Raw genomic sequence first — 110,960 nt, 5'->3', positions numbered from 1 at the left:
TTCGTCGCTGCAAAAACCTAGCGACAGGGGCACGGCGTGTGCAGGGGGTCAATAGAATACTGACCATACTGGGAGGACAGTTAAGCCGGGCACATGCTGAAGTGATGTAGGCATGGTATGTAATTCTAGACCAATTTGGAAGGACATGTTGTCTAGTGGGTATCGATGTGCGGGACGTCAAATAAGACTATATCGCTAATGACTGCATTAAGTGTAATGAAGGAAGTATCGATATGACGCTCTGACCATCTTTACATTGCTTGATGTGTATCTGTGTGCACATGGCTCCAGTGTGTACCCAGCAAAAGATGAACACCATATTTTCACTGTCTATTAGTATAGGTATTATGAAGCAGCAGACTAATAACATCGTTCCCTGCCGCTCTGTGATATTGCCACTTCCTTGTGCCCTTCCATAAACACAGCTCCCTGGCACACCCTGCAGTTAACACCATGCTCCACTGGACACTGATCAGACGTGACCTTTTCCACATCTGAAATCGCTCTTTATTCCTCAAGTCCCATCTCTGCGGTCGGCAGCATTCTGCTTTCTCTTACAGCCGGTAGACCCTAGTTTAGTCTGGTATGAACACTCTGGGTTCATTCCTTCCTCTCACAGCACCACAAAGAGTTGTAATCGCGTCTCCCCCTCCTTAACTGCCAACTGCTGTGATTCCTTTCTGGCATTGCTATAGCTCTCAGGCTGGTGGCTGTGTGCAGCTCTGGGTGTAACACCAGACCCTCATTAATTCCAGACACTGATCTCTGGGTTACATTTAGAAAAGTTACTAATGCACAGGCACCTTAATTCCATAGAAAGTATGCCACAATGAATTGTAGCAGATATAGCAACATTCTAGTGATGACGAGATTTGGGGGAGTAAATGGAGAGAAATAAAGTATTAACCAATAAGCTGCTAAGGGCGGGTACACACTAGGTCTAGGACAATATTGGGATGATTTGACGTATTAGGCCAACAAATGATCTATTGCAATGTTTCTTATACTATTTTGCTCTGGGACAACGTTGGACAATAATAATAATCCCAGGTCCCCAGCAAGTTACTTCAGAATTGTCGCCACACAGCATTGTGGAGGCAAAAAATGATGCGAGGATTCTGAATTAAAAGACGATTCAACTTTAGTCAAACTCAATCAGCATGTTTAATCACTTAAAAACCAGACTAATTGTTACTCCACTAATAATGGTTTGTCCGGGCCGTGTAGTTTGTTGTTTTGCTACAAAAGATTGCAAGATATTTTTTGCCCCCAAAAAATAATTTAAATTCTTCATGTTTGTAGCTAATTAAATAAATATGTTTTTACTAATTGGTATTTTCAGTTTATGTTCTGAATAGTCTCGTTTGTGTTATTTATGTATAAATTTGTGAATATCTTGGTACAATACACACTTTTAGTACTTGCCTCTCCTGCAGCTGGGTTATCTGTACTGAGGGGGTCATTCTGATTCACTCGAAAAGGCACAATCACACTCTATTGGACAAAACCATATATATGCACAGCAGGTGGGGCAGATGTAACATGTGCAGAGAGAGTTAGATTTGGGTGTTTTATTGTTTCTGTGCAGGGTAAACACTGGCTGTTTTATTTTTACACTGCAATATAGATATCAGTTTGAAGTACAAACCCCACCCAAATCTAACTCTCTCTGCACATGTTACATCCGCCCCACCTGCAGTGCATATGGTTTTGTCCATTAGAGAGTGATTGTGCCTTTCCGAGTAAATCAGAAGAACCCCTTGAGCTCTCCATGCCCCTGTCCTCCACCTATCTCCACTATTGGTATCTTATTGACTTCATTGGATTTGTAATCCTAAAAAGCAATGCAGGCTATTGGTTCAAACCTAGTGCTGTTTGTAATGCAGCAGAGAACCAGGATGCAAAGAGAGTATTTGCTAAGAATAGAGGAATCCCGCGATCATTTGTATCATAACCCAGATGGAGAAGTCTTTCTTGTGCATGTATGTTTGTAAGGCAGTACATGGATAAATGCATTTATTTATTTTTTTAATTCTTAAAATTACATGATCCACACGTCAGGATGCCGGCATTCATAATACCGATGCCATAATCCTGACTACTGCCAGAAGACCAGTGCCAGATTACTGACAACAATGCCGAACGGTGTGTAACCGGTGAGCACTAGCATCATGCTAGGAAAGGAAGAGGGTTATGTATAGGTTGCGGGGGGGGGGGGGAGGGGGGGGTTTAGTTTGCGTGAAGTATGGGGCTTTAGAAGGATTTTGTCAGAAAGAGTGAAATAGAATAAGGCCCATAGTGCAGGAGTCTACTGAACTACTTGAAAGGAGGGTTCATATACACAGATACTTTGCTCTCTTAAACTGGATACACACTAACAGGTGCACCAAACCAGTTCATGTTTTCCACACCACCTGTGTATCTGTAGAATGTTGAGTGAAAGGGGTATGGGGAATGAGTTTGTGCACAAGCAAAGATAAGGATTGATCAAAGATCCACCATTAGAGATAAGTTTGAACCAAATGGTATAGATATTGTAACACAAGTGGAGGTGCACCCCGGAGAGTCATATATTGTGGGTTTGGAGAAAGGAAGGCACTCTCTCTTTGTGGGGGCACTCTTATTTGTAACATTTAACTTTTAATCAAAAAGTATTAAAAATGAATTCATAGCAAATCCATGTTTAAAGACACACTCAGGCCCTTATTCTGATTGACGCGTACTTTCCCGCATACTTTCGGATCGCGTCTTTACGGCGTCTGCGCATGCGTGGAGAACGCCACGCGCATGTGCCACGCCTTGACTCCGTACCTGTTCGGGCAAATCCCGTACAAAACTGGTCACCGCAATCATTCGGGAAATATGGGCGTATTATGGGCGTCATGCGGAATGACACATGGGCGTAGTTTCAAAGTGGGCAAAACGGGGCGGAAACATGGGCGGACACGGGGGAGTACACTTATGTTGGGGGGCGTGCATTCGGATAGCACTCCGAATGCACGCGAACAAAAAGGGAAGAAATGTGCGGTGTCCAAAAGGCCACTATTGCTTTGCGGACACCACTCGTTCCTGCGGGAGGCGAACGGACCGCCTAATGACTACAAGCATTAACACCTGAACCCAATAAAATCGACTCCTTTACTCATTAATCACTAATAGGACGCTTGTCAGTGCTTTAATTGAAACCATTGCTGCTTCAAGGAAACCTTACTAATCACCCACATATGCTGTACTTCTGACACACTTTAAACCTGCTAACAATGGACATGACTGAATATTAATACTAGCAATACACATGTGTATGCGACATGTACTAATTAAACCACACAATTGTTGTAAAGTAAAGCAATTTATTTATATAAATTTCACTGTCAATGCCACTGTGATGCAATGACAAAAAAATAAAAATACCAAAAAAAACAAACCATGGCACTTAAATTGCTGTAAGGGTTAATGTGTGCAATGCATGTGTTAGGCATGCTTGTAAGGATATATTGGCATCTAATTGATTCCAATTCAAAATAAGCAGTTTTTTATGAGGATAGGTAATTGAATAAGTGGGTCATGTGATGTATTGCAGAAGATACATAATAGTGGGTTGTTTGGCGTAAATACTCCGCTTACGGGCGGTAGCACCGCTTGGCTCCCGTTCGGATGCGGTATTCCCGAGCATACTCTGTAATACTCTGTAATACCGTGCAGAATCTGAGTGTTTCTCCCGCACACGCATGGTTTGTATGTCGTCCGTAAACACGCCCTGTTCTTAAAGAGTGAGTCCGTCCGAATGCGGAGGACACGTGGGCGTTTCTACGGGCGATGGCCGCACGCGGCAGAACACCGTGGCGTGCGGACCGCTCCGTAAGAATGCGGGAATATCCGCACCGATCAGAATAAGGGCCTCAGTGAGGAAGCCTTACAGTAAAACGATTGTCTGTGTGTCTCCTAGAGTTTCTGCTGTGCACAACAGAAACCTGCCAATGCCCTGGAGCTGCTTATTCTGAAACCATCACTCTGTGCATACGACGGCTAGGTGCTCTCCCCCCACCCTTTCCCTTTTCTGAGTGCAACCACCTTGGGGTTCCATCTGCCCTAGGTGGAAACACTCCCTTTACTGTTCTATCCTATAACCAACTTTTCCCATTTCATAGTGCCTCTGGCTTTGGAAGGATATCACTCACTCCCAACCTCTGTTACCAAACAAGTGGGGAGAAGCAGCATAATCTCCAATAGTCATAACACTATAATTTACCTCTCTCTTCTTTTCTCTTTTTCTTACTCCTCTTTTATCCTTCTTTTTACTCTAGACACCTTTATGGGTACTCTCATCCCTAGTGAACACGCTAATGAGCTCCTGCAATTGTGACCTACTACCAGGTACTCATCCATGTGTGATAGAAAAGGACAGCAGATACCCTCTACTTTCATCCCAAATCAGGGGTTCCATTGAGACACGCTTACTCCCCCACCAACACCTACCCAGGAGTTTATTTAAGATTCAGGGAGGCGCTGGGGCAGCAGCAGCTGTCCCATCCACTGGTGGGAATTTTTGGAGCACCTACCAACCCTCTATCTCCACGGATTAACCTGTATAACTTACCTTTATTATACTCCCAGAAGGTAGACCGTCTTGTGTTTCAGAAATAACTCAAACTGGTTAACAATACACTATTTATGCTTAATAAAGGGATTTTTGTAAGAACTTACCGTTCGAATCCCTTTCTCTGATATGGTCCTGGTGACACAGCTCAACACTGGGATGTAGGAGGGTCCGAAGGAGCCAGGCACCTATCCTAAAGTTTTAGAGGGTAGGCTCCTCCCCTACTGCATCCCTGGACTCTTCAGTTCAATCTTTCAAAGCCACTGGAATACATCAACTCAGTACAAACGCCTGCACATATTATATGCACATTTTATAACAGAAACTGTTAACTTTTAACCATTTTAACATGAACATCATGAACTTCTGGCATACTTACTGAGCGTAAGGGAGGGATCGCTGTGTCACCAGGACCATATCAGAGAAAGGGATTCGAACGGTAAGTTCTTACAAAAATCCCTTTTTCTCTTTCAATGGTCCTGGTGACACAGCTCAACACTGGGACGTTCCAGAGCCGGTCCTTTGGGTGGGTACGCTCAGGTCTGCAGCTCTCAGCACTGCTCGCCCGAATGATGCGTCCTCCGACGCGAACTCGTGGAATCTATAGAATTTGGCAAAGGTATGAACAGATGACCAAGTGGCAGCTCTGCAAACCTGCTCAGCTGTGGCCCCATGTCGAACCGCCCAAGAGGTGGCAACCGACCTGGTGGTATGCGCATTTATTCTGGCCGGTACAGGCCTACCAATTTTGGTGTATGCAAAGGCTATCACAGATCGCAACCACCTAGCAATAGTCTGCTTAGATGCAGGCCAACCAATCTTGTGTACGTCATACAGTACCAATAAAGTATCAGTCTTTCTGACACTCTTTACTCTGTCCACATAGATGCGTAAAGCACGCACAACATCCAAACTCTTCAACTTGTCCCTTTTCTTAGAACCCTCAGGGGGTTGAAACACAGGTAGAACTATCTCCTGATTTACATGGAAGGCAGAGACTACCTTTGGCAAAAACTGAGGCACTGTTCTCAGAACTGCCCTGTCGTCATGAAAAATTAGGAAGGGAGATCTGCATGACAAAGCTCCCAACTCTGACACCCTTTTAGCAGATGCCACTGCCAACAAGAACACTAGCTTCCATGTGAGAAACTTAAAGTCCGCCGACCTTAAAGGCTCAAAGGGTGCCTTCTGAAGGCATTCCAAAACCAGTGACAGATCCCAAGGCGCTACTGGTTGCTTGTAAGGAGGTTTCAACCTGGATACTCCTTGTAAAAAGGTCTGAATTTCCGGTAAAATTGCTATCCTTTTCTGGAAATAGATGGACAAGGCCGAAATCTGCACCTTCAATGACTGAAGGCTTAGGCCCGATGAAAAACCATCTTGTAAAAACTCCATCATTCTTGATAGCTTAAAATGAGATGTGTGAGCCTTTCTTCTCTCACACCATCGAATGTAAGTCTTCCAGACTCTATAATAATTTGCTGAAGATACAGCTTTTCTGGCTTTTATCATAGTCTGTACTACTGCCTCAGAAAAACCTTTCCTTTTCAGAATGGCGGTTTCAATAGCCAAGCCGTCAAAATTAATCGATCGGAATCCAGGTGATTGAATGGGCCTTGTCTCAGAAGGTCTGGCCTCAGAGGTAGACGCCATGAGTCCACAGACAACCTCTGAAGCCTCGAGTACCAGGACCTCCTTGGCCAATCTGGGGCCACTAAGATCACCGGAACCTTCTGCCCCTGTATTTTCTTCAAAATTCTCGCTAACATAGGTACTGGTGGGAATGCATAGAGGAGATCTCCCTGCCAGTGAATAGTCATGGCATCCACTGCCTCCGCTAGTGGATCCCTCGTTCTGGCATAGAACCTGGGCACCTGATGGTTGAACCTGGATGCCATCAGGTCCACATCCGGAGTTCCCCACATCGAAGTGATCTGATGAAACACCTGAGGGTGTAAGCTCCATTCCCCTTCCTTGAGCTCCTCCCTGCTCAGGAAGTCGGCTTCTATATTCTCTACTCCTGGAATGAATATAGCCGATACAGCTGGAACCTTCTGTTCTGCCCATAGGAAGATTCTGGACACCTCCCACATGGCCAATTTGCTGCGTGTACCGCCCTGGTGATTCAGATACGCCACAGCTGTGGCATTGTCGGTCTGAATCCTCAAAGGGAGGTTCAGTAACCTGTCTCCCGCCAAGGAAATCACTTTCCAGACAGCTCTCAGCTCCAAGATGTTGATTGGTAACACTGATTCCTCTGCCGTCCACAGGCCCTGCAGCCTGAGATCCAGGACTACTGCCCCCCAGCCCCTGAGACTGGCGTCGGTAGTTACTACCAACCAGTCCCAGGTCTGTAATGACCGACCCCACTGAAGGGAATCTACTTCTGTCCACCATTTCAAGGAGTCTCGAGTGTCCGAAGACAGCACTATCATCTCCAACTTCATGGTCAGAGTGTTTCCTGACCAGGCTGACAAAATGCTCCATTGGAACACCCGAGAGTGGAACCTGGCAAATTGAAGCGTCTCGAACGACGCCACCATTTTCCCCAGGAGCTTGAGGCACCTCCATACTGAAATGCTCCGAGCTCTGAGAATCTCCTGGACTAAGGTGACCAGATCCCTGGCCTTTACCTCCGGGAGAAATACCCGATGGAGATGGGTATCCAGTATGACTCCCAAGAATTGGAGCCGCTGTGATGGTACCAACTGAGATTTTTGCAAGTTTAAAATCCAGCCGTGAGCCTGTAAAAAACTGATGGCCTCTGCCAAGTGACTCTGAAGCATGGCTGCTGACTCTGCTTTGAACAGGAGATCGTCCAAATAGGGTATTACTGTGATTCCCCTGAGTCTCAGCACCACCGCCATCACTGACATTATCTTTGTGAATACCCTTGGTGCGGTCGCTAGCCCAAAGGGTAACGCCCGGAATTGCAAATGCAGGTCTCCTATAGCAAACCTCAACAAGGTCTGATGCTCCGGGTGTATAGGGACGTGCAGATATGCGTCCTGGACATCCATGGACGCCAAAAATTCTCCCTGGTCCAGACTCAGGAGTACTGACCGTAGGGACTCCATTTTGAAATGGTCTACCCATAAGTGAACATTTAGGGACTTCAAATTTAGTATTGGTCTGAAAGACCCGTCTGGTTTGGGCACCAGAAACAGAGTGGAGTAAAAGCCTTTCTTCCACTCTGCCCTGGGAACCGGGGTAACCACCCTTTTCTCCAAAAGGGAGTGAGCTGCTTTCACAAGAGCTGTACGAAGCAGCGCTTCCTTTGGTAAGGATGTGGGAATGAACCTCTTTGGAGGCGGACCTCTGAAAGGGATTTTGTAGCCCTGGGTTATAATATCTAATACCCAGGCATCCTGGTCTAGAGAAGCCCATGCGTCCCTGAAATGTGAGAGACGCCCCCCCACCTTTATCACTGCCGGGCAAAACCCCTGACAGTCATGCGGAGGGTTTGTCCTCTCCTTTGGAGGCAGGCTTCTTGTTAAAGGAACCAAACTTGGACTTTTGTGTCTTGCCCCTAGAGGACTGAAACTTTCCCCTGAAAGACTGTCCTCGAAAGGACGCACCACCTCTAGGGGAGGGCCGAAAGGACGGCCTAAAAGCAGAGAATCTGGAAGTCTGCTTAGCCGAGGGAGCCGGCAGAAATGTACTTTTGCCGTCCGTGGCCTGTTTAATAATTTCCTCTAATTCAGATCCAAATAGTAACTTCCCCTTGAAAGCTAAAGTTTCTAGGGCCTTTTTGGACTCATTGTCCGCTTCCCAGGCCTTAAGCCAGAGCACTCTCCTGGCATTAATAGAGACTGTGGACACTCTGGTCGCCATTTTAAGAGCTTCCTCCTCTGCTTCCACCACATACTCTGCAGCTGCCTTAATTTTCTCTGCTAGCAGCAATGCACCAGGGTCAGCCTGCAGCATGGTGCATAATTCACCAGCCCACTCAATCATGGCCTTAGAGACCCAGGCTGAAGCAATAAGGGGGCGTAGAGTGAATCCCACCCCTTCAAAAATAGCCTTGAGGTTACCCTCCAGCTTTTTATCCACAGAATCTTTAAAAGCTGCACCGCCCTGTACTGGCAATACAGTAGCCTTGGACAAACGTGCCACTGAAGCATCCACAACTGGCACCTTTTCCCAGAGCTCCGCATGAGACTCTGGCATGGGGTACAGACTAAGGAATCTCTTAGGCATTTGTAGCCTCTTATCAGGAGTTTTCCAAGCCCCTTCCAACAATTCCTGTAACCCCTCATCTGAAGGAAAAGTAACAGCCTCCTTCCGCTGTCGCTTAAAAACACCTTTAACAGGAGTCTTATCTTCCACAGACAGTTTTAAAGCCTGTTTCACAGCCACAATAAGATCCTCTATACCAGCAGAAGAGGTCTCTTCAAAATCATCACCCTGATCCCAGGGGATATCAGAATACGCTCCCTCCTCCTCATCTACCACAGTAGGCATAGCATAAGACCTTTTAGGGGTCCCTGCAACATCAACATCCATTTTGTCCAGTATTTCACTAAACCTGTTGATCCCCTTAGCAGTATCCTGCATCACCTGAATAAGAGCAGGATCTGCCTGGGTAAGAGGCAAGGAGCCAGAAGACTGCTGAGATGATGGCATAGGTCTCTGTGATTCTACCAACACATCACTCTGCCTGTCCAGAAGCTGCACCAAAGCGTTTACTGACCTGCCTAGGGCACTGGCCCACGCAGGTTCACTCTGCTCTGCCCTATGGGGTTCACTGCCCATGGGTCTCACATCAGCGCAAGTAATACATAAGCCCCCCTTGGCCATCTGCTCAGGAACAAACTTTTGTGTGCAAACATTGCACGCGCTCAGTGCACTAAGGGCTCCCTCCCCCAAAACCACAGCCTGATGCTCAGACATGATGCAAGTGAAATATATATCAATATACACAGTGCAAACAATGTACAAGCGTTTATACAGAGTCAATGCACCCAATCACTTAGCTGTCTGTTGGTTTCAACTGCGGGGAAACGATGCCCAGGAAATCCAAGTCACTCTGCCAGGATCAGTAAGCCAGCTCAGCTCCGCTGCAAGCGTTCTGAAAGGCGCCAAAGTCAGAGTGAAGGAAGAGACCAAAAGTCCCTGCTGCTGCGGGGTCCGTGACTTTTGGCGCCAACCACCCCCAGTCAGCCGCTCCTTAGGTAGGATTTCCTAGTTCCAGTGTCTCCCCCTCGACTGGGGACCACTTGGAACATGCCTGTCACAACGCTGCTGTCCTCTCATATAGGAGCTCAGCGTGTAAGCTCCGCATAAAATGGCCGCCGCCATCACGGAGCGCCTGTCCCCCATGATCCCCACCTAAACGTGGAGCCGGTTTCAGGATACTCCGGAGCCCAGGCAGCCTCTTAATAGAGGCTGAAAGCGCTGCACAGGGAGGCCAGACAGCGTCTCCCCTGTGCACAGTGAGCTGACAGGACGCGATTCTGTCAGCTCCTGCTGCGCTAGCAGTGTGAGGATTCACTATGAGAATCCTCACACTGTGCCTACCTAGCTAGGGTGAAAATTAATAAAACAATAAAAAATTCCCTAACTACTCTATTTCTTCGGCTGCTCCCGCAGCCCTTTAGAATAGCACCCACTCCAGTGGGCACCTAACACGAACTGAAGAGTCCAGGGATGCAGTAGGGGAGGAGCCTACCCTCTAAAACTTTAGGATAGGTGCCTGGCTCCTTCGGACCCTCCTACATCCCAGTGTTGAGCTGTGTCACCAGGACCATTGAAAGAGAAATTTATTTGTAAAACCCGCAAATATCTCCTGGGCATTTGATGAGTTCACAGTCAGATTTAATGATAATATCCCATTATATCATTATTTAATTATCTATATTCTCCTCTGACTGTTTGTTATATTTCATTGGCTTCAATTATCTGACCATTTGTTACAGAGACTGTGTTGATATTTAAATCCATAATACATGCGGATTACACCAATTTGTCTTCGCTAGATACAGTGTCTGTATTTATTGATTTTATTATATATAACGTTATGTCGTACACGTGTTTCATTGTGTCTTTAAACATGGATTTGCTATGAATTCATTTTTAATACTTTTTGATCTGTAGAATGTGTCAGTTAGGAATGAATGTAACACGTGTTTGAAAATGTGACAGTTCGTAATGACGGCACCTGTGCACCTGCTAGGTGGTCAGGAAAACATGAACTGTTAGTAGATCTTGAGGACCGATTAGACGCCCCTGCACTATAAGATCATCTGTCCAATCTTTCTGGTTGGAACGAAAATCTTGTAATGTATGGGAGCAAATGACAATTGACCAATAACTCCCAAAATGCTGGAAAACAAAATAGTTAAATGCCTTTGATTTAACCAATTTGTCGAAATGACAATTTTTGATCATTCTCTGGCTTTTGGGAGCAAATGGTTGATTATCCTTTGTGCCCATACATTACCAGATTTTCGTTCCATCCAGTAAGATTGGACTGATAATCTTATGGTATGTATCCAGCTTTAATCCGCCCCTGCTAAAGTTAATAGTAATAAAGACAGAACACAGAGATCAGGAACCTTTAGATATCACATTTAATATAGACAAATGCAGCTTATAGTAAGTAAAATCCTTTTATTTATGCAAGCATTGTGTTTATATTTCACAAGTCCAGCTAAATGTAAAAGGTAGCCTAAAAAAATAAAATCTGGTTATCTGTAGTTGTCTATGATATTTAGTAAGTTATTCTCAGACTCCTGCTATTTGTAGCCACAAGAAGGTTCACAAAGTGCTCCTGGAAAACATAAACAGGTGATAAATGAGTTCATAAAACCGCCGGCAGGGTAACACTTCTTTCAGTTTAAAGTCCTTGAATGGCAACTCAACTAGGACCAAGTGGACATTGGCCCCTATTCTGATTGCCTCGCTCCCCTGCGCGTTGGCGCGGGAGACACAGCGAGCATCTGCACGTCTGTGCATGTGCACACGCTCGTTGCAAGCGGGCACAGCGAACAGCGTCCAGTTTGCACCTAGCAGTGTGGGGCGTTTCATAGGTGATCCCATGAAAACGCTTGGCGCTTCCCATGCAAATGGCCCGGTGACGCGGGTGCCGGAGGCTGGCAGCTGACATCAGCAGATGTCAGCTGCCTGAGCGCTGGAGAAATCTATCGATGGTTGGTGACCATCGCATGATTTCTCCCCCGCACCCAAGGCTGCGAATGGATGTTTATGCAGGGAGCTCGGCACGCGCGGGGGGGGGGGGGGGGGTGTGGTGTTTGGTGGACCCGCAAAGCTGTGAAATTCGCAGCTTTGCGAGTCAACCAGAATAAGGGCCATTGTTTGTTTGTAAAAGTAATTTGAGCAGATGGGAGCTAGCAAGAGCGTAAGGAGTTCATCCCAGCCATACCCTGTACCTCACTGACACAGCGTTAAATTGTTATTACAAATTAGCTATTTCTACAGAAAAGCTGAGGAAATGGTTTAGGAACCTCTTCTGTATCATGGGGATGGATCATTTCGTTGACAGTAATTAGGTCGACAGTCAATAGATCAACCACTATTTGTTGACAGGCCAAAGTTCAACATGTTTTAGGTTGACATAAGTTTTTAACAAAATGTGGTTTCTATGTCGACATGGACACCGTATCAGTGTACCGTGTTCGGTCGTCAAGCCTGGGTATCACTTAAACCTGACCTAGACTGTTAGTTTACCTTGGGGACCGAGGGTGGAAATGCCTGATTTAATTAGAACCGCGGTCAGCACCAGCTGTGTACAGGCATGGATATTAATTTGTGAACATATTTATTTGTGAACATATTTGAACACTTTTTGTACACTATAACTCAGTTTATCCTCTATGTAATGGACTATTCACTTTTCACGTTGTCCCCACCCCTTTCCACGCATGCCAACACTTGATGAGTCGGGCAAACCCATCGGAGAAGAAACCTAGTGGTTGTTGTGGACACCAGGACCGAACAGCAGCTTTCACCTCATTGTCATCAGAACTGAAGTGTTGACCCTTAAGGTGCTCTTTCATCTTTGGGAAGAGGGTGGCAGCGCCTGCAGTTCAAGGAGGTTCTGCCAAACCCGTCGTACAGCCTCAACCTTACACCTGTGACTTTCACCTCTTCCCAAAGATGAAAGAGCACCTTAAGGGTCAACACTTTAACTCTGATGATGAGGAGAAAGCTGCAGTTTGGTCCTGGTGTCAACAACAACCACCAGCTTTCTTCTCCGACGGGTTTGCCAGACTCGTCAAGCGTTGGTGCACATGCGTGGAAAGGGATGTGGAAAACTTTGAAAAGTGAATAGAGCATTACATAGAGGATAAACTGTGCTATCATGTTCAAAAAAAAGTGTTCAAATGCATTCACAAATAAAAATCTTATAGCCATGGAGGCATTACTTTTCAATCCTGTTTCACAACAGTTAGTGAGCCACAGGTTGTATAGGCCTGCAGTGGTGGGTTTATATACTCTATTGCAGGCCTGGCCCACTTGTGAATCTCCAGCTGGTGTGAAACTACAAGTTCCAGGATACTCTCCTTCCAATGATCTGGTAAAGCATGCTGGGACTGGTAGTTTCACAACAGTTGGAGAGACACAGTTTGGCGAGGCCTGCCCTATAGACTAATGGCATACTTGATCCTGGAGCTTTTTTTCCAATCTTTGACACACTGACTGTAGCTCCTCAATTGTCCTGTCCTTTAGCTTTAGCTGTGACCTGTTGCCTTCCAGGGCTGATCTCAATGACTTGCACTCTTTACATTGCTGTAAAAGGACATGCAATATATGTTATCTAATTCAGTTCATTCCACTCATTTATTACACAATAACATTATTTTTTTAGCAGTAAATCCCTTTCTCTGATGTCATGGCTTACACTGGAGACTCGGGTATAACAGGCAGCACAAGGAACCTGGTCACTTTTCATATAAACTGCTCAACACAGCCCCCTTCACTTATATACCTGGGTATGGGCCCCAATTGCAGTGCACATGGTTTTGCCCGTTTTGAGAACAAATTTGTACTGCGATCAGATCTGAATAAGGGTCTATATCAGTAACAATGCATGCTCTTGTGCATCATTAAAGATGACACTCTCCCACCCATAAACAATATTGGTCAGTGTGTATGCACTATATATCATTCTACAGTGGCGCTGCAAGCTTAAATGCTTTGATCTAATTGCATCTTTTTTTTTGTACAAGTACAAGAATACTGTTTTCATCTCCTGTAACGCCCTCTGGCCAAAATTAGCGTGCTTTTGACCCAAATATATCAAACCAATAGGATCTACTGACTGCTTTATTTTTACACTGTAATATAGATATCAGTTTAAACCCCACCCAAATCTAACTCTCTCTGCACATGTTACATCTGCCCCACCTGCAATGCACATGGTTTTTTCAATTAGAGAGAGAATTTGCTTTTTCAAGTGAACCAGAATCAGGCCCATTGTGTGCAGGGCTTTATGAACAGAGGGGGAGAAGTATGAAGCAGTGATAAGAGTGAAGTGGAGTTGCCCATAGCAACCAATCAGTATCTTCCAATCATTTTATACAGTATAATGTATTTGATGAACACTTCCGGAAAGCTGGCCAGAGTTCTCTTCATGTCACTGGATGAAATCAGGTAAGAATGGGACCACAATGTCCTGATTAATATGGAATCACCAAACTACTTTCAAAGGTTTAGTTCTTGCCAAATATATTATTGTTGTGTTATCATTAGTGCAACACAATAAAGGTGATCATTCCTTACAGTTTAATCTTGATATTCGGTGTCTGACCATTTTCACATTGACTTTACATTTTACAACACCGTATTCCCCTTATCGGTGACTTTTTGCACTGAATCCTAATTGGTCTCTGAAAAATGTAAAACTCTACAGATTAATAACAAACTTCTTCCTGGATCTTCATTTCCAGCCTTTGGCACAGTGACTGTAGCTCCTCAATTGTCCTGTCCTTAAGCGTTAGCTGTGATTTGCTGTTCTCCAAGGCTGACTTCAATGACTTGCACTGTTCACATTCCTGTAACAGAACATGCAATCTATATCAGCTAATTAAGCTCATTGCTTATTTCCCCATAGATTATACGCTTACGAGCAGGGTCATCCTACATTTTTGACTGTCTGTAACTACCCAGTTTGTTTAACCACTGTTTCTAATTGTAAAGCGTAATGGAATTTCATGCGCTATATAATAAACTGTTAATAAATAGATAATTTCCACACACATGTTGCTAAGGGTTTAGCAAGGCTCGCTAAGCAGTGGTCGTTCACTGCTTGGCAAGACTTGACACGCCACCTGCTCCACCCGCGCCGAATCCCATCGGTACCGTGCGAGGGGATGACCGCAAACACCAACCATCGAATGTTTTCTCTCCACTTTGGAAATAGAATAAATGTTATGTGACGCCAGCCACCCGCCCGGCATCGGCCCACTCCAGTACCCAGGGGAATGCCCAACATGATGCCCATAAAAAGCTGTCCGTTGCTCCAGCCCTGTTTCTGCCCCTGGCCCTCCCTCCCAGTAATGAACGGCCTGGCAAGTGTGTAACTCGCCAAAGCCGTTCGGTGCTGGGGTTTGCATATGCGCAGAAACCGGGGCTTGGCTCGCTACGAGCGATCCTGAATCGGCCCCTAAGTACACAGGAGTAAACATAGAATTTGATGGCAGATAAGAACCACTTGGCCCATCTAGTCTGCCCATTTTCTAAACATGTTACCTCAAACCATATTTGAGCCTTATGTCTTTGTAAGGATACCAATGTGCCTATCCCAAGCATGTTTAAATTGCTCTACTGTATTTGCCTCTACCACCTCTGATGGGAGGCCATTCCACTTATCCACTACCCTTTCTGTGAAGTAATTCTTCCTCAAATTTCCCCTGAATCTTCCTCCCTCTAGTTTCAGTGCATGTCCTCATGAGTAAGTCAAGTACTTCTAACATCACCCAGTATTTCCAGTAATAATTCCCATCAATAGCTACAGTAACTAAATGCTGAAGAGGGTTACATGTTACATCTGCCCCACCTGCAGTGCACACGGTTTTGCCCATTTGCTGAAAACTCTGAATCAGACCAAAATAAAGGGTGGTCACATAAAATATTGATTTGATTTAGATTTCTGTTCTGCTCATTCACTTTGCATATTGTTAATTGCTAACAAATAAACTATAAATACTTCTATTCTTAAAAGCATTCAGCATGTTTCCCACACAATGCCTACAGTATTGTATATTTCTAATTACTTTGAGGAGTATAGTATGTAACAGGCAGGGCTGGAGGTGGGCTCTTCTGCGTTCCCCATGCACGTGTTCAGGCAAATGCGGCATAAAATCCTCCGGTGGCTTATTACATATGCACCATTCCCTATCCCAGCGCCTATTCTGCTGCCTACTCATCCTGCACTATCCTTATCTATACTACACACCACACACAGCTCAGGTCTTGTTTGTCTGCTCTCCCATTTTACCAATGTACTGTATATTGTTTAGCTTGGTTTATTGTCATTTCCCTGTATGGAGCTAAAGACATTTTGTGGCAACCTATGCAAATGTGGACAAATTGTTGGTACCCTTCCATGAAAAAGAGAAACCCATGTTTTTCTCTGAAATACTTTGAAACTAACAAAAGGGATTGGCATGCAGCAATGTTTATTTCAGTACCCCAACAGGTCACCCGGCAGGTGCACAGGTGCACTCATTACTCACTGGCTAATTATTTCACTTGCGATTCTGTGTGGAAGCCTGAAAATAGTTCAACACACAAAAAAAAGGCTTTTTTCCAATCGCACAGGTGAGGATATCTGTGTATGTGATATAACCCTTTTGTATAATGATGAGACTTTAAATAAGTCTTTATTTTAGGGTGTGCTGCCACTAGAACAGAAGATTAGATACAGTTTTTGAGAAAGAGAAGGCTGTCATTAGTGTGGCGCACTGGTAAAGAGAGGTGGTTTTAGTAAAAATTAATTTTTAATTATTACATCTTAAAATGGCGATATATAAAACACATAACATACATGGGTAAAGTTTTGACAAGGTAAAGATAAAAAAGGAATGAATCCTTGCTTAGTGTGTTTCGATATCCCTTAATGAAAGTTATGGACAGTGGTTGTATCAGTGCCACACTCGATGGGTGCACTGATCACTGCCTTCAATAATATCACAAGTATCCCCACTGTTCGGGCCCCCTCACATTTATTTTATGATGATTTGGTGTGTCTTGTTCAAAATCGGCTGGTGTGTATCCACACGTAATTTCGTATGCAATAAATTGGTTGGATATGGAGTATTATACTTCCTCAATTAAATTGCATTATAACAGAAAGATATGCCACTGTAGGTGTATGAAAGAGGCCACAGTGAGGTTGGTGAGGCGGATTCGGGTATTTTGCCTATAGCATATGCCGCTCATACACTACCAAACTCAGGCTTTAATAAATACAGTTGGTTGGTTGGCTGTGGATATGGTGTAAGACACTGTTTATGATGCGTTTAGTTCACCAAACATCATTGTATTGTAGAAACAAGTGTGGGGATAATATGCAGTGGGCCCCTACTGGGTGAGTCCCCTTAAAATTATTATCATGTGATTAAATGCGTCTTATCACAATCGCCCAGTGTGTACCCACAAAGGAGATTGGTACAATAAATTGGTTGGTTCATACATTCAAATTTTTACTGAATATTACAGTTTATTTATTTGTATTAGGTAGCACTTCGGCTGTAAATACGTGGAGGAGCTCCTAACGGCGAATGAGGTCGGCAGGAGTATTGCTTATAGCATGCCGCTCATACGCCCAGGTTCTCTCTGTACACCTGTCTGTTCTCCGGGTATACACACAGGCAGTGTTATTGTAGTTTGTATGCCGGTGTTACACTGGGAGACACCACAGTGTGATGGTCACAGTGCGGCTCCCCCTATCAGTGCAACTTTGTATTCCGGTTACACGCTAATGTTACAGGTAGGCAGTATGGACGCCGGACTCCTTTAGCAGCCCAAACAGCTGGCTGCTGTGCAGCAGGAATGGAGGAGATCGTGGTCAGGGTCTGACCCCACGACTCCTGTCCGATAGTCTCTCTGGTACTGCCTGTGGTGCGCAACAATCACAAATCAAAATACATTGTATATTGGGGAAGGGATATGGGAGTTTAACACACTAAGTGTGTGTGGTCCACGTACGTATCGCCGTTAGCTTCATCAGGACCTATACCAGTGCGCCACACTAATGACAGCCTTCTCTTTCTCAAAAACTGAAAATAGTTCAATGTTGGGGGTACTTGAGGACTGAGGTTGAAAACCACTGATTTTGAATATTTGAAATAATAAAGCAAATGAAATTGGCATGGACAAAAATTATGGGAACAATAACCTAATATTTTGCTGCACAATCACTGCCACTCTCACTGGGACTCTACCAATCAATAAGTAGTTTGCCCCACTCTTCCTGATCACACTAATACAGATATCCCAGATTTGATGGTGGCCTTCTCCAGACTGCACGTTCCAGCTCTCTCCATACAGATGTGCCCTCTTACATCTTTGTTGAAGTCACGCCAAACACCCCTTGTGGCACCCCATGTTCCGTTAGATTCTGTTAGAATCAGGCGTGTTCTATGTGTCTTTTTGCAGATAATGTGTCTTAGTCGCCACATGATACAAATAATACACACCATTAGACTGCGCTGATTAATTTGATATGTGACATTTGTAAACTTGTGTGTGCAAGTGAGGGGTAAATTTACTAGAGCTTGTAAAAATGAACAGAGGTGATGTTGCCCATAGCAACCAATCATATACTGTCTTTAATTTTCTAGGATGCAAAAGAGAAAGTTTATGGTGTGGAGACACAATGCGATTTTGGAAATCGTTTGATTATAAAGTCAAATTTGCATATCAAGTTAGTTAAAATCGCACAGTGTTCAGCCGCATGTGATACCGAGGCGCAGCCCCTTGGTGCCGGTAACGCATGGCTAAATAGCCTGTGCAGGCAAGTATTGATTGTCTCCTGGGAAATGTAATAGCAAGATAGTCAAATTCGCAAGTGCAGTTAGCCAACTAACCTTGGGAGCACCCAATGCTGGACTCCACCAAACACAGGCGTGCCCCTGCCTGCTCGAAGACGGTGGATAACGTCACATGACATCACCGCCCACCCCCAATTGATCAGAAAGCGTTCAAATAAGGTGAGTAACCATTGAGTGATTTTTGTCCTCTGTGCGCGAGCATGTGAGCGAATGTGTAACCGTACACATCCGCTCATAGCGTAACACTGGGAATTGGGTCCCAGGATGGGCGTGGGGCAGAGTTTAACTTGCTCACTAAGCAGCGAAGATATGCAACCTAGTGAGCAAGTCTGAATTGGGCCCTAAGACACATATTTGGCAAAACAACAGTAGCATGGGTCCAGCTCACTCACGGCCGATATCTGCCGCTGTGTGACATATTGAGGCTAGATGTATGAGGACACATCTACAGATGTTCAATACTATTCAGATAAAGACTCATAGAAGGCCATTACAGAACAGTCCAATGATCTGTTCTTATCCAGTGTTCCGTGCAGTGGCGTAAGTTCGTCCCAGTTACCCGGAGGCAAGATAAATATTGGTGCCCCCCCAATAGTTCAATCAGTAAGGTGTCTGTCTCCAATAAGACAGATAATGGGTTCTAATACAGGGTGACACTTGCAAAAATGATGTTAGGAGGGGGTGTCAGCCACAGAAGTGATATTGACGGCATTCAATTAACTGATTCAAACTCACAGGGGAGGAGAGGTGCCCCCTTGGGAGCAGGAGCCCGGCGGCAGATGACTCCATTGCCTCCCAGAGTTCTGCCTCTGGTTCCGTGTGCATGTAGGGAATAACAGCTACTTTGGCTGTAGCTTGAGCTGATCTTGATTCGCCTGCTATAATCTGCAGAAACCCTTCCTACAGAGTACGATTATCCCGGACGGAATGAGAGCAGCTTTCCCTCAGTGATGAAAGGTAACAGACTAGCCTAATGCTGAAATACAGATAGGAATAAGGATGATGCAGTATTGCTGGTGATCTTACATGTTTAGCCTGAGCTTCCTCTCTTACACGATTCCATTCGATTTCCAGTTCTTTCATCTGCATTAGATGCTCCCTGAAAATGTAGACACATGTAAGCATGCTAGAATCAGGATGCAGGCATGGCTGAAAAACTACTTGTACCATTCGACCATTTGTTACTAAAACATGCCGCGGGAGAGTGCGTCACTGGGACATAGTGGGTACATACTTACCAGACGATGAGCCCGATGTGTCAGTATAATCCGCCAGATCAGACAATGTATTGTCTAGTTTGTACTCAGCTTAAGTCTACAATAGTCCTGGGGGGAGATTCCCATCTCTTATGATGTGACCCCACTCACTCATCCCTCCATGCCCATTACCATGTGTATGGGGTCAATATTCAACCTGAAAGAGCTCTTGCGTTGTGAACTGGCAATTTGGGAAATGTTTCAGATAGCTGGATCCTTGTATATACTAGACAAAAATCACACAAGGCAGTCACAACTGCAGTGCCACAGACAGTCTTAAATCAATTCGTACTCATAGGTCACACATGCCAGTCACAACTGCAGTGCCACAGACAGTCTTAATCAGTTCATATTCGTAGATCACACAAGGCAGTCACAACTGCAGTGCCACAGACAATCTTAATCAATTCATACTGGTAAATCACACAAGGCAGTCACAACTGCAGTGCCACAGACAATCTTAATCAATTTGTACTCATAGGTCACATGTTAGGCGCCGTCCTGGGCGGCGCTGCCGTCCGGGTCCCTCTGCAGCTTCTGCGCTGCCGGGAGGGCGGCCATCTTCCGGCGCACGCCAGACTGAAGCGTCGGGGACGTTGCTAGGCAACGCCCCAAACTTCCGCCGCTATCGTCGGTGTAGGGGGAAGACTCTGCCGGACGCACCTGACGTCACGGCACCACAGGGGGTGGCAAATTCAAATAAAAGCTGACATCTCTGACATACAGGCGCCGGTTATAGCGTCTTGTTAGTATTTGCCTCAAGTCGTGTTCCTGGTCCTGGATCCTGCTGGGAAGTTTCCTTGTCCTGCTGGTCCCGTGCTACAGTTGTTCCTGGTGTCCCTGGGCAGCCTTTGCTTCTGGAGTTCGCCATTGTTTGAAGTTTGGAGGTCCTTGTCTGTGGTCCTATCACCTCCCAGATAAGTCAGGGGTCACCCTGTGTATTCCTCCTGCTGTGTCTTTATTTTGTATACCATCTTCTGAGCATTGTTGCTATTGTCTTTATATATCATCTTCTGAGCATTGTTGCCATTATCTTTATATATCATCTTCTGAACATTGTTGCTATTGTCTTTATATATCATCTTCTGAGCATTGTTGCCATTGTTTATATTTATTAGTACCACCGTCACGCATTGTTGCGTTCAACCATAAGTAATCTCCTGGTGTTGTTACCCCTTTGGGGTTCCGGGGACTCCTAACCTGGTGTGGGCTTTAGTTAGCTGTCCCCTTGCTCTCCTCTGGCCTTGGTGGGCGTGTTGTCTCTCTCAAGACCAGGTAGCATCGGGGTTGGAGCTGGACTAACCAGCTCCTTCGGACGCGGCTATTATTGGCGAAGCCTAGTTACGCACACGTCCGCCAACCCCAGCTCGAGGCAACGGAGGTAGGGCAGGATAGGTGGTCCTCGGATCCTTACATCACACAAGGCAGTCACAACTGTGGTGCCACAGACAGTCTTAATCAATCATACTTGCCTACTTTTGAAAACTATTTTGAGGGAGATTTTTGCTCATAGTAGAATGTGCCTCTCTGCTGAGAGGTGTGTCATGCTCCACCCAGAGGGTGTGTCTAACTCCACCCATGGGCGCACCTATCACCACTAAGGGGCATGTCCTGCAGTGGCAGATGAGAGAGAGAGTGTTGAGTAAAGAAAGAGGGAGGGGAAACTCGCAGGTGAGATACTACTTGATTACAGAACAGGGGGGTAGACAGACAGGGAAAGACATGGAGGGATGGGGACAAGGACCGACAGCACCATGTGGGGGCATAGATGGGCAGATAGACAAACATTATAAGAAAAAAAGGAATAAGACTTCCACGTCCGCATACTTTACCTCTGCAGCCGATATTCACCCCCAGACAGGTTCAATCTCCTATCAAAAGAGCTACAAATCCTTCATACAAAGTTACGTGAAATTTGTCAGCACTGAGACAAATGTAACAGTTATCATATGCAACATCTGGATACAATATATTCAATTGGTATTCCACTTCAGAAGGTAAAACTCCCAGCTTCCAAATAGTAGTCCAGTCTATAAGATACTTTCCTATTATAAATGAATGATATGGAAATACTATTTGCACGTCTTCAGAGATGACGTTAAAAAGTAAATGTTTTGATTTTTCTTCACAATCTATCCATTAAAAAATAAAAGTCAAATCACCCTTTGCCGGCAAATAAGGTTTGTGATGTAATACATGATATTACGGAGCCTAGTGGACTTCTAAAATATTTGCAGGGAAGGGAAATTTCAAAAGAAGGGCAGGCAGTTATTCCAAAGACCTGTAAGCTCTGGGATATAAGCAGACCTCAGTGCTACCATTAGACCATCCGTGATGCCCCTACCCTTTTCACTGCTGGTTGTCCCATTCGGTATTCCGGTCCCAACAGACATGCAATTTGTAGAACAACTATAGACAGGCAGGCAGGCAGACTGTGGGTACAGACAGACAGATAGGTTGAGGAGTGCTAACCATCAGCTGACCTGTGTGGCACATTCTGCCAGCCCCTTTCTACCCTCCACCAAGCAGTAGCAACGACTCTGCCTCCCATCCAGGTATGGGCCACAAACCCGCATGGCACTACTATTTATAAAAAATTAAATACAATTTATTCAAAAGGGTGCAGCAGACCCATAGTAATTGCATCCCGTGCACCCTCTAAAATTACACCACCTGGTATTAGGGTTATATTCTTATGGAAGTAGTCAGACACCAGTGTATGGTAGGACTAGCACCAAACCCAAAGCGGTAGAGGGATGGCAACTCCCCCTTAATATTGGGGCCCCCGGTGAGCGCTTAAGGCTGTCCAGCTCCCTGCTGTTGGTGGTGATGCTGCTGCCAGGCTGCCTGCCCCCCTGCCACTGGTGACACTGTTGCCGGTTCTTTACTTACAACAAGCAGCTCCTCAGGTTCTCCCATAGGCCATGCCCACCATTACCCACAACCCCATGGTGGACGTCATATACCTTGCATATACCCACTGCGCAGTCAAGATTTTTGGAGAGCAAAACTGTGTCAATTGGGATGACCTGGAAGATTTGTGGGGCAGCGGGAGGCTCAATTAAAAAAAACGGGAGCATCCCACTAAATGTGGGAGAATAGGCAAACCCAATTACACCCAGAGGAAAGAGCTCTTCCTCTATTACAAGCACCACTCTAAAACCAACATACAGTACAGCACTGCACTTGAAAATATCCCAGTCCCACTATATACAGTATATATACACTAATAAGAGCATCACTGACTTCACAGAACATACATTTAATTAAACGTTAAAACAATGTAACTATACAATTTATCCCAGCAATAATAGCAAATATATTTGTTACACTGTCAGTTTTGAATGTTTTTTTTTTTTACATTTCTTACATTGTCTCCATCTATTATAATCCTGTCTTAAACAGAAACATCCACCTTTCTAAACTGCAAATATCATGTCCCAGAACTTTCCCAGCCCTCACATCTCCACCTCACATCTCACACCGCAATGACAATAATGGGTCGGATGATGACCAAACTTTAAGGGGGCAGACATTCCCTGCAGGATGCCAGCCTCTGTCTGGCATCCCGCAGGGCCACCGCACTTGTACCACAATGTCTGATAACCTACACCGCTGCCCTGACAACCACCCCCCTCCTCCCCCAGTGAAAACCATTTCTGGACTATGATAAGATTCCCTGGGATACTTCCAAAGACAGGCGACCGGGATGTTGGTGTTCAAAATACAGACACAGGCATCCCGATGGAGAAACAGTTATAGTTATAGTTATAGTTACCCTCTCCCTGCCCCCGCTAAGCTTCCTTTCCTGCAGCCTAAAGCTACCCCCCACCTGCAGCTGACCCTAACCCTCCCTGCTAGTGACTAACCCGCCCCGCATACTCACCAATTGGAATGCTGTCAATAATCCAGCGTTGGCATCCTGACTGTTGGAATATATTCACCCCCTCACATCCAACCCTTATATACATATATGCCTACCCTCCCCCCTCACATCCATTATGCATATGACTATCAGACCACCACATCTATTATACATACATAAATAAATATATGACTATCAGCCCCCACATCCATTATGCAAAACCATCAACCCCCCCCCCACACACACACACACATCCATTATTCATACATGACTATCAGCCCCCCATATCTATTATACATACATGACTATTAGCCCCCACATCCATTATAGATACATGCATATGAGTATCAGCCCCCCACATCCATTATACATAACTATCATCCCCCCCACATTCATTGTGCATACATGACTATCACCCCCGCCCCACATCCATTATACATAGTTATCACCCCCCCCCCCCACATCCATTACATATATGACTACCAGGCCCCCACATCCATTTTACACATATATAGCTACCTATCACTAACCCACCGCACTCAAACCTTTTATACACATATCGCTGTAATATATATATACTGTAACCTACGATGGCTGGGAGGATCCGGTCCACAGCGAGGACGCTGAGCTCTGTCCTTGTCCCTCAGGGAGTACAGTCAGCCGGCCAAGCAGATGAGGAAGCCGGGGATGGTGGGGGCGGAGCATCATCCTCTTTCCCTGCAGAGAGCGCAGTCACGGAGCTGCTGTGCATCTGTAGGGCAGAGGTTCCCCAGCTGTCAACCTACCCCATCAATCAGTGGCCGGCAGCAGGAAGCGGCGGCGGGTAATAGCACTCTTTCTGTTTGTCAGAGCGACCCCGGCCACCGCTACCTCTATACTTACTGCTGCTCCTGGCTCCCGCTGCCCGTCTCACTGCCGCAGTCCACTGCTGCTGCCGCACCTCGGGTCTTCCTCCCCGGCCGCTGCTCTCCTACTCCTGGCGATTCCCGCTCACGTGCTGCTGCTGTCCCTCTTAGATTCTTCCCTCCCGCGGGCACCAATACCCACACAGCCCCGCGGTGGCCGAAAGAATGATGTTACGATGTTGCGTAAAGACCCCGCCCCCGGAACATCGCGTTCGCACATGCGCAGTCTGTTTTTTTCGGTAAGGGGACAAAAAACCGGGAGGAACATGGGGATTTGCGGGGGAGCGGGAGGAGGATTGAAAACACGGGAGACTCCCGCTAAATGCGGGAGGGTAGGCAAGTATGCCCCACATCCATTATGCAAAACCATCAACCCCCCCCCCACACACACACACATCCATTATTCATACATGACTATCAGCCCCCCATATCTATTATACATACATGACTATTAGCCCCCACATCCATTATAGATACATGCATATGAGTATCAGCCCCCCACATCCATTATACATAACTATCATCCCCCCCACATTCATTGTGCATACATGACTATCACCCCCGCCCCACATCCATTATACATAGTTATCACCCCCCCCCCCCCACATCCATTACATATATGACTACCAGGCCCCCACATCCATTTTACACATATATAGCTACCTATCACTAACCCACCGCACTCAAACCTTTTATACACATATCGCTGTAATATATATATACTGTAACCTACGATGGCTGGGAGGATCCGGTCCACAGCGAGGACGCTGAGCTCTGTCCTTGTCCCTCAGGGAGTACAGTCAGCCGGCCAAGCAGATGAGGAAGCCGGGGATGGTGGGGGCGGAGCATCATCCTCTTCCCCTGCAGAGAGCGCAGTCACGGAGCTGCTGTGCATCTGTAGGACAGAGGTTCCCCAGCTGTCAACCTACCCCATCAATCAGTGGCCGGCAGCAGGAATCGGCGGCGGGTAATAGCACTCTTTCTGTTTGTCAGAGCGACCCCGGCCACCGCTACCTCTATACTTACTGCTGCTCCTGGCTCCCGCTGCCCGTCTCACTGCCGCAGTCCACTGCTGCTGCCGCACCTCGGGTCTTCCTCCCCGGCCGCTGCTCTCCTACTCCTGGCGATTCCCGCTCACGTGCTGCTGCTGTCCCTCTTAGATTCTTCCCTCCCGCGGGCACCAATACCCACACAGCCCCGCGGTGGCCGAAAGAATGATGTTACGATGTTGCGTAAAGACCCCGCCCCCGGAACATCGCGTTCGCACATGCGCAGTCTGTTTTTTTCGTAAGGGGACAAAAAACCGGGAGGAACATGGGGATTTGCGGGGGAGCGGGAGGAGGATTGAAAACACGGGAGACTCCCGCTAAATGCGGGAGGGTAGGCAAGTATGATCAATCCATAGTTCACACAAGGCAGTCACAACAGCGGTGCCACAGACAGTCTTAATCAATTTGTAGATCACACATGGCAGTCACAAAAGCAGTGCCACAGACATGCTTAATCAATCATCATTATATTGTGCAGTATATCGATTTTTGGAAATTTAAGAACAATGACCAGCTTTAAGATAGAAAAAAAGTACAGGGCAATACAACTACCACCTTGCTATTACATTGGCTTTAAATAAAATATGATGCATAAAATGCTTACTAACTGTACCATGACTTGTCTTTAAAAAGTTCAGAGATCTGTTTCTTCAGCCTATTAATCTTTTCATCCCTGATGCTGATCTCCCGCTGGCTCTGCTCCTGAAGTGATGTCACTGCCTCTTCAAACTTGGTGACAGAAGTAATACACCATTTTCAATTAGCAAAGAGAAACTTTAATATCTTTAATATCAGACATAAAGATAAGTGACCAAGGTCCATTATACACACCTGACTCTGCAGGTCTTGGTTTACTTTGTTATAATGCAGCAGATTTTCCTCCAAGAGCTTTTCTTTCATTTCCACTAACCTCTGGCTCCTCTCCAGAGCCTGTCTGGTTGTTTTATAGTTGTTTACTTCGAGTTCAATGTCTTTGGTAAACTGCTGTGTCTGCAAAAAAAGAATCTCATTGTGAATTCCATGCCAATACAGCTACACATTTGTGAGAGTAGCTGCGCAGCTTTGCTGATTAAACCTCCAATAATGGTAATAAAGTCATCAGGATAATGCAGAGCTGTCCTGAATCATTTGTGGAGCATTTCTTCCATGTTTTCAAGTATTGGCTGAGGCGGATTTACCGCTAGTCAATGCTGGCAGGCACGTAGGGCCTGGAGAGACCTAGAGGGGTTGGCCGCGGCTACTGCCGTGGCTGAAGCAGAGCTGTAGGTGACATTTTCTTTGGCGAATACTTACTCTGCCAGCCAGGCCTCTGCAGGCTGTTACCACACATTGGACAAGTGGAGCCTGCACCAGTGCACCCCCACAGTCCACATACTGGGGCAGATGCATTAAGCCTGGGGAAGAGATAAATCAAAGGTGATTACACAGCAGCCAACCAGCTCTTAACTGTCAAGTTACTGCAGTTTCAAAAATGTTAGTTAGGAGCTGACTGGCTGCTGTGTTATCACCTTCAATTCATCTGCCTCAGTCTCTCCTCCTCTCCTGCACTATACTGTAACATCCATGGAGAGTAGCCTGGATAGAGGAGAGTAAATGCGAGGTGCATGATACTTCCATTAGTGTTAAGATGACGACGGGGGTTGTCCTGCTGGTAGCTGAAGTGGCAGCCAGTGTTTTTCTTTACATTGGACAGCAAGGGTGGGGGTTGGTATGGAAATTGTTTGCCAATTATGGGCAGGGGTGTGCATTTACAGTTCGGAGCAATGGTTTTTCATAATCAGTGTGTGTGTGTGTGGGGGGGGGGGGGTCTGTGGTTTAGTTACAGGAGGTAAAGGGTTTAGCAGGCTATTGTTGAGGGTGTCAGACATCAACTAATGTGAGGTGATGGGATCAAAACTGGCTTGGGTTTACGTTGTTTTGCTATAATAATAATAATAATATTTTTTTTTATTATTTTTTTAAATGATGCTTAGTAATGTAAGGATTTAAATGGCTTTGAGCCCAATAGTCATGGTTTCTAATGTTTGGCATTACTGCTTTGTACAGAACTACTTTAGAGGGCATGTAAAACTGGTGTATTAGCATGTAAAATGAGTGAAAACTCAATTACAGCTGGCGCAATTTTTTCTGGTGATTTTCCTAAAGCGTATGCGCAAAACACCAGGAAAATATCAGAGTTACTATTGATGTCTACTAGTTCCTTTCATATATCCACTGAATGAAACTGAGCATTTTTAATTTGTCAACAATGCACTGTTACATTAGATAGGATTTGTAACACAAATACAGGTAACCTTATATATATATATATATATATATATATATATATATATATATATATATATATATATATATATATATTCAGTGCAGTGACAATTTTTCCAAGCCTGAGATTGCCCAGAAAGTCAGGGACAGGTGGCACCTATGGGGGTAACACCACAATCAATTCAAAAGCATTATTTAAGGTACTTTTAAATAAATAATGATGCTATACCTTAGTCTTAATGGTTAAGATTAGTTCATTGACCAATTTCTCTTTTTCTTGAAGGGATGATCGGAGGAAGCAATTTTCTTTTTTTAAAGATTTTAGGTTTGACAGCAATGAGCTTTCTTCTTCGGACGACACCTAGGAAGACACACAAATGTTTTTCATAGGCATTATGGCGCAAAATTTAGTAGTTGCCATTAATTCATTTTCTCTGGTTCCATCTGGAATATTGGAGACTGGTTTAACGCAGGTGATGGGGCCCGAGTAGCAAAATAGGCAAGCACACTTCCCCCAGGCGAAAAAGTCTGTGGTGACCCCGGTCCCCTATTCCCCAAAGGTAAAATAGACTTTGCCCCTAACAGTGCATGTCCAGTAGCACAGTTAGGGGGGGGGGGGGGGTTAGTAATGTGCCAGTAATAATGGCAGTTGAGAAATTCTCCAGCCACTTCTCCCCAGTTCTATACAGCCTCACCTCCCATGTTTCTGTATCTCCTCCTGTGTCTCCAGCTAGCCTTTCTTCTGCCTCTCCAGCCAGCCTCACTTTGGTGTCTCTACACAGCCTCCCATCCATGTTTCCAGCCAGCCTTCTGTTTCTCCAATCACCCTCCCTTCAGTCTCTCCAGACAGCCTCCCTTCAGGCTTTCTTACGTCCCTCCAGTCAGTTCCCCTTCTGTATTTTTTAGGCATCCCCCTTCTGTTCCTCCAGCCAGCCTTGATTTGGTGTCTCCCGACAGCCTCCCTTCTATGTTTCCAGTCAGCCTCCCTTCTGTCTCTCCAGTCAGCCTCGCTTGTCAATCTAAGCCAGCCTCCCTTCTGTCTCTCCAGCCAGCCTCCCATCAGCCTTTCTTCTGTCTCTCCAGTCAGTTCCCCTTCTATCTTTTTAGGCATCCCCCTTATGTGTCTACAGCCCCCTTCCCCTTCTGTGTCTACAGGTAGCCCCCTTATATATATATATATATATATATATATATACACCTCTAGCTCTTGTAGCCTACAGACACTTTAATTCTCCTGTATCTCCTGGCTGCAGCTGTCCTCTTCACACTGTGGCAGGCTCTTCCATGTGACAGTGATGCAGCGCGAACAAAAAATTGAGACATTGTCTCAATATAACTATTAATTGTACCATGCAGCTTCAGCAAGTGCCAGCGGCTGCCTGGACCTGGACCCCACACCACAGTAATAGATGGTTCCATCCATCTACACTATGTAAAAGCCAAGGGCGGCCCCCTGTTTCTGTCCCCTCTAAAGGCAGCCCTGTAAAATACTCTGCTAGGCTGCTCACCCTCTAATCCAGTGATTTTCAACCTTTTTACCTTGGCAATTTTAAAATCGTATTTAGTGTGCTAAATACGATTTTAAAATTGCCAAGGCACACCATAAGATCCCCACAGGGCAAAACACATTGCCCCCCCACAGGAAAAAAACAACAAACCTATCGGCCCCCATATAAAAAAAATTCACATGGGTCCTCACAGGTAACAAAAAAATAAAATACATTGGCCCTTTACATGAAAAGAAGAGACCAGTAAAAAACAGCAGAACTGGTGGTGGCGGTAAACTGGTTTGGGCATCTCTAGATCTGGGGACACACTTGACAACAGCTCAAGGCACACTATGTGCCACAACACAGAGGTTGAAAAACACTGATCTAAATCCTGAAATCTGTTTTAAACTAAGAAATTCCAAAGGATTAGGGGTAGAAGTAAAGGAGGAATAGAATAAAATACTGTTGAATAACAAAACCCAAAGATTATGATACAGAACCCCTAACAACACTACTATCAACATAGACACCAAGTAGAAAGGAGTGTGGGGGAGGGTATCCATTGTCCCCCATGGAATCAGATAAAAGGATTATCGTCAAATACAAAAATCCTGTTTTCTTGTTCTTCCTTTAGGGGCCTACACACATAGGAGGTTATTCTGATCGGTGCGGCCAAACGTGCGTACGTTCCATATTAACGTACGCTCTCCGTACGCGGCCGTTGGGGTTAAGTCCACCCACAAATCAGCCGCATACGTACGGCCAGAAACAACGCCTAAGGGGAGTGGCGTACAATTGAGCGTACGCCAACGTACACGGACGGATCAGCCCTTAGACTCCGACAACTGGCGTACAACAGAGCGTACGCCACCGTTTACGGACGTCTCTCGTCCGTCTTCCCACCGACTTCTTGCGGCTATCTGAGCATACGCCAGCTTGCACGGACGGGTCCCTATTGTTTTCAATGGAAAACTCAGCTTATGTCACCGCTCGTGAGAGTGAGCGTACGTCCGTGTACGCTGGCATACCCTTCACATGTATGGACCTGCAAATCTTGCCTTTCAACTATAATTCAGACACTTAATTAATTATTCTAATTGTTATTCAATTATTGTTTTCTATTAACTCAATTGTCTACCTTAATAAAGACCCTAATAAAACAACATTTTAACCCTCATTACATGCATATTTGTTATGTTCTAATGTGGCATTTTAATCACTATCTATGTGTCCCCACATTGCTTTTACTTGTAAATAAATTTATGTTGGTGTTTGTGTGTATGTACTAAATTATGTCCATAATTAGTTTGTCCAAATTGTGTAACATGTATACCTACCCTGATGTTATGTGTGATGTTTTAATCGAACAACATTAAACATTCATGCATTTTCACTATGTGTTATTTCACCCCAAAACACACACATTCACACATCATTCATTACCCCTTACCTCAAATTACCAATATAACTTACATTATACATCTGTATATACCTGCCCTTACAAACCCTCTCACATATTTATGATGAAAATCACAGGCAACTTCTAACTGAACATCAACATTTTTTATTAATAATATAAAATTTAAATATAAAAAAAAAATAAACAAGGGCCTGCAGTTGGGCGAAAAGAATATGCAGGTACAGGATGGTCAGGAACATTTCTTGGAGTATGGAACAATGGGGGTAATTGGAAGGGTCCTTGCGCTATTTGCTGCCGCTGGGTTTAAATCAGTGATAGGCTTCACCAACCTTACAGGAATACAATGTCAACAAAAAAAGATTACTGACAAACCCCTTGGCGCAGATAATGATCTTTCTCTCTGATCTCTCACCGATGTTTAACCATAGGATAAAGAGAGAGAGAGAGAGCACAATAGTGTAATACAGTCAAAAACCAATGTATAGTATGTGAGGTAACATTCCATAGGTTGTGACTCGTACCGTGTGGGAAAGTCTACTTTTTAGGGTAGACTAATCTCGCATGTGGGGGAGCGGTCACGTCACCACCAAACGATTAGTCTACCCTAAAAAGTAGACTTTCCCACACGGTACGAGTCACAACCTATGGAATGTTACCTCACATACTATACATTGGTTTTTGACTGTATTACACTATTGTGCTCTCTCTCTCTCTCTCTCTTTATCTAAACCCACCGGCAGCAAATAGCGCAAGGACCCTTCCAATTACCCCCATTGTTCCATTGTCCAAATTCACCTGTTTTGGATAGGACCTTGGGTACTTATGTAGTATCTGGGCTGCCGATTTTTTGATTGTATGCCTTAAGTTAAGGCATACAATCAGATGCGATGCGATGCGATATCGCATCGCATCGCATCGCATCCGATATCGGATGCGATGACCCGATTTTTCCATAGGAATCAATGTTAAAATGATTCCTATGGAAAAATGGGTCCTTTTCATACCCCTACTATCCAAGTGGGCATGGAGTTGGATATAAACCTGTGGCGAGCGTAGCGAGCCACCGAGCCCGAAGCGTGGCGAGCGAAGCGAGCCCCGCGAGGGGACGGTATTCGTCCCCTCGCGGGGCTCGCTTCGCTCGCCACGCTTCGGGCTCGGTGGCTCGCTACGCTCGCCACAGGTTTATATCCAACTCCATGCCCACTTGGATAGTAGGGGTATGAAAAGGACCCATTTTTCCCATTGAATTCCATGTTAAAATGGACTCAGTCCATTTTAACATTGATTCCTATGGAAAAATCGGGTCATCGCATCGCATCGCATCGCATCGAATCGCATGGTCGCATGCGATGCGATGCGATCTCCCGATCCGACCCGATTTAGAAATCGGCAGCCCAGATACTACATAAGTACCGGACCTTGCAGCATAAATGTTTAAATTGAGAGAAAGTAGAATTAACAGACTACAAAATGTATTTAATGACCCTACAAGAGAGATTGTTGTCATTGATGAAAGTCTAGAAGGTATTCTCTCTAAACTAGAAAGAGCACTAATAAAAGAAACGAAACTCTGGTGGGAAATAGCCACCCTAGAGAAATATGAGGCACTTAAAATTATACCGAAAGGTCTAAGAGTAACCAAAGTCGCTAGTTTTAATTCATCTAATGAGCAATTTAAACTAAAGTGGGAGGAGACACTGTTTAAGTGCTCATTAGAATTAATGCAGCTAATCATTCATGAACGGAAAAATGATCTCCACACATTAGAAGAAGAGATCAAAGAATTAAAAAAGCTATCTGTCCCAATGAAAGAACAGAAAGAATACAAAGAAAAAGAGGAAAAGATTTGTGAGAAAATCGAGAAAGTCGAGAGCACCCTCATTAATAGGAAGTTAAAGAAACTTCAGAGAGACTTAGCGAACCCTAAAGAACCTGCAGATATCCCCCCAATTGAAATAGGAGAAACTCCAGTCAGACCTAAGGTAAAACCGGTTAAAACTCCGGCAAAAAACTTTAGGCACAAGAGACAACAAGAATCCAATAGGTTGGATCAAGGGAACATGAAAACTCCTACACCGAGTTGGAAGAAAATTGACCATAGAAGACATCAAAATAAAAGATTCAACTATCAAGGTAATGAAGAAATACAATCTAGAGACTGGAGACAAAGAAGAGAACCCCATCATTATGAGAGGGAGAATGATAGACAACATGAGATCTCGCTGTCTAATAGGTTCGCAAACCTGGAGAATAATTACTCACCTAGGAGACCCAATCAGCGTTTTTTAGAGAGACGCCACCAGAAAGAGGGAAACAGGTAGTAAGAACCACTCGGGGAAAAAGAGGGGGAAGGAAGAATACCCGGAAAAAAACAAAGAAAAAGAAGAAGAAAAATCCAGTGGAAGCTGCTCCCAACCAAGAAGAGAAGGGGACAATAAAGATCTTCAACTTGAGCAATCATTTATTGCTACAAGAAGAAAGAGCGCTCCTGGAAAAAGGGCTCAAATACTGCCCTTCTAGCCCCATCAACCAATTCGATGTTTACATCGATGTCCAAAAATTCCTGAGGAAATTAACCCTCAGGAAATTCTTTCATGGGAAAGAAACCAATGAGGAATTCGACTTCAATGCCCCAAATTTTAGACAAAAATCTACTTTTTACCCAGCACATTTAAAGGGTTGCTTTTTGGAAACATTCAACAATCTGGTGATGGATGACGTAAGAAAATTGAGTACAAATAAGGTGACTCAAAATTTAACCTTTAAAGAGAGGAAAGGTCTTAAGTCCCTTGTAGAAGATAAGGACTTGATCATTAAACCTACTGACAAGGGGGGAGGAATAGTCCTTCTGGATAAGAAGGACTATGAAGGAGAAATCTACAAGCAACTCTCCGACCAAGACACATATAAAAAAGTGCGTGGTGACCCCACCCAGAAGATCCTCACTTTACTGAAAAATCGGTACTCTTTACTTAGAAGGGCGCCCATCTCGGGCATCTCGGGGATTGAATGCACTAAAAAATCGGGTGCGATCAACCGACGAGATGCCCGAGATTTCCCATAGGGAACAATGTTAAATGTCTCAATTGACCCGATTTTCCTGTTCAATGCCTCAATTGACCCAATTTTTCCATAGGAAACAATGTTAAATGGGCCACAGAGGCCAAATAGGCACCCTGAAGTGAATAATGGCCACCCGAATTGTTAACGCCACCCCACGATCAACGTCAACCCGAAGCGTGGCGAGCGCAGCGAGCCCGCGAGGGGCGGCGGTACGCGTCCTACGACCTTTTCATACCCCCACTATCCACGTCGGCGTGGAGTTGAGAATAGAAAGTGTGGCGAGCGCAGCGAGCCACCGAGCCCGAAGCGTGGCGAGCGCAGCGAGCCCCGCGAGGGGACGCGGATACCTTCACAGGTATCCGCGTCCCCTCGCGGGCTTCACAGCTGTCCGCGTACCCTCGCGGGGCTCGCTGCGCTCGCCACGCTTCGGGCACGGTGGCTCGCTGCGCTCGCCACACTTTCTATTCTCAACTCCACGCCGACGTGGATAGTGGGGGTATGAAAAGGTCGTAGGACGCGTACCGCCGCCCCTCGCGGGCTCGCTGCGCTCGCCACGCATCGGGTTGACGTTGATCGTGGGGTGGCGTTAACAATTCGGGTGGCCATTATACACTTCAGGGTGCCTATTTGGCCTCTGTGGCCCATTTAACATTGTTTCCTATGGAAAAATCGGGTCAATTGAGGCATTGAACAGGAAAATTGGGTCAATTGAGACATTTAACATTGTTCCCTATGGGAAATCTCGGGCATCTCGTCGGTTGATCGCACCCGATTTTTTAGTGCATTCAATCCCCGAGATGCCCGAGATTTTTTACTAACGATGCCCACGATCAAAATCGTGGGCGCCCTTCTAAGTAAAGAGTACCGAAAAATCTTACAGCGAAATATAATAAATTAGGAGTCATCTCGGAAGAAGAAGTAAAATTCTTGAACGTAGATTGTCCAATCATCCCGACAATCTACGTTCTACCTAAAGTACACAAAGACCCTGTACATCCCCCCGGTAGACCCATTATCTCCGGGGTGGATTCCGTTACATCCAATCTTTCAATGTACATTGATGTTCACCTTCAACCAATGGTAGTGAAAAATCGTTCACATTTGAAGGATACTTCCGATGTCCTCAGATTTATTAAAACCGTTGAATGGGAGGATAACCTTTTTTTAGTCACTGCTGACGTAACTTCGTTATACACCATTATCAACCATATCCAAGGTGTACAAGCAGTGAAGCAAACCCTCTTAAATTCAGAGATGAATTCAAAATTACAAAATTTCCTGATTGAGGGCATAGAACTTATCTTGTTTAATAATTATTTTATTTTCAAGGAGGAGTTCTTTATCCAGAGGAGGGGGACCGCCATGGGCACCAGGTTTGCCCCCAGTTATGCTAACATCTTTATGGGTGAGTGGGAAACCGAAGTCATCTGGTCCCACCACCCATACGAGGCAAACCTGGTGTCCTGGCGGAGATATATCGATGATATCCTCTTCCTCTGGAGGGGGAGCAAAGAAGACCTGGAATCCTTTTGTCAATACCTCAATGGGAATGAAAGAGGTATTAAATTAAGTTTTAACATTAGCCAGGAGCAAGTCAGTTTCTTGGATATCTTGATCTATGTGGAAAATAATGTACTTAAAACGAAAAATTACATCAAGCCCACAGATTCCCAAGCTTACATTGACCGCAACAGCTGCCATCAAGATAAATGGCTCGACTGTATCCCCATAGGCCAATTTAAACGCCTTAGGAGGAACTGTACTGACCGGACAGTCTTTCAAGAACAAGCGAGTGAGATGAAGGACAGGTTCCTAAGAAGCGGCTATAATGCAGAAAAAGTAGAAAATGCCCTTGTCCAGGTACAAGACATAGAACAAGAAAGTTTTCTAGTACCTACCGAGAAAATGGCCAATCAAACAGATAAATTCAAATGGTCATTTACGACAAACTTCTCCTCGCAACATCATGAGATTAAAAAGATCATAAAGAGACATTGGGGTCTACTTAAAAAAGACCCCTTAATAGGTGCAGAGGTTCCTGAGAATCCAATCTGCATCTTTAGGAGGGCACCTAATCTAAAAACAAAACTTGTAAAAAGTCTATGCCCCACTTCTCCTAAAAAATCGATTATAACATCCACTGGTTTTTATAGGTGTGGGTCGTGTATGGGCTGTAGGACAGTTAAAAATAATTTTGGCCCTAAAATCACTGAAATTAATATTAATGAGAAGAAACATGTAATTAGAGAATTTTTAACATGTCATTCCGTTAATGTAGTTTATGCAGTAGAATGCCAGTGTAACTTGTTCTATATTGGTAGGACAAGTAGACCTTTTAAAGTTAGGATAACTGAACATATCAGGAATATCCGGAAAGGTCTTGAAACCCATGCACTATCCTTGCACTTTAAGATAAAACATCAAAGTAATCCAGAATTTTTAAAAAACTTTTATGTTCTAAAAAAAGTTAAAAATGGCAACAGAGGTGGTGACATAGCTGCATCTCTAGCTAAAAATGAAATGAAAATGATTTTCAATCATCAAACTCTAGCTCCAAAAGGACTGAATAAGGATTTCGAGCTTAAATGGTTCATGTAGATTTTTAACATTGCATTCTAAAGTTTTTATGAAATCCTTTTAATTCTTTTTCAAAAATGGTTTTTATAATATATAGCCGTTTTTATCTGTATAATCTTTTTATAATCATTTTACTAATATGCACCTTTTCTATATTCCTTTCATGATTCTGCTGTGTAATTGATGGAATATAAGCACAAGTCACTTTACAAGACGGTTTCCGGAAGAAGGGTGAAACGCAAACAATACCCTCCAGTGAAACGCACATCAACTTCCGTTCTATACAGAGTGAAGACGGAACACACAGAGAACGTCAGTGACACGCGGAAGTCCCCGGTGGGTGAACCGCACACGTCACTTCCGCTTCCAGCAAACCATGTGACTTTTGTACATGCCGAAAACCCGGCAAGAGGGGGGCATTATTTAGATAGGAAAATCCCGGATTAGCTCAGTAGGATGAGTCCCTGTCTGGCATTAGGTTGTCCCAGATAGGGGTATATATACGGGTCTATACACCATTCCTCCTTAAGCCTTGACAAAGAAACCAGGAGTGTTTCGAAACGCGTTGGCGGAGGAAAAGGAGGACTGCTGTACCCACCCGAGTGACCAGCTACCAGGGACGCCTGTTTGGTTGATAACATCTGCTTTTTTGTCTATTGCATGTCGCATAGACCACTTCACTCGGTGAGAGTCAGCATTTACACCTTTGTTTTATTTGTGTTTTTAATGGAATAAAAGCGGTACTTTCACTATACTTGCTTTCTTTCATTTTATAAACGTGAAAATTGGATTTACTTGAGAAAAATCGTTTGGTAGTGACGTGACCGCTCCCCCTCATGCGAGATTAGTCTACCCTAAAAAGTAGACTTTCCCACACGGTACGAGTCATAACCTATGGAATGTTACCTCACATACTATACATTGGTTTTTGACTGTATTACACTATTGTGCTCTCTCTCTCTCTCTTTATCCTATGGTTAAACATCGGTGAGAGATCAGAGAGAAAGATCATTATCTGCGCCAAGGGGTTTGTCAGTAATCTTTTTTTGTTGACATTTCTTGGAGTATATGTGCCACCTCCTCCTGGTGCTGTTCAGTGTCTGTAGTGAAGGAAAAAAAACATTATATTGAATATATAATATACACAAATGTTTGTTGTATTTGTACATAATAAGAAGTTGTGAGTTAAGTGTGAAGGCCACATACATTTTTAAACTACATTGAAGATGGGTATGCTGTAAACATGGTCCAAAATACTATTCAGTTTACACACACATACTGTACATATTACATAAAAATATAAAAATTACTCCTTATTGGATGAATGTATGCTGTATCCCAATTGGTAGTTTGGTTTTGGGGGACTCACCTCTAACCTCACAATTAGGCTGTGCTATTTAAGGGTTATGACATTGTTGCGGCTTACGCACTCCTTACTATTTTAAATTTAGGACATTGCGGTACAAATTATAGGCCTAAAGCTATGTTTGTAAAGCATGCATCCGCATGGCCTCACACACTATGAACAAAACAATCTATAAATTAATGTTGCACATCATGCTGGGAAGTGGAGTTACCCAACACCTGGACCCACATAACTACAACACCACTAATGTCGGATATCTCATTGGATGTACTGTTATGTCAATTATTCAAGGGGTGAGGCATGGCCACACTCCAAAAAACCACCAAGGGGACCCTTGTTCCTGGAGAAGGACAGGCCCCACCTCATGGTCGCCCTGCAGTGATATGTTGCAACTAATGTTGATGTTGGATACACATATGTGGTTGTTGTGATTGTTTATGTGTAGAAATGTGTAGGTAAACATTAGACACATTATTTACTTACGGCTAGTTGAGCCATCCTGCTCGCCGCTGGTTGGGTGTCCGGTGGTTGGGGGGGTCCGGAGCAAGGGGGATGGGATAGGACTTGGGATACTGGTAGTGGGTTGGAGTGGGGATTGGAGAGGTTTGGGGGTGGGTGGTGGAGAGGTGTAGGGGGGTTGGAAATGGGGTGGGGAGGGGGTGGGGGTAGGGGAGGGGGTGGGGGTAGGGGAGGGGGTGGGGGTAGGGGTGGGGTTTGGGTTGGGGTGGGGGTGTGGGTAGGGGAGGGGGTGGGGGTAGGGGAGTGGCTGGTGGAAGGGGATGTGGAAATGGGGTGGTCACCAGCAGGACCCAATGTCTCCTCCTCTTCCTCCTCCTCTTCCTCCTCCTGGGCTGCCTGCTCCTGGGCTGCCTGCTCCCGGGCTGCCTGCTCCCGGGCTGCCTGCTCCCGGGCTGCCTCCTCCCGGGCTTCCATGCGTGCCCTTGCCCGTGCTGAAATGTTCATGTTGATGGCATAGAAATCGAAGGTTGGGTTTCATAAAAATGGGGGAAAGAAAAATTCACATTAGTCATGCTCATAACCTTACAAATTATCATTGCTGTTATATTTCAGACATTTATCATGCAAACTAATTGATATGCTACACCCAAAAACAGAGCGACTACTTAAACCCCCCCCTATACACCCCCTATACACCCATATACACCCCATATACACCCCATATACACCCCCTATACACCCCATATACACCCCATATACACCCCCTATACACTCATATACACCCCCTATACACCCCCTATACACCCCCTATACACCCATATACACCCCCTATACACCCCATATACACCCCATATACACCCACATACTCATGAACATATTTATAAAAAGAACAGAAAACATTGCAAAAAAACGCAGACATACTAGTAAATAAAAACTTACATCGGGCAATATGGCGGCGAATTGTTGAAAGCATCACTGGCTGCCGCCGGCGCAGGTCAGACAACCGGCGCTTAACCTGTGCCAGGCTTCTGCGGACGCCAGTCCGGGCGTAGATTAGGCGGCGGGCAGCATTATATGCCCGCCGCTTGTCCATGTTGGACACATATGGGCCCCTGGGCCCCAGGCGCCGGTCCATGACCTCAACCAAGGCCACCAGCTCCTGGGTAGAAAACGCGCTAGCCCTGGTTGAAGTCATATTGGCAATGGCGCAGTTATTAATTGCAGGTACATATATCACTTTTGGTGCTTGCTGATTGGTCTAAAAAATTGTTTGTTTAGTATTAACTTTATTAATCCTTCTTACATTAACAAACTGGATGCGAATAGAAATTTACGCGGACCGTTCCGATATACACACACCATAACCAACAGCATGCTTTCAATGTATAGAGAGACGAACTGTATATACAGTGTGCTGAAAATAATACACGCAACCGTCTACTAATAAATACGCTGCTAAAAGGGCACAATACACCGATTTCCATGGAGAGACGTACTGTATATACAGTGTGCTGAAAATAATACACGCAACCGTCTACTAATAAATACGCTGCTAAAAAAGGCACAATGCAACATGTTGGTGTATGACAATTTCATACTCATTACATATGTAAGGAAAGCATTATAACGTGATGTTTTGAAATGTGACTCAGAAAGCATACACAAACTCCAACAGATACCAGCTGACAACACTCATCATTGGAATGACAGGTGCACACATTTCACCATGTAGCACACAATGCTCCACAACCTGTGTATGTGCATATACAGGTGATTGATCAGGTGCGTTGAGACCTGCGTAATTTAAGCGGGAATTATCGCCGGGAAATATCGGCGTAAATTAGCAACTACATTGCGGGGAAAAATATACGCCCCCTTGTTCATGGCGGGAGATTACCATATAAATATTCAGTCAGATGCAGGCCAGAATTGCTGCAAACATGTCTAGCTCAGATGATTCCGCAGCTGAGGACGCTCTACAGAGAGCTACAGCAGAATCCCTGCTTGAAGCTTTGCAGAAGAGGGAACAGGAGCGGAGAAGGAGGGCCCAAGAGAGAAGTAGCCTGCAAGACCAAGCGGGCCCCTCACTAACAGGCCCTGTTCAAACTGCACCAGCTCCATAAGGGCCAAGCAACCAGCCAGAACAAGAGGTTGCATCTCTCCAAACAGGTGTGACCCAGCAGGTGCATGGTGAGAGAACTGGGGCCACCAGAAAACGAGCTGCAACATCTAGGGTGAGGACTGAGCAGGATACCACCACCAAAAAGAGAAACCCTGCATTTGTAGAGGCAGAATTGCGAATTTTAGTGCCCAGGGCACGCGAATGGATAGAATTGCCAACCAGGAAGCCGGGTGCCAGTGCAAGGAGAAACCTTTGGGACAAGATCACAGAGGAAGTGAACCAGGTGTCACCAGTGGTCAGAGATTGGCTAGCGGTGAAGAAAAGGCAAGTGTGTTTGTCCCCCTGATAATGTCATATGTGTGTACATATGTTACATGTATGTTTTGAGAATAATAGAAAGGTGTGTTTGTAGATAGTGCTACACTTCAATGTCACATGTGAACACAACCATGTCTAATAACCCACATTTATATATGAAACATGCACCATTGGTGTGATGTGAGGTTATGGGCACAGTTCTGCTCATGTGAAGTATGTGAAGTATGTGATGGGACAAGAGAAAGTGTGTTTTTGAAAGAGTTGTTGTAACATGTTCCATATGATGCTACTGAAACAAGAATGACCAAACTGTGCACATGTAGCTGGTGAGAAACTACACATCCCAGTATGCCATCCCATAGTTAAATTACTCCATAATAACCACACTGTCAAGCTATGGTGGAATGTGTAGTTTCACAACAGGTGGAGGTGCATAATTTGGCCATGGATGATGTCATTTCTGCATAGTGATCTATGTATGTGCATTTAGTGGCCTAATGAATGAGATGAGACACTGAAATGCCTCCTAATGGAGACATTAATGTGTGTGTGGGACACATATGGCTAAAAAACATAAGATCACCCACACTAGGAAATGTCACGTAGTCATGATGTTCACTAGCACAGTGGTGCACATATCTCATGGTGATATTTGTATTTTTAAACTTGTAGGTGGACAGACTTCAAAACGACACTGAAGAGGAAGATGACTGACCGGTACAACCACAGCATGTCCACCGGGAGGGGGCCTATGCCAGATAATTTGGAATATACCCCCCTGGAGCAGGATGCCTTGGATGTCATTGATGTGGCCAAGGTCAGGGGGATATCCAATATGGATAGTGAGCTCCCGGTGGAGGTCTTTGCTGCTGCTTTTGATGGTAAGTCACAGTAATGCATTGTATTTTGTAAGATATTTTTTAGTGCGTATGTGATGGTGACATTGTTTTCAATTATTATCCTAGAAGAAGCAGAAACCCAGGATGAACCGGCAGCATCTTCCTCTGCAGAGCCACAGGTGGAGCAAGTGGTCCAGCCTCCACCAAGACAACACCCCCAGCCACAGGACACATGGGATGCCAGCTTGATGGTGACGCTGGAGAGGATAGAGAAGCAAGGGGTGGATGCTGCGGTCCGTCAGCAGCAGGTTGTGGAAATTCTGGCGGATTGGAAGGCCACAAACAGGCAGCAGTGTGAGGCCTTCAACCGCATGAATGACACTCTGGCGGCTGGCATGCAAAGCATTGGCCAACACCTCAGCCGCCAGAATGAAATTCTTGCGGAGCTGCTGACCACCGCCAGGTCCCTAAGGGACAATCCCCCATCTGCTGGCCCACCCCAAGCTGCTCCCCAACCTTCCACCTCTGCTGACCCTCCTGTGTCCACTAGGGGAAGACGCCGCAAGCCATCTGAGCCAAAGGCCCCTGTCCCCAAGGCCCCATCTAAAAAGGGGAAAAAAGGGCCCAAATAATGAGACCTGGTTCACTTCCTCTGTGGTTGGACCCCAAATGTTTAAATTGCACTGGACATCCACTTCCTGAGTTGGCCATCGATCCATTTTCGTGCCATGGGCATTAAAGTTCTTATTTTGACCTCTACAAATGCAGGATAAATTTTTGGTGGTGTGTATCTTGCTTAGTATTCACCCTGGTTGTTGCAGTACGTATTCTGGTGTCCCCATTTCTTTCACCATTGCATTTGCAGGGTAACACATGTTTGGAGATATACAACCTCTTGTTCTGGCTGTTTTTTTATTTTTGTGTATATTTTATTTGTTTATTTGATTTATGACATTAAAGTGTCAAATAAGCTGTGATGCTGAACAGCAAATAAATTTATTTTACCAATTAAAACACAATTGTTGTATGTGTAATTTCTTGTGTGAAACAAATACTACATTTATGTGTACTTACTGACCAGGGTATTTTTGAGCATTTGTTGAAGTGTGGTAGAAGTTTCCCATGTGTAACCCTCTCCATGGCCATTCCCATGTTCCTATCCAACTTTTCCCTGCTAATTAGTTTGTGTCAGCACATGTGCAGAGCAACTTAATAGGTGAGAAAGCAGTTTGTGTGCAGGTGAGGTAGCTCCTACATTAGTAGGTAAAAGCAGGTCCAGAACAATGCTTTCCTCATGGAGTGGGTGAGGTAGACAAACAAGGGTCAAAAGGGACATTTGTGTAGGAATGCATATGTGTCCTTCCTAAAAAAAGATGTGTGAATCGGCCAAACATGATAAAATTGCTTGTGGACAAACATGTTTAACTTTGTACATATATATGATTTTACAGTGTCATAAGCAGATGTAGGAATCCTTTGTTAGAGAGATGTGAGTGCAATAATGTGATTGGTGGCATCTTACATCCAGAGTGTAGTAAAATCCAATTCATAGCAGATCAGATAGTGGTACAGGTCTGTATTTTGGGTACTATACAAAGATTGTGTGCAAAATAGTGGGCATGGGCTTAAAACATTGCTGAAACATCCTTTGTAGTTGTTAGATGTGGTTTATGTTATTGTATCATAAATACAAAACCTATGTTTGTATTAGAGTGAACACGTTGACACATGTCGACTTGTGTAGATTGAGTGTGCTACTGTGTAAAGTCTGTGAAAGCACGTAGTGAATGTGTATAACTGTTTAACAAATACCTACCTTAGCATATATAAGCAGGTCTTAAAAAGATTCTTACCTTAAATTAAACAAACCTTTAAATGTCGAGAAGTATAGAAACATAAGCTTCCAATGTGTTTGAGTGCTGTGTGTGGCTTGCAGGTAGTGAAATCATGGTTTGGACTTAATAGACTGCAGCATTGATTATTACATTCAGGTGTATGTGTTTGAGTAGTAATCAGCGTAAATTAGCAAACCCAGGCGCACGCTGGCATGCGGTATCTGTAGGGGTGGTCTGAAGTGGCGGTTGGCGGCCGCCTGTTTTGTGTCCGAAATGAACGGTGCTTTAGCCGATCGTGCGGTAGTAGCACCGTTCATTTTTGGTGCACACCCCCGTGTACGCCCATATTTACGCCCATTTTCCCTCATTATTTCGGCCGCTCCCCTCATCACGCCCCTATGCCGCCCCCAATGCCCGTACTCTCGCGTACAGGTTTTTTCGCACGGAGAGACCCGTCCGTAAGCGTTGTGGAGTGTTCGCGCCTGCGCATTGGAGATGGTACGCATGCGCAGATCATTAAAAACCCCGGAACGTACGCGTACGGCCCGGCCGCACCAACCAGAATAAGGCCCATAGTGAGTGTGCATAGCAAATCTGAGTGATGCTAGATTGCTCAAATCACTCAGCAATCAGCACGGCTCAGCTCAGCGATGTGTACTGAATGAGCTGTCAGCGCCAGTGCTCTCGCGATTATTAGATTTACGGTCCCTGCTCATTCTTATTCTACCAGCGATGCAAGGGGCTGCGCATTGCTATCACTATGGCCCCCACACACACACCGATGTAGGGTCATTGGCTAAAAATAGCTATGTGTGTAGGCCCCATAAGGGAGACATTGGATGCTGCTGCTCTGTGTATTATCCTCAAAGAGATTGTCTTTATTTTCTATGAACGTAGATCTCAAGGGCCCTAAATACTGGAAATAGACCTCTTCAACAGACCGCAACTCATTCCTCCTTTACAACACTGCATAAGGCCTAGTCCAACCAAAGGTGTGTTACAGTCAAGACATCAAAGTTCTAATAGAAGATTAAGAAAGAAGACAAATGGAGTCTACACCCAGGCCGACACTGCTGAGCTTAGAAAATGCCCTGAAATTGCCCTGTGTGTAGGCCCCTAAGGAAAAGAGCTCTAGTTTCAGACACCTTCCTTCCCTGAAGAAACAATGTCTTCCATATTTATCTTCACAGGGGCATATTGTTTGCCGCAGGTGCAAGAACAAAAAAAGTGACAAAACTTTTACATAATAATAGGCATATATGGTGCGTACACACGGTTCAATTCCGTTTTTGATTCGATTTCTATTACATATGGACTATTTGACCTGCTCTGAATTTTTTCTACTCCTTTTCTGACCTCCACTATTTTCTATTCGCTTTTTCCATTTGAATTCTATTAGATTTGCTATTATATCAACACAGGCTTCAGGCAGGAGATGGACATCGAATCGAATACTGCAGTGAACACATTATAGAGCAAACACATGGTGAGATATGCACATGAAAATCGAATTGGCATTGAATGGTTTTTCTACATTCGATGCAGATGTGATAACAATGCGCGCTCCCGTGTAGTGTAAATTGAATAAAAAAATTGTCTTGGCAGCCAAGACTATATAGTGCAAATCTAAAGTGTTCACTGCAGCATTCGATTCTATGTCCATCTCCTGCCTGAAGCCAATGTTGATCTAACTTCATAAAAAACTTCAGAGCAGGTCGAATAGTCCATATCTAATAGAAATTGAATCGAAAATGGAATCATACCGTGTGTACGCACCATTAGATTTGCAATGTTTTTGATCTACAAAGTTGTACAATTTGTTTCATTTCATTCAGGATTGTTTTCAGATGAAACTTTTCACATAGTGGAACAAATATCATCTACAGTAGAGATACTGGGGCTCCAGACTTCCATACAGATTACATCAATCTCTTTTTTGGTGGTTGGACTTTTCTAGTAATTGATGCCAGCCTCAGAGATTGGGGAGGCATCAAAACTACTAAAGAGGTTGTTGTTCCATTAGTAGACAACTATGGGGCAGGGTCGGCTCTACCATTAGGCAGCTTTAGGCAGCTGCCTAGGGTGATTGGATCTGGGGGGCGCCACCAAGTCTGCCTATCAAAAAAGTCAAGGCTGTCTATGAGGATCCTTGTTGTACTTAATGCAGGTGGCTGCTGTGGAACTTCTGAAACTTCACCTCCATACTTTCCCTTGTGGCCTACTGGCCTCCTTTGCTGCTCCCTTCTCCTTGTACTCTATTGTGGGTGGCAAAGGGAGGCCTTCGTGGAAAGCCATGGACTTTTCCACCTTCCGGGGGTGGTGCTGGGAGGACCATCCAATTTTTGGGAGCGTCACTGCCATTCTGGAATGTTAGGCAAGTATGCCTCAAGGGATTGGAAAGTAGGTATTGGTGGCAGCATGGGGGGTGGGGAGGGGAGTGCAGTAGGTTGTGGTTTTATCTAGGGTGCTGAGAAGCCTTACACCGGCCCTGCTAGGGGGCAGACTACCTCAGCCATCAGAGTATTCACCCGTGAAAGTGGTCGCTACTCCTGGTGACATTCTAGCAGTTAGAGGATAAGTCGGGTCAGTCAGACATGCATATGATTATGCAAAAAAGGAATATCAATATCTCCTCCACTAGCGCCGAACGATACGTTCCTGGAAATAAAGGAACGGTCCTCTTCTCCAATTTAGGGAAGACTGGTAAATAAATACCGTACGCCCCTTATAGGGTAGGTAGGATCCTCTTCTCCGAATATAATGAAGTCAAATAGATCTCAGGGATAGCCGTCGCCCTAGTGGGGGTGCTTCTGAGTCCCTTGTCCCTTATAGCGTCCGTGTGTGGTCGTGAGAAACCCAGAATAAAAGATGGTTGGGGGCATAGGCGAATCTAGAATTATGTTAATGGGTGGTCCCAGATCTAGATATAGCAGAAGGGGGACCTTTGCGCGGCGTAGCCGCGCGCCAAAAAGGGGGCGTGGTCTCATGGGAGGAGGCGTGGCATCACAAAAAGGGGTGTGGTATTACACTTTAGACCATACACAGTAATGCCCATTACACATTTTAGCAAACTCCATAATACCCATCACACATAAAGCCACACGCCATAATGCCAATTACACATAATGCCCATTACACATTGTGCCACACATCATGATGCCCATTACATACTATATAACAAACCGTAATGCCCATTACATATTTGCCATATAAGTGCTGCTTACCTACGTGCTCATTGCTAGTGGGTTCTTGCTTGATGGCACCATAGTACCCATTACACATGATGCCGCACACCATAGTACCCATTACACATGATGCCGCACACCATAGTACCCATCACACATGATGCCGCGCACCATAGAACCCATTACACATGATGCTGCACACATAATGCCCCTTACACATGATGCTGCACACATAATGCCTCTTACACATGATGCTGCACACATAATGCCCCTTACACATGATGCTGCACAATGTAATGCCCCTTACACATTAAGCCACACATTATGCGTAATGCCCCCACAGACCGCCACTTGAAGCGTCCCTTAAGCAATGCCCCCAAAAGTGCCACTTACTGTAAATTTTTATATGAGCCTTCGCTGCTGCTGCAGGGAGAGATGGAGAGCGGTGCAGCTGCTTCTATGGGAAGAGGAGCAGAGCGCAGCGCAGAGCACGCTCCCACTCCCCTCCTGGTGTCCCCTCTAGCCGAGTGGACATTTGAAATATTGTGCACGCTGTTGTTGTGCGTGATGTCGGGGGAGCACGCCGGGCGCCGGCACCACATGATTAAAGGGGGAGGGCTGAGGTGAAAGCGGGGAGAAGAATTGGAGCGGAAGCTGCAGGGGTGACAGTCATTGACAGCTGGGCAGAGAGCAGGGGGCTGCCTGACTGTATTCAGAGCACCAAGCAGGAGGAGGAGTTTGCAGGTGCACACTAAATATATATGCTAGACCTTTTAATATCTTGCTATATTGCATTTGAGGTTATTAGCATAGTAATGCCCATTAGTATGGGCTTGTCCACCGCGACCAGGTTACCTCAATAGGACAAGTCCCTAACACTACTCTGGGACAGGTCCAGGGCACAGGGCCCCCCAGGCCAGCCCAGCAGAACCACCCCATGGCATCACATTAGTGTGAAATTAAAGTGATAGTAAAAGCGATAGGGGAAATTATATGTGATAGGACTTACCTAGGTAAGAAGTAATAATAAATGTGAAGGGTGCTACATATATATTAAACAAACTAAAGGGGTGATTGAAAGTATACGATATGATGCCATGGAGCAGCCCAGCAACAGCAGCCCAAAGAGCCCAGCGCCCCAAACACAGCATAGTAATGGCTCATATTGAGGTAACCTGGTCGCGGTGGACAAGCCCATACTAATGGCCATTACTATGCTAATAACCTCAAATGCAATATAGCAAGATATTAAAAGGTCTAGCATATATATTTAGTGTGCACCTGCAAACTCCTCCTCCTGCTTGCTGCACTACAAGTCTCAGCAGGTAGCACCTCATATGTCCAGGGTGTGCAGTTTAGGGCCCCTCCCCCTATGTACTATATATTGTGTATTCATAAACACTGGAAGGAACTAGAGACGCCTTCCTCCTTAACTAGCACCCCACCCACCTGTCCCAGATTGATTTTAAATAGGTTGGAGTCCCAACATTCAAGACTGCACACCTCAGCTTGGCACTATGAGGGTAAGTCCTACTATTCATATATGCTGAGTGTTGGTCTGTGGGACTGTGTTTGGGGCGCTGGGCTCTTTGGGCTGCTGTTGCTGGGCTGCTCAATGGCATCATATCTTATACTTTCAATCACCCCTTTAGTTTGTTTAATATATATGTAGCACCCTTCACATTTATTATTACTTCTTACCTAGGTAAGTCCTATCACATATAATTTCCCCTATCGCTTTTACTATCACTTTAATTTCACACTAATGTGATGCCATGGGGTGGTTCTGCTGGGCTGGCCTGGGGGGCCCTGTGCCCTGGACCTGTCCCAGAGTAGTGTTAGGGACTTGTCCTATTGAGGTAACCTGGTCGCGGTGGACAAGCCCATACTAATGGCCATTACTATGCTAATAACCTCAAATGCAATATAGCAAGATATTAAAAGGTCTAGCATATATATTTAGTGTGCACCTGCAAACTCCTCCTCCTGCTTGCTGCACTACAAGTCTCAGCAGGTAGCACCTCATATGTCCAGGGTGTGCAGTTTAGGGCCCCTCCCCCTATGTACTATATATTGTGTATTCATACACACTGGAAGGAACTAGAGACGCCTTCCTCCTTAACTAGCACCCCACCCACCTGTCCCAGATTGATTTTAAATAGGTTGGAGTCCCAACATTCAAGACTGCACACCTCAGCTTGGCACTATGAGGGTAAGTCCTACTATACATATATGCTGAGTGTTGGTCTGTGGGACTGTGTTTGGGGCGCTGGGCTCTTTGGGCTGCTGTTGCTGGGCTGCTCCATGGCATCATATCGTATACTTTCAATCACCCCTTTAGTTTGTTTAATATATATGTAGCACCCTTCACATTTATTATTACTTCTTACCTAGTTAAGTCCTATCACATATAATTTCCCCTATCGCTTTTACTATCACTTTAATTTCACACTAATGTGATGCCATGGGGTGGTTCTGCTGGGCTGGCCTGGGGGGCCCTGTGCCCTGGACCTGTCCCAGAGTAGTGTTAGGGACTTGTCCTATTGAGGTAACCTGGTCGCGGTGGACAAGCCCATACTAATGGCCATTACTATGCTAATAACCTCAAATGCAATATAGCAAGATATTAAAAGGTCTAGCATATATATTTAGTGTGCACCTGCAAACTCCTCCTCCTGCTTGCTGCACTACAAGTCTCAGCAGGTAGCACCTCATATGTCCAGGGTGTGCAGTTTAGGGCCCCTCCCCCTATGTATTCAGAGCACTGCAGGTCACGTCTGTTTGAAATAATACCTCTTTCACAACAGAAAATGCAGGGATTTACCCGGGAATATGGTCCCTGCATTTTCTGGTGTGAGGGGGAGAGACAACCACTCCCCTCTCCCTACCCCCCTTTAACCAACCAGCTTTATCTTCGGAACCAACTGACCCATTTACATGAGACTGGTATCATATTGAAGAACTTTTGAGTTGGCTTCGAATGATTTTGGTCCCGAGAAACTGGGCTGTTTGGTTCCAGAGAAATCTGCCCTCAAAGAACATAAACAGTCATGAAATTACATTTAAGAAATGAAAAAAAAAAGGTTTAACCTCAATATTCCTGGAACCAATTAACCCATATGGATCCAGCCTGGTATCAGATTGAAGGCCCTGCGATTTGGGTTCGACTGAGATCAACCTCGAGCTTCAGTAAAGGTGGAACTGGCAGCTGTTGAACTCGGTGGGGGTCGGAATTAGCGGGTCCCATGTTATCCTATAGGGTAAACGTTCCAGCTTTGCCTGGCAGTATCTCCGGTTCCCAGGGGGCTAGAGACACGGGGCTGGGCTCGTTAGAAAGCTCCATCCCTCAGCTACAAAATGGGCTAATGGGTGGTCCTGTGCACCCCCGGACCACCCCCTAGATTCGCCTATGGTTGGGGGGTATATATAGTGTAAAATTGTTTATTAAATGCACAAACATATAAAAATAGAGAGACCAATTGTACAAATAGGCATAGTACCGTTTTGGGTGGAGAACAAAGATGAATATCAAAGTTCTCAAGTAAGCTTTAGAGTTGGGTGGAACTGATCCCGGGAATATAACAGTCCACTCTCCCTCCACGTGGTAGGTATCAAATGCCCAAAGTCCAAAGGTCCTCCAATAGATAAGTCCAGAAAACACTCCAAACGCGTTTTCGATTGCTGCCTGCAATCTTTCTTGAGAAAGATTGCAGGCAGCAATCGAAAACGTACGGTATTTATTTACCAGTCTTCCCTAAATTGGAGAAGAGGACCGTTCCTTTATTTCCAGGAACGTATTGTTCGGCGCTAGTGGAGGAGATATTGATATTTCTTTTTTGCATTCTGTCTTTCTGTAGTGATAGGGTCACTACTCCATCTATATCACCCCCACAAGGCAGCCGCTTTAGCGCACTTTAACCTCAAACTTACCTTTATCTATGCATATGATTATGTCCAGGCTGACCCAAAATGAATACTGTTCCTGGACAAGGTATCTGAAAATGTTATTGATAGACTCCTAATGTCCCAATGTGGCCATGTCAGTATTGGTATTCAGCCTTCGGACAGTCGTCAGTAGACTGATGTCAGGATTCCGACTGTTAAAAGCCTGATAGTCAGGATCCCAACTTACAGGACGATTCCATAGTGTCGGAAAATACTGCATTCACATGTGTAAAAATCCCTACATCTTCTTTACCTATTTGTAGATTGCTTTTATATTTGCAAAAGGGTCTGCATTCCGAAAAAAATATATATCTTATCAGTAGTATTTTCTCTTCTGTTTTTTGGAAGTAAAAAAGTATCCCTAAAAATATCTTTTCAAATGATCTGAGCTTGGACTTTATATAATTTATAATTCACTGGTGAGTTTTCAAGGTTTGTGTATCGTTTACTGAATATGAAATAACAATACCTGTTAAGTGTCCTTTTTTAATCTTAAGGTCATCTCAATGACTATCAGAAACCTGGTTCAGAGAAAACCAGCGATAACTTCTATTAAGTTTCAGGGACAGAAGGGAACATGCAGGTAGTCGTCTTTAATGTCTACTGATGCCATGATTTCTCAGCATTCAGTACTGTTCACCACTGGCTTCAGAGTCTCCATCTTGACTACATGATAATGGGTGTTTTAAAGTGAAGAATGGCCATTGGTTTTTATACAAGAAAGAGGATGGATTAAAATCCAGAACTTTTTTAATCCAGTGTAACAGGAACTATGGGCTTAATTCAGACCTGATCGCATGTGGCTGCCCATTAGCGATTGTCAATAGACGGCCTGTAGTACGCTGGCCGTTCGCAAGGTGATTGACCGGAAGTCGGCGGTTGGGGGTGGTAACCGGAGATTTCCTGGGAGTGACAGGAAAACCGCAGGCACACCCTGGCGTATTAGGGGAAGTCATGAGACATCAGCTCCAGCCCCGTAATTCCCCCCGTATTTCTATTGCAGCTGAATTAGGCCCTATATCTGAAGACTGAGTCTAGATAGCCTGATAACATAAGTTTCCTGTCTACTGAAAGGATGTTTTCTGCATTATATGGCATTGACTCCAATGTTCTATGTATTGTATGGTGGTCACTGATCATTTTTATGCTTTATCTGACAGTCACTGGTGCTCTATGCATTATATGATGGTCACTGTGATACTCTCTGTATTGTATGGTGGTAACTGTGATTTTCTCTATTATATAGTTATGATAATGGTAGAGGGTGGCTAATATCTATTGGGCCGAGGGGGGTAACAAGCCAAGGTTTTGCCCAGGTGACACAAAGCCTATTTCTTAAAAAAAAAATGTTGGTGTGTGGCATTTATATTACCATGCATCATTTTCTATAGTATAGTATAGGATTAACTGTACATGTGAGAGGGAAAAGATTTAAAGCAATACTACAGTATATACAATAAAATAGAACAAGGTAAGAATGTACCTGAACTGATTTGTTGGCAACACTCTTCCTAGGCTCTTCCGTTCTAATAACGTGACTGGGGAAACACTTCGGTGTTGTACAGTTGGGTTGACCAATCCCTGCAATTCTAGGCAGATATTCTGATTTGTTAGTCCTGCTTGTGTGTAATGGCTGTCTTAGCTGCATCACAGTAGGCCCCAGATCTGACAGGCTTGTTCCACACAATATGAACTTTCTATTTAGTCTGTCTGTCATTATCTCACATAGGAAATTCTCTTCAGTTCAGTAGCCCATAGATTACAAAACGATTGACAACTGCCTGTATATTTCTCACTGTAAAGAAAATAAAAAGAAAGTTTTATTATATATTATTTTAACAGCTAGAGTGTCCATCTTGCAGAAGTGCAATGAGAGGTGTAAGAGACCTCACCCCGACCATCTTTCACAGGCTGCCTGACTCCTGGCCACACAGCCTTCTTTTCTCCCGCCAGCACTGGTCGGATGCACAAGGTGACAGAGATGAGAATTATGGGGGCGAGGGGAAAGGAGAGAAAGAGATGTTGGAGACGTGCCTACTCTCTTTCTGTCATTTCTCCTCTTTCAAGGTCTGAGATTTATGGCATTTCCAGGCTTCCCCCAGAGGGGAGTACATAAAAGTAGGCATCTATGTGACACCCCCCACCTTGTAGTGTTATCCCCCCAAAGTCAGCAGGTAAGAGAATTACATCTCCCAGCCGCCCCTGAGCCTCCCAGCAGCACCCAGTGTTAAGATGGAGGAGAGAAAACCAAAGACCTCCGGACCGGTGAATATATTTTTTTTCCATGGGCAGAAAACCCTGTGACCGTTTACACAAAATAAAAAATTGGATCCTGCAGGTATCAGGAGCACGCACACACATGTAATCCAAATTTGGGTGTGAGGTGCGCAACAATGATTTAAATGTAAACACATGTTGTTTGCCATTGTATGCAGTTGATTTAATAAGCAGAGCTTACGGTAGTTCCAGACCCGATGATTAGAGACTCGTGGCCTGAGGTGTGCAATATGTGGTGCTGCAGGCGTTTGCACACTGTTACAACGGCAATTTGACCTCCTCACGGCTAATTGAATTGGCCCCTATAATATACATAGTAACATAGTAATCAAGATTGAAAAAACACGTAAGTCCATCTAGTCCATCGAGTTCAACCTATTTGACTGGCTCAACCTACTTGACTTTGGGATCAGTGAACCAGAAATGCCTAGTTCAGTGGTTCCCAAACTGTGTGCGGTGGCTTCCCCATGTGCCCAGGTTGCCTCTGAGTACTTACAAGGGTGCCCTGGGTTGGTGGACCAATAAAAATTATGTATGGTCACTATAATAGTCAAAGTCAGTAGTTGTGGCTTCCAATCCAAAATATGTGGATAAACAGAAGTGAATCATGTTCCTTACCACATAACTGCGCCTAAAGGCCCCCATACACTAGTCCAACTTGTCCTAAGGACAAGTCGGACCAGCACCTCTCCGGGAGGCTGATTACGATTTGGCACTTGATGTGCCAAATTATACATGCAATAAATAGCATGCAATTTAATACATGTATATCCCCGGTGAGCTGGCAGAGGCGGGCAGGGGGGTCCCTGCGGTGCTGGGCAGTGAGTTAGCGGCGGCTTGGAACTAAGTAGCGATATTTGCTGGGTTGAATTTGAAAACAATGGCCGAATGCCATTTCTCAGCCAATCAGCATCCGGCCAGTGTTTTCAAATTCAACCCGGCAAATATCGCTACTTAGTTCCCAGCCGCCGCACGGACCCCACTGATTTAATGCACAGCGATGCAGGGACCCCGCTGCCCACCCCGCACAGACGCCGCTTCCCAACCGCCACTGCTTGGACCACGCTGCTGCAGATAGGTGTGTGACAGCGGTGCTTTATCACTGTCACACACCTACGGATCGGACCAACACATTGTGGGTGCTAAAAAGCACCTGCGATGTGCCACTGATGGGTCCGATCCGATTGTACCTGCAGTAGGTTCAATCTGTGGGGTTCGACCCGATGCTCATGGGACTGTGCATTGGGTCGGTGGGGATATGAAAGACATCCGATTTGGTCCAAATTCTCTGCCAGATCCATCCGGATCTGGCAAAATTTCTCTGCCCAATCTGTCTGGATCGGGCAAAATCAACCCAAATCAGACAAGTGTATGGACACCTTAAGGATGACATATTAGCACTTAACTTATTTAATATTTTTTTCTGAAATGCTCTTTTCTCTGAAATGAGTCTTTAACAAACTATTGGCCTAGGAGTGCCGTTAAAGAAATTCTGATACTCTGGTGTGCCGTGATTCAAAAAATGTTGGGAACCAGTGGCCTAGCCAATTTTTTGCTGATCATCATTGCCTAACTGTGCACCAATCCTCCAGCAGATACAATAGCGAAGCCCTAAAAGGCATATCAAGGAAAGCTTCTATGTCTACTTGAGTGACAATTATGTTAACGTATCCTTAAAGCATTTAGGAGTTGTACTAAGCCTTGGAGAGAGATAAAGTAGATGGAGATAAAGCACCAACCAACCAGTGTGCTCAAAGCAAAGCGAGTACAGCGAGCCATGCGAGGGGATGTGGTACACTTATACAGTGTCCATGTACACATACTGGTTTTCCATGTGGACATTTTACGTGTCACTGTCAGACTAATGCATGTGTAACCTTTATCAATGCCTAACTAATGCATGTCTAATGCCACACACTCAGCGATTTAGCGGCATTTTCTAAGTAATCTCACTAGATCGCTTAGAAAATGCCCCTACATCGCTCTGTGTGTTGGGGCCATAGTGATAGCGATGTGCGGCCCTGTGCATGCATCGCTATCACCATGCGATTAATATCCAGCATGCTGGATATTAATCTCTTAATTGCTGGTTAGGCCCAGTGTTTTCACCGGAGAATACTGGTCCTGACAGATAACTCAGTACACATTGCTGACATATAACTGTGTGCTGAGCAGTGTCGCTACTTGTGTAGTCCCCTTAACTTTTGGCAACAGTTAGGCATCTACCTTTTTGGCAATGTCTAACTAATGCATACCTCCCAACTTCTGTGTCATCAAAATCGGGACCTGTCGCTCCAAAGGTGTGGCCATTTCCAGGAAACGGGCGGAGCTACACACCCTATAGACGTGATCTCGGGTATAGGGGGCGCAACCTCACGCCGCCACCCCCATTTTCATCAATTTTGGGGCATGCCAGGAACTTACCCCCACACCGATAGTATGTCTTCAGCCATCACCTGCTGAGCACAGGTGATCTCCTGCACCTCCTCGCAGGATACTGCAACCCCAATCTGGACAGTGGGACAGTCTCCAATTACCATGACTGTCTCGCTGTATTTGGGACAGTTAGGCGGTATGCTTATGTTATACATGTCTAACTTTTGTCGGTGTCTAACTAATGCATGTCTAGTTTTTGGTGTCGACCTATCGACTGTGACTAGACGTTCTCTGTGAGCTATACGACACCCATTGTTTTAACCCAGTGCATAAATGTAAAACATGTTATCATACATAAGACTTGAACTAAGCAACATAATTTGTATGTGTACTTGCCCATGTAGTAATGTTTTTCAGGAAATTCATTTCAAGCGCAGTTCTCTATGGGGCACATGCTATTTATGAAAAGTGCAAGAGCCTCCTTGAGAAGCCTGTGTGGCTAGTCATTTGTTGTGGACAACTAAAAGTTTCAGCATGCCTTGGAAGATAATCTCATAACAACAATACAATATGAAGTGATCTACCTCTGTGTGCCAGATGAGAGCATCTAGAGGTGATAAGGAAACATATACTGTGTTGTATATACTATATACCGGTCTGGATGGGGTCCCGGGTGTGTCCCTGGAGAGCGACCCCGCCTCCCTCCTCGTTGCTAAGGACGCTGAGCAGAAGAGGCCGCTGCACTGCGGCAACCACGCTCGCTGCAACCCATCCCTCCCTGACATCACACCGCCCGCCCACACTGTCTCATCGCTCTTTACAGCCAGCTCATCCCGGTGTTCTCATTGGTGCGCTGCCCTAGACTCTGCCAGCTGATTGGCCAGCTGTCTTGCAGGTGTGGTAGAGCGAGGTAGGTTGTTACATGAAAGCCTGTATCACCCGGCTCCTACTCTGTCCCGTACTGTGGTGCCTTCAGACTGATAAGGTGACGGATCTTCGCTATGGGCAGGGAGTCTGCAGGTAATTACTGGGGGGATGTCAGATTTTACGTTTACACCCTGTGGGAGTATACACATAGAAAACACATTACAATGCAATGCAATGCAATGCATACAGTATCCATACAGGCATCTTATGGCATAAATCATTCATTAGACTAATGAATAATGAACAATACAGGGACTATGTATCGATATTTTAGTGTGTATGTATGTGTGTGTGTGTGTGTGTGTGTGTATATATATATATATATATATTATATATATATATATATATATATATATATATACACACATACCTGTAGCTATATCTATCTATCTATCTATCTATCTATCTATCTATCTATATATATATATATATATATATTCCGTATTTCCAGTACTAAATTTGTATGTATGTATGTATGTATGTATGTATATATATATATATATATATATATATATATATATATATATATATATATATATATACACATACATACACACACACACACACACACACACACACAGGCGTTTTTGGATGTGTACATATACACTGAAATGTTGAAACATTGACAGCATGAAACATTGACAGTATTTGGTGCTAGTCGCCTGCTTTATTCAACATTATACAAATACGAGAGAGTCCCGCCATCTACCTAACCTACACATCTGGCCACGCAGTTGCTCCTTGGATGGCACCCCAGTAATATCTTCACAGCATTGAGATTGAGTGCCGGTCATCTCTCTCTATCTATCTATCTATCTATCTATCTATCTATCTATATATGATACAGCTTCAAACAGGCAGCGGCACTCCACGGCTTAGTATGTGCAAAAGATTTAATCCAACGTTTTGGGCGTACTCCCCCCATTCTCAAGGATACAGTGCAATCTCAGCATTGAGATTGAGTGCCGGTCATCTCTATCTATCTATCTATCTATCTATCTATCTATCTATCTATCTATCTATCTATCTATCTATCTATAATGTCTTATGCTCCTTTAACACCAGGCAGGGACCCGGGAAAAGTCCAAGGGGTATGGTATAACTCTCCAACAGTCAGGAGCCCGACAGGGGGGCAAGTACATTCAAGCTCCTTGCGGGCACGCTGCGCTTGCCACCCTGCGGATTCGGTGTGAATTGGTCTACCTTAAGGGTGTTCAGAGGTTACTCTACCCAGGGTATGTTAAAAGGAGCACAATAAGCATATTTTAAACTCCCCTTTGACACCAAGGCATGGACCTGTCAAAAACTTTGGTCATGACCAGGGTCATGTAGCCAGGGCACAGAACCCAGATAGCACCACATCACATGTTTTTTTTTGTTCTGGGGTCCTTGCAATCAATGTGAAAAGGATTGAAATCATGTTCATTTTCCTGGCTCAGACCTGGGACTTTGGTGTTAAAGGGTCATTACTATTAGTAATTCATTGATGTTTGGTCATTAATATTCTATTCACATGCTGCATATTTTAGAAAAAAAATATATGTGATGTTTATTCACTGTGGGCATTATTCAGAGTAAATTGCATATACAGTAGGTATCATTCATAGTGCGGTATAAAAAATTGACATTCAGAATTTCAACATTATGAATGCTGACGCAAGGCATATTGACACATCTATTTTGCATGTAATCCTAACCCTATCTGCAGCCTAACTCTAATCTAACCTTAACTGTCCTTAACATGTTAAATGTTGACATTCCTTCCATGATGACCATGAAAACATTGTGAATGTCGACATTATGAAAGCATACAATCAGTTGGTAGCAGAAAACCTTATGTGTGAATATGCAGCAACTCAGTGATGTGTTGGTACACAGTAGCTTGGTGGTAAAGGAATAACTTCTGCAGAAATACTGTGCCCTATATGTACACCACAACAACAATGCACCAAGATCAGGAGGAGCATTCCATGCACAGGGTCAACCTTTGTGCAAAATATGAACGGTTTGGTAGCTGCTGATTGGTGAGAAAATGTGCTCACTATGGGGGTCATTCTGATCTTCTCGTAATACTGCCCCATCCTGATGTTTTGGGGACTGCGTATATGCGCATGGTCTATTATGTGCTTGTGCAGCTTCCCTTTGCATAGGGCTTTGGCGCCTTGCATAGTCGCCATGCCGTTCGCAAGGTTCGGGGTGGGCCAGGGGCAGATGGCAGCAGGGACGTGGGTCGCTAATGGGAATGCCCAGCGTTTTATGGGCATCCCCATGAAAATACTGGGGGTTCCCATGGCTATGCAAACTAGAATGAGGGCCTATGTGTACGGCAGTGTTCCCAAACTGGGGAACGTTGGGCACTTGCTGGGATTCCACAGGAGCAAATTATGGTCCATGTAATATGCAAAATCATTGCTGGTGGCTGCCAATTATAACGTATATAGACAAACCGATCTGCACCCCAGTACCCCACCACATCACTGAAAATAATGAGAACAAGTAAACACAATTTTCTTAATTTAATACCGTTTTGCTGTATTTTCAATAGGAATCGTTTGACCTGGGGGTGTCTTGAAAAACATGCTGATATAATCTAGGGCACCATCGTTTAAGAAAGTTTGGTCCCAACCTCCTCTCTTTAAAAATCACTGCAGTATTTGAACTTCGGCATCACATGTGGCTCTGAATTTGTGATTGTGGACTGTAAATGGGCAGCATCCATGTGAACGCACAGCACTCTGGTCTCATGGAAGTGTGGTGGACGTGTAAGATGACTTCCTTTGCTAGAAAGTAAGTGAGGATGGAGGATCAGCCAGATCTTTTGTATCCAGCTTGGGACTGATGTAAGGGACTAATTCAGACTTGATCGCAGGACAAAACCATGTGCACTGCTGCTGGGGAAACTGTAACATGTGCAGAGAGAGTTAGATTTGGGTGAGTTATTTTGTTTCTGTGCAGAGTAAATACTGGCGCTTTATTTTTACACTGTAATATAGATTAAAGTTTGAACATACCCCACCTAAATCTAACTCTCTCTGCACATGGTACATCTGCCCCACCTGCAGTGCACATTGTTTTTCCCATTTTGAGAACACATTTTCCCTGAGATCAAGTCTGAATTAGGTCCTTAGTCCATATACTAATGATGACACCTGTGACTGCTGATTATTCTCATTACATTTTATTTATAAGGCGCCACAAGTGGTTTGCTGCGCCGTGAATATGGCACATAATTAGAACAATACAGGGTACACTAAACATAACCGTAACTACAGAACCAAATCAGAGTACAGTATGCAGCCGAGATGTGGGGTAGCAGAGGAGCAGTCTTTATGTTACCAGTGATGGAAATTAATGAACACAAGTGAGAATAGATGCGGGTATAGATGGTAGGTGGGTAAGAACGCTGTAATTGATGTGCGAGAGAAGAGAGCTGTGAGAACAGGAGGGAAGAGGGCCCCGCTCCAAGGTGCTTACAGTCTAGAGGTAGGGGGAGACCGACAGGTGCAGGCAAAGAGGCCTGAGCATGGCAGAGATGGTCAGGACATGAGGCGGCAGGTAGGGAGAGTAGCCTCGGTACTAGGTTATGCAGGAGGGGATGCTTTGATGAACAGGTGGGTTTTTAGCGAACGTTTGAAGCATTGCAAAGTCGGGGAGAGTCTAATAAAGCGAGGGAGCTCATTCCAGTGAAGGGGGGCAGCACGGGCAAAATTTGGATACGCACATGGTATGCAGTGACCAGGTAGTGGAGAGGCGATGGTCATTGGCTGACCGAAGAGGACGGGAAGGAGTGTGTAGGGGAATGAAGTTGGAGATGTAGGGAGCAGTAGAGTTCAAGATGGCCTTGTGTGTGAGGGTGAGGAGTTTTAAGAGGATTCTATATTGGAATGGAAGCCTGTGTGCATTTTTGTTGAAGGGGAGTTGCAGAAGTGGTGTGGCGGGAGAGGAAGATAAGTCTACTGTAGCTGCAGAGTTGAGGACAGACTGGAGGGGAGTGAGCTGGGAGTGTGGGAGGCCTGTGAGGACAGACTGGAGGGTAGCAAGCTGGTAGCATGGGAGGCCAGTGAGGAGCTGTCGCATTGTAAGTTTGATTTTATAAGTCAGATGACCAGTGAGTGAATAATAAGTTATATGCACTCTGGGAGAGAAAAGGCCTGATACGAGCAATGTTGCATAGGTGAAACCGACAGGATTGAGCCAGGGATTGGACGTGGGGAGCAAACGAGAGGTGGGAGTCAAGAGTGACACCCAGGCAGCAGAGTTGTGGAACGGGGAAGATGATTGTGTTGTTGACAGTAATGGAGACTTTGGGAGTGGGGGGGCCTCTGGATGGTGGAAAGATGATGAGTTTGGTTTTTTCATGTTGAGCTTCAGAGAGCACTCAGACATTGAGGAGGAGATGGCAGAGAGGCATCTAGATATCCGGGAGAGGACAGAGGGGGAGAGGTCAGGAGAGGAGAGGCATAGTTGCGTGTCATCGGTGTAGAGGTGGCATTGAAGGCCAATGTGCTTATGAGAGCATCCAGGAAAGAGGTATACAGGGAGAAGAGAAGGGGGCCTAGGATAGAACCCTGGGACCTGAGGATGGAAGGGGTGGGGTGAAGCCAGAGGCAGACACTGAGAAGGAGCGGTTAGTGTGGTAAGAGGAAAACAGGCCAGAACAGTGCTAGAGAGGCCAATAGTCTGGAGGGTGTGGATCAGTAGAGAATGATCCACGGTGTCTTAAGCAGTAGAATAAGTAATAAGAAGTGACCCCTAGACTTGGCGGAGATCAGGTCATTGGTAACTTTGACCAGGGCAGTTTCAGTGCAGTGGAGTGGGTGAAAGCCAGACTGAGGGAGAGGACTTATTTGTATGTGGTGAGGTGAAAGGAACACAAGGTGGGCAGGTTGGAAGGAGAGGATGGAGGAGGCAGCAGCAGAGATGGAAGAACAGTGGGCGGGGTAGGCTTCCATTTTGAGCTACGCAGATTGATACATAACTGCAGCTTTCTGCTTAACCACAGTCTAGTAAGTAAAGAAAAGGTGGCTGTAGTCCGTACCATAGTCCCCAGCATACAAACTGCTTGACTGACTAAATATCACTGCCAAACCTAGGCATACAGGTGACTTCACATACACACATTATACCAGTCACACTGAAACACAAAGCATTCCCTGCAGCAGTTATCCACTTCAGGGATCATTATATATAAAATGAAATAAGTTAAACATGTCATCTAATATTGTGGCAACGGCATTTGGGTATTATGTAAGAAATATTGCTATGTTCCAAAGTTGACACGTTTCTGGGCAGTGACCTCATTCCTCAGGGCAAACTGTCACACCTACCTCTGAAACATATAGGCTTCCCTACAGAGAACCTACCAGTTGGTCTCCTTAGTCACCAGTATCTTCCATTTATTCATTCTTAGTGTGCATTTTCATTGAGTGTTCTAAATATAAATGTTTGAATGTGTACCAACCAAGAGCTGTGATGTGAGCTCTTATATTAGCTAATGAGGACAATTGAATCAAGTAGAAGTATTACCTACGTACATCTCTGTTGTCTGCTAATTTGCTTTCTTCTTCTGTTTTTAACAGTATTCCAGTAAGTAGCTTTTAGGTAATTCTGTAGTTGATGCATTATGAGAAAGCTGTTATTCTGCTCTTGGAGTTTACGCCATCTCATTCATGTACGGCATAATCCCTTTGTTAGCTTATCAATCAAATATCAGCATAGTGATTTGCTTAGATACCGCTTTATATTCTTCTTTGAGTGCTGGCATTCCAGTGACTACATACATTTTATTTAGAGTATCAGTAGGAATTACTGAAATAATTTTATATTTTTTTGTGGGATGGTTTATTAACCTACAGTATTCAGTGGTGTTTTTTAGTTTTTTAGGGAGTGCACCCCACTGTGTGAGTTTATAAGGGGGAGCACTCCCTATAAAAAACCCCACCACGCTGTCTCCCAGGGCCGGGCAGCCACTGCCCGCCTTGCCCTCGGCAACCCGGCGTGTCACAACCCGGCGCTGCAGACTGTAACACAACAGCCGGGGGGGGCGGGGAGAAGAGGAGCCACGGCCAAGCAGAGGGAGCCGTTGCTAAGCAGTGGCAATCCCGATCATTTTTCGGTCTTGCTAGTCTGGGCACTGAAGCATAGCCCGGAAAAGTGTCGGGATTACCACTGAAGGGGTTAACCTTCTATAAAAGACAAGGTGGCGTTGCCTATAACAACCATACAATTTCTAGCTTTCGTTTAACATTCTAGATAAGTAATAGCTATAATCTGTCCTCATTACAAGCTATGATAACTCTTATGGAGCTTGTTGTGGAGTTGACATTTGTCAAACATCAGTAGTATAATCGGTACTTATATGTTAGTTGGGCGCCCACTATAGTTAGTACGCTCATACCCCCACTATCCATGTCGGCATGGAGTAGATTTTATATAGTGTGGCGAGCATAGCGAGCCCCGCGTGGGGCCGTGGAAAACTAAGCAAATAGCTTAGTGGGCGCCCAACTAACATATAAGTAACATATAATAATTTTGTGATTGATAGAGACTTTGCAGAGTCTTATTTTAATGACTACATTTATGGTTTAAGACATATAGGGGTGTGACTAGTTGGAAGTCCAGGACCAAATTAATTAATTTTTAATCATTGTGATAGTCAAAACCAGTGCTATTGGTCGCCAATCATAAAATATGTGACAAACAACCTGGACCATACCACATAACTGAATCTAACGGGGCCTATAAATGAAGGGCCTGATTCAGCTTGGACCGCAGATCTGCAAAAATCGTATTAATAAGTGCATTGTTTAGAAAAGCAGCTGTCACTAATTCGTTAATAAGTATTTATTATTTTATTTTGTTAAGCAAAAGACCTAACATTTTAAGAATCATTGTAGCTAATGAAAGTACCATACTGGTTTTATTTCCCATTTGCTTTTAATATTAATGAGCATATAACCTTTAATTATCTGTTTAATTGATATATATATATATATATATATGTACAGTATGTATGTATGTATGTATTGGGTGCCTGTCAGATATTTGCCAGACCCCATGTACATAACAGAACTATACTGAATGCTGTATACATGATTGATGTGGAGTATGTCTGTCAGATTGTTACTGTACATCCACACATGAATAAATTGTGTAGCATGTATAACATCTGCATTGGATTCCCTTCTTTACCATAAATGATAGAAATACACTGACATACTCACGCATGGGTTATTTTACTAATCAGACTTTTCAGCTGAAAGCTGCTGAGCTATAGAAAAAAATGAGCATAATAATGAATCCAGCAGCTTCTTGTGCTCATGTGGACTTGTGTTTCCTGCATTGCAGCTCACTTGGCAGCTAAAGGGTTAAGCTAGTCTGGCAGCATTGGCGTTATTCAGGCACACCAGCAGTGCCACCCTGTCACTACATTATATATGAGCTCTAATTGGAATTAAACAGTTTCTGCCCTTTTCCACAGGCCAGGCTTGTAGCGGCAGAGCTTGTTTCATTGGCTGAAGCACTTCATCCTCTCCTATCTGCAGCAGCAAGCCCCACATGCTCATACTGGCTCACTGCAGGGCATTGTGCTATCTGGCTTCCCGCAACACCACGGCGCCTTCCTTTCTGCTCAGGTAACTATCCTCTGTCAGGCCTCTGCAGTGTTCTGTACTCACGTTCTCTGCTTTCTCTACATAGGACCAACATTTTCAGCTGCAGTCAAGGAATGGCACCACCGCATAAAAATCCTGTATTTAGTTTCATTAACCCAGGCATGGCCAAACTATGGCTCTCCAGCTGTTGTGAAACTAAAAGTCCCATCACGCCTTGCCACGGTTTTGCTATTGGGAAATGCTAAAACTATGGCAAGGCAGGCTGGGATGCGTAGTTTCACAACAGCTGGAGGGCCACAGTTCGGCCATGCCTGCATTAACCCTTTGAGTGCCGAGTGAATTTGTCAAAATAGGTGCGAAAAGCAAACATTTTGATTCATCATAGTAACCTGTGATGTTTACCTTCTATAGGGAATATAATGTTTTTTTACATAACATTTTTTATTTGAATTTATATAACAATGGGGAGCGACGCTGGCATTTATAGCAGATATTTTGCGTATCTCTTACAGAGATGTTTGAACTCAAAGGGTTAATATTTTTATTTTTACGAACACTTAAAGCAATGGTGTGTACACACCTTGCGATTTTGCTTGCGATTCGATTGGGATCGAATCCAACGGTACGCAAAATGCATTCAATTTGACTATATAGTACAGATCTGTACTACATAGTCCTGCCTGCACAGTCTATTTTATTGTTCAATTTACACTAAACCGGAGCGTGCATCGGGATCGAATCCACATCGAAGAGGCTGAAAACCATTAGATGTCCATTCGATTTAGATTCAATTTTCATTTGATTTTGACTGTACAGTATAGTCTAAATCGAACACAAATTCTCACCGTGTGTACACAGCATAATACTGATAGTTTGACATTTTATTGTTCTTTATGTGTTTACTATTTTTAGCTACCATCAGACAAGATGAGTCGGGGATATTCGGAGAACAATAATTTCCCCTATGACAATAACCAGATGGTCTTGGATATGATTCTGTACTCGCTGGTGGGTGTACCCCAGCCCATTAATTGGGACAGTGTTGCACGATTGGTTCCAGGATATACATCAAAAGAGGTAATTTTTATGCAGGTAGAATTGTTTGACTGTAAAGGACTGATCAGAAAATACCTGACACTAGTACAAAAAAAGCAAAGTCATTTCAGCCGACGGTAATAATTTCATAATCAGAAACATAATTGTCTTGTCACTTTGAGGAGCGCTGCTAATCCCTTTAGTGAGCGAGTTGGGCAGTGTGTTAAAGCACATGGGGAAACTTTAAATGTAATTTAGTATAGTCCAAGCAGAGTGCCTCAAATTACAGAGGGAAATCCTTGTGCTAGGCTTCTCGGATACGGATGTTTCAGATGACAGAACAGGTCCTTTCGGTTACATTATAGTTCCTTGGGAGCGAGGTTGCTGTCATTCATTATTTTTAAAGAAATTAATGCATTTATCTTCCCCCCTAAATATAGCCATTGTCGTACACCCTGTGGATAACTGAGGGGAACTGCAACCGATTCTGCTTTACCAGTTTTGAATACAAAGCCTTTTATAATATTGTATATTATTCCATTTGCTCAATTTGCACAGGACCGAGTAGACACAATGGGACCTGTTAACACTTTTATAACAGAGGGTATTTTTATGTGATGATAATCTGACAAAAGGTACTAAGAGGGCACATGGTCCAAAGAGTGGACTCTCCTCTGTCAAATAAGGGTGTCCCTGAGTTTATTGATGCCAGAATGGGAGATCTATTCCTGTATTACTGGGCTTCATATCTTCTGCAGTGCAGGATTGTTCTCGGTGGACTGGTGGCTACCACTGAGTATGTGGGTGCCAGGATGTGGAGATATGGCTATTTGAGTGGTCAGTCCTGTTGTTCAGCCCGATTTGCTGTAGTCCTGTAGGGGATGCAAATACTTTTGTGCGGAGACGGGCTGCTGTGAAGCGCTGATTGAAACCCACAAGATCATCGCGGCCAGTAGGATTCATCCCATAATGTTCTTTTTCCTGTTTCCCGGCGGTTAAATTTTTTTTAGCAATGTTTGTCTTATTAAAAAAAATAATAATAACCTAATCACTGTTCTTATATAACGACCTCATCAATCCCTGACCTTCCTGGGTTCCATTTGTCCTAAGGGTAAGGTAAAAAGTCCTCATTTTCCTTTCCATACTCTGTAAGACTGTATCGGAAAACCAATTCTATGTTCTATGTTTTTGCAAATTGGCAGCTGGAAACCATTGAAATGCTGTTGGACACAATGAGGAGCAACCCCCCCCCCCCCATCTCCCCAATGTCAGCACAGAGACTACCCCTTATAATTGTCGCTATAGGAGAGGCTAACTTAAGGGGTGTACTCATGGGATGTGGCCAGGTGATGATTAGATCATCTAAAGTTTAGCCAGAATCACCCCATGTGTACACTGTGGACAATAGCAATGCGCAGACTTGAGGAGTTGCCGTTGCCCTGCCAAATAGACTGTGCAGGCAAGGCAATTTTCACTGAGCCGCCCACACAGTGTATTTGCCAGTAGCTGGGGATGGCAAGATGTAGTTAGCCATTGAAGACGGCATCACCCAGCCCGAGTCCCGTGTGTACACTGCTTTGGTCAAGTTTAGCTAGTATCCTGTTTGTCAGAGATACACTCAGTGTTGTAATACTTCGGGAGATGGCTTTTTAACTAAATCACAATGACCGCCCCTGGGGCATATTGACAGCCTGGCTCCAGGCACTGACAGATAGCATCTGTAGTGAGTGGTGATAAAGTACTCTGCAAAGAGCACTGTTTTGGTGCTTCTCCAAGTCATTGACATTATTGACAATTTTACAGACATGGGGGCCTATGTACTAAGCCTTGGGAAGAGAAAAGTGGAGATAGCTAAAGTACTAGCCAACTGGTCCCTTACTGCCATGTCACAGACTGTTTGAAAAATGACTGTTAGGAGCTTTATGGATGGTAGTTAATCTCTCTTTACTCGATCTCATTCCAAAGCTTTGCATTCCTTGTTAGCTTTGGAAAATTTGATCGAACTACCCCAAACATCTGTAAAGGTTAATAATAAAAACCCAAAACATTGGGATGATATCACAGTACCTATTATGACTGGGATTAAATGGTTATCCTTACCAAAAAAGAACCTAATGTGCCTTCAGACTACATTTTGGCTTTGGTGTGTATAGCAATGCAGAGGATTCTGGTAATGAGTCATTGGCGTGTGACATTTCCAGCCCTGCAGGTGGCTGCTTAGCTTGCGAGTCAGTAGAGTCGGAGTGGCAATGACATAATAGCACATCTGTGCAGCACCAGCAGACTCTGTAAACTATTTAAATGACCAAGCTGCACAAATAGCATTTCCATATACAGCCACAGAAGCTAAATACATTATTCAGAGTTAATGGTATTACTTAGACTTCCATTAGAGACAGATAAAGCTGCTTTCACATCCTCAGGACGTGGACTGATGAGATGTAATATGGATCAGAAATCTAAAAATGTGATTTCCTGTGATGTCATGGCCTTTTCTCCTGAATCATCATATCCCCACAGTGCAGACCTGCATAGCTGTCACACATACTCTGCCTGCTCCAGTAGGGAAACACCTTCCTTCTACCATGGCAAATGCCGGTTCTAGAATGGTTATTTATAAACCTATTTAGTCAAGTATAATAATGCTAGTTCTAATTCTCCACTTGTTAGCATGCTTGCACAGTATATAATATTGCTGTCGCACACTGCTGAATAGGTTTAGATCCAACCAGGAATCAATATAGTTTGTATAAGTTCCCTATTTTTTGCATGGATTTCCCCTTTCTGCTCAGGATTTTTTACAGCTGTCCAAAAAATGCTTACCTGTGGTATGGGGTTTAGGAGGAGATGTATCTCTATCTAAAGATTGGGAACATAGGCAAGTAGAGTCATCGGTTATAGCAACCTATCAGCTGTGAGGTAGATTTTACCAAGTACGTTCTATAAAATGAGGAAGCTGATTGGTTGGGGTGGGCATATGTGGGTGGGGCTGTAAGTCAGAGCTGTGGGTAAGGTTCATAGGATTGACATACATAAGTTCAACAGTGCTTAGGTTGACACCTGAAATAGGTTGACATGGCTAAGGTCGACACCACCTTAAGGTCAACATTAGTTTTTACTTTTTTGCCCCAAATATCGACATAGTTGACATGGACACCATCTAATCGTACCACTGTGCTCACCATGCTGCACTCGGCACACTTTTATATACAACCACCATGCTGTAATGGATGGTAGGGCATGAAATACCTTCTGTTGGCAGAAGTCGGCTCAAATTTTTTTTTTTTAATTCATGTCGACCTTACCATTGTCAACCTAATGCTTGTGTCGACCCTCCAACCCTGTCTACATTAGCCATGTTGACCTAAACCCTATTGACCTTCAGTGGTCGACCTAATGTATGTCGACCTTCATAGGATCGTCCTAAAGACCGTAGCCCTTGGATAATGCGGGCAGAGCTACATCGTATAGGGCATCAATGGTTCCAAAAACATTTAAAAAATCTGTAAATTATAATAAAAAAACATTGCAAATCATAAAGAAAGTAACACCATCCAGTTTTTATTTTAGATATAAATAATGTTGCTTCATTGCTTGTTTTCTTCATTCTTCACCTGGGGGGGGGGGCTGCTATTTGTTATTGCTTTTGCATTGCCGCCACCGCCTCCCCATGGTCTTCAACGGTGTCTCCTGTGCTCTTCACATGGTGGCCACTTTTACATGACCGCCACACATCCGGGACTTCCACAGCATCTGCTATGCTTTTCACCCAGTGTCAGGCATCCTTTATGCTCTTTTGCGTGGCTGCCACCATCCAGGACTTCCTCATCGCTCCTTCGCCGGTCTGCGTTCCTGGCATTGCACTGGCTAATATCAGCTGATGCAAGCGGGCAGGTTAATGATGCAGCACCATTATTTAAAATGCAAGATGGCCACAGCGAGCAAATTGTGACTTGCCACCAGTAGCTACAATATGTGCGCCCCCCAGTAAAATTGTGCACCCCCCCCTCCTCACTGGTGCATCTGCTGCCACCCGGTCCATTGCTGCTCTGCTGCCGGCCCGACAGGACCAGCAGATCCTCCTCTCTGGTCCCGGCGCTCCTCCTGTTACAATTAAAATGTCACTTGCAAAATGACCGCCGCCTTAAAGCAGACCATTATTTAGGATGCAAAAAGTGGTCGCCGCCTCCTCTAGCATCCTTAATAACCATCTGCTGTGAGGAGGGTGGCCATTTTGTAAGGGTATTTATAATGTAAATTAGGAGCGCCAGGACTGCAGACAGAAAGCTCTGCTGGTCCCGGCAGGCCGGAAGCAACAGGTTTGGCGTCGGCGGCCCCATTTGCCTTCCCCAGGTCAGCAATAGCTTCTGCAGACCCTGCGGCGCCCAAATTTACCTAGTGCCTCCAAACCACCTCTGGGTCTGCGGAGCTATTGTTACGCCACTGCTTGCCACTGCACATTGATTAGAATGCAAGTCTATGGCTAGCTGCTGAGATGCATACCACTCATTGGGACTGATTCTGAGACATACTCTGGTGTACAAGCCTTTATCTGGATGCACAAGAATTGACACCCACCTTAAACTTCTGTAGACACCATTGTAGCACTATCTGAACTTGCATCAGACCATGCTAAGTGCAGATTCTCAGTGTCAACAGGGATTTTCACACCGTAAAAACATTGTGAGAGAAATTAGTAATGCCCCTCAGGAGCTGAAAGGCATGGGGTTTTAACCTCCAGCACATGTTTTCACACAATAGGTCAACTCTATGAACATTGGCATTGGGAACAAAAAAATATTGTTTATAATTCTAACCTGTGACTGTATCTTTATGTACAGTGTGCCAAGCGATTTGAAGAACTGAAAAGCAGCGGGGCATCGCCTGTTGACAACCAGTATAATCCATTGTTGGCGGCAGGAGGAATTCCTGTGGATAGCCTGGCTATGTACATCAAATCTTCCCTACTAGACCCAGCAGAGGACACAGAAGAGGTTGCAGAAGGACAATGCAACACCTCTACCACAGGTATACACCACCGGGCCAATGTGTTTATGTGATGTACATCTCATACTGCTTTCACATTGCAAAATGCAGGGTTGCATTGGGACTTTGAAACGGTTCAGTCCAGGCGCGACCCTGCATTTTGGGATGTCGAGCTGGCAAGAAATCGGCTTGTACCCGGTAATTAGTTGCGATTTGAAAGGGGTATCAGTGTCCATATTTGTGGTTGTCAGTCATATCAAGTAGTCCAAAACTGGTGGCTTACAATTTAGGAATACTTCAAATACTTCAAATAGTTTTCTTAGACCATAGGCATTTGTTGCTACAATAATAATTGTATCTTTAATTATACCATTAGCAATGGCTGCACATAATAGAGATCTCTATAAAATGGGCTTCTCAAAAATTTTACTTGAAAAGCTTTCAGAAACTTACAGCCCCTCTGCTGCTGGCTATTACTTGACCGTGGCAAGCATTTGGTTGGTGCCCCCTAGCATTGTTGCTAGTTCCACCCAAAACCTTTTGCTCCTTATTCACATTACACCACACCGTATTGCTCCATATCTATACAGCACAACACAGTAATGCCCTTTATACACATTATACCACACAGTATTACACCTTATCCATATAATGCCACATAGTAAGTGACCCTTATACACATATTGTCACACAGTAATGCCCCTTGCACATTATACCACACATCCATAATGCACTTATACACATAATTCCACACAGTAATTATCCTTAAACGTTATGCCACACAATAGTAATGATGCCACACAGTAATACCACTTCCACCTATGCCACACATTATTACAACCCAATCCCTCCGCCCCCAATGCACAGCACTCACCCAGTATGCCTTGGACTCTGTAGATATTGATGCCTAGGCTGGCTGCAGGAAGTAAGTCAGTGTAGCTTATTGTGCTGAGCATTCACAGCATCCCTCCTCCAGGTGGGTGGCCATTTTTGTTACTGGCTACCACTGTCTCTGCTCCCTGCAATTGAACTCCCAATTCTCCTGGCTCAGTTGACCTAGGCATTTACATTGTTTGCCTTATAATTGATAGTTATAAGTGATGGATATTGTCGTCCTTTTTTAAAATGACAGTGTTCTTAAAGGCAATACCCAGAGTTTGATTGTACACACTAGTGATTTATCATTAAATCTAAACTATTACAAAGATCAAAAAAAATATATAGATTTTTTGTTGCCAAGGACATGAAGTGCTGGAACGTGGGTTAAATTCCTAATGTCCTCTCCTTTCTTTTTCAGTATATGGCATACTTTATTGTTTTAAGAGACGCATTCACATAATGCAAAATTAAAACCATTTATTTTTCATTCTGGTCTTTAAAGGAAGATCATCCGCTGTTTCCTCAAGGAACTGTTCCGCAGAAAAGGAGACATCCCCCTCCTCTGTGGGTGGAGAAAATAAGGAAGGAAATCAGGGGTAAGGAAATGTTCTGCAATGTTACATGGGGTCTATTTAATGTGCCTTGGTGGCAAATACAATGAAGAGAAACAAAGTACCAACCAATCTGCTCCCAACTGCCATTTTACAAACACAGCCTGTGCATGCCAGTTTAGAGCTGATTGGCTTGTACTCACCTCTCTCTCCAATTTATCTTCCTCCAAGTCTTAGTAAATTGACCCCATGATGCTGTAAAGTATATGGGGTAGGGTATGTTCCAGGGAATGAGGACACCTGTACATGTGATGGGATTGTTGTAAATACTTATGGGAACTGCTAGAAAGTCTAGTATATAGAGTCAGTATATTATGGTATGGATGTGCAATCATATCACAGTAGAATTTAGGCACACATGATCCAATTTTGATCCCAATTGTTTTTTACACTGTAAAAAGAATAATTGGTACTTGTGTAATAACTGGGCGACCGATTTTAAGATCGGGTCGGAAAATCGCATCGAAATCGCATGCGATGCGATTTTGCATAGAATTCAATGTTAACATGGTCCTGTTCATTTCCCCACTATCCCCACTAAGTGGGCATAGAGTTGTTTTTATATAGCGTGGCGAGCGCAGTGAGCCCCGCCAGGGGCCGCGGATTACTTAAAATGTATTACGCGTCCCCTCGCGGGGCTCGCTGCGCTCGCCACGCTTCGGGCTCGCTGCGCTCGCCACGCTATATAAAATCAACTCTATGCCCACTTGGATAGTGGGGAAATGAACAGGACCTTGATAACATTGAATCCTATGCAAAATCGCATCGCATCTGATTGTATGCCTTAAGGTAAGGCATACAATCACAAAATCGGGCATCCAGATATTACACCAGTACCGAATAATTGCTTTATACAAATTACAATTTTGATCAAAGATATTTTCAGTGCATGCGCAGATTGTTAAACTTTATTAATACAATAACCGTCCAACCACCTTCATTTCGCTTCACTGTGATCTTTATGCTGTAATATTTTCAACTACTACAAATGATTATCCATACTGTAAACATAAACACCCATTTCACAGTAACTGTACTGTCAACAGAGATGATAAGAACCTTCCGATGCATGGAAGGTAGAGGGACGAATTCAATTAGACGTGGTAGTTAACTGTGGGCTAATTGGTCTGCTGGGCTATTCAGTTACAGCCCATAATAAGGTTGAGAAGGCTCAAACAAAACTCTGTGGTAAGTGCCCCATATGGTGGGTGCCGCTCAAGCATTAACCCATAGCTCCAGCAGTATAGATGATGTAATGGTTATCAAAAAGTTATTTTCTGCCTTCAAATTCTGTTTTATGTTTCTATGTAACTTTTCCTGGAACTAATGGGTTATTGCCTGTTAGTGGCAGAAAAAGGGGCTGCAATTGAATAGCCTCTCGTGTAAAAGCCTGAGGCTACCACTATTTTTTCCTGGCACAGTAGATTACCACTACTAATCAAATATTGGCCCATAATATGTATTTATTCCCCTATGAGACTTACACTTTCTAATAAAGATTATCTGTTGGAACTATTTAGTCCCAAAAGGTGACATACTGTATACCAATATATGACTCTACAATGAATGGGGGAAATTGACTAAAGGTGGCCATACACACGCAGATTTATCTTCAGATCTGGCTGGTTGGAACAAAAACATGGTTATGGATGAGAGCAAATGACAGTTGACCATTTGCTTGGAAATGCTGGAAAACTGACAAACTGTCACTCATCCATAACCATGTTTTTGTTCTAACCAGCCAGATCTGAAGATAAATCTTACTAGTGCATGGGCACCTTAAGATGGGCATTCTATTTCACACGGGCTGTTAATATGGGCAACCAATCAGATCCTGTCTATTATATTCTAGACAGGATGCTAAATAAATAAGAATTAGATTTATTGGTTGCCCTAGCAACATCCCATGTGAAATAGAACGCCCATCTTAGTCAATTTCCCCCTGAATGTGTTATCAGACGTTTTAGATCAATTTGTTTTTTTTATTATAAATAAATATTTTAAAAGGATTCACATATTATTAGATGTATCCCTGAGCTACTTCTATAAAGCATTCAAATTGAATGGATGATTCATAATTGAAAGCGATGAAATATAAACTGCATAATGACTGATACTGAAATATACTTAATGTATTCTCCTTCTCAAGGCCAAATATGGTCATTCATGTATGTGACGAAGCCAAGAACCTGAGAGAAGACTTTGTATGCCCGAGAGATGTGCTCGTGTCCGAGATGAAGTATTTTGCAGAATATTTAACTACAGACGCCCAGCGATGGGAGGAAGTGGACATATCTGTCCACTGTGATGTGCATATCTTTAACTGGCTGATCAAGTACGTCAAACGGAATTCAAATGAAACGGACAAGCAGGATGTACCAAAATTGGGTTGGTATACAGGTTTTTAATAGTTCTGTCTTTTTTTATTTATTTAATTTTTTAAATTTATTCTTCTAACGTTTAAAAAGAAAAATAGAAAAAGATAATCATCTGCATCTTTTTTTTTTTCTGGCCCAGGGATCACAAAGTGAATGCTGCTTACAACTGAATTCATATTACTTTTTTTCAGGGACCAAATAATTGCTGCCAAGATCATTAAATAAAAAATAAAGAGAAGATTGTGCTAATTATTAAAATTTCTAAATATAAGCCTCTTTAATTGCAGAACCCGGAAACGTTATTTCAATTCTGATCTCATCTGAGTTTTTAAAGATGGATTCGTTAGTGAGTATATCAAAGCTGGTTCTGGTTTGGGGTACAGAATAGTGTGTCAGTGGTATAAAAACCCGCCAAAATATATAATAATCTTACCGTATGGATTACTGGGTTACTTGATTGATATTTTTCAATTCCTTTGCTACAGTTTATTGGTTTTGTTGAGGTTTTTTTCTCCCAGTTTAAATTTTGTAACATCTTAAAGTGTAATGCCATCTTTAAGTGCAACGGTATATAAATATATATTTTTGGAGAGAGGAATAATGTCTTTTTTTATCCCTCTTTTATATAGGTACAAGAATGCATTGACTACTGTCACAAAAACATGAGTGCCATTGTTGCAACCCCGTGCAATATGAACTGCATCAATGCAAACCTCTTAACAAGGATTACCGATCTCTTTACACATAATGAGGCAGATGATATAAAGGACAGGAAAGACAAATTTAAGAGGTGAAAAAAAAATGCTTTATTAAAGTTAATGTAACCACGCTTTTATTCTTTTTTATTTTATTTTGTGCTGTGTAAGTGGTTATTCAGACCTGTTGTGTGAGTTTGCAATCAATTTGATTATCGAATTACTGCGCGTGTGTGCTGATCATAGAATGCCATAATGGCCGAGCCATTATAGTGCAGGGGCTCGGCTGCATTTGGGCATATTTTTGGCCAGAGAACTCCGAAAATGTACATGGCTGAGAAATTCAGCCATCCCCGATGGTGATGTAATTTGTATTTGGCTGCTGCGTTTACTGACAGGCAAATACGTCCAACTCTGAAGCTTCGCACGGCTCAGATGCTTCTATGAGCATAACCAGCCCTGGGCTCTTTAAGTTGGTCCTTGTTTCAGAAATATGGGGGTCAAAAGGAGTCCCCTATATTCTTGGAACCCACACCTGACAAGCAAACTATACAGTTCTTAATTTGCCTTTCTGAAATCCAGCGCGATGCTCGGAAAACCGTCCATACATCCATCCAATGTTTTCCATTAATTACATTGGATTCTCCCCTGAGGATCCTGTGTGCTTCTCCATTCTGTATTGCACTGAAATAAGGCAGCCGTGGTTCACATTTTATTAGTGTTTATATATGTAAATATCTATATTATATGCAGTTGTGTCCATGTTATTTGCATATCTAAGCACAAAGTGCGCTTTTTTTTTTTTGTAGCAAAATATTCTGCAAGAAAATTGAACGACTGTTTGATCCTGAATATAAAAACCCAGATTCTCCGGCCACTGCCGCCACTCTGTACAGGTAAATACGTGCGCACAATGCAAATGTCACATACCATTATGTAAACATGAGATATGTACAATAGATGTGTAAACATTCTCATCTAGATGCTGTTTGTGTAAGAAGCTGCTGACAAAGGAAGTTGAGCAGAAGATTGCCTGTCTACCTGGGAAAATCAACATCGACCAGTATGGAAATATTGTTTTCTTTCACATACGGTATGTTCGTTTGAATTCTAGATTTCTGTGTTCATTCTTGTGACAGAATAACATAAGCAACAGTTAGCAGACGCTGCTGTGAATGTGAACTCAAGTGTATCACAGGTCTTCTGCATAATTAATCATTGCCTTGTCTGTTCTGGGTTCTGGATTGGGATATGTAGTGCAAATCAGGACAGGCCAGTAATCTGATGTTCAGGTCTGATGCATTGCCCTCTGGCCTGTGACTGCCCTCCCTGATCTTGTAAAGTAATTACTCCCAAGAGGAGGTTAGGTGCCCTCAAGGCTGCAGAGTGCTATTCCAGGCATCACCCAAGTTAGAAAGGGGTGCTACTGGTACAGCAGGGTTCCATATATAAAAGGGGGAATTTACTAAGAGGGGAGTTTTATTTCAAATGGGATGTTGCTATTGGCAACCAATCAGATACTATCTATTATCTTCTTCAAGGCGCTAAATTAAATAAGAAGTAGATTTTGATTGGTTGCCAATAGCAACATCCCATGTGAAATAGAACTCTCAGCTTAGTAAATTTCTCCCACAGTGTCTAGTTAGATAGTCAGTGGGTGTTGGTGTGTAAATGATTGCTTTTTTTAAAAACAAGGGAGAACTTACAGAAGTCTTGCATGACTATTCCATCCCCCTCCTTCCTTTCATGTTGTATTCGCTTTTATCCCCATAATGTGTACTGGATTTGCAGAGACAAAACATGGGATGTTCATGAATACCTGACCGGCCTTTATGAGGAACTGAAGTCCTGGAGAGATGTATATTGGCGCTTATGGGGGACTGTAAATTGGCTAACCTGTTGCAGATGTAAACAAGTAAGTAAGAGCTGGACAAGCAAGATGGCTTCCTGTTGCATGCCCATAGACTATACTCTATGAAAGTATATCACATGCAGATACAAGGAACTAAAGCTTCAACAATATGGACGGCATAATATGCAAAGGTAATACATTTCTATGTGCACAAATACACTTTCATTAGTACTTTAAGCTTTAAATACAGGTGTTTGTCTTCATACATCTTTGCTGCAGTCACGCCAAATCATCGCATAGGAATCTTCTAGCATTGGGCACCTTTTTTTTATAATAATGCTCTAAAATTCACCAGGGGAGGGGGGTTTGCGTTGTTAATAATCACATATTCACTAATATATGCGATTACTAACGCAAAGGACAGCTCTTCCAATAAGCGCTGTTCTTTAAAAAGTGCCCCCGTCACTGGACTTCCGGGTCTGCGACCCAGGAGTCCCTCTGCATATACTCAGAGGGCCGCAGGGCATGCTGGAAGGGATCCGTGATGGGTTCCTCAACCAGCTCTGTGGATTGAATAGGCTTCTATAGGCTAATGCCAGCTTTTGCTTTACTCTCCGCACCAAAACTCAGAAGTGCAGGGTTTAGTGTGTCAAGAAACGTGGTAAAAACCCAGATCGCGGGGTTTCTACTGCATTTGCCCTTTAGTGCATCCTTCCCAGTGTGTCTTTGTCGCAGCGGAATGCAACTAGAATTTACCAGGAGACTCATGTCTCATTACATTGACACTTGTGTATCTGTGTGCGACTGGGGGGTAGATATATTAAGCTCGGTGAAGTGATAAAGTGTATGGTTTTTATCACTGGCCAATCAGCTCCTACCTGTCATTTTTCAACACAAGTAGGAGCTGATTGGCTGGTGATAAAAACCAGGCACTTTATCACTTCACCGAGCTTAATAAATCTGCCCCTGAGTCTCTTAATCTGTATACGAAGTGCAACAATGTAGGAGCCACAGCTTTTTTCAATACAAGTTAAGGTATGCAGTCTCAGTCACACACAATATACAAGTGTAATATATCCAATAAATCAGCACAGTCTGTTTGTGCATTGTAGTTACATTGTATTGTACATTTTCAGCAAAAGATGCCCAACGTTAGCAGCGTTACAGGGGGAACTGGTGGCTCTCATGCCAGGCATCTCGTGCTGCATGGCGTGTTGAGGCTGGATGTATGAGGACACATGGCTGAGCTGGATCCATGTAAATGTGAATAATGTATCTTGAAAGACTTTACAAGTACCAATTTTTAATAAACTGTACTCCATTATGTTTGAAATGAATCCTGACTATTGTTTGGGCTGTTTTTTTCTACACGCGTGATTTTAGTGTGTGATTTTTAAAATTTCTTTTTATCACATTTCACGCTTTTCATGACTGAATGCACCAGGGAAGTAGAAAAAGCACCTGTTAAAAGTATAGACTGATACCTGATTTCCACATTAAAGAAAAGCCGTGTTGGAAGACTTGGCTATAACTTCTTTGTACATTGCATTTCAGACGTTCCTCTGCAATGAGTTGTCACATTGCCAGTATCACCCGGAGCCAGCCGTGTATGTAAATGCAGCAAGCCCTCCAGATTCCCCTGGTACTGGAGTCTATCCCTGCTGTAACCAAAGAGTCCTCAGGTTTGACCCTGCACAGCTTCCCAAGGTTAGAGTCCTTGTACAGTTGTTTGATGATCATGGTAAATGTGGGGTCATGAATTATTCAATTGTGTCCTAATATCACCACTGAAAGACTAAGGGGAAATTCATCTACATGTTTTGCCTACACCAGCCTTTCCAACTGGTGTGCCACAGCACACCAGTGTGCCGTGACCGGTTGCTAGGTGTGCCACCACCCGCACGCCTGTCAGACCAGGGCCGGCTCCAGGCATGTTTGAGTTGAGCTGTCACACAGGGTGCCACCATATTGGAATCTGGAGCCAACCTGAACTGTGCTATGCGGTGCCGGCGTCTGACGCACTGAGTAGTTCACTGTTCAGCAGCTTTAGTCCACCCGCCGCCCACCGCACTCCCCCTCCCTCATTGCCAGCACAGGTACTGTGGGGGCATATCTGGCACTGTGGGGGCATTTATGTACCTGGAATTTTGGGGACATATATGTATTTGGCACTGTGGGGACATATATGCATTTGGCACTGTGGGGGCATTTATGTACCTGGCACTGTGGGGGCATTTATGTACCTGGCACTGTGGGGGCATTTATGAACCTGGCACTGTGGGGGCATTTAGGTACCTGGCACTGTGGGGGCATTTAGGTACCTGGCACTGTGGGGGCATTTATGAATCTGGCACTGTGGGGGCATTTATGTACCTACAATTGGGGGGGGGGCATTTATGTACCTAAACTGATGATGTGTCTTGGCAAATTTAAAATCTTGTTTAGTGTGCCACGAGTTTAAAAAGGTTGAAAATCACTGGCCTACAGTGTTCACGTGTAGTACTTATTTTACTTCTGTACTACCATTGCAAAGCTTTATGTTGTTGGAAAAGGTTATAGAGGATCATATCATCTCTACTGTGTTAAACCTATTAGGGGCTCAGGATGTGGGAGTTTGTACTTACCCCAAGTTTACTCTGACCGTTATTATTTTGCTAAATATTCACCAGTTCTGCTTTATTGGGCCTAATGTAAATGTTCTGTCTCCCAGGGCTGTAAGGTGCGGGACCATGTTATAGGTTTGCCAGGAGGAGATTATACATCAGATAGTCCTTCTAGTATTCTTCTCACCGATCTCCTGATGAGAAGGGACATTGTAGTTGTGCCTTTTTCTAATGACTTAAATGGGTAAGAATAAGTGTTTCCATTGAAATACAACTTGTTGCTTTCAGTGTACTTTACAGTGCCTATAACAATTATTTCTGTGTACTGCAGGGACTGTGGAATCAGCCTAAGTCAAGATAAAAGTCTTGAGTGTGATGTCCAGGTAGAACCGAGCACTCTATGTGGACAGAAAGCTGGGGAGATAAGTGCTGTGAGTGCTCTACATTTTCTCTATAGTATGACTGAGGTCATGATCAGATAGTTAAGCAGATGATACAGTCTAGCACTTGAAAACCTTCTGTTGCTTTAACAGGGTACACTCCTATACAATCCATTGTCCAATCACCAATCAATTGGGTGATCGGGCTGACCATTGTATACTGTAGGTGTATATGCTGTACACTTGCAGGAGCATTAGCTGATAAACAGCCGACCTTCTGGTCCCATAGAGACCAGTACACACTAAGCTGTTTTATCACTGTGCATGCAGCTTGCAGGGGCTGGCAGCTGGTCAAACTGGAAACACACTGCTTAGCTCCTGCTTGTCCAAACTGTGGCCCTACAGCTGTTGTGAAACTACACATCCCAGCATGCCTTAGTTTTAGCATTCTCTAATAGCAAAACTGTGGCAAGGCATGATGGATCTCATAGTTCCATAAGAGCTGGAGGGACATAGTTTGGACATGCAGGGCCACTAGAGGGCGGTGTCTTTTTTATTTTCTCATATATACTGCTCCTCCACCTTAAGAGACGAGGAGCAGTGATGCCGTGATTGCCCCACCGGGCGGGTGTGGACTGGGGGGGAGGGGCACACAGGAGTTTTTCAAAGAAATAGCAGCACATTAAGAACAAGTGTCATGATTTCTTACTGTGGCTTTATTGAAGTCCATTTGTGCAGAGAGGCCTCAGTTTCGGTGAATGGTGGTTGTGTTCCAGCATTGATTGTCTGATAAATATTGCAGTATTTAAAAATCCAGGTTAAAAATGTAATTTTGGCACTAGAGTTCTTTCCCTGGATGCGTTCTTCTTTCATCCTACTGCAAACCACTAACCTCGCTATAAAATGATTTGTATTTTATTTGCATGCAAAATTTTCGCACGGGCCTCCTAGTTTTTCTTGAAAATTAAATCTATTGTGGAATTTCTTGTTACTGTATTGCATTTATCTTATCTTTCCGTTATAAAAATTGAAATTGCATCTTCAGGTTATAATAAGTGTTCTTCATTTAATTGATCATTGACAACGCTTTAACTATGTGATATGTGGCTATTATTCTTGATGATGTAATAGTAGAGCCTTGCATACTGGGCCTGATTGATGTTTATAAGTAAAGCAAAAAAGCAACTTGGATAAACCATGTTACGCTGCAGAAGGGGCAGATGTAAGATGTGCAAAGAAATTTAGATTTGGGTGGAATCTAAATCAGGCTCCTAGTTTGTAAAGGCGAATCGCATATTGGGTGAAATTTAATAGGATGAGAGATTTAGAAAGTGAGAGATTTGGTAAGAAATCTCCAGGTTTTTTAAAGCGGTAATCATTTACACTACAAAACCAGTTTGATTTCGAAGTGCAAATGATTGCCGCTTTAAAAAAACTGGAGATTTCTCACAAAAGGCCTTAGTCTAGTTCACTCTTTCTGACAAAATCCTTCTTAGATGGACAAAACCATGTGCACTGCAGGTGGGGCAGATGTTACTTGTGCAGAGAGAATTCAAAATCTCTCACTTTCTGGATTTCTCATCATATTAAATCTCACCCGTGATGTCTGCAATATGTTCATTGCTAGCACATATGTCCAATCCACTTGTAGAGCAATTGCCGTTACTTGCTTAGTTTTTTAGATATGTCAGGTTTATTGGTAAATATGCTGTCTGAGCCACCTCTTTATCATAGCACTGTGACTACATGTCCTATATGCAGCAAGGGCTTATGGGAATGTAGTATATTCAACAGCTGTAGCTGCTTAGCCTGGCCTTTATAAAAAAAAAAATAAGTCAATAAAATTATGTTATTCTGTGGATTCCTGTTCCTGTTTGTTACAAATGGTGCATTGACCATTTTGCTAACCAGGTTTCCACGCTGGATTTTTTAAATCTGTTTCTTCCTGTTATCTTTTATAAAAAAAAATATCGTTATTAGTTCTTTATTCTTCCCATGTATAAGAGTTTACTGCCATTTGTGAAATGACTAAAGTTACTCATAGCCATAGAGTCTGATACGTTTAACCTTACTATCTTATCCTTTGTCTTTCCTCTTGTTTCCCTTTTTGTTGGTTAGTTTCTTGCATTAAAAAACTTCAGTCTTCAGTTGGTAAGTAACAAACACAAATAAAAAATAATAATATATATATATATATATACATATATACTCCCCCTCCTACGTGTAGTGAAAACTCCCTGCTCTGGGTTATAATTGGTTATTATATATATCGCAAATACTAGTAGTAGTAGAAACCAGGAACCGGAAGCAAGAACCACCAGATGGTCCTGCATTGCTCATATTGGAGGCACTGAAGACCCGTGTGGCCATTTACCAGGAAAGGGGTGGGGGAGTGAATATGTTCAGCCTGAAGGGGTAACACACTGTATGTGGCAAGTAGTGCAGTGACCAAAAGGAGGAGGCAGTCAGTGCTGAGGCAGCAGATGATGTGGGGAAGGAGGAGGCAGTCAGTGCTGAGGCAGCAGATGATGTTGGGAAGGAGGAGGCAGTCAGTGCTGAGGCAGCAGATGATGTTGGGAAGGAGGAGGCAGTCAGTGCTGAGGCAGCAGATGATGTGGGGAAGGAGGAGGCAGTCAGTGCTGAGGCAGCAGATGATGTGGGGAAAGAGGAGGCATACAACCGGTTCAGCTGTTTTACATATACTGCGTACCGGCAGAGGGACGGGGTCCTATACTTGCCCCTCCCACACCCCGCACAGGCCATTCCCACATCCATCTAGCCAGCTGCTGTTGGCTATTAGTATGCTCTACCCCTAGACTGTCCGGGAGCTGGTGCATATAGTGTGTATCTATCAATGGTAAAAGCCGCACGCTGCTGATGTACTCAGTAATTCAGAAGGTGGGGAGCCAGATCCTAAACTCTTCTGGGAATGATCCATCAAACTTATACAGAATTCATAAGTGGAAAAGGAGCACTCAGTGTGTGGATGGGCTCAAGGGTCTTGAAAAAGGTCTCTGCGTAGACTGAAACGTTGACCACCTGTAGCACTATGCACCCCCCTTATAATCCGGCCTTGGTGTCCATCATTTTGACAGGCTTTTAACTAGTATATTTATATATTGCACAACCTGAAAAATGCTCAGGGCTGCGTAAATGTGTAGATCTCAGGGGCCAGCTGCTCTCCCGTGGGCTGCTTTGCGTGGCTTGCTCACGAGCTAGTATCCCCAAGCATCTTGTTGTGTTACTCCTGAAAGAAAAACTCCAAATATTGTTTACAAAGAAATTTTGTAATCAGTGTCTACAACAGGGGTGTCAAACTCAAATTCATCGGGGCCGCATCAGCAGTTTGTATCTGTAGGACTATGTGTCCACTCTTTATTATCATAATAGTGTCCTTCATACAAGTATGTCCCAAATAATACCACTGTAACTCAGCAGTAGCATTTCCCTCCTGCTATTGCTGTGAACTGCAGTGCATTAGGGCACACGCTGCCTGCACAGGAGGGCAGCACTTAGGGCATATGTCCTGCTTATTATCATGGGACACAGCAATTAATGATGGGCTGCAATGTGTCAGTGCACACACACACACACACACACACACACACACACACACACATAGGCAGAGAGTTTGACACTTACCCGCTCTGATGCGTCCACTCCAGTCTGAGCTGCTCCACCACCAAGGACACAGCTGCGCTCTCACACAGGCGCATTTCCCCCTCCCTCCTGTGAGTAGCGCTCCTCGCACTATCTATCCAGGAGTGGGGGGCAGCGTGCTCCCGGTCACTGTGCAGTGCACACTCAGCAGTAAGTGACCTGGAGCGCACAGCAGCAGCACCATTCACCACGACGGACCTGCTCTTTCCTCTCTCTGGCTCCTATACAGCAGGTGGGAGCGGAGGGGTTGACGACCGGCGGCACTGCGCTAGAGGGCAGACGTTCTCTGGCTTGTAGGCTGCCGCGCATGCGCTGAAGAGGCGGCTTTCTTGTTTAAAAAAAAAAACGAGAATAAAAGGTGAAGGCTGGCGGCGGCTGCGCAGGCCACATGAAGAGGTCTGGCGGGCCGGATTTGGCCCGCGGGCCTTGTGTTCGACACCCCTGGTCTACAATATGGAATATACCTCACAATATTGGGCACTACCATGTTTGTGAGATGAGCAATATATTGTGTGTGTGTGTGTGCATGTATGTACAGTATGACACCCGAACTCCGCTGCCTGGGTTGACTTTTTTTTTTTTTGCTGATTCATTTCTGATTAACTAAGCTGAATAATTTGATGTGTATTGTGTGTGACTGAGTCTGTATACAAGGGTTTAATATCCTCTGTCCCCAAGTCACACCAATGCCCCATGCACACAGAGCGAGTTGAGCCTCCATGCTGAGCAATCTAGTATCACACGGATCACTCCGCACAGATGGCTCAGCACACAGCACTGCACCAGCGATGACTAGATTTATATGGCATGTAGTATAAATCTAGTCAGGCGATAGTGACACGCGGGATGCACGTTGCGGGGGGGCCATACACATGGAGCGATCCGTGATTCATTTCTAAGCGATCTAGTCAGATTGCTTAGAAATGGGGCTGTAATCACCCCATGTGTATTCCCCATAACAGGTATTGGTGACATCCATGCTTGAGCAGAGATGGTTAAACTAAAATAATTGAGGTACTAATTTAGTCACCTATGCTTTGCTATCCTTTAATTCTGTTAATGTGCCTTGGGGACCATGGTTGGGAACCTCTGCTGTATACATAACACAATGGGATATGTAATGGCAAAAAGCTGCAGCTGCTACATTGTAGCATTTCGTATGCAGATTCAGATACTCAGTCGCATACAGATATACAAATGTCAGATGTCAGATTAATCATTACAGTCTCCTGTCCTAGCCACATAGCATTGAGTTTTGTAAAAAAAAAAAAAAAAAACATGCCACCCTAGAAGACTTCCATGGGACCGGGACAATGAAAGGACTGGAGAAATGATGTATGAGGACTACATAAACAGTGTGTGTGTGTGTGTTTGTGTGTGTGTGTGTGTGTGTGTGTATGTACATGCAGTCAAAATCTAGTAAAATCGCCAGTGCTCTAACCAGAGAACTGTGACAGATCGTTCAGCACACATAGTGGATGCATCGCATAGATTATGAAGAATCGCAAGTTATCAGTTTATCTTTGCTTAAAACACCCCCCCCCCCTCCCCCATGAAAATACGTTTCATAGTGATATGTTTCTTTTAGAGCTGGCCTCTGATATGCAAAAGTACTGGTCAACTTTTTGAAATGGATAATTCCTCTGAATCTTTGAATATTCTTTGTTTTTAGGGAAAAGGGGGGAGAGATTAAGGCAAGTGCATAGGCGTGGGGAATATAAATTATTACATTTGAGCAGTATAGTAATCCACATATAATTGGAATAGAATGGTGCTAGGACCATACAGGTAGCTTGTGTGGAGGTGTATTGAGAGTGTATGGGAGTTTTTAGAAGAGTGTATGGGAGTTTTTAGAAGAAGAGAAAAAAGGACTCTCTTTTTGTTGGGGCACTCTTGACATAAGACGTTGAATTATTTAACAGAAAATTAGTATTGTGTACTAAGACTTTGCACACTCTGGAATTGATGCTATCTTATGTGATTGGGATGAAACCCCATATTATTTTGTATTAAAACTTAACTTTTAATTTATTCTTAGTTAGAAAAATTTATTCTTAGTTAGAAAATAGGCTATCAGACACACATTAACACATATAAAGACACACAAAACATATAAAATATCAAATGCCGTGTTCAAATACCTCAATATATTTTGTTATAGTCCTCAGTTTTTATAGGGTATTTTGCTGGATAAAAGGTCCTTAGATCCCTGCTGTGTGGTGTGATGCAGATAATATAAACTGGCAGTTAGAAATATAACAAAGTATCAGAAGAACTATAGTCCTACAGAGAGAAAAAAGTACATATATCACTATATATGCCGGGGGGCTTCCTCAGCATGACACACATGCTGAGGAAGCCCCCCTGGTGCTAAACGATCGTTCATCTGACACACCGCTCTGCGCGGCGGTCTGCGCAGATTTATTATAAGGCTGACTACCGCATACCTCCTCACACCATGGTATTTCCCGATCTCCCCTTGCTCTATTTCTAAAGGCAGCCCCACAACATGGACCAACCGATACCTGGTGCCTCTATCTTCTCTATAACTCAGCTACTCGTTACCATGATCTAGTGCCGTTAAGTTGCTGCTTCTAATTACCACATCATGTAGCTTGTGAGGTTTCAAGAGGATTATTCCAATACAAAAGTTGACTGTTTAAGTAACTCTATATCCAGTAACTGCTTGCTGATGCGGAAGGGATTTTACTCAATAATTAGATTAGCAAACATTCCAACAAGCCATCAATGTTTGCAAAGCATTGTGGGTCTAAATCTGGTTTACTTGCTAAAGCAAATTCTCTCTCTAATGGACAAAACTATGTGCACTGCAGAGAGTTAGATTTGACTTTTATTTGGTTGCTGTGCAGAGTAAATACACGCAATATAGATATCAGTTTGAAGTACAAACACCACCCAAATCTAACTCTCTCTGCCCATGTTACATCTGCCCCACCTGCACCAATGGTTTTATCCATTATAGAGAGAATTTGCTTTTGCAATGAACCACAATCAGGCCTTGCATGTATAATGCACAATCCTTGGTTGTGGCCATGCCCCTTTTCATGACGAATGTTCGCACACTTTTTCTTTGTCAGCAGCAATAAAGGTTGTTGTTAGTTCTGCAAATGTCTGATAAGGAGGTAACAATAGTTCTGTTTACCCTTTGGAAGGACAGGTGGCATTGCGCTTGCGTTTAGGAGAGACATATTGGAAAATGCACCTAGAATGTAAAAACTATGGATATACAGGCAGATAAAAGTGGAAAACAAACTGTATTGATCAAGGCTGACCAGCTAAGATATTGTCATCGGTATAATGCGTTTGATTCATGTTCCTCCTTTGATAGTGTTAGAATGGGATGCAGGCAATTAATTGTAATTGTAGGTATTCACAATTAATTGTACCAGCAAAGGTGAGCTTGAGTAATCAGCCATGGCCATGTGTCTCTGGAATGGTGACTCCTGCCACCCAATGATGACCACAGATTCAGGCCAAGCTTAATTCTAGAAAGAGTTGGCTTGCAGAGCGTTTTAGGCAAATTGGCTATATTGCACCTACTTGTATATTTAATGGTCAGGAATAATTAATGATCATTGTGTTCCAAAATATCATAACAGTCATATAAAGCAAGATAATAATTAAAGCAGCACTGATATATTTTGTAAATCTTTATTGTGCTCCAGAAGCAGCAGTCCCTGCTGTCAGAAGAAGAGGACTACACAACGGGATCTGAGGTGACCGAGGATGAGGTTGGAGATGAGGAAGAGGTGTCCAAAAAACAAGGTATTCACTTTCAACTACAATACACATTTTATGTAAGTAGCATTTGTCTGTGGTGTAAATGGATTTTTGTCCAGCTGTAAAGGAGGCTCTCGTTGACTTGGACTCTGTTTGATACTCTTTCCAAATACTCTGATCACCATCTAGGACTCTGTAATATGAACAAAAGTGATAATAGTAAAGCGCTGGAAATAGTTTTGTCCCTGCTGCCGTCTAAAGGGGATACTCAACCCCTTTTTAAAAGAGGAACAATAGATACAAAGTAGACGGCGCAAAGGGACACTATGGACACATATTTTTCAGTAAAAAACAATATACAATTTTATTTGTAAATACAATATTTGAACACTTTTAAAAATGAGAACACCGGCCGGTGAGACTTATATAGAACGAAATATATCACATAAAAAAGACATTTATAATCAAAGCATCATTCGCTATTCTTAATGTACTATTTTTAATTATAGCACAAAAGAATATTCAATGGGTGGTGACTGACCACACTTCCTCTAACTATCAATTGCGGAATGCAACTAGAGTGCAAATCAAATGAATTTGTAGGCTTTAAATTGGGTTATGCATGCATGGGGTTAATTTCTGCAAAGCAGGGATTAGTAGCAGTCTTTTGTGAGACAATGTTAGTCTATGAATAAAGACTCTGGATCTCTCCAAACACACACTCTCCATTGCACATCAATTGCTGATTTCCAGCCAGGTTATTTGTTAGTGCTCAGTCATTTATCCATATATAAGCTTAAAGATGTTAGCAAGCTTTAGGAGTGTAGATGCGAAAAAGTAAAAGTTATACTTATGCTCCGTTTGTTTTTGTAATTCACTGTGGGGAGTTTATTCTATTGCCCACGCCTTGAGCGGGTTCCCGGCTGTTCTGTGTATCTTGTCAGCCTTATCAGGAACGCGCGGCTCCGGCTTCCGGGTCTCCCAGTCAGCGGTGTCTCAAAGTGCAGGCAGCAAAGGATCTCCTTGATGACGCGTTTTCCTGCCTCTTAGAATATCAGCGGCTTCATCAGAATCTCATTTTTAAAAGTGTTCAAATATTGTATTTACAAATAAAATTGTATATTGTTTTTTACTGAAAAATATGTTTCCATAGTGTCCCTTTGCGCCGTCTACTCTGTAATATGAGCATTAATTGTAGGATCTTAGATATTTACAGAACCAAAATGTGCCCTGTGGGAGCACCGCTCCTAAACATGTGATGTTGTGACATCACATCAACTTACAAAGTTTTATTTTATTTATTTACAGTTTCTTATATAGCGCAGCAAATTCTGTTGCACTTTACAATAGGAAACAGCGATAAAACAAACTGGGTAGTAACAAACCAACATAGAGAGTTGATGGAACCAAGGATTTGCTGAGTGCCGAGAGCAGTATTAGGATTTTCTAGCTGCCTTGTGACATCTTGCAGATAGGACCATGGGAGAAGTTACATTTAATAAAGGTCCTCAGCAGCAGCCTCCTTCCGCAGGCCAATACATGCTGCAGTCTCCCTGCCCTGATCTGCCACACACCTGCACTCTGCAGATAGAGCCAACAACTATAGGCAGGAGGGACGTTTTACAGGGATGATCGCTTCCAAACAGATCTGCCACTGTTCGGGAACCATCCCAGCTACCCGGCATGCCAAATACATGTGCCACTGGGGCATTGACTGCTGCCCACTCAATTTTACAGCCCTTGGGCCAGATGCACTAAGCTTCTAAAGTGATAAAATGGAGAGTGATAAACAGCCAGCCAATCAGCTCCTGCCTGACATTTTTCAAACAGTCTGTGACATGGATGTTAGGCTGTTTATCACTCTCCATTGTATCAGTTTTGAAACTTAGTGCAACTGGCCCCTTGTCTTAAAATGAACAAACAAATACAGTAAAATATAGATGGCCATATTTAGGGGCCTCCCGCCGCCATTCCCAAAGGCAATCGAACCATCTTTGGTGGAAAATGTTAATTGAAAAGCGATCCACCTGAAGCCGATTAATGTGTGCACATTCTAATCAAGTGGGTATGATACTACAGAACACATAAATCCTATCAATGGGCTCTGTAAGATTATCTGCTGTTCTGACTGTTCCTCCTGCTCTGATCTCCCCTTCTAGGTCTGCCCTGCCTCCCTTGCAGTGGCAGCTGAGGGTGCGCGAACCTGTGCCGCCAATATGCAAGTGCTATGGAGTCATTTTGTATCTGTATGTTATATAAAATATTTGTGTTCTGCAGGTAGAAAAGAAAGAATGAAGAAGTCCAGTAGACATCCAAAAAAACACATTTCTTCACCTAGCATCCATAAAAAAGAGAGACCACAAGAAAAGGTGAGTGCTCACTACGGCTGCATTTAGATGTGCTTCTTGGTCAATTAAGCTGCTATGTATACTTCAATCTGGCTATATGGCGCTATAAAATACTGACCACTTCTTTAAGTATAGTAGTCAGCATGTGCCACACATCAGTGATTTGATCACCCCCCCCCCCTTCGCACGGAGGAGCGATGTTTTGCGACTGCGCATGCATGCATAAGCAATTATGGACATGTGCAACCGCTTGGTGCAAGCAGGCATGGCGAATTGCTTAGTCGACTTCCCATTCGCACCTAGCAGTGCGGGTGGGGGGCCTGGAGTGGCGGCAACGGGCTGCGCCCATAGGAACACCCAGCGTTTCGTGGGTTTTCCCATAAACATGCTGGGCGTTCCCATGGAAATTGATGATGGTGTGGGTGCCGGCGGCAGGCAGCTGCCATCCCTCTTCCCATACAGGGAGCCTGCAGATCTAAGACACCAGAGAGTGTCTTAGATGTGCATGCACCTTAGAAATCATTTGATGGTCAGCGATCATCGAATGATTTCTTTCCCGCACGCATGCAGGGGAAACTCGGTGTGTTGCGGGGAGCGGCGTTCTTGCGGGCCTTGTTTAAACCACACGCAAATCTACGTGTGAACCTGAATAACCTCCCAAATTTCAGGATTTCCTATTTTATGGAAGTAAGGGTATACTGTGCTCCATCGGTACGACCAGTAGTTGTAAAGCATTACAAGTCGTAATTGTAGTCAAAAGTCACCAAGAAAATAACTGATTTCCTCTTAAAATGCTGGGGACAAAGGTGATTTATTTGAATCAGTTGTGTAATCTGTTAAACCCACAAGATTTATGTTTTTATTTTAGAGCCCCCGTGGTTTTTAGTATTAAACTCAATTGTAAGCTCTTCTGTGCGTCATTATGCCAACCATGCAAGTCTGAGGCCAAGCCAAACCCTGAATTGTTTTTTTAAATAAACCAAAAAAGAAATTAATTGCTGTGCCCAAAAACTATTCTAATGTAAAGTATTATTATTACAGTTTAATGCAAATTTTTATTTTATTTCTCTGAACAGTCATCTCGAGACTCCTCTCCATTTACGTAAGTATTTCCAAGCATCTTTTCCTGTCTGTTATGATGTTCTCAAAGACTGGTTTTATACATACATTGTTAATGCTTTAACAGAGTGAGTGTTCAGAGAAGTAAGTGGGATGCGTCTCGCTCTCTGAGGTATAACCAAGACGCTCAGAGAGAGGAAGGTACGTGATACTATTATTCCTTTATTTACAATAAGTGCTCTAGATGTGTCTTTGTACATGTCATATGATAGATCAACACACACATACACACACACACACACACACACACACACACACACACACACACACAGAAAAACACACTGGCCTAGCTTACTTAGATCTTCATTAATTGAACTACTGTAATCATTCAACTGATGTTGCCGGTGGTATCACAGCAAAGGGACGGGGGGATTGCATAAAGAGTAATTCTGACTCATTCTAAAGCTTCCAGCTGTGGGTCCCTTTATTGCAGTGGGCCACCGCCCTTGGTTTTAAATGCCCCAGCCAAGATAATATCCTGTTACCTATGAGGCTGCGAGCAAATCTCCTGAAGCGACAAAGCTTCAGCTTCCACCCCCTAACCCCAGCCTGTTACCCCAATAACAACACTGTGCCCTACAGAAACTTCTGCTTAACCACTTTCAGCGAGTATATGGAGAGATAATGTTTCTGTAGTAATACACATGGGTCCTCATTCTGGTTGGCTCGCAAAAGTGTTAGTTTGCTGCTTTGCTAGCCTTGTAGTACTGCCCGCCATGCGGCCGAACACACGCCCCCCACTATTCGGTGGATTTCCCAGCAGTGCTGCGAATGGATGTTTTGCATGCACTGACCATCAAATGATTTTTGAAGCGCTCACTGATGTAACTTACTCTCTGGTTCCTTAGATTAGCGGCGCCCTGCTACGTGAACAGGACAGACAGCTGACATCTGGTGACATCAGCTGCCTGCCCACGGAAGGCAGGTAGCCACCCCTGTTCGCATGGGGACACCCCATGTGGGTATGAACGCCCCCTAACCGCCTCATGCACGACCCCCCCCCCCGCTAAACTAAGATTATGCGCATGCGTAGGCAGTAAACATCATTTTCCAATGCGAATTTGCATTGTAGCGACCACACCAGAATCCCGCCCCCCCCCCCATGGTTCCATGTATATTTAATGCTGAATCATGAATTTGTATGGCTTATATTTCCTGGTCTACTTTTAATTAAAAACTAATTCTAATTCCTGTTTCTTCTACACAAATATAGCTAACAAAATTTTTTTTAGAGTATTTAAAGGAACTTAAATGTTGTGGTCATTCTGTTGCAGACCAGAGAAGGATGACGGAAATCACCAGTCACCTGATCAAAATACGACTAGGAGACCTTGAGCACGTGAACGCCAAGGATGGGAAGGAAGTAAGTAACATGAATCTATAAAGTTGTTCCATATATACTCTTCTAGGGATTGAGACTGTTAGAAGTCTATCAAAGTTCCCTATTGTACATTGCCAATCTTCATAAATCAAGCAAAGTCAAATGAAAAGAAAGCATAAACAAATTCCTATGGGTCCAATAAATGTAATGTATTGCTTTATTGACGTATGTAACCACTCAGTGACATGGATTATTATCACAAATGGAACTTGTGGTAGGAATTATTGAATTAAAATGATCAAAATTATACAATCATCATATTTGTCTTTTTCTGGTAAATTTTGATCAAATGAAAATAATAATGCAATGAGCTTGTGTCATTTCAAGAAGTTAGGGCCTTATTCTAGTTCACTCTTTCTGACAAAATGCTTCTTAGATGGACAAAACCATGTGCACTGCAGGGGGGCAGATGTAAAATGTGCAGAGAGAATTAGATTTGGGTGAGTAATTTTGTTTCTGTGCAGGGAAAATACTGGCTGCTTTATTTTTACACTGCAATATAGATCTCACTTTGAAGTAAAACCCCACCCAAATCTAATTCTCTCTGCAGAAGTTACATCTGCCCCACCTGCAGTTCACATGGTTTTGTCCGTCTAAGAAGGATTTTGTCAGAAAGAGTGAACTAGAATAAGGCCCTTAATTTGTAGGACGAAAGGGTGTGTTACAATTATACATTACATTGTGCAGATCTATAATTGTACCAATAGAGGGTGCTGCTAAGATATAAAATATATTTTTGGACAAAAAAATGAGTATGCCCTTTTGTTGAATGGATAATTACATTCTTAATTTACTGAACAGTGTAAAGTATGCCCCAAATAAGTGCTTTTTAGTGCCCATACACACATTGGACGATTTTGGGCAGCAATGATGTGAAAATCGCTCAGTGCATACACACTGACCTATTTTCCCCCTGGCCAGCGATTTTCACAGGGGGTGAATGGGTTTTCATAGCAGGACACTATGGAAAGCCGTTCAGGTTGCTGGTAAATCCAGCAGATGAACCGTGGCTGCTGGCGACGATGCAGGAACGCGCATCAGCGTTCATCACCTGACCATATGCAAATGATAAAACTGAGCTGCTTTCAGCTCAATATCGTCCAGTGTGTGGGCCTGTACTTATATTGCAGAGCTCATTCACCGGTTACCAATGTTGCTTCTTATTTATTACCATTGCACACATATTCCTCAGCGCTTTACAGAGAATATTTGAACATTCACATCAGTCCCTGTCCCAGTATAGCTTACAATCTATATTCCCTACCACAAGCACACGCACACACACACCTTATAAGTGTACTGCGTCCCCTTCCTTGGCTCGCTGCTCTTGCAATGCTTCGGATACATACTATTCTGTTCTCCCTCCATGCCCTAGTGGATGGTATAGAATGAATTAAATTGGGCTAAACAAAACAAAAAAACATGAAAAACTGGTGTCGACCTGTTCAGTGTCGACCATGTATATGTCAATCTTTTTGCATGTGTCGACTTTCTGTCAATGTCAGCCTTGAAACACAACTACCAAGGTAGAGAAGAGGGTGCTGTCAGGGGGTGTGGAGTCAAGCTACCACTTGGAGAGGGATGGTCAATCCCTCAATAGAAACAAGCAAAAAAAAAGAGAAAAGTGGCGCTAAACAGTCAATGATGAATTAATTTTCCTATAATAAAATGACATATAGAAATGGTATATAATAACAAATAAAAAATAAAAACAAGGATGCAAAATAATGACAAATGATTGGTATACATTGGACCTGCAGTGAATTGGAAAAAGTCGCTGGTGAAGTCCAGTTCCTATTATGCTGCCAGAAAGTGGTGGTATTTGGTAACCAAATGGCGAGGAGGGTACTAGCTCAGATGGTATGAGTGTTCCCACAAATATTTGCCAAGCCGCTGGAGGAAATTGATCCCTTGAAGGAAAGCAGCAAGAGTCCTCCTAGAGTGTGGTGTGGATGGTATTCTGGTATAATCCAATTGTAATCCAATGGTACTCAAATAAAAATGATTGGCAGGCTGGTTCAGGTACATAGCAACATGTGAAGAAATACAGTCTGGGTCCACTGGTTGTGCTGATGCGTTTCGCTGTCAGGTACAGCTTTATCAAGCTTTTGCTAAAGCTGTAGTACATTGACAATCGGTGTTTCATATAAAGAGATTGTAATCCATTGTTAAGGTTTTTTTCTTCTTCATTTAACAGCATGCCGGTGGAATTTACTCCAGACTCGAAGCTCAAATCAAAGCCTCTGCGCAATCTAATATCTGCCATAGTAATACTGAAAAGAACCCCAGGTAATGGATGTGGCTATCTGTAAATTATATTTTCATTTCTGTACAAAACTGAAGATTTACTTACTATAAGCAATAATAATAATAATAATAATACATGTTTGGTTTTATATAATATAATATAATCCCTGTGCACATACTTGAGGTATTTTTGTTTTCTCTGCTCATTCCACATTTACAGTGGAGGAGATCCTGTTACTTACATAGGGGCGGATGCATTAACCCTGGAGAAGAGAGAAAGTGGAAGGAGATAACGCACCAGCCAATCAACTGTGTTTGAAAATGACAGATGAGAGTTGATTGGCTGGTGCATTATCTCCATCCTCTTTATCTCACCTTTATCTCTTCACCAAGCTTAATACTTCCCCATAATGAGCAGTCACTTCCAAGAAAGCCATGATGCATGGTGTGGTCGGACCGATGTAGAGTGTTACATTATTTTATCTAATAACAATTTTGTTTACTTATAGGGCATAATCTCCAGTTAAAATAGCTTGTAGCCCCAGAATGAGGTGCTAAGGAAGACCAATCTTAAATTGAGCCAACACTTTATCAACCAAATTCTGTTTGCAGTCATTGTGCTAGGGATTTCTGGGATATAAACACAGTACACTTTATAGTTTCATCTTATGTAAGGGGATATAGATTGCAGTCTCCACTGGGGCACCGAACTAGCTTAATATTCCTTAGACCAGGGTTTCTCAAACTATTTTGCTCTGGGACCCTGTCAGACAAGTTAACGTAAAATGGCCATCACACATGTATAGTCAGCAGACTGCACATGCAGCTCAGCATTGCGGAGGCTCAAAACAGATGGGAAGTGACCGCTAATGTGATTTCTTTCTTACACGACTGCATAGACAAGCTCCTTGCCCTGCATGTGTTTTTTTTATTATTTATATGAATGTTTAAGCTTATACCTGCTGTGAAGGCTTTTGGGATGGTAGGGATGCAGAGGATGGCAGGAAGCATGCCTGATGACTCCTCTTATCTCTAAGGGCTGGGCCACACGTAGCGGGGCAGCGGGTCCCATTCAGCAGGACCTATTGTGCCGCAAGGAGCCTGAACATAGACCCCTATGCGGCGCCCACACATTAGCTGCGCTGTGCTGCGTAACACTAGAAATCTGGTCGGCAGTGGCCGGATCCTGTTCTGCAGGAACCGGCCGCACCGCTATGTGTGACCCCCCTTCCTCCTTGAGGCCAAGCTGAACGGGACCCGCTTGGCCAATATGGGTAACCTGACCCTAAACCACTGATTCGAGGAGTCAGACAATTCAACTGATTTTTCAGACCCCTTGAATCACTGACTGAGTGATCAGAGTCATCAGCCTGATGGTCAGCAACATGGAGTCGCAATCCCATTGTGAGACAGCCGTGACCTACTTTGGGATCAGGACCCACAGTATGAGAACTGCTGGTGTATACTGTATACACCTTGATAACTGCCTTTCTGTCTGGTGGTGCTAGCCTGGGGTGATGGAGAATAAATAATATAAATGAAGAATAAACACATGCAGAGCCGGCCCTAGCCTAAATGACGCCCTAGGCAAGATTTTGGCTGGTGCCCCCTAGCACCACCACTAGTTCCGCCTCTGACCTTGCTCCCCTTTCCTAGCACTATCAACCCTCATCATAGCAGTCATCATTTTGGTGCTCCTACCCGCAATATTTTAAATAGAAACAGTGCACACATTTGGTGCGCAGCCCAAACAGGGGTGTGTTCTTGCTGGGAAGGGGCATGGCCACACAATTTTACCCCCAATTCAAATTATGCCACACAGTAGTGCAACTTTATTCACATTATATCATGCAAAGGTGTCCCTTATTCACGTTACATCACACAGTAGTACCACTTTACCTTATATACATTACTCCTCACATTATTCACATTATACCCTTAAAAAAAAATTCTGAGAAAATATTGTATTTTAACCATCTCCATGGCCACACTGCAACCCAGCACAAAGCAGTGTGTGCTGGGCAGAGGAGGGGAGAAGAGCTGCAGCTGCTGCTGTCACTTAAGGGGAGGGGGCCCGGGGCTCCCACCTAGGCCATCCCATCAGACTTTGTCCTGGGTAATTTGTACCCCCTACCCCTTTCTCTCGGCACCCCTAATAATACCACACAGTACTGCCCCTTACACATGACACACATTATTAATGTCCTTATAACCATAATGCCCCTTACACATTATGCCAACCTTTAGTAATACCCTTCATACACATAATGACACACATAATGCCCCTTACACATATGTTGCACATTATTAATGCCCTTATACACGACACACATAATGCCCATTAAACATATGTTGCACATTATTAATGCCCTTATACACATGACACACATAATGCCTGTTACACAAATGTCACAAATTATTAATGCATTTATACATGACACACATAATGCCCCTTACACATATGCCGAACACTATTGCACAACCAACCCACCCACAGACAGCACTCGCACAGCTGCTAACACTGTGACCTCTGCCTCTGCTTGGATACAGATGTTTCCTCATACATCTTGCCTCAATTGGCCATGCAGCTCCTGGCCAGTTCTGCTAACGTTGGGTGCCTTTTTTGCTGAAATTCATCTTATTTGCATTGTTATGACCAGCACACACAAGGAGCTTCCGATGATTAAAATGATATGCAGCATGCCTATATTCTGTGTGCGACTGTGGCTGTACCTGCATACGGAATGGTATGTTACAGTGATTTCCATGAATACACTATTTCATATGCAGATACAGCCTCACTCACACACAGAATATAGGAATGCTGCATATCATTTTAATCAGCAGAAGCTGCTGATGCCCCTAGGCATTCCAAATGCCCTAGGCAATTGCCTAGTTTGCCTATGCCTATGGCCGGCCCTGAACACATGCATGTCTTCCTACCCACAATGATTTTTCAGAAAACCATAAGTTACTAATGTGAGTGAGAGGTTTGGCAAGATCACCCATACACTGCTGTTACATAGTGGCATGGTTACAGTACCAGACTCAGACATGTGTTCAGCAGTATTTTATTTGGTAAGGAATGTAAAGCTTACGTAAAGTTTCAGCATCATTTTATTTTAAAATGTGTGTTCAGTTACTGATACAATCAACAGTATTGTGTATAAATGTATTTCATTTTATTTTTTTTGCAGGTCAAAACCTCGTTTTGGTGCAGGCCGGCCAACGTAATCTGGACAGTGTGCGATTTGTATGTATAGAGCTAAGATTTTATTGAGATTGATAATCTGTCCAAAAGGACAATAGAATTATTCCTAGTTCTAACTCTTGCTTGGCAAGTTTTTGCTTTTCTGAAAGCTTCTCGGGGGAATTTGCTAAAGTATTACATTAGCTGTAAATGCTCTTTTTAATTAAACTTATTTTAAACAAATATTGTGGCGTCAATTTTTATTGTTTATGAAAGTATAATTGTATATATTAAAGCAGGGGTAGCCAACTCCAGTCCTCGAGAGCTACCAACAGTTAACGTTTTCCAGGTCTCCTCACAGAATCACAAGGGAAGTATTTAGCTCCACCTGTGGATCTTTTATAATGTGTCAGTCAGTAATGAGTGCACCTGTGCCCCAGCCAAGTGATCTAGAAAATGTGACCTGTTGGTAGCTCTCGAAGACTGGAGTTGGCTACCCCTGTATTAAAGTATGTTGTCCAGTTCTTGGTGCTATGATGATAGTTTTCCTAATTTCCCCTATAAATTCTAAAAATATTTTGTAGATAAAACTTACCCCAGGCTAAAAAGGAAATTTGTAAAAAAATAGGTGTATTTGTATCCAGAAATACACTTATTTTTGACATTTACTATCCCGAAAATACGGCAATTCGTATTCGTATTAATGTGCTATCAATACGGATACGAATTGCCGTATTTTCGGGATAGTAAATGTCAAAAATAAGTGTATTTCTGGATACAAATACACCTATTTTTTACAAATTTCCTTTAGTAAATTTCCCCCTAAGTATCTGATGTACACATTGGATGGTCTTAAATAAATGCAGTTAGCAGAACCCACCTTATTACCCCTCCCACACATGCACACACAAACAAAAATATTTAGCTGATATGAACAAATGGAAGATGGAATTGTCTTCAGTACAACTTCATGACAAATGAAGAAAGGATGTATTGATCCTCCTCTCAAAGTGAAGTTATTACCACATAATGTGCAGAAGTTAAATCCTTTTACCAATACAGCATTGTTAACAAGTACAGGGGTGATGGAGTATTTCCTGCTCCTAATACTGAACACAGTCATTGACACATTGCACTGCTGGTAAAAGACCACTTACAATACTCCCATACCCTCCAACATGACCCATTCCATTAGGTACAACATGCTCTGCTTCTGGACTTCTTTCTTCATTGATAATCGCAGTCACCTGTGTTGAACTAGTTCAGTGATAATAACGGTGTTCTTGCAAAGGTGAACGCAATCCTAAATTAAGGAAGAAGTGCAGGAGCAGAGCATTTTTTATATAATGGAATGGGTCATATTGGAGGGTATGTACTCCCATACACCTGACTGTAAAGTCACCAAATCAGCGCAGTACAGAACATCTCTGTTGCCTAGAATTTATACATTTATGAAGTTAGAAATATTCAAATGTCTTCTGTAGAATGGTAAAGAATGGCTCTTGTTGAAGTATAAGGTTCCTGTAAGATCCTTCTCCCTTTCAAACAAGTGAGGCCAAAGGGTCCCTATCTGTTGATTGGAATGATCCATTAGCCAATACTCTTCATTGTGTGCACCAGCTAAAGAGGACCTGTCACCTACGTCACCTATGAACTTTCTGTTTTGCCATCTGCATATTTCATTCAATGTTTGGATGGATTTTTTATTTAATCCTGATTAGAGTTACACAAAGGTTCATAATGCTTCTAGGCAGATGATGATAGGAAGCTGCTCTGGGCATCAATCTGTTATTACATTGCTGCTTTTTGTGTGTGGTGTACTCTGCACAAAACAGAGACAATGGTGGGACCTGACTAGGGAACCTCTATATATAGAGTCCTTTACTGCTCCGTCAGTCCCATCACCATGCTACTGGATGCTCCACCAGCTCTGCCATTAATTAACTCATGTCCTAATAAAAGCAATCCGAGATCTACATTGCCATAACTGCTACAATCCTCAGTTTATTTCTGTCTGCTCCTCACATCCCTAACAGCTGGCGCAGGACAAAATGCTGAGCACCTGATCACTATTCGTCTGTTCAGTTATTGGATGATTACCGTGCACATCTGATCATGTATTTATACGTAGAATACTCAATGTCTCTGTATGTGACAATATGATTATTTTCAAAAATCATTTTCTAGATCGCTTAGAAAATGCCCCTACATCGCTCTGTGTAGGGGCCATAATAATAGCGATGCTCGGCCCCCCACGTCACTATAGCCTGGGGATTAATATCCAGCATGCTCACCGGAGAACACTGGCCCTGACAGTTGCTCAGCACACAGTGCTGACACATCGCTGTGTGCTGAGCGATCTTGCTGAGTGTTCTGTGCGATCTAGTATCGCTCAGAACGCTCAGCACATCTCCTCATGTGTACGCCCCTTTATTACACTTTGGAAGATCCCCATATCTTAAGGTGCCCATACACGGTGCGTTTTGCGGGTGCGATGCGACGCGTGCTCCTGCGCACATCCCATCGCACAGTTCAAAAAGTATAGGTGCCCATACACGGTGCATTTTGCCGGTGTGATGCGTGCTCCTGCGCACATCCCATCGCATTTCTAGTCACCTGAAATAGAACAATGTTTCGTACAATGGCCCTTTTTCAGATCTGATTGCAGTACTAATTTGTTTGGAAAATGGGCAAAACCATGTGCACTGCAGGTGGGGCAGATGTAACATGTGCAGAAAGAGTTAAATTTGGGTGGGGTGTGTTGAAACTGAAATCTAAATTGCAGTGTAAAAATAATGCAGCCAGTATTTACCCTGCACAGAAAAAAAATAACTCACACAAATCTAACTCTCTCTGCACATGTTACATCTGCCCCACCTGCAGTGCACATGGTTTTGCTTATTTTTCAAACAATTTTGTACTGCAGTCAGATCTGAATAAAGGCCAGTGTGAGAAAATTATACAAGACTGTGAGAAACACTGTACAGTTAATGTTTATAGTCTATCACATGTTGAGAATATAAACAATTGTGGTTTTATTGTGAGTGTGTGTGTGTGCGTATGTATGTGTGTGTTCTTCTTTCTCATATAGAAGCTGGGTTACTGTAATGATTCAAAATTACCTGCATCTTAATTCATTTTAAAACAACCTGGTACAATGAAACACATTTATGTCATTTTAAGGCAAATCGACTTTTCTATTAGAATTGTAATGCCTGCTTTGTCACTGTAGACAGAAATACCACAAAGGTTTATACATCTGTTTCTTTAAGTACGTTTTTAAGCGATAAATGGCGGATGCGATGCCTAATACATCCTGTCCTTATACAGGAAATACGAGTAAATATCTGTTTCACTATATCAGTGTACAGTATTTAGGCCCTTATTCAGGGGATTGGTTTGAAATCCCGGCGTTCAAAATCCCGACGCCGGAATCCCGACAAGGGGGGGGACATGGATCGCCCCCCCCCCTTGCGGGCTCGCTCTGCTCGCCACGCAGCGGGCCTGGGGCCTCGCTACGCTCTGCACACTAATTTATTCTCCCTCTATGGGTGTCGTGGACACCCACAGAGGGACAAAGTGCTGGGATTTCGGCAGTCGTGATTCCGACTGCCGGATTTCAACTGCATCCCTTATTCAGATCTGATTGCAGTACAAATTTGTTCTCAAAATAGGCAAAACCATGTGCACTGCAGGTGGGGCAGATGTAACATGTATGGAGAGAGTTAAATCTGTGTTAGTTATGTTATGTTTGTGTGAGTTATTTTGTTTCTGTGCAGGGTAAATACTGGCTGCATTATTTTACACTGCAATTTAGATTTCAGTTTCAACACACCCCACCCAAATTTAACTCTCTCTGCACATGTTACATCTGCCCCACCTGCAGTGCACATTTTGAGAACAAATTTGTACTGTGATCAGATTCTGCATAAGGGCCTTAGGGCCTTATTCTAGTTCACTCTTTCTGACAAAATCCTTTTTAGATGGACAAAACCATGTGCACTGCAGGGGGCAGATGTAAAATGTTCAGAGAGAATTAGATTTGGGTGAGTTATTTTGTTTCTGTGCAGGGAAAATACTGGCTGCATTATTTTTACACTGCAATATAGATCTCACATTGAAGTAAAACCCCACCCAAATCTAATTCTCTCTGCACAAGTAACATCTGCCCCCCCCCTGCAGTGCACATGGTTTTGTCCATCTAAGAAGGATTTTGTCAGAAAGAGTGAACTAGAATAACCCCCTTAGTCGGTATGGTTTCCTTCTTTTCCCTACTGCTACTAAGTCGAAATTGGTTGCTGCACATAAGTAGGGATAATGTAATGTGCTATACTTTACAATTATATGTAAAAAAATAAAATAAACATTTTATTTTCCCAAATTACTTTGATAGGACTCACCTAACACATTTTTGCCGTGCACTAGAAAACAGCCCGTAACTTTTTAACAGGAAGTAAAATAAGATCTGAAAATGCTAATTAATGTATATAACAAACAAAAGATAAATGTTCCTAAATCAACAAACGAGAAATCCTGATGTTTGCAAAAGCATGAGACAATATTTTACTGAAGACGCCGTTCTGAGAGCGTGTGTCAGCCAGTCAACAGAATTGTGTGTCACCCAGCTATGCCACGGCAGTATGGGCAAAGCACCACTCAGAATACAGCTGCCTCACTTCCCGAGTATGTGACTCTTCCCGTCTGTATCTAGTAGGATTACCTGAAGCACCCACATTATCAGATACAATTTTTAAGGTGACAACAATATATCAAGGTCCTATTCTTTATCAATGGATTTTTTACCTAAAGAAGTTTTCCTTTATATGTTCTTATATATTGCTGGTCTGCATCCATGGGCTTACGGTAAGTCATTATACCACTTATTACACAATATTTAGATAGGAGTTTCCAGCTACCATGTATTAACTTTGGGAATGTGTTCAGTCTATTTTATAGTAAAGACCGGACCCGGACAACACCCTGGAACACCGGACTGGACATCAAACTCTGCATTCCGGAGCTTGAAGTGTCCGGTCTGGGGGTGTCCCGTCCAGGGGGAGGGGGTGTCTTGTCCCGTAGGATGCCTGTGATAGCTTTCACCAGGGACATGGGGAAGGGGAGATTACAGGTTCCCTGCGTGGTCCGGACCGTTCCGGTATTTGCTACATGCCCGGACCATGAAGAGAGGCTGTATTCTCCCCCTCTCCCTGGTGACAGCTGTCACGTGAAGCCCCCCGTCCGGTCCGGCATTCCGGGGTCTAGTAAGGGACCGGTTTTCACCCATACCCATTTTATATTTAGAGACAGGTAAATTAATTTTGAGATGTTTGTTCTATTTTGATCAGACAAAGTTTCGTAGACATTTCACATGTGATCAGCCATTGGAAACAGAGATTTATCTATATAAAGGCAAGCCTGCATGGGCACCTCTGTCTGCTTAACAGTTGAATGGATTTGCAGATGATTAATTGATCAGTATTAAAAAGTACCCCCAAAAGTTATAATTAGTATTTTCCTTAACCTGTGGTATCTACTGGCAAACTGGTAGAGTTAATATGTTTCCTACTGACATCTGGCACATTACTGTTTTCGGTCTCAAACGTTCTCCCTTCCATCAATTGTGGCTCCTGCTGGAAATAGGACAAAGGGGACTCAGTGTCATTAGATTACGCTAATTGTTTTACTGCATTTCATAAGGGATGCTTAAATTTAAATAATATGGCTATTATGTTACAGAATACAAAGTAAATTCACAGGGGGTATTCAATCTCCCAATGCTATTCCCGGCAGTAAAAATAGCGACGGGGCCCTATTCAGTGCTGTCCCGACAGCATTGAACGGGGATCTCTGCAGAACAGGCCCAACTTTACAAGTAGAGACTGGACGGAAATGGTTGAGCTCGACCACGCCCCCTTTTCAGCACTCGGCATCCGGGACATTGAATCCAGTCTGCCTAGCTGATGTCGAGCCGGCCGAGAATGGGACCGGGTCATGGCTGTCGGCTAGCCCAACAGTTGTGACGCTGAATTGAATACCTCCTTAATATGGAGAAACTCTGAAGAAGAGAAATGTAATAAAAACAAGATTTGTCTATTTGGAAAATGTAAATACAGCCATTAACTTGTTAAATGTTCCCCATGTCACACGGAACAGTGATTGCAATGGTACATGGGATGGATCTCTAATTCCCTGTGGACACATAACTGCCACCATGTGACAGTGAAACAAATTATCTGTTACATGTGATCTTGGAAGCTTTTATACCACGTGTTCTAGAACTCATCTAGACCATTTATTTTGTTCTCGACCTGAGTACTGCACCTTTATTGTCTAAATGTGCTATATGGCTAAATAAGCAATATACTGTAGTGAGGGTGGCACTCATCCTTAAATGACTCAGAGACCAGGTATTATTATATATTGAAACAGGGTCGCATTCAAGTCAGGACACAGCAGGCAGTTTTCACTGTTTGTGCAAGATTTCAATGTCATACAAGCAACAAACTTCATATGGACAACCACCAAAGAAACAAATATTTCTGCCTAGTGCTCCATGCACATGGTATCTCAGTGCCTTTGGGCACCGACTCTCCAACAACTGTTGCCACCGCCAGGAGGGTTGACCAGGGCCACCGAGAGGTATACCGGGCCCCGGAATTTTTTGGGGGGTTTGGCCTAATTGCGGGAGGCGTGACCTCTGCCCATGATTAGGCTATACCCCCAAAATGTTTAGAGGGTGATAAAACACTCTAAAGTCGAGGGGGGGGGGGGGGGGGGAGTATTATTGTCTGCAGCAGCAGCACACATACAGCATGTTTAGGGGGAAGGGGGATCGGACCAGGGCCCCCGCCGGGCCCCTCCAGCAAGCCTGGGCCCTGGTAATTAGTACCCGCTCCCCCTTGTACCCGCTTGATTGTTGTGAATAGGTGTGTAGGGGCTCAGGGGATTGCTTTACCCATGGCTTACAATGTGACTGAAGACATTTGGGGATGTAAACAGAAAAATAATGCTCAGAGCATAATACAAGTAACTTTTATGTCCATAGGTGACACTGACCATCAACCAGGCCTGCCTACAAATACCTCTGCTCATTTAGGAAGTAATCGGAGAACAAAGGATTTGGATAATGTCCAGAACATATACAATACTTATCCCACAACAGCCAGACCCGACATAGCTCTGAATGCGGAGAAGCTGGTAACTGTGTTTTGGTCTATGACACTGTACTTTAGAGTTTCAGCTAAGCATGCGGATAGTTAATTATGTAAATTCTTACCGTCACCTGTTTTGACCTCTGCATGGTAGCACCACACTAATACAGAGTAGTGCAACAGCTACGCACAAAGCACATGGCAGGAGAACCTTTTAATCAATGGTGCACAAGTCACAGCAGCCATTTCATCTTAATGTGCATCATTTTTTAGCAGTATATAATGTGACGTCAGTCCCGTCAGCCGCCCACCCGCGTACCCACGGGAATGCCCAGCCTTACCGTGGGCGATCCCCGTACCTGCTGCCGTCCGCATCCGGCCACTCGGTTGTATGCGAATGGCGTGACGACTATGCAATTCACCAAAGCCATTCGCAAAGGAGACCTGCACATGCACATAATAGACCATGCGCAGTCCCAGAAACACGGGACGGGGTCGATCTCGCAGTACTGCGAGTCAATCAGAATCACCCCTTATGTACAGATATCTTTGTATTTATGGAATACTTTTCACTGATCCTTAGTTTTGCGCCCAGAAAAAGGTGGAAACTGCTTAGAGCAAAGTCCAGACTTAGTCCCTGATGCTGGTTCACTTGCAAAGGCAAATTCCTTCTCAAATGGACATACCCATGCTGCACTGCAGGGGGGGCAGAAGTAACACGTGCACAGAGAGTTAGATTTGGGTGTTATTTTGTTTCTGTGCAGGGAAAATACTGACTGCTTTATTTTTACACTGCAATATAAATATCAGTTTGAAGTACACACCCCACCCACTTACACTTGTCCAACTTATTGTCCAACAAGTTGGACCTGATTGACTCGAGATTTATCCTATGTACAGGAGGATCAATCTCTTGCAATCTCTTGGTTATACCCAATGGCACGGGATTGTGCATTGGGTCCAACACATCAGGCACATAAGATTTTGTCCGATTTTTTCAGATAAATTGACCCAATCCACCTGAATTGGGTCAAATCTGACAAAATCTCACAAGTGTAAGGGACCACTGCCACCCTGATGCTTGCTTCAGTATCCTATCCCCTGATGCAACTATCCGTATTAACCATGTACTTGTCCTAACCGGTCTTCTGCTGTAATTCGTTATGTGTTTTTGCTCATAACTATGCTCTGTAAAGCGCTGCGTAATACTGTATGTATGTGCGCTATATAAGAAACTGTTAATAAATAAATATATATATCTATATATCTATATAGATATAGATATATAGATATATATATATATATATATATTACAATTGTGGGTTGCCGCCCCTAGTGTTGATCTTCACAATTAATAAATTCACTTTAGCTGAAATGTCTGAATGAGAACCATAAAGATCTGGACCAATTGTCACCACTGTGTGGAAAAAAAGACTTTTTAATAAATATTTGAAACTACAGTACTTGGACTTTTTTTCCTGTATGCTAAAGTGAATTTATCTAAGTCCTACTTGATCTAATTGTGAAGATCAACACTAGAGGCACCAACCCACAATTGTATTCTATATTTCCCTATATCCCCCATCCAACAGGGGATCTTGTGAACCAAGAAGCCCCCACATAATTACTTCAATTCCCGTGGCACAACACAAGAGTCTGCTTTCTATATATATATATATATATATATATATATGTGTGTGTGTGAAGAGAAGAACAGATAAAGCGCACAGTCAGCAAGATGAATAAAACAATGCTTTACTTATAATAAGCTAACATACATTGAATTAAGAATATATAAGCTTTGCCCAAGATAGTCACATTGACGGCACAGCAGGAGAGTACGGATGTAATCACCACACGCATGATGATCAGCCCAGTGGGGTACACACACCAACAGCTGACAACACAGGACCTGGATGTCTGTCACGGACCACAGTTACGGAATTGCTGACGTTGGATGTCCCTGTGGTCTGCACTTGCTTACATTACTGTTACAAAGCAACCATTTCTGCTACAATAAGGAGTACTTTTTGCAGCGATCGGGAACCGCTATGGGGACATCCCTTGGCCCATCATATGCAAATCTATACATGCATCAGTATAAAAATGAATTTATTATTCCCTGTGCACATATATACACAGGCACACATATACACGGGCACACATATACACAAACACATATATACACAGGCACACATATATACGGGCACACATATACATGACACAGGCACACATATACACAGACACATACAGTATATACATATCTGCCCTAATGCAGGCATACTGTAGCAGTAAAAAAACAGCCAGAGCTGCCCCCCATAGGCAGACATGTGAAATATTCATAGGGGCAGTGCTGAGATCATGGGTTCTATTCCCACCATGGCTCTAACTGTGCAGAGTTTGTTTATTCTCCCTGTACTTGTGTGGGTTTCCTCCGGGTACTCCGGTTTTCTCCCACAATCCAAAAATATACTGGTAGGTTGTTTGGCTCCTAACAAAATGAACCCTTTTGTGTGTGTACATGTGATAGGGAATATAGAGTGTATGCTCCACTGGGGCAGGGACTGATGTGAATGTTCAAATATTCTCTGTAAAGCGCTGCGGAATATGTGTGCGCTATATAAGAAACTGTTAATAAATAAATAAATAAATAAATAATAGATTCCCTCCAGCACAGCCTAGGCAGACATGTCAGTGAAATGTATTCCCCCAAGTTCTCAGTATAATAAGAGTAGTATGATTACTGTTTTGTGTTTATGGGTTTGAAATCATACAAAAAAAACAATTACAGTAACTACCTTTTTTTATTTATGAAGAACACAGGGACGAATGACAAACAGACTAATGGACCTGTATTTACACACAGCCGTTATAATCTTTCCATACTAGAGGTAAGTCATAGGTGAAGAAACATTTGTATCTTGTGTTGAGATACAGTAAATGCCATTAGTGTTTTACTACTCAATTAAATATTTTGATTTAAATTATAGATATCAGAAAAACAATAATTTCTTTACATTATTTAAAGCATGTTATAAAATTATGCATTTTAGTAAGTAGCACAAAAACCTTCAGGTGCACTGTGTTCCTTTACTGCCTACACCGTGTTATATAATGTACATTTGCCATTCTGTATGATACTACTATTATACTAATAATTTCTGTATAAGGTAACACAAGGGTTCAGTATCACAATTGGGGGGGGGGGGGGGGGGAAGTAACATAGCTAAAAACTATTAGAATCTCCCAACTTTACATAATTATAGTGATCTGTGGCATAATTACAGTAATCTTCACAACCAGAATACGTTCGCAGCCCGACCGATGGTCGGACTGTGCGCATGTGCATACGCAGGGCGCGTGCACCCGCGACAAACAGGCTGCACACATCCTACACAGCGGGCGCGGGCAGAGAGGGGCATGGGTGCCGGGCAGCCTCATTGCCATATTTTTGAATGCCCAGCGTTCCATGGGTGTTCCCATGAGAACACTGGGCTTTCTCATGATAATGAGGGCATGACGGGCAGACGAGGGGCGGGCAGCTGACATCACCGGATGTCAGCTGCCAGCCTACTTCCCCCCAAGCGGACACGCTCAGAGCAACCTTACATATGCGTGGGCCTTCGCAATCATTCGATGGTCGGCGACCATCGAATGATGGGGTTGGTCCCTAGAGCCTGCGAATGGATGTTTATGTTAAACATCCATTCGCAGCCAATGCAGGCTTCAACTAATCAGACTATCTATTATCTTCTAGAAGATGCTAAATAAATAAAAAGTAGAATCCTACTGGTTGCTATGGGCAACATCCCATCTTCAATAGAAGTAGATTTGGGCATTGTCATTACAGAAATGGTATTAGAGGCTAAAAGAAATGGTAAGCTGAAAGAGATAGCAGATGGGGTTAGTAAGCAGGTGGAAAGGAGGGAAAGGAGTTTTATAACGGAGGCGTGAGAACATGATGAAGGCAGTTCTGATAAGATGTAATAAGAGATAGAAGTGGAGATTGGTTGAATGTGATGTCAAGGTTGAGTGAACTAAATTTCAGAGGTAAAGTGGTGGCAAAGTCAAATGCAGAGAGTGAGGAAGGTACAAAGTCGGGAATTGAAGGTGACATGTAGGGGCTGGAGGTTGGGAAAGAGATGAAGGCCTTGAAGAAGGGCCGTCCAGTTAGTGAAAGAGCAGAGCTATAGGAAAAGAGATAACCACAGGGAAAGACAAGTGTGTCACGGTGTGGTGCACATTCAGAAAATAAATTGCGACAATAAAAAGTAACCTTTATTGTGTATATCTAAAAAAACTGCGAAATATTAAAAACATACATTTATTGACAAAACAAAGTGAAGATAGAGCGTATTTAAAAACAGCACGTGCAGGGATTCTCTGTATGCATTTAGAAATCTCTCATGTGATAGCAGAGTCTCAGCGTCTCAATTGGTTGTTTGTTGTGTGCAACAGTTTCAAAATCTATGAACAAAGCAGGGTAAACAGCACCACTTTATTTGTAATAGAGCCCCGTACACACGGGGGGAGATATATTGCTCAGCAATATATTGCTAGCAATATATTGCTGAGCAATATATTGCCCAGTGTCTCCTTTGCATCAGCGACCAGATATGGTCGCTGATGAAAAGGAACCTCTGCTGGCAGTGCCGCAGAGGTAATTAGCTGGTCGCAGGAGCTGCGACCAGCGATTAGAAAGGGGCTGTAAACGGGAACGCGCACCCGGCGATTTATCGCCGGGGCACACTCCCAATCACTGGCAATATGGTCGCCAGCAACCATATTCCCAGCGATTATCGCCCCCGTGTGTACACAGCTTAAGTCTGTAAATGATTTGGCAACTATGTCTAAGCCGTGTAGTTAAATCATAAAAGGAAGACTGTAGCTACTCATGTGTCAATTGTCCGTGTGGACACAAATACTGCCATTGTTGACTTAATATTAATTAAATAAGCCCAGTGCCTGGCAGTTAGGGGGTCACATATGTTATTAAACCGATTTACTGCACCACAGTGATGCCGGCGGCTAGCATGATATATGTAATGATGCCGGGTATAATAACCTCTGATATTTAGCTAACGCCGGAGTATCCACAATGTGGTGTGATAGCAAACAATTGATCAGTGGGACCCGAGGCGTGACAGTGTTACCCATTGAGGAACGGCGCGTGGACACTGTCACGTCTGACACAACAAACAATATAATACAATTTCTTTCACATTAGAGCCCTCACAAGGGCTAGGTATAAAGGTGCGTACCCACGGTAAGATATAGTGCAAAATCTAGCACACTATCTAGCTAGTTTCGAATAGCATGCTAGATAGTGCGCTATATCTTACCGTGTGTACGCACTATCCGACGTACGATGCGCGCTCCCGCCGGTCGTCTGGGAGGGAGCTGGTCGGGTGAGCATGCAACTGAATTTTGGCTAGAAAGCATAAGATACAGTGCATATCGTACGGAACACTGTATCGTATGCTTTCTAGCAAACAATGCGCGTCATCAGCGACATGCCCTGGCCACTTCCTGGACACTGCCCAGACACTCCCCATCAGCCATTCCGCGGCGCACACGCACCCAGAGGAGGCCCGAGGAGCTGGAGCAAGGGAAAAAAAAGCACGGCGCACGCACACACCCAGAGGAGGCACGAGGAGCTGGAGACAGGCCCAAAAAGCAAGTAGATTTTTTCATGGGTGTTTCAGCTGCGGTGTGGGTGCGTGCAAGAAAATGGTGCTCGTTTGGGAGGGGTCGCCTGCATACATCAAGGGGTAGGTGGGGGTGCCTGCAACATAATGGTGGTGGGTTGGGCGGGGTGTGCGCCTGCATCTATCAAGGGGTATTAAGGTGGGGGTGCCTGCAAGAAAATGGTGCTTGGTTGGGCGGGGGGGCGCCTGCATATATGAAGGGGTAGTAAGGTTGGGGTTGCCTGCAAGAAAATGGTGCTTGGTTGGGCGGGGGGGCGCCTGCATATATGAAGGGGTATTAAGTTGGGGGTGCCAGCAAGAAAATGGTGCTCGTTTGGGAGGGGTCATCTGCATACATCAAGGGGTAGGTGGGGGTGCCTGCAACATAATGGTTGTGGGTTGGGCGGGGTGTGCGCCTGCATATATCAAGGGGTATTAAGGTGGGGGTGCCTGCAAGAAAATGGTGCTCGGTTGGGGATGGGAGACCTGGCTGCATGAAGGGGATGGAGGGTGAGGCTGCATTATCACAGGGGATGGAGGGTGAGGCTGCATTATCACAGGGGATGGAGGGTGAGGCTGCATTATCACAGGGGATGGAGGGTGAGGCTGCATTATCACAGGGGATGGAGGGTGAGGCTGCATTATCACAGGGGATGGAGGGTGAGGCTGCATTATCACAGGGGATGGAGAGCTGCGTGAAGAAAGTGCTTTATTACAGTATATGTGATGTCAGTGTTGTGTTGATATTAAATTATTATTTCATTTTTTTTTAAGAAATGGCAACCCCAAACCAGGAATTTTGGACTGGATTTCTGGACATGTATGAGGCGAATGAGTGTCTGTGGCGGGTCAAGGACAAAAATTATGCTAATAAGGAGAAACGCACCAAGGCACTCCAGGAAATGCTGACATACGTCAAAGGCATAAATGCTTCTGCCGACATTAAGTTTGTGAAAAAGAAGATTCAAAATTTCCGTACAGTATACTTAAAAGAACGCAAGAAATATGAGGATTCCAAACGCTCTGGAGCAGGGGTAGAGGAGATTGAAAAACCATCTTTATGGTACTATGATCAGCTCCATTTCCTACAGGATCAAGACCCCCTAAGTCAGTCACAGTGCTCAATGATGGAAGTCTCTCCAGGGCTATTGCCAGAGGAGGAAACAGATAATGGCAACGTGGTGAGTTTATACATAATATTATTTACTGTGTTATTTAGCTTGATGTAATGTTTTATTTACAGTTTATTT

At 43.7% G+C, this 110,960-nt stretch overlaps 2 protein-coding genes across 6 annotated transcripts; one reads left to right on the top strand and one right to left on the bottom strand.

Moving 5' to 3' along the window:
- Positions 1-11,151: 11,151 nt before the first annotated feature.
- On the bottom strand, positions 11,152-56,006 carry LOC146063476 (uncharacterized). 2 transcript variants are annotated; one of them, XM_083175881.1, is made up of 9 exons: positions 55,881-56,006; positions 52,058-52,369; positions 28,185-28,316; positions 26,522-26,680; positions 26,304-26,419; positions 19,642-19,714; positions 14,485-14,613; positions 13,220-13,348; positions 11,152-11,369 (listed from the first exon to the last, which is right to left on the bottom strand). In XM_083175881.1, the coding sequence occupies exons 2-9, from the start codon at positions 52,289-52,291 to the stop codon at positions 11,310-11,312; spliced, it is 1,032 nt and encodes a 343-aa protein (XP_083032007.1). In that variant the 5' UTR covers positions 52,292-52,369; positions 55,881-56,006; the 3' UTR covers positions 11,152-11,309. The 2 variants fall into 2 exon arrangements, with proteins under 2 accessions (XP_083032007.1, XP_083032006.1); XM_083175880.1 differs by having other exon boundaries at positions 55,812-55,937.
- Positions 56,007-56,093: 87 nt separating this feature from the next.
- Positions 56,094-97,115, top strand: SANBR (SANT and BTB domain regulator of CSR). 4 transcript variants are annotated; one of them, XM_083175876.1, is made up of 23 exons: positions 56,094-56,247; positions 58,700-58,941; positions 63,635-63,788; positions 64,680-64,844; positions 69,644-69,830; positions 71,170-71,263; positions 73,428-73,666; positions 73,944-74,002; positions 74,286-74,446; positions 75,161-75,247; positions 75,334-75,444; positions 76,143-76,266; positions 77,758-77,910; positions 78,914-79,050; positions 79,138-79,237; positions 81,305-81,337; positions 86,533-86,632; positions 88,865-88,956; positions 90,012-90,037; positions 90,122-90,195; positions 91,329-91,417; positions 93,633-93,724; positions 96,880-97,115. In XM_083175876.1, exons 4-23 carry the CDS (start codon positions 64,695-64,697, stop codon positions 96,914-96,916), a joined length of 2,145 nt encoding a protein of 714 aa, XP_083032002.1. In that variant the 5' UTR covers positions 56,094-56,247; positions 58,700-58,941; positions 63,635-63,788; positions 64,680-64,694; the 3' UTR covers positions 96,917-97,115. The 4 variants fall into 4 exon arrangements, with proteins under 4 accessions (XP_083032002.1, XP_083032005.1, XP_083032003.1 ...); XM_083175879.1 differs by lacking the exon at positions 81,305-81,337; XM_083175877.1 differs by lacking the exon at positions 58,700-58,941 and having other exon boundaries at positions 56,096-56,247.
- Positions 97,116-110,960: the final 13,845 nt, after the last annotated feature.

This window comes from Crinia signifera, chromosome 3, assembly GCF_055691185.1.
Source record: "Crinia signifera chromosome 3, ASM5569118v1, whole genome shotgun sequence".
NCBI classification, from domain to species: Eukaryota; Metazoa; Chordata; class Amphibia; order Anura; family Myobatrachidae; genus Crinia; species Crinia signifera.
The sequence above is the reverse complement of the archived record's forward strand: the minus strand, read 5'-3'. Positions and strand labels throughout refer to the sequence as shown.

Bases quoted from the DNA above. Each gene is read 5' to 3' on its own strand.
- LOC146063476 (XM_083175881.1), bottom strand. From the start codon at position 52,291: ATGACAGACAGACTAAATAGAAAGTTCATATTGTGTGGAACAAGCCTG. The intron at 26,420-26,521 runs GTGTGTATAATG...TCTGTCACCAAG, and splicing joins ACCAAGACCTGCAGAGTCAG to TTTGAAGAGGCAGTGACATC. The intron at 19,715-26,303 runs GTACAGTTAGTA...CTACATTTTCAG, and splicing joins CTTTTTAAAGACAAGTCATG to GGAGCATCTAATGCAGATGA.
- SANBR (XM_083175876.1), top strand. From the start codon at position 64,695: ATGAGTCGGGGATATTCGGAGAACAATAATTTCCCCTATGACAATAAC. The intron at 77,911-78,913 runs GTTAGAGTCCTT...TCTGTCTCCCAG, and splicing joins ACCCTGCACAGCTTCCCAAG to GGCTGTAAGGTGCGGGACCA. The intron at 90,196-91,328 runs GTACGTGATACT...ATTCTGTTGCAG, and splicing joins AGACGCTCAGAGAGAGGAAG to ACCAGAGAAGGATGACGGAA.